Source organism: Podarcis raffonei, chromosome 6 (genome assembly GCF_027172205.1).
Source record: "Podarcis raffonei isolate rPodRaf1 chromosome 6, rPodRaf1.pri, whole genome shotgun sequence".
Lineage (NCBI taxonomy): Eukaryota > Metazoa > Chordata > Lepidosauria > Squamata > Lacertidae > Podarcis > Podarcis raffonei.
Genome location: NC_070607.1, coordinates 91,593,633 through 91,713,569, shown reverse-complemented (window position 1 = coordinate 91,713,569; position 119,937 = coordinate 91,593,633). Strand labels below are relative to the sequence as shown.

Genomic DNA, 119,937 nt, shown 5'->3' with positions numbered 1-119,937 from the left:
GGCTTAGTCATGCTGGCCACATGACCCGGAAGCTGTACGCCGGCTCCCTCGGCCAATAAAGCGAGATGAGCGCCGCAACCCCAGAGTCGGCCACGACTGGACCTAATGGTCAGGGGTCCCTTTACCTTTACCTTTTACCATGTCCAGTGCTCCCCCCCCCCCAGGAGAACTCAAGTGTACAAAGTGCCAGCCCCATTTCTCTCTCTTAAATGTTAATAGTGTGGCACTTACTGGAATAATTTCATGGTGAGTGCCAGTACCATTTTTTTCTATTAAAAAAAGTACTGGACCACGTCCAATCCTTGGGAAATCCAGCTGGTTTTTTAAAAAATGGATTGGGTAGCAGCAGGCGATGAGATACACTCTCTGCCAGAGACCCTCTGATTTGCTGCCAGTCAGGGTAAGCAACACTGCACTAGATGGATCAATAGCCTCACCTGGGGCAGATCTACACTCACGGTTTTTAACGCTAAGGAAGGATTTTGATAACGTATATGGACACATGGCATCCTATTTTTAAGGTTCATAATGTGTTACTAAAATGTGACACTAGAGGGCTCAGCAGAGCAACCAGTGTTTTGATGGGGGGGCAAGGTAAAAAAAGTGCTTTAATTAAGAAGTAAGCCCTGTGATGGGACGCTGGTGGCACTGTGGGTTAAACCACAGAGCCTAGGGCTTGCCGATCAGAAAGTCGGCTGTTCAAATCCCCGCGACAGGGTGAGCTCCCGTTGTTCGGTCCCTGCTCCTGTCAACCTAGCAGTTCAAAAGCACGTCAAAGTGCAAGTAGATAAATAGGCACCGCTCCGGTGGGAAGGTAAACAGCGTTTCCGTGCGCTGCTCTGGTTCTCCAGAAGCGGCTTAGTCATGCTGGCCACATGACCCGGAAGCTGTACGCCGGCTCCCTCGGCCAATAAAGCGAGATGAGCGCCGTAACCCCAGAGTCGGCCACGACTGGACCTAATGGTCAGGGGTCCCTTTACCTTTACCTAAGCCCTGTGATGTTTTAGCACAAGATATCTATTATCATTCTAATAACATCAGTGTAGATCCAGCCCCGGTATAAAGCAGTTTCATAGGAATATAGGGTTTTCCCCCCACACTGCAGGAGTGTTGTTTCACTTGCACAGCTGGGCTCCCTTCCTCTCCCCGCATGACCTCAGTATCTGCTCCATATCTTTGCAATGATGCTATCCACACATTCAAAGTGCAGAGGTGGGATAGGAATGTCTGACTCCAGGAGTTACAGGAAAGAACCAAAGCAACACAGCTTTCAGCCTCCCCTAGGTGGGTGGGTATTTTAGCCTCACCTGAGTGCTCCTGCCGTTAGAGCTTAGGCAGGTGGCAATTGTGGAGAGGGCCTTTTTGGTACTGGCTCCCTACCAATGGAACAACCTCCTTAGACTGTCAGTCCAGCATGGAAGTTTTTCCTGTTATTTAGGGAGCAGATGGAGAACTTTTTGTTTTCCTAGGCAGGTTGTGGTTCTACCTCTTTGTTATAGTCGCTCCGCTTTTGCCTTCTGTTCCCACTGAATGTTTTTATTGAATTGCTTGGTTGCAGACTCGTTTTTTCCACAATTAAAACACTGACTATTCTTTTTTAAAAATAACAATATGAAAAACAGCATGGAAATATTTTTAATCAAGTTAAAAAATGCCTGTGTGAACTTGATGCCAGTCAGGTTTAGCTTGGCCCTGAATAACTCTCTTATTGGCATAGGTCCAAATTAGCAATGCTGATTTGGCTGAACATGCCTCTCTCTCAGACTGAACACTTCATACACATAGCCTCAAGGGAGCACTGTTGGACAGCCTTTCTCATTTCTCTCTCTCTCCCTCATTGTTTTTCCCTCTCATGCTCTGCCTTGGTTAATTTACCAGCCAAGAATATTCATGCACAGTCTGGACAGCTAAATCAGTGGCCGTGATCAAAATTGCCCCCAGTCAATTGGCAAGCGCTGATGCCGCTTTTCCACAGGAGTTATGATTTACAAATTGTCTGGAAAACACACAGCTACTGCTTGGTTGGTATATTTGCCACAGTTTTTCAGCAGCTCAAGAGGAAGGAGGAAGCACGTTAAGGAACGGCTGTGGGTGTTCCACCGTGGGGTGCTCAGGCCCCCATAACTAAGGAAATTCATGATGGCTAGGGAATACTATGCACGACATGGGGGGCAACTGATGGGCTTGGACTTTCTCAGCTCTCCTGCAGTAAAATATGCCTGGATGGGAAAGGATGAAAGAGGCAGGCTCTGACTACAGAGGGCTGCTTTGTACAAACAGTGTCAAATAATATTTCAGGAGGGCAGATTAAGTCTGCTTGGCTTGCGGCTTCCAATCGCACAAGGAAATCACGTTGGCTATTTTTCATTGGCGTTTGCCACAATAAACAAGCTTCAAATGTGCAGGGCTGATGGACATTTAGAAGAAAAAAGATTTCAAAAATATAGTAAGATAATGAGAGCCCAGAAGCCCTGATTGGCTGTTCTATGGCACCTGTACACAGGTGTTTTAAAGAAGCATGCCCCATTCCCATTTTATATGCTGCAGGATATAAGATTGCTGCATAAACCATGGAGGTACTTTAATGCTAAGAGGTGCTAGCTTTCACTGAGTTTCAAGCGGGATTTGAACTCGGGTCTCTGTGAAGGCCGATGATTTGGCAGGAGGTATAGCAGGGAGAAAAACAGTCTATGAGCAGCATTTGTCCAAAGCATCTGTGTGGGTTGTTTCATGATAATTATTCTTCAGGATTAGGTAGATTTCAAATATTTTGCCCCACGTTGGGCAAAAAAAATCCCATATTGCAGGGGGTTGGGCTGGATGACCCTTGTGGTCTCTTCCAACTCTATGATTCTATGATCCCAATTCCCAGCAGTCCCTGCCAGCATGTGCAGGCATCAGGGATGGTGGGATACGCAGTCCAACGAAAGATGAAGGACCAGAGGTTTTGCCTTATAGGATCCTCGGCTGCATCTGTTTCCCATAAGTCTGAAGTTGGATTGCTGTTGTTTAGTCGTTTAGTCGTGTCCGACTCTTCGTGACCCCATGGACCAGAGCATGCCAGGCACTCCTGTCTTCCACTGCCTCCCGCAGTTTGGTCAAACTCATGCTGGTAGCTTTGAGAACATTGTCCAACCATCTTGTCCTCTGTCGTCCCCTTCTCCTTGTGCCCTCAATCTTTCCCAACATCAGGGTCTTCTCCAGGGAGTTTTCTCTTCTCATGAGGTGGCCAAAGTATTGCAGCCTCAGTCCTTCCAGTGAGCACTCAGGGCTGATTTCCTTCAGAATGGATAGGTTTGATCTTCTTGCAGTCCATGGGACTCTCAAGAGTCTCCTCCAGCAACATAATTCAAAAGCATCAATTCTTCGGCGATCAGCCTTCTTTATGGTCCAGCTCTCACTTCCATACATTACTACTGGGAAAACCATGGCTTTAACTATACAGACTTTTGTTGGAAAGGTGATGTCTCTGCTTTTTAAGATGCTGTCTAGGTTTGTCACTGCTTTTCTCCCAAGAAGCAGGCGTTTTTTTAATTTCGTGACTGCTGTCACCATCTGTAGTGATCATGGAGCCCAAGAAAGTAAATTTTCTCACTGCCTCCATTTCTTCCTCTTCTATTTGCCAGGAGGTGATGGGCCCAGTGGCCATGATCTTTGTTTTTTTGATATTGAGCTTCAGACCATATTTTGCACTCTTCTCTTTCACCCTCATTAAGAGATTCTTTAATTCCTCCTCACTTTCTGCCATCAAAGTTGTGTCATGTGCATATCTGAAGTTGTTGATATTTCTTCCGGCAATCCTAATTCCGGTTTGGGATTCATCCAGTACAGCCTTTCGCATGATGAATTCTGCATATAAGTTAAATAAGCAGAGAGACAATAATACAGCCTTGTCGTACTGCTTTCCCAATTTTAAACCAATCAGTTGTTCAGAAGTTGTGTACCTTGGAGGTGTACAATCTAGACAAGAAAATTGGCTTCCAGGTGGAAAAATCTAAATTAGAAACAGAAGTGCTAGAACCTAAAACTAAGATTTTGTCAAAAATGTATAACTTGCTATTGCAGTGGAATATGCAGGATGAAACGGTTAAATCTGTAATGATCAAATGGGCACAAGATATTGGTCATAACATTATGTTTGCTGACTGGGAACAGTTGTGGACCACCGGTATGAAATTTACGGCATGCAATGCCTTAAGAGAGAATATTATGAAAATGATATACAGGTGGTACATGACACCAGTCAAGCTTGCAAAAATCTATCATTTGCCCGATAATAAATGTTGGAAGTGTAAGGAAACTGAAGGTACATTCTTTCACCTTTGGTGGACGTGCCCAAGGATTAAGGCCTTCTGGGAGATGATTTATAATGAAATGAAAAAGGTATTTAAATATACCTTCCTTGAGAAACCAGAGGCCTTTCTTCTGGGCATAGTCGGCCAATTGGTGCCAAAGAAGGATAGAACTTTTTTTATGTATGCAACAACAGCAGCAAGAATACTTATAGCAAAGCACTGGAAGACGCAAGATCTACCCACTCTGGAAGAATGGCAGACGAAGCTGATTGACTGTATGGGATTGGCAGAAATGACTGGCAGAATCCGTGACCAGGGATAAGAGTCGGCAGAAGAAGATTGGAAGAAATTTAAGGACTATTTAAAGAAATATTGTAATATTACTGAATTTTGAAGGGAGTTGGATTGAAACCAATGGTTTTTAGCTGTTATGGTAAAAGAATATGGAAGAAATATGTTTTCTTTTTCTTTTGTTTTAATAAGGTTTAAGTTACAATCATTTAAGAAGCTGAATAGAAAATAAAGGGTTAATTAATTGTGAAGTTAGGAGATTAGGATTTGCTGGATAAATAATTTGATCTAGAAAACAAGAAGGGGAGGTTCGAGGAAGTCAAAGGACGATGGTTTGGAAACTAGGTTTTGGAAACTATGTGTTTTAATATTGTCTCTTTATTGTGTTTTTTTAATCTCTTTTTTTTTCTTTGTTGTTTGTATAAAATGGAAAACCTTAATAAATATTTATTAAAAAAAACCCAGAAGTTGTGTACCTTCAGCTAATTAATGTGATGTGTTTCTTGAGCCACTAGATCACCGCAGAGAAAGTGTTTCCCATCAAGGGGGAAAGCCCTTTGGTATTGCAGGGATCGCCATGTGCTTCTCCTTAATTTCCCTCGACAGCCCATGCCTGCTATGCCCCGTGGCTTCATTTTTCAGGAGTATTCACTTGTAAAAGTCTGAGGGTTCCATTACAAGGAAATGTCAGAAAACTGTGCCCTTTCCCTTATTATTTTCCTTAGCCTTCTTCGTCTGTTCCGATTCACAAAATCCCACATCCCATAGAGAGATTTCTTCTGTGCGCGTCCCACTCGCTGTTCTCGACTCTCACAGGGTTGGAAGGATGCGAGTCAACAAACATCATTTTGTTAGAAACCGGCCCTTCCCATCTTCCAAGACTGATACCTTATAAAAAGAAGAAGTTATTCGCACAGACAGGCCCAACACTTCTCTCTGGGGGCTGCTATAAAATGTTTGGGAAACTGAGACTTCCGGGTTAGCGCCAGCGCTGAATGGCGGATTTCTCCCGGAGCTCCGGGAGAGATCTGCTTCGCGGGTTCGGGTCTTGTTGCTCACGGCGGAGCAAAGACCCTTAAAAGTCACAGGCGCGTAGCCTGTGAACCGGAGACTCAGCGGGCACCTTCGCCCCGCCCCCGACGTTGTGAAATAGCCTTTTTAAAGGCTATAGATCAGCGGAGGGGTGCGTGGAGCGGTGCTGAGAGTCGCTTCTACCCAGCCTGCGAAGCGAAGCCGCGTCGCCATCAGCGGAGAGCGCTGACTTCTTCCGAAGATTTCGGACTAAAAGAGAGCAACTTTCCGTGAGTAGGACTGAGTTTGCATTACAAATTGGACGTCAAAATTAATGAATTTGGGCACCGAGACGGATAAGTACTAAAAAGGAAGTCTGCTTACCGTCCTGTAGCAAGATTAAAGCGAAAGACAGTGAAGCTGTAACTTTTGACAGGAGCTTTTATGAGCTAAGAAACCCAACACCAAGCAAAGAACTCCCCCCCAAAAGGCAGGGGAGGGGGGGGAAGAAGATTTTAAAGGGATTTCCTGCCTAATTTAAAGGAGATTGAACTGATTACCGCTGCTGATCTACCTGGGGGTCGGACTGCCGGAGGAAAGACACCGCTAAAGACGGTTGCTACAAATAAGGTTAGAAAGTAACTGATATATAGACTCTGGTTACTCTCAACTTGAAACATCGTATTTGGTTACATAGTATGTCATTTGCAGGACACTTTTAATTTGGATCTTTTACAAAGTAAGGGACTTGGAGGGCTTTTGTTTTTGGAAGTGTGGGAACAATTTAAAGTTCAGAAACTGATTTTGCGCCCTCTAGAGGATTTGGCTAGCTTCAGCAACTAAGTGGAATTTAAAACCTGAGAACTCTTTATTGTTGACAGTTTAAGAGTGTGGGAATGACCTTGAACGAAAAACTTTGTTATGGCAGATGGTAAACAGAAAGAAGATCCACAAGAAACAACTTTGAGATCTGGTAGACAATACAAAGTGGACTCTTCTATGCAAAGAAGGGCCTCTGTATCAGGGGCCCCGGGAACTGCAGCTGCAACAAAGGCAAGAGCGAAAACAATGTCTTCAGAAGATGCGTTTACAAAGGCCTTGGGAAAAATAAGTGATTCTTTAGAGGAATTAAAGAAGCAAGGTGCTGAAACAAATAAGAAAATTGAAGAAATCTCTGGGAAAATTGATCTGAATACAAAAAGTATAACTGACCTTGGAAATAAAGTGAACTCTAATGCAGAAGCTATTGGGAAACTATTGGAAGATTCATCTACAACGCGAAAGATAGCCGAAGAAGCGAAGGAAATTGCTACTGCTGTTGAAGGGAAACTTCCACCGGTGTACAGGAAATTGGATGAGTATGAACTGACACTTTCTATGCAGGATATGCAACGCAAAGAGAAAAACCTAAGGATTAGACTTGTGCCGGAAAAAGAAGGAGACAACTTGGTGGATTATTTGACAAAAGAGTTTTCTGACTTTTGGAAGCAAGACTTGAAAGAAGAAGAATTCAAAATAGAGAGTGCATTTAGGTTGGGAACAAGGCAGAAGAAGAATAGACCCAGAGATTGCTTGATAACTCTAAGATCCAAAGAAGAGAGGGATAAAATATTGAACCTGCATTATCAAACAACCCTTCGGATTGAGGATTTTTGTATTGAGATTTTTAAAGACATCCCTAAAAGTATCTTGGATGCAAGAGGTCCTTATAAGGATTTGGTGACACTACTCAAGAGGAACTACATACTATTCAGGTGGGAGTTTCCCCAAGGCTTGTCTTTTAAATACAAAGGAAAGAAAAGAAGAATAAAAACAGTGAGTGATAAAGACAAGTTCTTGGGAGAACACGAAGAAGACCTACAGAAAGAGACCCATCCAGGAGAAGGACATCCTTCAAGATTAGACAAAGACACAGAACCACCGACAAAGGACGAACAACAATTGGGAGCTGTAGGAGGAATTAAATAACCCCATCATGGCTTTGCAACTTCTAACTTGGAATTGTAATGGTCTAAACAACCCCCGAAAAAGAAAAAATATATTTCATGCTTTAAAGAAAGATCATTTGGACTTGATTTGTTTACAAGAGACCCATGTGACAAGAGCACATAGAAAATTGTTAATAAATAAGAGACTGGGACAAGAATTTATATCTTCAGATAAAGTAAAAAAGAGAGGAGTGGTGATCTACGTAAAGGAAAATCTGCAGCCGAAACAAATCTTTAAAGATGATCAAGGAAGATATTTGACAATTGAAATTCAATTTCAAGGAGAAAAATTTCTGATAGTGGGGGTATATGCACCAAATGAAGGGAAAACAGAATTCTTTAAGAAGTTGTATGAGACTTTAACGGACTATATGGACTATAAACTGATTATGATGGGAGACATGAATGGAGTAGTTTCAACAAATATGGACAAAGCACAAAGACAGGTAGTCACAAAAGATGGAAGACTACCAAAAACCTTTTTTGAAATGACTGACAATATGGACTTGATTGACATTTGGAGAACAAAACACCCATTAGAGAGAGAGGGAACCTTCTTTTCTGAAGCCAAAATGACATGGACTAGGATCGACCAAATTTGGGTGACTAGCGGTATGGCGCCGAACATAAAGAAAGTGGAAATCTGCCCAAAAACTCTCTCCGACCATAATGCAGTAAAGATGGTGATGAAGCAAACAACAACTGGCTCTTTCAGATGGAGAATGAATGACACCTTATTTAGAGACGAGGAGATCTGTAAAAAGGCCCAAAAAACTCTGAAAGATTATTTTGAAATTAATCTAAGGACTAAAGTAGAAAAAAGAATAGTATGGGACGCAAGTAAAGCCGTGATGAGAGGGTTTTTGATACAACAAAATACATTAAAGAGAAGAAAGCAAAATGAGAGGAAGGAGAAAATTTTAGATAAGATAAAAGAAGGGGAAAGGAAATTAAGATTGAAGCCAAAATCGCAAGAGATTCTAAGAGAAATTAAATTGTACCAAACACAATATATGGAACTGATGAATCAAGAAATAGAATGGAAAATTAAACAAATGAGACAAAAGACTTTTGAATCTGCAGATAAATGTGGCAAGTTATTGGCTTGGCAAATAAAGAAGAGACAAAAACTCAACACGGTAACAAACTTAGAAGTGGAGGGAAAGAACATATGTAACCCAGTGGAAATTAGGAACTGTTTTCAGAGCTACTTTAGACAACTGTATACACAAGGGCCGCAGAAAGAAACAGATATACAACAATTCCTCGAGAAAAATGGGCTGAAAAAGATTTTGCAGGAAAGTAAGACAATTTTGAACCAGGAGATATCAGCACAGGAAATAGAAGATGCTATTCAAAATATGACGTTGGGCAAATCACCTGGACCAGATGGACTGACTTCCAAATATTACAAAGTTTTGAAGGAAGGGCTTATACAACCTTTGAAGGAAGTCTGTAACGAGATTATGAAGGGGAAAAGGGCACCCGATACGTGGAGAGAGGCCTACATTACACTTATACCAAAGACAGAGACTGAAAAGACCCAACTTAAGAACTACCGACCCATCTCCTTACTAAATGTGGATTACAAAATCTTTGCTGATGTTTTAGCAAAGAGATTGAAAAGAGTTTTGATGGAGGAGATTCATGGGGACCAAGCGGGCTTTCTCCCGAAAAGGCATTTGTCGGACAATGTAAGGAATATAATTGACATTTTGGAGAAGTTGGAAGTGAATATAAACACTAAGGCTGTTTTGATATTTGTGGATGCCGAGAAAGCCTTTGACAACATTTCTTGGAGTTTTATGTTGAAGAACCTCCGGGGGATGGGAGTAGGTCAAGGGTTTGAAAATGGTATAGGTGCAATATATTCTGAACAGAAAGCAAAATTAATTGTAAATAATGTTGTAACAGAAGAGTTTAAGATTGAAAAAGGGACACGACAGGGGTGCCCTATCTCCCCATTACTTTTTATATCGGTCCTTGAGGTTTTGCTTAATATGATCAGGAGGGACCAGTTGGTTAAAGGGATTCAGGTCGGAGCCAAACAATACAAATTGAGAGCATTTGCAGATGACCTGGTACTTACATTACAGGAGCCAGAAGCTAGCACGAAAAGAGTTTTGGAAATAATCCAAGAGTTTGGTCAATTGGCAGGATTTAAATTGAATAAGTTAAAGACTAAGGTATTGGAGAAAAATCTAACACAGATTGAAAAAGAAAGGTTTCAGAATGAGACGGGGTTGACTGTGGCTAAAAAAGTGAAATATTTGGGTGTGAATATGACAGCTAAGAATGTGAATTTATTTAAAGACAATTATGAAAAAACTTGGACAGAAGTGAAAAAAGATCTAGAGATATGGTCAAACTTGAAGCTTTCCTTGTTAGGTCGAATTGCAGTTATAAAAATGAATGTATTGCCAAGAATGTTGTTTTTGTTTCAAGCATTACAAATAATGGATAAAATGGACTGTTTCAAGAAGTGGCAGAAAGATATATCTAAATTTGTCTGGCAGGGCAAGAAGCCCAGAATAAAATTTAAGATATTAACGGATTCAAAGGAAAGAGGGGGGTTTGCCCTGCCAGATTTTAAATTGTACTATGAAGCGGCAGCTTTCTGCTGGCTAAAAGAATGGCTGCTTCTTGAAAACACAGACATTTTGGACTTGGAAGGATTTAACAATATTTTTGGGTGGCATGCATATTTGTGGTATGACAAGGTTAAAGCGCATAAAAGTTTCAAAAATCATATTGTCAGAAAAGCACTGCTGAATGTCTGGGTTAGATATAAGGACTTGCTGGAAAATAAGACTCCAAGATGGTTATCACCAATGGAAGCTAAGGCAGTTAAAAAGTTAAATATGGAGTCGAAATGGCCAAGATATTGGGAAATCTTGGAAAAGGAAGGGGACAAACTGAGATTGCAGAGTTTTGAAAAATTAAAAGGGAAGGTGAGAGATTGGTTACATTATCACCAAATAAATGAAGTGTTTAAACTAGACAGAAAAATAGGCTTCCAGGTGGAAAAGTCAAAATTAGAGACTGAACTGTTAGAATCCAGTACTAAGAATTTGTCAAAAATGTATAATCTGCTGCTGAAATGGAACACACAAGATGAAATGGTTAAATCAACTATGATTACATGGGCCCAGGACATTGGTCATAACATCATGTTTGCTGACTGGGAAAAGTTGTGGACCACCGGGTTGAAGTTTACGGCGTGTAACGCCTTAAGAGAAAATATAATGAAAATGATTTATAGGTGGTACATAACCCCAGTCAAGCTTGCAAAGATCTACCATTTGCCTGATAATAAATGTTGGAAATGTAAGGAAAAGGAAGGCACATTTTTTCACCTCTGGTGGACATGCCCGAAGATTAAGGCATTCTGGGAAATGATTTATAATGAACTGAAAAAGGTATTTAAATATACTTTCCCCAAGAAACCAGAGGCCTTTCTCTTGGGTATTGTCGGCCAGGGGGTGCTAAAGACAGATACAACCTTCTTTATGTATGCTACAACAGCAGCTAGAATACTCATTGCAAAGTACTGGAAGACACAGGAACTACCCACACTGGAAGAATGGCAGATGAAGGTGATGGACTATATGAGTTTGGCAGAGATGACGAGCAGAATCCGAGACCAGGGAAGAGAAGCGGCGGAAGAAGAATGGAAAAAGTTCAAGGACTATTTAAAGAAATATCATAAAATTGGAGACAGTTAGAATGATGTTGGATTAAAATAAATGGTTACTATTAGTAATGGTTATGACAAAGAGAATAAGGTTGATTAGCATAAATTTATAATAAAACAAGGCAAGATTTCGCTGAATAACTGTAAGAAGCTGGAATACAGAAACGGGAAGTAAGAGGAGGTCGAGGAAGTAAGGTTTAGAAATTGGGTCATGAAATGGTACTTGTTTTATGTTTTATTATTGTTGAATGTCTGTTCATGTATGTTCTGTTTCTGTTATATAAAAAAATTGTTCAATAAAAATATTACAAAAAAAATAAATAAAATGTTTGGGAAACTGCCAAGCTATCAAACACTCAATTCGTGTTAGTGCTACGTGAAACTTGTTGTCTGTATTGAATTACTAGCTGGTCACACTCTGCAGTGTGTCTGCAGTAATGCTCTTGGCTTCTCCTACTGCGTGAGCCAAAATCTTCCAATGCTGGCTGTGACAGCTGGCTTTAACATTCCTTTCTTGCAGGGCGTTGGACTAAATGACCCTCAGGGGGTCCCCTCCACCTCTACATTTCTATGATTGTATGATCATATACAGTCGTAATGAAACCTCAAAGTGGGATAGCAATCGCTTGACACAATATTGATGGAATCTACACACGTATAAAAAAACGCTGCGGAAATGTTTTTTTAAAAAACGTTTTGAAAAATACATTGCACTTGGCATAGCTCACTATCGCCATCTAGTGTCACATGTGTACAGTGGTACCTCAGGTTAAGAACTTAATTCGTTATGGAGGTCTGTTCTTAACCTGAAACTGTTCTTAACCTGAGGTACCACTTTAGCTAATGGGGCCTCCTGCTGCTGCCCCGATTTCTGTTCTCATCCTGAAGCAAAGTTCTCAACCCAAGGTAATATTTCTGGGTTAGCAGAGTCTGTAACCTGAAGCGTATGTAACCCAAGGTACCACTGTATATTGCACGTTGATACACATTTAATATGTTTTATTGTACAACGTCCATTCTAAAGGTAAAAGGTAAGGTAAAGGACCCCTGGATGGTTAAGTCTAGTAAAAGGCGACTATGGGGTTGTGGCACACATCTTGCTTTAAGGCTGAGGAGCCAGCATTTGTTCACAGACAGCTTTCTGGGTCATGTGACCAGCAGGACTAAACCACTTATGGCTCAACAGAACACCGTGACAGAAACCAGAGCGCATGGAAACGCCATTTACCTTCCCCTCACAGTGGTACCTATTTATCTACTTGTACTGGCATGCTTTCGAACTGCTAGGTTGGCAGGAGCTGGGACAGAGCAACGGGAGATCACTCCATATTGGGGATTCGAACCGCCGACCTTCTGATCGGCAAGCCCAAGAGGCTCAGTGGTTTAGACCACAGCACCACCCGCTCCCTATTGAGTCCATTGTATACTATCCCTGCAAGCAAACCAGAACAAATCCTCTTTAAATGGCTTTTGTTGTTTTAATGACCTACCCACAAACTTTGTGCAAACAAGTCAGGATCAATGCTCACCCAGAAGCAACCGTAGCCCTGCCTGCAATGTGAGAGTGAGGATGATCGTGATTCCGCCTTGCAGGGTTGTTGTAAAGATTACCCAAACTACACTTATCCTAGAAGAACCAGTCAAACAGAACTGGGAAAGCAGGGAATGAAAAAAAGAGAAAAACTCTGTATGGGTGTGTTGGTCTTCCCGCTAGATGTCAAGCAGCTGAGCAGCAATTGGGTTTGTGGGGTTTTATCCATGACTGCGTCTGTCTCATGTGCAAGTCCCCACTTGCCATTGCCATTGTAATCAAGCCATAAATGTCACTCCTGTGCCAGGTGAGGAGACCTGCATTCTTATGGGCTTCAAATGGGGGGTGGATTTTTTATTCTCCCTGCCACTTTCTCTTCTCTTTTATTACTGTTTGCTGATTTTCAATATCCAGCCAGCTTGAATTAATCTTGTTGTGTTAGCCTTTTGGGGAGCCTTTGCTGAAAGGAGGTGTGGAAATCGAATAGCAAGACACGTGTGAATGGGCTCCTCAGCCCTGTTCCTGTGGCTGTAATTTAACTGTTTTTAATAATGCATTTCAAATTGTTGTATAGAGCAGGGAACAACTCCTGCCTCATGTTTTCATTTCTGCTTTGCATTTCTCCTTTGTGTGTTCTGTGTTCCGTTTGTCATTTTGATGGGCAAAGGCATCTGAATTATTTTATTTTTTTGCTCTTTTATACTCCTGCCATTTGATATACAGGTATCTCCTTTCTCCGTGTCTATCTCTTCCCTATCTATTCATTTCTCGTAGCCCACTGGGTGTATGATTCCAGCAAGTGTGTTCAATTTAGTTTGATGTTTTAATAATCAAATAAAAAGGTATCACCTCCCTTCTTGCTCTTTATTGCTTATCTCTCTCTCTCTCTAAAATGATATTTATTCAGGAAATGCAAAGGGGTTTACAGCAGAGATCCTGTGCTCAGATTCTCTGCCACACCATCAATTTTGCAAAAGGGGAGACTGCTTCTCAGTCATGATTCATGAACGTAAGTAAATTTGACATTTCTATCCCATGAGCTACGGTGTGATCCAAGTACTACTGTAGGTTTCAGCGGATCAGGCAATGGAAAGCCCTGGCATTTCAACCCAGGGATTCCTAGAATCATAGAACCACATAACTGTAGAGTTCGAAGGGACCATGAGGGTCATCTAGTCCAACCCCCTGCAATGCAAGAGACTCCATCTCAGAATATTGCAAAAGAACGATGTCAATCAACATTTGATGATCTCCTTCTACCGGTGGACAATAGAAAGTGTCCTTTCATACTGCATCACGGTGTGGTATGCTGGTTTGACATAATCTGTTAGGAAGTGCCTACAGAGGGTGGTGAATTCAGCACAAGATATTATGGGCTGTCCCGTGAATCCGCTGGATGACATTGCAGAAGAACTTGCCTCAGGAGAGTGAAGAAAATTCTCAGGGATGATTCACACCCTGGCCGGCACTTTCTTGATCTCCTGCCCTCAGGCAGAAGATATAGAAGCATGATTAGTCGCACCAACAGGGTAAAGAACAGCTTCTATCCGTGGGCTGTTAGGCTGCTGAATGAAAAGATAACAACAGGGCAACTGACTTTTGGGTTTGGTGGGTGTGCGTCAGTAAAGGAGGGGAAATAAGACTAAGAGAGCTGAGTGGGGGGTGTCGGGGAATCTCACTGTGTACAAGTTGTACAAGTGACAATTGTTGTTGTTGTTTAGTCGTTTAGTCATGTCCGACTCTTCGTGACCCCATGGACCAGAGCACGCCAGGCACTCCTGTCTTCCACTGCCTCCCGCAGTTTGGTCAAACTCATGCTGGTAGCTTCGAGAACACTGTCCAACCACCTCGCCCTCTGTCGTCCCCTTCTCCTTGTGCCCTCCATCTTTCCCAAATCAGGGTCTTTTCCAAGGAGTCTTCTCTTCTCATGAGGTGGCCAAAGTATTGGATCCTCAGCTTCAGGATCTGTCCTTCCAGTGAGCACTCAGGGCTGATTTCCTTCAGAATGGAAAGGTTTGATCTTCTTGCAGTCCATGGGACTCTCAAGAGTCTCCTCCAGCACCATAACTCAAAAGCATCAATTCTTCGGCGATCAGCCTTCTTTATGGTCCAGCTCTCACTTCCATACATCACTACTGGGAAAACCATAGCTTTAACTATACGGACCTCTGTTTGTACAATTAAAATTACAACCATTGCTATTGTTGACATGGTTTCAATTGAGTTTTTATGCATGCGCGCATGCGTGCGCACACACACTCTGCTTTTTTTCCTAAAAGAAATGTTTAGGGGTACTCTCATTTTCCTACTCGTATTTAAATACTGCCTCTCAATGAGGCCAAACTTAGATTCACAAAAAGTTTAGGGGTATGTGTACCCCTGCCTCACCCCAGAAAAAAGCACTCTGTGTGTGTGTGTGTGTACATATACACATATATTTCCATACACATATATAGTTCTAATTCTCTTTACTTGTTTCTTAACGGTTATTTCCCTCCCCGCCCCCTATGTTTTTAGCTGTTATTATTTTTACCTGTAAGCCGCCTAGAGTCCCTGTCAGGGGGGAAAGACGGGGTATAAACATATTATTATAATAACTGTAGTAGTAGTAGTAACAATTTAATTGCAATTAAAATGCAAACCAGCAGACAATGGGGGGCCACTCTCGTCTCTGCGAGGCAGCTTCGCAACCAGTCGCGGGGAAGGTGGCCACCTCCGCGTGGCATGGCCCTTTTAAGAACCCACTCCCCCCCCACCCGCGCTCCCAATCTCCCACCCACTCATCCATCCATCGAAGGTGGAGGTTCCCTGGCGGGGGCTCTTTCACAAAGCGCCAGGAGCACCTCCCTGGCTGCTCGGAGCAGCTGTTAGCTCAGCTCAAGCCCGGCTGCTTCCCAGGGTGGAGGGGGGGGGGAAAGGAGGAGGGGAAGAAAAGAAGAAGAAAGTCTGGAAGAAGGACTCAGAAGCTTTGCGGGCTTTGGAGTCTCTTCCTCTCGGAGCGCAGCGCCGCTGAACTTGGAGATGGTAGCCGGGAGGTCGTGGTGAGGCGCTCCCTTGGATAAGGCGCCGGCGGGGTCCCCCAAGGCTCGGGAAGGATGGCGTGCTGTACGGGGCGCTGCACCCTAATTTTCCTCTGCACTTTACAGCTGGTAAGTGGAAGCGGCTGGCGCGCTGGGGTAGAGGATGCTCCGGCGGGAACTCCTGCCTCCGGGGTGGTACCCAGGCCACTGGTAAAATCAAGGGTGTCGCTGGCGGAGTTTCGTCTCCCTTTTGGGGAGCGTCCCATGGAAACAGGCGAAGCGGGCTTCTTCGATGGACCACATAGCTCAGTGCTGTCTACACTGGCTGGCAGCAGCCAGGAAGGGGGCTGGGCACTGGCAGACCCACATTTTTGAAGCTCTGAAGCTTGAACTGTTAAGGTGGTCCCTTTCCCAACCAGGTGCGGGTCACCACTGTTATCATCTTCGGTGGGGTTGTCCCATGGCAGATCTCCACTTTTCTAAAACTACTAGATCTCAGGTTTGGATTAAAATGGCTGTAGTGGATTGTCTCGCATGTCCAAGTCACTGGTGTGAATAATAAATATATCTATATTAAGCAATGTGAATTAAAGTCGCTTCTGGGGCCCCTCTGGGATCAGTGCTCCTGAAATTTAAGGTTTATTAGTTTCCTAGTAGATCCATCTTCGGGATGGGGGTCCTCCCCCAGCCTTACCAGGAGTTGCTGGGGATCGAACCAACGATTTTCTGCACGCAACGCATCAGCTCTGCCAATGAGTTGCTTCCCTTTCCGCATGCCTTTTGAGTCAGTTTGTTGAATTTCTAACCTGCCCCACTTCTTGGGCTTAGGGTTGAGTGCAGCCTTCTTGCAATAATATTAAGAACAACAACAACAATAATAGGATAATTCCTGACTTCTCAGCTGCCCTCACTTTTTTCTCTAAGTTTGCCTTGTGCATCCAAAGCATGTCAAGTTATCAGCCTGGTGTGCAGCACCTTGCAAAGTGTTAACGGTTCAAATTCCATACAGTTTTAGTGACCTGTGTGCCCTGCAGCCATGGCTGTGATGGTGCAACTCTGACCCCTTCAAAAGGCCGCCTCCAATTAATCCGGAATAACAGCCACCTCTTTCTCGAAGTTGCTCCAAATTTGTTTCTGTGGATTAGGAAACTGGATTCTGACATAGGAAGCCGTATCATTACAATGGCTTCAAGTGGATTAGTTCCCCCTTAACACGCTTTTAAGGCAACTTTTAACATTCCCTCCCATCGTGGTCACTGAAGAGCAGTGAAATAAAAGCCCCTTTGTAGGGCTGGAGGAGATTCTAATTCCGGTTAGTGATGGTCCAATTTATCTCTAAGGTTCATGCTGTTCTGGATTAATTATGCCACAGGTCTTGTGTATATGGCAAGCAGCTAGGCAGGCAGACAGACAAGCAAGCAATATATAAATCCACCCTTGCAGATTCAGAGCACAGTGGTTAAAATGTTGTAAAAGGGCTAGCAAATCCCTGGTAAATGATTTCAGTACATACCACCGAAAGTCAGTCCTATAGCCTCTTGCATTTTTCCTCCATCTGCCTTTCTCAGAGGCGAAAACTGCACAGCATGAAGAGACATAAAAAATATTCAGGATAACAACAAACCAGAAAGATTGTTGCATGCCAGGTGAGGTCCACATCACCACCGCTGTTGACATGCGCTTAAGCTGGTTGTTGAGTGGCCCTGCAGAACTAGTGGCTTTCGGAGACAATTTGGCTTCCTAATTTTGTTGCCTTTTCATCCCACTTCTGTCCTGTTCCAAATTATGGATTGCTACATGGAAAACCCCAAACCTGGTTCATTTTGTGTGTGCACGATGGAGAAAACTTTCCATTGCTTTCAGCTCTGAAAGGAAAGGGAGGTCACACAGACAAAAGACACCCGGCTGCCAAATTCTTTCAAAAACCCTTATCCTTGAAAACTGGGTTTTCAACAGCTCCAGAAACGACTGCCTTTGCATCCACCTCGTTTTGGTAATAATGTGCTCGTGCTGTCCGCTCTTGTGACTTACAGATGTTTTTGCTTCCAAGTTTTAAAATGTAATTTATTTATTTTTTGGATGGAATCCCCCTGTTTCTCTGTCTGTTGGGGAATAGGAGCGGTCTTGGCTATTCCGCTTGATCTGAAACTGGAATTGGAACGGCCAGGCTTCTCTCTCCGCCACCCCCCCCCCCCGCTATCTGCTAACTGCTGAAGTTCCACACATAGTCTCTGGAATAGTCATGATGAGCAAAACTGCCAAAGGTCATAATTTATATTGAGTAGCATATAAGGCTCTATTGAGTGTGCTAATTCTTTTTCCCTGCTACAGCATGTGCTTGGCCAGTGAGCTGGGATGTCTGCCAGCCTCAAACAAACAGCTTAAAGCATTCTCAGCGTTACAGATTGCGAAGTACAGTTGGTGGGGGGTTTCGTCTCTCTCTCTCTCTCTCTCTCTCTCTCTCTCTCTCTCTCTCTCTCTCTTTGAGGGCAGGGGGACAAATTCTTGTCTGAACTGTGCATGGAGGGCAGCTCTCTGTTGAAATAAGGCTCCCACCCCACCCATTTAGGCATTCCACATACTTGCCCAGCACTGGACAGCGATAAACAAAGGTTTGGCTGTTTTATGATTGTCTCCGGATTGAGCTTGTAGCTGGAAGTTTCCCTACATGTCAATTTCTAATAGGAGACAGGGTCTTTCTCGCCTTAAAAGGGCAACGCGCTCCGTTTGTTTCATTGTGAAGTTGGCACTGCTCCTCAAATGCGCTTCGTTTTAAAAAGAGACTCTTTAGGTCTTGCTTGGGAAAAGAGGGACGTTAAACAATCAGGTTGTAAGCTAACGTTAGGAAACGTTTCAGCTGAAATAAGGTGCTTTCGGGGATTAGAAGCGCAGAGGAAGTTTTAATTGGGATTGAATTTATGCTGATGGGCTGGTGTCTTCCGTTGTTCATCGTCACCAGTGAGCTCAGACGGTTTGTTCTTTTGGAAAACTTTAAAAACTGATATAAAATTTGGGTGCTTGTTCAATGTAATCACTATGTTTCTGCAGAAAAGTACACACGTTTGCGTTTCATGCATTAAAATCAATAACTAGTGCTGACTGTAGTGAGTTGTTTATTTATTTATTTTTAAGTGCATGTTTATCTTGGTTCATCTTGCTGTTTAAATATCATCGTTGTCCTTTAATATGCACTTTTGCATCGTTGGGGCTCCTCTTTAATTCCTTCCCCGCCCCCCAGTAATTACTGCCGCTGGCCTTCACTTTTGACAAGCGTGGGAGTTCTCTGGTATCCAAGATACTGTAACAAAGAACCCCAGGCATGTTTTATTTATTTATTTATTTTGAAGAGAGAGAGGGAGAGACCCTCCCCCCCCCTTGAAGCTTGCTCATTTTCTCCAGCCAGTTTTGGATGCCATCGCCTTAGAGACTTCCCACGGCATTTGCCTCGGTGGAAACGGGGAGGTCAAAAAATGCAAAGTTGGGGGGGGGGGGTTTCTAAAGCACGCTATCTAGCATCCCTGCCCATGCCTCACCCCCCCACCCCCCCACGCTCTCCCCCTGTTTTCTCTCGGAAGAGTGAGATCACAAGTTATTGGCGAAACTCCCAGTGAGTTACTGGGTGAAACGATGAGATTTTGCCTGGTCTCTTTCCAATTGCTCTGGTTATACTGTGTGACATCATGCATCTGGCCAGCGATGGAACCTAATGGGCGCCATCCAGCACATGTTGATGGACCCCGTGAAGCATATAAAATAAGGAGATGTCCATGCCCATTCATAAAGTATAATGAGATGGACCCTTTTTGTTCATCGCTGTGGCTTTTTTTTTTTTGCTGGCTGCTTTGAATTTGTGGTGTCCCATTGCTCTTCCCGGAGAACAACGCTGTGAAATCACTTGAGCCAGCGGGGAGGTTGGGTGCTGGGCAGCGCTGTGTTAATGGTTAACTTCCTTGGCACCCCCTCCCCCAAAACACAGTTCTTTCCACCTCCACTCCTTGCTTTTTTCCTGGCAGGAGACTCTGCAAGTCTTTTCTCTCTCTGAATAGTTTCCCTTCTGCATTTAGGTCTCCTTTGAAGAAGCTTTCTATTAGTATTACAGGAGCGAGCACTCTTCAGCCCTCTGGTCCTTAATGGATTTTACTGCTTCGGCAATCAGCTTCACAGCCTCCTCATTGTTGTATTTCCCTTTTAAAAAACCCCACCCCTCCTAATTCCTGGTCTATACATGTACAAGAATGAATGGGTGCCATGCCTCTTCCGGTAGGGGTGCATCTGGCAAGGCAAGCTCCATGTGAGGTCCAGGAGAGTCCACCAAACTTTTCTAGGTTCAGGAGAAGGCATGCTGCTGGCGAGTGCATCTTTTAATCTGGCAAGAGAAGCTCACTTTGAGGTCAGCAGAAGCGCATCAAACTTCTCCAAGTTCAGGAGAAAGACAAATGGTCTCCCTGTTATCAAGCTGAACATTTGATACACTCAAAACGCAGCAAGATGTCTTTATAGAGCAACATTGGAAAGGACACCCCCTGCCCCAAGTTGGGGAAGGAGCAGGGTGGGTGGCAAGCACAGATTTCAGAAAGCAACCAAGGCTAATCCAAAATTGGTGGAGCTTTGTATATAACTTTTTCATGATATACATAGGAAGCTGCCTTCTACGAAACCAAACCATTGGTCCCTCTAGCTCAGCATTGTCTATACCAGGGGTGGGGGGCCTTTTCTGCAAGCTGCCAATCACTTGATGCCATAGTGACATCAGTTGACGCTGTGCTTTGAAGTCCCAACTGCTGGGACTTCAAAGTGCAGCATGGGGCTGTTTGAAAGCGCTTTTGCAAACAGCCCCACCTTGCTCATTGACCTTCTGAAAACCAGTATAAGCAGCAACACGGTGTTGCTTGCAAAAGGGCTTTCAAAAAGCCTTGCCTTGAGCTTTGGGTGTTTGTGTCTGTTCTGAACTTGGGAACAGGTGTGGGCAGCCAAGCTGAGCAGGGTTGCACTTTCTGCTCACCAGCTGGTGAGCAGAGTCTGCAAACCTGCCGACTCCAGGGCTTTGTTTCGCCAGAGCATTCCCCACATTCCATCCAGGCGAAAACACTCAAGGAGGTTGTGAAGCAAGGGATAATAATTTTGCCTGGAGGGAGGGAAGTGTGGGCTGGAAGGAATTCCAAGGGTAACATAGAGGGGCCTGGAGGGCTGCATCCAGCCCCTACACCTGAAGTTTCTCAACCCACCCGTACTGCCTCAGATTGCAGGACAAGGCTTGTACAGTGGTACCTCGGGTTAAGTATTTAATTCGTTCTGGAGGTCTGTTCTTAACCTGAAACTGTTCTTAACCTGAAGCACAACTTTAGCTAATGGGGCCTCCCACTGCCGCCGCACGATTTCTGTTCTCATCCCAAAGCAAAGTTCTTCACCTGAAGCACTATTTCTGGGTTAGCCAAGTGTGTAACCTGAAGCATATGTAACCTGAAGTGTATGTAACCCGAGGTACCACTGTATGAAATGGAGGAGAATTTGAATTCCCTCCACCTAGAAACCTAGATATGAGGGAGAAGGTGTCTAACCTAGTCCTTTCTTGTCACACCAGATTTTTATGAAAAAGGAATTCCGCCCACCCTTACAACACCCCAGTCTCACACTTGAGGTTTCAAAACAGATGAAGCCATTCTGGCTTTTCCATGCTAACTCTGCAGAATATTTCCTGCCTTATTTGCAGGTTTTCTACGTGCATGGAAATGTTGGCATGCAAAGTTCCATTCTAAGGTGGTATAGCCCTACTAGAAGGTTGTACCAGCTCAGAAACCACACACACACACACACACACACACACACACACACACACAGTTCAGAACCGTCACCTTTCCTCTGGGTTGCATCCTGCTGCTCAGCTCTCCGGCTCCATCCCACTTGATGTCTTCTCATTTGAGCCAAGCCATGGATACATTTGCTTCTTAATTGATGCCTGCTAATGGTTTCCTTTGTGCCAAAAAAAAAAAAAAAGTGGGAGGAGGGAGGAACAAACCCTCTGGATGGTACATAATCCAGACTTAAATGGACTGAGCCTACGGACCGCACTGACTGCCTGACCCCCTTTCTCACAGAAGGTCCCATCTGCCACCTTCACTCCAGGCTCCCCACCATCCATCTGCTTGGAAACCAGGTGCCTATGAGCACAACAGCATCACGTGGGATGTTTGGAGGAAAAAAACGGGGTGGAAAATCCCTTGCTACTAATTATCACCACACACAAGCATGGTTTTTAAACAAGCGGCAGATTTTGCAAATTTGGTTACAGTAAAAAAGAAAAAGAAAAGTACACCAGAAGTAGATTTTGTTACACACATGTAACTATAGTTGGAAAATGAACAGGTGTATTAACATTGGCAGCTAATTTTCGGTCTTTCTGTAATGGTCAGAGACAAATGTGGTGCTGTGTTAATTCCGTGGTGCAGACCATGTCTAACTCCAAATATGCATGTTGAGTCAGGGTGAGGGTATGTAAACCCCCTAAAGGTCTGAAGTGTGGGGTTGCCTCTTCCAACACCCCAGAGAATAGGAGGACATAGGAAGGTGCCGCATTCTGAGTCAGATCATTGCTCCATCTAGCTCAATATTGTCTACTTTGACTGGCAGTGGTACCCCAGGGGTTTAAAGCAGAAGTCTTTTCCCAGACCTAACTTGGAGGTGCTGGGATTGAACCTGGGATGTTCTGCATGCAAAACAAAGACTCTTCCACTGAGGATAACATGACTGCCCCCCCATGTCTCATTTTGAAGGGATGTCCTGTCCAAGACCAATTTAAAGATACGTGAGCATAAGATGGACAGCAAATTAAGTAGGCACACAGGTCACTTCCACCACGGTGAGATGGATTGTTGTTGTTGTTTAGTCGTGTCCAACTCTTTGTGACCCCATGGACCAGAACATGCCAGGCACTCCTGTCTTCCACTGCCTCCCGCAGCTAGGTCAAACTCATGCTGGTAGCTTCGAGAACACTGTCCAACCATCTCGTCCTCTGTCCTCCCCTTCTCCTTGTGCCCTCCATCTTTCCCAACATCAGAGTCTTTTCCAGGGAGTATTCTCTTCTCACGAGGTGGCCAAAGTATTGGAGCCTCAGCTCCAATGGATGGATAGCATTTCTATTTAAATTATAGTAATTATTTATGCCTTTGCACCTATACGTATAAACTAGCCCAGGCAACGTTTAGGGACACCTGCACCCTCTCTTTCAGCAGCGTGCAAAAAAAGAATTGAAAAGATAATTCTGCTTCTTTGCATGCATTAGGGTGCTAAAAGAGCAGTGCTCAAGGAACTTCTTGGTTCATATAGCTCAGGCTCTCATCTACCGTGATGCTCCAGCTAGCAGGACTAGACCAGCCCTGCAGATGGGAATCAAAAACACATACCCCTTGATGGTATGGAATGTAAAGGTAGAAGGATCCTGGCAGCTGTCCATGAATATTGGGTGCTGATGCCAGGCCTAGGTTTACATTCTGTGCAGCTAAAGAGGAAAATGTGCACTCTCCACAATGCATTGTGGGAAATGAACATGGCAGTCCCCATTTTAATTGCTGGTTGTAAAGGGAGGGGATGTGGTTGGCACTGTGGTCTAAACCGCTGGGCCCCTTGGACTTGCCGGTCAGAAGGCCAACAGTTCAACTCCCCATGATGGAGTGAGCTCCCGTTGCTCTGTCCCAGCTCCTGCCAATCTAGCAGTTCAAAAGCACACTAGTGCAAGTAGATAAATAGGTACCACTCTGGTGGTAAGGTAAATGGCGTTTCCATGCGCTCTGGTTTCCGTCACAGTGTCCCGTTGCACCAGAAGTGGTTTAGTCATGCTGGCCACATGACCCAGAAAGCTGTCTGTGGACAAACACTGGCTCCTTTGGCCAGAAAGTGAGATGAGCACTGCAACCCCATAGTCGCCTTTGACTGGACTTAACCATCCAGGGGTCCTTTACCTTTACCTTTTATAAAGGAAGAAGTATTTATTACACCCTATCCTTCATCTGAGTGACTTGAAGTGGCACACACACACACACACACGTTTGTGTACATGCATGCCCCTGTCTTTTATCAACACAACAACCCCATGGGTAAGGTTGGACCTGTCTCAGCTCAGCTACTTGGCTGGGGGCGGTTCTGAATGTGAGGCACCACCGTTCTAACTCTGTAGCCACAACATCATGATGACTTTTACCAGGTAGTGGTCTTTGAAATTCAAAGTACTTTATTGCCACTTGTACAACTTGTATACAGTGAGATTACACGAGCACCCCCCACTCAGCTCCCTTAGTCTTAATTCCCCTCCTTTACTGACGCACACCCACCAAACCCGAAAGTCAGTTGCCCTGTTGTTATCTTTTCATTCAGCAGCCAACAGCCCACAGATAGAAGCTGTTCTTTACCCTGTTGGTGTGACTAATCATGCTTCTATATCTTCTGCCTGAGGGCAGGAGATCAAGAAAGTGACAGCCAGGGTGTGAATCATCCTTGAGAATTTTCCTCACTCTCCTGAGGCAACGTTCTTCAGCGATGTCATCCAGCAGATTCACGGGACAGCCCATAATATCTTGTGTTGTATTCACCACCCTCTGTAGGCACTTCCTATCAGATGATGTCAAACCAGCGTACCACACCGTGATGCAGCATGAAAGGACACTTTCTAGTGTGGACCAGTAGAAGGAGATCATCAAATTTTTGTCTCTGGGCAAAAAAAAGCACACTCATTAAATAAAAACGAACAGCTTCACCAAGAGCTTGGTCAGAGATAAATAGCTTCTCAGGGAAATAGGAGAATCTCTTTAGGAGCCTTAAAGGATGGGTGGAGGAGCTTCAGTCCTGTAATGGCTTATTCACACATGAGGGTTACATGAGTGAGAGCTCACACAAACAAATTATTCATTGACGGGGGAATGTGAACCTGTGGATCTTTGTTGATCTCTTGGCTTTCAGTACCATTGACCATGGCATCCTTCTGGAGCAGCTGTCCATGTGGGGAACAAGAGATATTCCTTTGCAGTGGTTCAGGTCTTACTTGGGGACCTGACCCCAGAGGTTGGTACTGGGGAAGTCTTGTTTGGCCCTTCAGTGTGGGGTTCTGCAGGACTCACCCTTATTCCCCGTGTTATTCAACACCTGCATGAATTCATTTTGAGGAAGCACCCAGGGTTTCCGAGGGCATTTTCAGCAGTGCACTGATCGCCTGCAACCCTATTTCTCATGCTCATCGCAAGCAGTTGTAGCAGTGGATGTGCTGAACCAGTGTCTGGCTGTATAATGGCCCCAGATAAACAGAAGCTCAATCAAGATAAGACACAGACACTATTAGTAATAATTAGTAAATTCAATAGGACTTAATCCCAAACAAATGTGTATAGGATTGCAGCCTCATTTCATTGGTCCTGGGGTGTACTTTTTAATTGCAGTGTGAGGAGAATTATAAATGAGGAGTGTGTGTGTGTGTGTGTGTGTGTGTGTGTGGTGTTTGTGTGTGATGTGAAGCTTGCATAATGCCAACTCTCCCTGCCAATTCTCTCACCAGCAGAACAAGAAGCAGATTAAAGGGTCAGTTTGAGCGCCCCCCCTCTCTCCCTCCATCTCTCTCTCCCTCTCCCCTCCTACAGTCAGTTACGGGTTGATGATGGTGTCTGATTGCTCCTTTTCCCTCACACAGAGCTCCCTCCCCCTCTATGTTGTCCTCTGCCCCAGTTTTCCTGGTACTTGCTGTGGCTGGACTCTTGATGGGGATGGACTACCATGGCTTTGACCTATAAAGCCTTAAATGGCTCAGGACCGCAATACCTCAAGGACCGCCTCTTTCCATATGAACCTACCCAGACCTTGAGATCATCTTCTGAGGCCATTCTTCGTGTGACTCCTCCATGAGAGGTCCAGAGGGTGGCAACATGAGAACTGGCCTTTTCTGTAGTGGCTCCCCATCTGTGGAATGTTCTTCCCAGGGAAGTTTGCCTGGCACTTTCATTATACGCCTTTAAAAGGTAAAGGGACCCCTGACCATTAGGTCCAGTCGTGGCCGACTCTGGGTTTACAGCGCTCATCTCGCTTTATTGGCTGAGGGAGCCGGCGTACAGCTTCCGGGTCATGTGGCCAGCATGACTAAGCCGCTTCTGGCAAACCAGAGCAGTGCATGGAAACGCCGTTTACCTTCCCACCTGAGCGGTACCTATTTATCTACTTGCACTTTGAGGTGCTTTTAACTGCTAGGTTGGCAGGAGCAGGGATTGAGCAATGGGAGCTCACCCCGTCGTGGTGATTCGAACTGCTGACCTTCTGATCGGCAAGTCCTAGGCTCTGTGGTTTAGACCACAGTGCCACCCACGTCCCTTAGTCCTGCGATAAAAGGTAAAGGGACCCCTGACCATTAGGTCCAGTCGCGGATGACTCTAGGGTTGCGGCGCTCATCTCTCCTTATTGGCCCAGGGAGTCGGCGTACAGCTTCCGGGTCATGTGGCCAGCATGACTAAGCCGCTTCTGGTGAACCAGAGCAGTGCATGGAATGCCATTTACCTTCCCGCCGGAGCGGTACCTATTTATCTACTTGCACTTTTTTTGGCGTGCTTTTGAACTGCTAGGTTGGCAGGAGCAGGGTCTGAGCAACGGGAGCTCACCCTGTCGTGGGGATTCAAACCACCGACCTTCTGATTGGCAAGTCCTAGGCTCTGTGGTTTAACCTACAGTGCCACCCGCGTCCCTTATACACCTTTAGGTGCCAGGCAAAAACGTTCCTCTTTAAGTAGGTCTTTGGTTGATTGGATTGACATCCTATGCCCTTTTAAAATGTGTTGGGGGGAGGGATATTGGGTTGTTGCTGCTTTTATTTTGATTACGTATTTTGTGGTTTTATATTCTGATTTTATCCTGTAAACGCCCTGAGACCTGCAGGTATAGGGCGGTACATAAATTCAGTAAATAATAATACCATCAGCACATAACTCTGGTGCCCAAAAGCTGGCACTGGCTGCATACTCTCCAACATCTTGAGTCTCAAAACCCCGACGTGAGTCTTCCTGCATCTGCTTCTGTGAGAGTCATGTGACCCATGTGAAATCATTGAGCTTCAGTGACACTTTGTTCAGGGCTGTGCTCACACGACACCCCAAAACACACATTTTGGGGCACCACACTTTTTAGAAGGTGAGCTCTCAACACAAGAAAACAGGATGTTCGTTTTTTCCAGGACACTCCCAGGATATGTGGCTGCCCATATATTACTGGGCCAGGTTCAGTGGTTTTGTACTAATTTACAAGGCTAATAATAATAATAATAATAATTTTATTATTTATTGCCTGCCCATCTGGCTGGGTTTCCCCAGTCACTCTGGGCGGCTCCCAACAGAACATTAAAACAAAATAAAACTTCAAACATTAAAAACTTTCCTAAACAGGGCTGTCTTCAAATGCCTTCTGTAAGTCAGATAGTTGTTTAAATCCTTGACATCTGATGGGAGGGTGTTCCACAGGGTGGGCGCCACTACCGAGAAGGCCCTAGCAACTTGGGTTCAGGTAATGTTACGTGTTGGGTTTAAGCCCAACCACTGAGAACTTTGGGGGAGTCCAATGCACAGCTTTTAACTGCTAGAAGCCATGCATTCATTGCTGTTCACCTGTGGATCTCCTTTCTGATCAAGATTAAGTTAAGAACCTCTGTCATATAACAAATACTTTCTTATTCCAGGAAGCACTTTAAGTGTTTATTCCAGGAAGTGTTTCCCTTGGTTTCATGTTGACTTTTCACTCTTCCATCTTCTGTTTGCCTTCTTTCTACATGCCATGGTTATTGTTGTTGTTTAGTCGTTTAGTCGTGTCTGACTCTTCGTGACCCCCTGGACCAGAGCACGCCAGGCACTCCTGTCTTCCACTGCCTCCCGCAGTTTGGTCAAACTCATGCTGGTAGCTTTGAGAACACTGTCCAACCATCTCATCCTCTGTAGTCCCCTTCTCCTTGTGCCCTCAATCTTTCCCAACATCAGGGTCTTTTCCAGGGAGTCTTCTCTTCTCATGAGTTGGCCAAAGTACTGGAGCCTCAGCTTCAGGATCTGGCCTTCCAGTGAGCACTCAGGGCTGATTTCCTTCAGAATGGAGAGGTTGGATCTTCTTGCAGTCCATGGGACTCTCAAGAGTCTCCTCCAGCACCATAATTCAAAAGCATCAATTCTTCGGCGATCAGCCTTCTTTATGGTCCAGCTCTCACTTCCATACATCACTACTCATGCCATGCTTAAGAAACGCTAATGAGGAAGCAGCCTACAAATAAAGAAATGGGATGAAAACCATCCCCAAAGAGAAAACATAGGGGCGACAAGTTGCAAGGAAGAGGCACAAGGAAAACCAGCTCAGTCAGGACCTCTGGAGCACATGAGACAACTGATGTGAAGCAGCCTCTTGCTTACCAGAGACTCTTGGAGCAATAAAGCGGCAAATCTCCAAGGTGCCGTAAGACCACTTTTACGAATCTAAATAAATAATGATTATAATGATCAGCAGGTCCGGAGGCCTCAGCTGGTGCAGAGCAACATATGGTGACTCCCATTAACTTTTGGATCACGCACACGGTTTCCAAATGGCCTCTTTCGTAGCTGCTCTCCTGTGTTTGGTTACGCTCCTTTGTAATAATAACAGCGGTCTCCCTCGTGAGTTTGCTCCACTGTCTCGATATGTATTGAGTAGCTGCAGATTCACGGCCGGGTGTATTCCCTTAGCGGGGAGAGCCAAATGCAATGTGTGTCAGGAGGCCAAGCTTTGATACGTCTCTGTCCTTGACCTTTCCCCTTTCCCTGGGCATTGTCTGGGGGAGCACGGGGCATGAATTCAGGTAGAGGTCAAGATTCTCTGCTTCTACCAGCTGTCTTCCTTGCACCGCCGTCACACAGCAGCTGTCACTGACTGAATTGCCAGTTTAAGGTGCTCACTCTAGTGTTTAAAGCCCTAAATGGCATTGGCCCCAGGTATCTGAAATGCAAGGTCCGTATAAAGCCATGGTTTTCCCAGTAGTGATGTATGGAAGTGAGAGCTGGACCATAAAGAAGGCTGATCGCCGAAGAATTGATGCTTTTGAATTATGGTGCTGGAGGAGACATAATCAATTGCGTATCATTTACACACTTAATAGCAATTATATTTGCCGCACACAGCGCTGTTTCTGTTCTGCTGCAGTTCCACTTCCACCAGGAACTACGTTATTCCTCACACTGTCCACTGTGACAAAATTACACAACTTACCCAATTTGCATAATTAATTATGTAAATTTGGTAAGTTACATCACCACTGCATTGTTCCACTCCATTAATTTCAGTGAAAAGGAAATGTCATCCGTTACATATTTGCAGATGGAAAGCAACAACAGTGAATACTGACTGCATTCACTGGACGGATTTCCATTCTGGACGTGGCATGAGTTCGCAAACACCATCAATTTCTGTTCTTGTTTCTGTTCTATTTGGAGTTGTCTGGCATCCCATCTAGAGGTGGTGTGGATTGAACCCGTGTCTTTGAACCCTATGCCCAAGCACATGAATGCTGAGCTGTGCCTCCCAAACCACATAAGACACAGGGCACCAGTGCCTCATTACATTGTGTGTGCATTCTGGATCTGGGCCACTTTAGGAGTGTAAATGGGGCGGTTCAAGTCTCCCCTAAAACCGCACTTGGCTGTGAATTGTGCAGCTGATGGCAAGAGAGCGAAAGGCGTAGTAACAGAATATGGTTTTCAACAAACGTCTGGGACAAAAAGGGGATTGTACGTCTTTCCAGCAGATGAATAATGTCCCCTTTGTTCCGTTTCCTAGATGACAGTTGACTCTACAAGTAGCAGGATCCATTCTGTTGCCAAATATACATTTTGCAATCTGTGAACTGGGATGGAGAAAACTCTTGAATGAAACGCTTGAATAAAGGGGGGAAAAGAAGGTGACGGGCCAAAAAATCTCAGAGTTGGAGTTAATTCACGTGATTAGCACAGCAGCCATTGCCAACTCAGTGCCTTCCGAATATTTTAGACTTTCTTTATTGCAAAGATTGGTCTTTGGCAGAAGTGGGTTTGTGGTGCAAGACCTCCCAGCCAACTATTAATTGTGCAACCTGAATTTCCTGGTATGTGATCGAACTGGTATGTACTGAGCTGAATCCTAGAACAATAGGATCCAGAATAAAAGGTAAAAGGTAAAGGTACCCCTGCCCATACGGGCCAGCCATGTCCGACTCTAGGGTTGTGCGCCCATCTCACTTAAGAGGCCAGGGGCCAGCGCTGTCCGGAGACACTTCCGGGTCATGTGGCCAGTGTGACAAAGCTGCTCTGGTGAGCCGGCACCAGCGCAGCACACGAAAACACCGTTTACCTTCCTGCTATAAAGCGGTACCTATTTATCTACTTGCACTTAGGGGTGCTTTCGAACTGCTAGGTGGGCAGGAGCTGGGACCGAAAGACGGGAGCTCATCCCGCTGCGGGGATTCGAACCGCTGACCATGCGATTGGCAAGCCCTAGGCACTGAGGTTTTACCCACTGCGCCACCCGCGTCCCTGTAGGATCCAGAATGCAGTAGTCTAATTGGTCTGCAGGAGCCATCCAATCCAGCTGCAGGTGGATGTGAATCAGCGACCTGATTGGCCTGCAGGAGCAGCCAATCAGGGTCCTGGATGAAGTGAATCAGTGACCTGATTGGCCTGCAGAAGCAGCCAATCAGGCTTCTGGAGGAAGTGAATCCGCAACCTGATTGGCCTACAGGAGCAGCCCGGAATTAGCCAATCATGCAGGGCCCATTGTGTAAATAATGCATATATATAGCTAGATGTTTTGGGCAAAGCTTCATTCATTGCTACTATGAGCTGAATAAAGAACATGAAATTCACACTTGAATATATTTCAGAACCTTTCCCCAAAACAGCAACAGTCTGGAAGTACCTTCTGTCCAACTCATAGCCACTGTATTCCACCCAGCACTGGGGATCCTCAGGACTATGGTGACACACGAAACAGATCCTGCAAGCCTGAGGTATGCCCATCCCTGAAATTACACATAGAGTCGTTTACAGTTCTGCAATAATGGAAGGAGGAAGGCACTTTTAAGATCATAAGAAGAGGCTGCTGGATTAGGGCATTGGCCCATCTAGCCCAGCATCTTGCTCTCAAGGTGGCCAACCTTATGCCTGTGGGAAACCAGCAAGCAGGATTCGACCCTAAGACCACTCTCCTTTTCTGTGGTTTCTACCAAATGGTATTCAGAAGTGTTACTGCCTCTGGCATCAACAGGCCCCTCCTCCACCAATTTGTCTAATCCTCTCTTGGATCTAAGAGCATAACTTGAGCTATTTGCAGGGCTGTGTGTGAAATAAACCTAGAATCTTTTCAAACAAAAAAAGCTGGCCTTCATCAGCTGTAGCCCAAAGGACATCATAAGAGTTTGCTGGATCAAGCCAATGGCCCATGTAGTCATCCTGTTCTCACAGTGGCCAACCAGATGCTTGTGAGATGCCATTGATAGTAGGATCCTCCATGAATTTGCCCCATCCTCTTTCAAAGCCCCCCCCCCCTTATTATAATTTCAAATATTCCAAAGCAGAGACCTGGAGTGGAGAGCAGGTTCTAGGAGATAAAGCCGGGATTAAGAATAAAGCCCTTATTATGTTTTTGTCTCCTTTAAGATCCTTACGACAGGTTTGGCCTGCTGCCCTCTCGTAAAGAAGTCGATTCGCTTTTGAATAAAACATGAGTCAGCTGATTTGGGGGGGGGGGCTGCTAGCCTGGATGACAAACACAGGGAAGGGGGCTTGTGAGCGAGCGAGGGATGGATGGATGGACACGAGGGACTGTTGTGAACAGAAACTTAATTGGAGTGTTTGTTGGTTGGTGGCCAAGAAAGCATACATAATAATGGACTCGGGAGTCAAGTGTGCTGTTGAGAGATTCGGAGGAACCAAAACAAATTGCATAGGATGACAGGGGAGATAAACGATGCTCTTCACTGAATAAGCAGTGCTTAAACAAAGCCACGTAAATATCCGTAGTTACCAACACTCCTCCTCTTGGCTTCTCGGAGGAGCTGGCTACATGTTACACCCTGAAGTGTGCAATAGAATCCTAGCTTCTTCTTTTCTTTGTCTTTGAAGGCAAGACTCTTCAGCAAGGGGTTGTCATGGTCCGGTCTACGGGCGATCGAAGTCCCGGCTGAGGACATCGGGACTGGGGGCAAGATGGCAGGGTGGGAGCAGGAACGAGAGTCCAGAAGCCAGGGGTCCGAGGGTCAGGAAGCAGGGAGTCACGAAGTCAAGGGTCCGAGGGTTGAGAAGCAAGGAGTCACGAAGTCAAGGGTCCGAGGGCCGAGAAGCAAGGAGTCACGAAGTCAAGGGTCCGAGGGCCGAGAAGCAAGGAGTCATGAAGTCAAGGGTCCGAGGGCCGAGAAGCAAGGAGTCACGAAGTCAAGGGTCCGAGGGCCGAGAAGCAAGGAGTCACGAAGTCAGGGGTCCGAGAGCCGAGAAGCAAGGAGTCACGAAGTCAAGGGTCCGAGGGCCGAGAAGCAAGGAGTCACGAAGTCAAGGGTACGAGGGCCGAGAAGCAAGGAGTCACGAAGTCAAGGGTCCGAGGGCCGAGAAGCAAGGAGTCACGAAGTCAAGGGTCCGAGGGCCAAGAAGCAAGGAGTCACGAAGTCAAGGGTCCGAGGGCCGAGAAGCAAGGAGTCACGAAGTCAAGGGTCTGAGGGTCGAGAAGCAAGGAGTCACGAAGTCAAGGGCCCAAGGGCCGAGAAGCAAGGAGTCACAAAGTCAAGGGTCCGAGGGCCGAGAAGCAAGGAGTCACGAAGTCAAGGGTCCGAGGGCCGAGAAGCAAGGAGTCACGAAGTCAGGGGTCTGAGAGCCGAGAAGCAAGGAGTCACGAAGTCAAGGGTCCGAGGGCCGAGAAGCAAGGAGTCACGAAGTCAAGGGTCCGAGGGCCGAGAAGCAAGGAGTCACGAAGTCAAGGGTCCGAGGGCCGAGAAGCAAGGAGTCACGAAGTCAAGGGTCCGAGGGCCGAGAAGCAAGGAGTCACGAAGTCAAGGGTCCGAGGGCCGAGAAGCAAGGAGTCACGAAGTCAAGGGTCCGAGGGCCGAGAAGCAAGGAGTCACGAAGTCAAGGGTCCGAGGGCCGAGAAGCAAGGAGTCACGAAGTCAAGGGTCCGAGGGCCGAGAAGCAAGGAGTCACGAAGTCAAGGGTCCGAGGGCCGAGAAGCAAGGAGTCACGAAGTCAAGGGTCCGAGGGCCGAGAAGCAAGGAGTCACGAAGTCAAGGGTCCGAGGGCCGAGAAGCAAGGAGTCACGAAGTCAAGGGTCCGAGGGTCGAGAAGCAAGGAGTCACGAAGTCAAGGGTCCGAGGGTCGAGAAGCAAGGAGTCACGAAGTCAAGGGTCCGAGGGCCGAGAAGCAAGGAGTCACGAAGTCAAGGGTCCGAGGGCCGAGAAGCAAGGAGTCACAAAGTCAAGGGTCCGAGGGTCGAGAAGCAAGGAGTCACGAAGTCAAGGGTCCGAGGGTCGAGAAGCAAGGAGTCACGAAGTCAAGGGTCCGAGGGCCGAGAAGCAAGGAGTCACGAAGTCAAGGGTCCGAGGGCCGAGAAGCAAGGAGTCACAAAGTCAAGGGTCCGAGGGCCGAGAAGCAAGGAGTCACAAAGTCAAGGGTCCAAGGTTTGAGAAGCAAGGAGCCAAGGTCCGAGGATCAGGAAGCAAAGAGCCAAACACAGCAAGGCAAGAAACATGTTGCTGTGGCAAAGAGCTGAAGGGAAATGCTGACCTTATATCCCTTCCCAGCTCTTGCCACCAGGTGCAGTGAGTTACCAAGCCGCCTCACCTGTGCGGCCGCACCTTGCCTCTCCAGAACAAACTTAGGAAGGCCCCAGTCCTGCGAAGCCCTACTGGTCACAGGGCCTGGCTCCTGCATGCACTCCTGCCAGGGGTGAATGAAAGCGAAGAAGGAATGCAGAAAGCTATCTTTGTACCCAGTAAGAGTACTGGTCTATCTAGAGCAGTGGTTCTCAGACTTTTTTGGGGAGTGGCCACCACATCCTTGGGTTCCATAAACTCATCCTCTGTGCCCCCCTACTCTACCCTATATGATGCGTTTTTCAGAACAGTGGTTTGCCATGAAGGAAGATACCTGAAGGAGCGTCTCCACCCCCATCTTTCTGCCTGGACACTGAAGTCCAGCTCTGAGGGCCTTCTGGTGGTACCCTCACTGTGAAAGGTGAGGTTACAGTGAACCAAGCAGAGGGCCTTTTCGGTAGTGGCCCTCACCCTGCAAAACACCCTCCTGTCATATGTCAAGGAAATAAAACAACTATCTGACTTTTAGAAGACATCTGAAGGCAAGCCTGTTCAGGGAAGTTTGTAATGTTTGATGTTTTATCGTGTTTTGATCATTCTGTTGGATGACCCCCAGAGTGTCTGGGGAAACCCAGTCAGATGGGTGGGGTATAATAAATGATGATGATGATGACACCATAACATTTGAAGCACTAATAATGGATTGTGCTTTTACTCAAAATCGAATGAAAACTGTTTAGTTTGACTAGTTCAACAAAATGGTGAACTTGGTCCAGTGATACCAGCTTTTCAGCGCCTGACAGTCATTTACACCTCAAGCTCCCCAATGCATCTTAGTGCCACCCTAAGCAATCCTACCCCCCTAGTGGTTGGTATCACCCACTCTGGGAATCTTTTAATGTTTAACAGACCACTGTATTTTAATACTCTGTTTGAAGCCACCCAGAGTGGCTGGGGAAACCCAGCCAGATGGGCGGGGTATAAATAATAAATTCTATTCTATTCTATTCTATTCTATTCTATTCTATTATCACTGATCTAGATCAAGGATGGGGAACCATAGGGACCCCTCTATCTTGTCCTCTGGACTCTGTCTCAGGCCACACCTGCTCTCTCCAGGCCACACAAAACATACAGTACATGCATACATATACATTTATTTGTATACTGCCTCTCTATAGTTTCATACCCACCAAATGGCCTGGAAAAAATGGGACATCCCAATTTTTGTGTGCAAGATCACAGTGGCAATTTTGGGTGCCATGCTCTCGCCCTGGAAAAAGTGCTTTTGGGGGGCTGCAATCTCGCTGGCATACAGTCCCTGGAAGGTTGTTCAAGAGGGAATGTGTCCCTCAGGCTGTTAAATGTTCCCCATCTCTGGTCAAGGCAAGCAGTAGCCTTGCTGCAGTTGTCACTTGTTTTCTGTTGTCGCCTGTTGTTTCACCCCTCCCTCTGGTCAAAAGGATTGAGCAATGAAGAAGAAGAGAATTGCTGTCACTTGATGTCCCACCCATCTTCTGCTTGGTGAGCAAATAGCCAGGAGTGATGGTGTTTCACACCAGATACATCTTGCTCAGGGATCACAAAAACTGAAGTTGGCAGTGACCTTTTCCACCTATGTACACCTATCCAGTGACCTGGTCCTGCTCTTCTCCAGACCAATGAGGTTTTGAAGAACAGCACAGTCTGAGGGCTCCTCCAGAACGTTCTTTATATTCTTTCTTTTGTGTGTGTGTGTGTATTCTGCAACATGCCGTTGATGCAATTATAGTGCATTCGTGGGGGAATTATACTGGACCACCCATCCTTCCTTCCACTTTATTAGTTGTTCTGTGATGCTACAACAACATTATCAGGCTATTGCCACCTGCAGGGGCACTCTTGCACTAAGGTAAAGGTAAAGGGACCCCTGACCATTAGGTCCAGTCGCAGTCGACTCTGGGGTTGCGGCACTCATCTCGCTTTATTGGCCGAGGGAGCCGGCGTACAGCTTCCGGGTCATGTGGCCAGCATGATTAAGCTGCTTCTGGTGAACCAGAGCAGCGTACAGAAACACCGTTTACCTTCCCGCCGGAGCGGTACCTATTTATCTATTTGCCCTTTGACGTGCTTTCAAACTGCTAGGTTGGCAGGAGCAGGGACCGAGCAACGAGAGCTCACCCCGCCGTGGGGATTCGAACTGCCGACCTTCTGATCGGCAAGTTGTAAACTCTGTGGTTTAACCCACAGTGCCACCCGTGTCCTACAGAGCAACAAAAGCGGGACAAAAAATATATATAGCAGAATAATTGTGGTATAAAAAGTTACAGGAAGTTTTGGGATATGCACTGATTGGAAGCGAAGCACTGTGACCCCCCCCCCAATAAAACTTTTGCAGGGGCAAACAGTATTGAAAATGGGATTACATAACACCGACTGCCAGTGAAGCAATTCAGTCCAGCCTGCAGCTTTTGGAGGTGCAAAGGGTATTGATAGTGGGATCACGTATATCCACCCCAATACCATCATGAGCACAAATAACTGGGAATGAACAACGAACAGACTGTCTGGAGGTGCCCTGAGTGATGAGGCAGGCAAATAGTTTCTGGGAGCAAACAGCTACCTAGAAGAGAGAAAAGAGAAGTCAAGGATATCCCTGACTCTGAGTTATCAAGGCCCAAACCTGAGACATAGGAGCAGCCCCTGGAGACGGAAGTTAATTGGGAGAAAGGAGTGGAGGAGGGTGAATGCAGTGGTCCTCCACCCGTGGGTCCCCAGATGTTGTTGGACTACAACTCCCATCATCCCTGAGCTCTGGCCTTGCTAGCTAGGGGTGATGGGAGTTGTAGTCCAACAACATCTGGGGACCCACAGGTTGAGAAAGGTTGCGAGTGTCTGTGCTGCAATTTGCAGCCAGCTCCTCCTGGGATGAAATTTAAAACCGCATGCATGGTCTTCTTGGTACCCCCCACCCCTCATTATTAAATACACTCTCACTTACCTAGAGATTGAAGCCTGTCACCTGGATGAGGCCAGGCAAACATCTTCAGGTTAGCCCTGGAGATCTGGCAACTCCAGGCTGAAGCAGGATGCAGCAAAGCCAGAGAAGGGAATGTGGCTGTAATCGAGGAGGGAGGCGCATGACCAGAGCATGAACCCAGTGTTTTTGCCAAGGGGATGGAAAGGAAGAGGTCAGGAGCAAGTGAACTCTCTCTTCACGCTGGCTCATGACTTCCTAAACCAAAGGGAAATCAGCTTGTCACAGCTCAGCATCCCCATCTTGCATTCCCTTCCCCATCCCTTGAGAAAATAAACACTGCTTTGCTGTATGTGGGGTGTTACCTTCCCCACTTGCCAGCAAAAACAGAATCTGGGCCTGCCTGAAATGCATAACATACATTTATTCAAGGAAATAACAAAACTGTTGCTTCCTCTGCGCATACTCCTGCCTCTCCAAAAGAAAGCCAGCCAAGCCTTTGTTACAAAATCCTATATCAAAAAAGCTAAGATCTTGTTTTCCCAAATTTGATCCCAATATTTATTCTTCCTGGTCTGAGAATAATTAGAGGCAAGTGACCCCAAATATCCCAATTGTACATGGGGTGGAATTTTGATGTGTGTGTGTGTGTGTGTGTGTGTGTGTCCGTCCATCCATCCATCCATCCATCTGTCTGTCTGTCTGTCTGTCTGTCTGTAGCTTCATTTGGCATTTAGGTATAATAGGGAGTTCCAGCTGTTCAGGTTAACCCTAACCCACAGAGCTACAATTCTCAATGTGGTTTAACGATCAATTCCTCTTCCAGGATCTCTGGGAATTGTAGCACTGTGAGTGGAGTAGGGCGTCTCCTAACATCGCCTCTCACCCACAAAAAACTACACTCCCCAGAATTCTCCATGACTGTTTAAATGCTGTGGGGCTACTTTAAATGTACAGTGGTACCTTGGTTTATGAACTTAATCCGTTCCGGAAGTCTGTTCTTAAACCAAAATGGTTCTAAAACCAAGGCACGCTTTCCCTAATGAGGCCTCCTGTCGCCAGTGCCCTTCCACTGTTGTGATCACATTCTTAGACCGAGGTAAAGTTCTTAAACCAAGACACTATTTCCGGTCTTGCGGAGTTTGTAAACCAAATCGTTCTTAAACCGGACTGTTCTTAAACCGAGGTAAAACTGTATAGTCCAGTAAGTGCCCTCCTTTTTGGTGATGTGTTTCCTCTTTGGGGTTGAGGCATTAAGTGTCCACCCAACTCATTATCTAGCAATCTCAGCCCACCAGATGAATTGCATTGCCTCTGCGACTGTATTGCAACCCACTGGCCAGGAAACAGTCATCCTGGGTCTCTTCCATCTCTTCTGTGGCTTCTGTCAAGAATAGATACATGGAGCTTCTCAACAGAAATTCCAGCTGTGCTATAAAGGACATTTTTCTGTGAAAAATCCCTGAGATTTTTCTTGTCCTTGCCTCTGAAAAATGAAGACCACTTTGCAGAACTCCAAATATATATTGTGTAGTGGAACAATGCTAGGGCCAGGATTGTGTGGATGATGCAAAATGGTAGCCAGGCTACTAACACAGTTGTGGCAAAATAAAACAAGGACCTAAGGAAGGAAGAAGCTATGTTGTGCAGATGCCTGATTATCGTCTTCCAAAGCAACTGCTCTATTCAGAACTTTAAAATGGAAAGCGTAATGCTGGTGGCCAACAAAAGAGGTTTAAAGACTGTCTCAAGGCAAATCTTAAAAATGTAGTATAAACACCAACAACTGGGAAACACTGGCCTGTGAGCGCTCCAATTGCGGAACGCCCTTTACCAAAGGTGTCATGGACTTTGAAGACACTCAAACTCAGGATGCAAGGGAGAAACGTGCTAAGAGGAAGGCATGCATGGCAAACCCTCACCGTGATCAACTCCCATCCGGAAACCAATGTCCCCACTGTGGAAAGACGTGTGGATCCAGAATTGGCCTCCATAGTCACCTATGGACTCATTGTTAAAACCATGTTTATGGAGACAATCTTACTCGGCTACTAGGGATCACCGAAGAAGAAGAAGAAGAAGAAGAAGAAGAAGAAGAAGAAGAAGAAGGTGAACCACAGTTCATTTCATATTATTATTATTATTATTATTATTATTATTTCAAGGGCTGTGCATTTTCATTGTGCCCTGCACGCATCACTGTTTCCATTCAGCTGCAGTTTGTCTTCTCCCCAAAACTCTTTTATTCACCTCTCTGTCTTTAGTGGTGAAATTTTTGTTTTTTATTGCACAGCTTGCCTAAGTTACGAAAACTACATTGTCGTTTCGTTATTCTGTCCCATTCATTTTGGTGCAAATGGGAGGCAGAGTGTGATTGATTGCCTACTGCTTGTGGACTGAAAGCAGCAACCTGGGATCTACTGTGCACAGAGCAGATGTTCTGCTACTGAGCTCATAGCCTCCAGCATTTCTCCAATGAAAATAGGGACGTCCTATTTCATCACCATCACAATAATTTTATTATTTATACCCCGCACAGCTGACTAGGCTACCCCAGCCTCTCTGGCCGGCTTCTAACAAATATAAAAACCATAATAAAACATCAAACATTTTTTTAAAGACGTTCCCTATACAGGGCTGCCTTCAGATGTCTTCTAAAAGTTGTATAGTTACTTATCTCCATGGCTTGGGCATAGCATCGCTGAAGCCCTTCCACAGTTTACTGAATAAGGCAGGTAGCTGCAGACATGAGAATGCAAAAGGCACATTTAGGGCCAAACTATGCATTCCGATAAACATGCTCTTTAAAACATGCTTGAACTGGTCACTACAGGCAGCTCCTCTGGGGCAATTGGGAGCCTACCCCCCCTTTTAAAAACATGTTTTTCATATCTTGCTTTGCCCTTAGGCTGCAATCCTGTGCATTCTTGACCAGGAGTAAGTCCTGCTAAACATTGCAGGGCTTGCCTGTGTGAGTGTCTGGAGGTGGTTGGAGGATGGATGGTGGCTAACAGATTGAGGTTGAATCCTGACAAGACAGAAGTACTGTTTTGGGGGGACAGGAGGCGGGCGGGTGTGGAGGACTCCCTGGTCCTGAATGGGGTAACTGTGCCCCTGAAGGACCAGGTGCACAGCCTGGGAGTCGTTTTGGACTCACAGTTGTCCATGGAGGCACAGGTTAATTCTGTGTCCATGGCAGTTGTTTACCAGCTCCATCTGGTATGCAGGCTGAGATCCTATCTTCCCGCACACTGTCTCGCCAAGTAGTGCATGCTCTGGTTATCTCCTGCTTAGACTACTGCAATGCACTCTACGTGGGGCTACTTTTGAAGGTGACCTGGAAACTACATCTAATCCAGAATGCGGCAGCTAAACTTGTGACTGGGAGTGGCCACCGAGACCACATAACACCAGTCTTGAAAGACCTACATTGGCTCCCAGTACGTTTCCGAGCACAATTCAAAGTGTTGGTGCTGACCTTTAAAGCCCTAAATGGCCTCGGTCCGGTATATCTGAAGGAACATCTCCACCCTCATCGTTCTACCCAGACACTGAGGTCCAGCACCAAGGCCCTTCTGGCGGTTCCGTCGCTGCGAGAAGTGAGGTTACAGGGAACCAGGCAGAGGGCCTTCTCGGTAGTGGCACCCGCCCTGTGGAACGCCCTCCCACCAGATGTCAAAGAGAACAACAACTACCAGACTTTTAGAAGACATCTGAAGGCAGCCCTGTTTAGGGAAGCTTTTAATGTTTGATGTATTACTGTATTTTAATATTTGTATGAAGCTGCCCAGAGTGGCTGGGGAAGCCCAGCCAGATGGGCGGGGTATAAATAATAAATTATTATCATTATTATATTGCAGGGCTTGCTTCTGAGTAAACATGCATGGGATTGCCCTGTTAGTATCTCATGTGGAAACCTCCCTTAGCTCGTATCAAGGGCAGGGAAGAAATGTTTTATTATTATATCAAGGGTAGCAATCTCATATTGGGTGTGCCCCCCCCCCACAAATGCACACTTTACTCAGCTAGTCTCTAATGAATTCCCTTCTTTTGCCTGACATCGGTTTGATTTGTAATGCAAATTAGCAGGCCCGGCATAGAGACGAGAGCACTGCAGGGTTCTAATTACAATTTTCATTAAACTCCCGTCTGCTTCGAACATCCTAGCAGTTCTGGGGCTGCAGCAGGAGCACGAGGAAATTAAAGTAGCATCATTGCTTAGCTGCAGAGGACAGAAAGGGTCAGCCTTGCCTAGCTGGCTTGGGAGGAAGCAAACCTGAATCTGTCATTCTGCCGCCTCCCTCCCTTGTGGGCAGAGTCCGGGAGAGAAAAAATCAAATTTCATTGGCTGATACCTTCCCTCCAGCCCCCACATGCCCTGAATGCAGAAAGAGATTTATATCAGAAATTGGCCTGCTGGTGTGCTTTTTTAATTTTTATTTTTAAATCGAGCAATCCATTCTTGACCTAATTAGGAGGATTAGGCCTTCCAGTCTTGCCTAAAAGCTGCAAGGGCCAATCTTTGTTCCTGTAAAAGTAATTGACAGGGGTTGGCACCTGCCAGCAACGCACGGTGTGAAAAGAGGATCAGGCCCTTCCTTTTCTGGACTGAAGGTTTGGCAAAAGACGGGAAACTTGTTGGCATTTCCAGAGGGGACGCTCTGGGACAATTTGCCTGTTACTCCCAGCAGCGTGGAGAATGGTTTAAATTGATCCATGTGGCGGCTATCAGCTGTGATCAGCCGTGTGTGCCTTAGTGGCTTGCCACACTGTGTAGATAAGAGATTGCTGTCCTCCTTGCTGCAAACACACTCCTCCGTTGTCTCCCGAGACAGGAAGATGCCAACAACAACTGGAAATTATTATTATTATTATTATTATTATTATTATTATTATTATTATTATTTATACCCCGCCCATATGTCTGGGTTTCCCCAGCCACTTTGGGCAGCTTCCAACAAATATTAAAATACAGTGGTCTGTTAAACATGAAACGCTTCCCTAAACAGGGCTGCCTTCAGATGTCTTCTAAAAGTCTGCTAGTTGTTGTTCTCTTTGACATATGGTGGGAGGGCGTTCCCCAGGGAGGGCGCCACTACCGAGAAGGCCTTCTGCCTGGTTCCCTGTAACTTGGCTTCTCACAGCGAGGGAACTGCCAGAAGGTCCTCGGAGCTGACCTCAGTGTCCGGGCAGAACGATGGGGGTGGAGACGCTCCTTCAGGTATACTGGACCGAGGCCATTTAGGGCTTTAAAGGTCAGCACCAACACTTTGAATTGTGCTCGGAAACGTACTGGGAGCCAATGTACTGGGAGCCAATGTAGGTCTTTCAAGACAGGTGTTATGTGGTCTTGGCGGCCATTCCCAGTCTCCAGTCTAGCTGCAACATTTTGGATTAGTTGTAGTTTCCTGGTCACCTTCAAAGGTAGCCCCACATAGAGTGCATTGCAGTAGTCCAAGCGAGAGATAACTAGAGCATGCACCACTCTGGTGAGACAGTGTGCGGGCAGGTAGGGTCTCAGGGTTTCATACTTATGCTATCCCAGTGAGCCTTGGGTGCAGATTTCTATGGAGCTTCTTGTGATCTGACGTTTTTCATCTAAAGAAAGCAGGAGGCTGTTGTGCTCTAGGGGAACAATCTCCTTCTTCTAAGCTGCAGGAGGACACCCCACCTTTCCAGATCCACAAACTGGTGCCTGCAGCAAAATGGTGCTGTACGCAATGCTGCTCTTCAGGATCCCAGCCAGCCAGCTATGCTCTCTAACAAGATGGTCCTTGGCCTATTCTCTTATCCTCTAGGTTTCCTTTTTTGTTACTCAAAAGGCAGTCAGTATCCTGTAGCCAGTGAGCTACTACTCTTTTTTTTAGATTTTTTTTAGTTTTTTAACATTTTCAACAATTATTAAACATACTTTTGTATAAACAAAATTTTTTTTCCCTTCCAGTAGCACCTTAAAGACCAACTAAGTTAGTTCTTGGTATGAGCTTTCGTGTGCATGCACACTTCTTCAGATACACTGAAACAGAAGTTGCCAGATCCTTCTATATAGTGAGAAGGTGGGGAGGGGTATTACTCAGAAGGGTGGTGGGAATGGGTGATTGGCAGATAGCTGTGATGAGCCTGTTGACGACTCTTAACGACTGCAATAGGTCTTACAGGAAAAAGCAAGGGGTGAGAAGGTGAAAAATGGCTTTGTCATGTATAATGAGATAAGAATCCAATGTCTTTGTTCAGACCAGGTCTCTCCATGGTTTTAAGTTTGGTAATGAGTTGCAATTCAGCAGTTTCTGAAGCTGCTGCCCGCCTCCCCACATTTGCCGCCTGAGGCAGCTGCCTCATCTTGCGTAATGGTAGGGCCAGCCCTGCCAGACATCAGGTACAGCTGACACACTGACCTCGGATTGGCAAAGGCACTTTCATCAATATTATTAGGGCTCCATGCTTGAATTGAAGCACACGTACAGCCTTCCCTGACTTGTGGTAGAAAATGTGTTTGTTTTGTTTATTGCATTTATGTCCTTTCCCTCCACCCCCCCCCCTCAAGGAGCTTAAGGTGGCAGACATGGTATCCACCCTTCGCATTCAATCCCTATAACCACCCTGTGAGGTTGATTAGGCTGAGATGCAATGACTTGCCCAAGGTCCCCTAAGGAGGCTCATGGCTAAATGGGAATTCAAACTCTGGTCTCCAAGATCCTAGCCCAAGACTCTAACCCATGCATAGGCAAACTCGGCCCTCCAGATGGACTACAACTCCCATCATCCCTGACCACTGGTCCTGTTAGTTAGGGATGATGGGAATTGTAGTCTCAAAACATCTGGAGGGCCGAGTTTGCCTATGCCTGCTCTAACCACTGTAGCACCCTGGCCCCACATATGCGTTAGAGCAGGCATAGGCCCTCCAGATGTTTGGGACTACAATTCCCATCATCCCTGACCACTGGTCCTGTTAGCTAGGGATGATGGGAATTGTAGTCCCAGACATCTGGAGGGCCGGAGTTTGCCTATGCCTGCGTTAGAGCACCTCTATGAGCCTGAGAGCCCACGACTGGGCAGGTTACCTCCCAAATTCCCATTGCCACCTGAAACATGGCATATCATGTTTTATAACAGCATAAAAAAAAAATCCAAGCAGATAAACTGCAGTGAAATAGGATACAGGGTGTAACGGTGTTGGCCTTTTGATGAATTTTCACTCACTCCCACTGCAAATGATTCTATCCTAAACAAACCACATGTGCTGAATTTGGCTCCCACAAGTTGAATCTGTGCTGTCTCCTAATAAAATAAATATTTCAACACTTATCCCAAATTTGTAACACTACCCCCACCAGAAATAACGTCGAAATGCCTGGTAGATTGCCTTGGCTTACGTCCTGGAGTGCCTGATTAAGCAGCGTTATAAAGGGATTATTGTCTTGTCGTCTTGTGTTTAGCCAGGATATGCAAGCTGTGTGAAATTGCTGGCTGAAACAAGTTCAACATCCTATCGCTGTTCAGATGGGTGACTTCCCAGAATGACTCAAGGCTGAGATTTATTGCTCCTTCTTACCAGGTTTTGCAGGAGCTGGAACTATCTGTCTGACAAAAGGGGGGTGCCTGAGAGAGGTTCTCAAACCCCTTTCGTTGCCCAACTACAGCACAACAGCCCTGCAGCGCTACCAGTGGGTCTTACTCTCCGGTAGTCGCTGCTACCACCCTCCAAATTACTCCTGCAATATCAGATGGGAAGAAACCTGGGATGCACTAAAGCAATCACTTTTTAAAAGGTTTAGCTGGCACCTTTGTGGTTTACTTAGAGTGTAGCAGCAGCCCACACTCTCTCTGAGTCTCTCCCAGACCTCAGGAGAGCACTTACAGCTTCAATCCTGAACTCCCAGTAACCCTGAATGTTGAGCGAATAGGCATGTGGGGATTCTTAAACCCCAAAGTTTAAGCAAGCACATGCACTCCAGCGGTCAGGTTAAAGAACTTTATTAGGACTCAAAGGTAGAGGGGAAACAGGCAGAGGGGAAAAGCAGAATCAAAATAAACCAGAACCCCGTGGCTCTAAAACTGGACTAATCCTGGCCTGTTCATGTTTACCCCCAAAGAATCAGCAAGGCTTTGTTGTTGTTGGTTGGTCGTGTCTGACTCTTCATGACCCCATGGACCAGAGCATGCCAGGCACTCCTGTCTTCCACTGCCTCCCACAGTTTGGTCAAACTCATGCTGGTAGCTTCGAGAACACTGTCCAACCATCTCGTCCTCTGTCGTCCCCTTCTCCTTGTGCCCTCCATCTTTCCCAACATCAGGGAGTCTTCTCTTCTCCTGAGGTGGCCAAAGTACTGGAGCCTCAGCTTCAGGATCTGTTCTTCCATTGAGCACTCAGGGATAATTTCCTTAAGAATGGATGCGTTTGATCTTCTTGCAGTCCATGGGACTCTCAAGAGTCTCCTCCAGCACCATAATTCAAAAGCATCGATTCTTCGGCGATCAGCCTTCTTTATGGTCCAGCTCTCACTCCATACATCACTACTGGGAAAACCATAGCTTTAACTATATGGACCTGCTTTAATTCCACCTGGAAATTCAGATTCTGGGATGTGTCGGGTGGGATAACTCTCCCGCAGTGGTGAAACCATGCAAATCTTGGTCTGTCTTAGTTGGCGCCTTGCTTCGAACCACTTAATGGAACCGATTTAAATTAATGCAGCAATGCAACCCTGCCCTAAATCAGCAAAGAGCAACCCTCCATATTGGGAGTTGTTGATCCAGTGGGCAATCCATGCTTTGGGCACAACTCACTTTGCTATTGGTTGCAGAAATGGATCAACAGCCACAGGCAGCCCTTTTTAACCACTGGGCTGGTAGAAAGCTCATTTCTGTCACCGGGCATGAGAAGATGTCTGCCTGAAGGAACCATCCTGAAGGGACCATCAGCCTCTCTCTGCTTTTATTTCTGTTTTGCAATTTTGAATGTCAACAGCTTCAAGGTGCGAGAGCATCCATCTCCCAGGAAGAAGACAGACCGAACCTAATATGGAAGGGTGTTTATTTTATTAAATGGCAGTGCTGACCAAACATATTTTGGAGACGGAGTGGCAAACAGCCCCCTCTTGCTCAATTACTCTTTTGACCTCTCGGAGCTGGAGAGAGATGCTGGGGTGGAAGTTCAGAGCCCCCAAGGTATGTTTCCCTGACAACCGTTGCTGGAAAAGAAGGAGGGGAAGGGGAAAAGAGAGATTTCATAAACTCAAGCAAGTATTGGGCAAGGAAGCCGTGACCTTAGGCTCTGCTGGGTGCCTTTTGAGCTGGGGATGGTTATGGAATGATGGAGTTGGGAGGAAAGCACTAGACTTTGCCAAGTTTAAACTGGCAAGTGTGGGTCCCATGTACACAACAGCAAATGAGAAATAGTGACTGGCCCTAAGGCCATGCGACGAGCTCCGTGGCCAAGAGGGGACTTGAACCCTGGTCTCTCGGGGGCTATAGGGACACGGGTGGGTTAAACCACGGAGCCTAGGACTTGCCGATCAGAAGGTCGGAGGTTCGAATCCCCGCGACGGGATGAGCTCCCGTTGCTCGGTCCAAGCTCCTGCCAACCTCGCAGTTCGATAGCACGTCAAAGTGCAAGTAGATAAATAGGTACCGCTCTGGCGGGAAGGTAAACGGTGTTCCCGTGCACTGCTCTGGTTCGGCAGAAGCGGCTTAGTCATGCTGGCCACATGACCCGGAAGCTGTACGCTGGCTCCCTCAGCCAATAAAGCGAGATGAGCGCCGCAACCCCAGAGTCGGTCACGACTGGACCTAATGGTCAGGGATCCCTTTACCTTTACCTTTACCTCTCAGGGGCTAGCCCAACACTCTCACAACCAAACCACACTGGATTGCACTTTTAATTTCCCCTCCCTCCAATGCACATGCACACCCTCATTTTGACACTTTTAAATGGATTTCTGAATAGTGTTATCATTCCACAGGCAACAGCACATTTTCTGGCATTTTCCCTTCTCTTGCTGAGTTGGCACAGATAACCTAACGTCCCTGGCTGTAATTCATAGTTAGGCTGTACTGCTCTCTCCTTAAGCCTCCCTGCCTCATCCTGCCGCCCCCCCCCCCCGCCTCCCAGCATGCAATGCATAAAATGAGGTGTGGGAGAGTGACTAATTAGTGCTAAGTGATCCAGGGAGATGCCTTATGCTGGAGTAAGGAATTGCACGCATCTCAGTTGTGACGTTGTGTCGAGCTTTGTTTCGGAACGCTGGTGAAAGTAAACCCCTTTATTTATTTATCTTTTTTTAAAAAAAGAAAAATGCAACTTGGCTCCCACGTAATTTGTCAAGCCACTGTTAAATCTTGGCACCTGAACCCCGCAAGCTGCTAGGACTCTGAGTAGTTGCATTTAGGGACCACTTGTCTCAGCATCCTCTCTCTTTCAAGAGAGCCGATAAAAGTTATTGATAGATCATCACTGGCCAGGGGAGCAAAGGTCTTTAAATCAACCTCCCCCAACCTGGTGCTCTCCAAATGTTTTGGACGACAACTCCCATTAGTGTGTGGGTAGGCAAACTAAGGCCCGGGGGCCGGATCTGGCCCAATCGCCTTCTAAATCCAGCCCACGGATGGTCAGGGAATTAGCTTGTTTTTACATGAGTAGAATGTGTCCTTTTATTTAAAATGCATCTCTGGGTTATTTGTGGGGCCTGCCTGGTGTTTTTTACATGAGCAGAATGTGTGCCTTTATTTAAAATGCATTTCTGGGTTATTTTGGGGGCATAGGAATTCGTTCATTTTTTCCCTCCAAAATATAGTCCAGCCAAGGTCTGAGGGACAGTGGACTGGCCCACTGCTGAAAAAGTTTGCTGACCTCTGTATGGGCTGATAGGAAGCTACTGCCTGGCTTAGGGAAGGAGGCGCAGAGCTCACGCTGTCAGGACTTCGCTCCCCCCCAATCGCCCTCGCAAGCTGCCGTCTCTGGCCCTAACTTCCCCCCACAAAACATTTCACCGCACGCCACTGGCGACTGGTTTGCCCTCACTGGGCACCGAGTTGAACGGGTGCCATAACAATGAATTAGAAGACAAGGCAAGAGGCAGGGGGCACCAATTTTGGGCGTCCCACAGGATGCCTCTGAAATTTGAAATCCCAAATTCCGCCACTGACTGTAGCTTCCAACTGAGCGATTTCCCCCTTCATCTTGGCCCTCCCAGCTACAGTCCCTATTAGAGCTGGGACTTCTGCTTTGGCTCCCATGCCCCTGTGTGTTATTCTGACACAGTCCCTGGGTGCCCCTAGGACACTCCTTTTCTGCAGAAGGCGGTCAAGCGCAAGCTGTAAATTCAGGTTTGTGCCGTTAAAAGTGGATTAAAGCTCTGTTGCAACAAATCCACCTTTCAAAAAGCAACAACAGGCTTTTTGTTGTTAGGGGAATGATGGGGAAATGCACTGAGGATTAACGGGAAGGTGTAAGAAAATTAGAAAAGCCCTGATGGATGAGAAGAAAGGCAGATCTTGTTCAGCATTCTGTTTTCACATCGGCCAACCGGATGCCTGGGGCAAGCTTGAAAGCAGGACTTGAGTGCAATAGTAACTCTTCCCTCCTGTGGCTTCCAGTACTGTGGTACCTCGGAAGTCAAACGGAATCCATTCTGGATGTCTGTTCAACTTCCAAGAAGAAGAAGAAGAGTTTGGATTTGATATCCTGCTTCATCACTACCCGAAGGAGTCTCAAAGCGGCTAACATTCTCCTTTCCCTTCCTCCCCCTCAACAAACACTCTGTGAGCTGAGTGGGGCTGAGAGACTTCAGAGAAGTGTGACTAGTCCAAGGTCACCCAGCAGCTGCATGTGGAGGAGCGGAGATGCGAACCCGGTTCCCCAGATTACAAATCTACCGCTCTTAACCACTACACAAAACATTCAGAAACGAAGGTGCAGCTTCCGATTGGGTGCAGGAAGCTCCTGCAGCCAATCGGAAGCCGTGTTGGGCGTTCGGATTCCAAAGAACACTTGCAAACTGGAACACTCACTTCCGGGTTTGCAGCATTTGAGAGCCAAAACGTTCGACATGCAAGGTATTCGGGACTGTAACTGGCATTCAGAGCCTACAGTATCCCTTTCAAGACTGGAGACGTATAAAAAACCCCACAAAGGATGAATGCTCAATAATCAGGTCATCTGGATGAACCCTATGACTGAGATCAAGAAGGAAACAGATCCGTTCTTACAGCCCTCCTATCTCTTGAAAAACCAACAAGTTTGGGCCAGTTTTGCCGATGAGTTTGCTTAGCTGATCCAGTTGAGCTGTCTTGAGTACACAACTCATTTGAGTCATTCTGTTTGTTACTGCCTGTGGACCTTGGATAGTTTCTTTCTTTCTTTTTTTTAAAGCCAGATGGTTGCTCTTCCCTGCCACTCCCCCGCATCCCTGTTGCTAATTAATAGAGTTGGAGCATTAAGCACTTTAACAGATTTGTCCCCTTTGCACTAACATCCACCACAGGCCTCAAGGATCACTTGCAAAGGATTATCCAGGCTGGGTGTGTTGCCATGCATCGGTGACGTTGCTGTGCAAATATGGAATCTGGAAGGGAGTTTGGGAAACTGTGCCAGATTCTCCTATAGATATTTTTGCACTCACATTCCAGATGTCTCTGAAGATGCACATCTGTCTTGTTCCTCTCCACTTTCTGAAGTTTCCTTTCCTGACAGTGCAAGGAGAATTACGATCAGAATGGCCGCAGGGAGGGAAAGGTAAGGGAAGCCCAGACAGATGGGTGGGGTATAAATAATAAATTATTAGTAGTAGTAGTAGTAATAGATTGTGTTTGGGGGCCACACAGTCTTTTGCCTGAGAAGTAAATGCCCCATTCCAAACACATCGTACCGTTAACTTAGGAACAGTAATGGTCACTATATAGTCATGGCGGCAAAACTAAGTAGACCAGCCCCCTCCTCACTTGCCTAAAACACCTGAGTATTAAAAAAAATGACATTTCCCACCAGAAGCTAGCAAACACTGGCTGCCCAGGGCAGCATTTTTGCCTGGACAGACAGCTCTCTGACTGTGATGGCCTGGGACTCGGACTCGGAACCAGAGGAGACTCAGTCTGCACAGGATCCTTTGCCTCAGGCATCACCTGAACCAAGTCTGGGGCCTGATCCTGAAGAGTCCCAGTCTGCACAGGTTCCCCTGCAACAAACACCAGCTGGGCCAGGTCAGGGGCCTGAGCCTGTCCTGGCTCCAGATGCGGGGATTACCTCGTTGCCCTCAGTTGGGCCATCACTTACAGCTGCTCCACTACTGGTTGGGTCAGGGGAGACTGAGGTGGCTTCTGGGTCTAGTAACCCACCGACGTCTCCCGAGCTGCAGAGACTCAGGTCTGAGAGAAGGAGAGACCTGAGTACTTGCAGGAGGAGTGCTCACCTTCGGGTGAAACAGGGAGGTGAGTCGCTGGGGGATCAGGACCAGCCGCTACCCCGAGAAAGATAAAAGGATGTCAGACCCCACGCCTGGTTGCAGGAGCAACATTGCTGTATGCTAGATCCTGCCTGAGATCCTGTACCTGTCCTTGCCTGGTTTCCTGCTTCGTGTCCTGCCTTGGCCCTGTCGGACTGACTCCTAGCGGAACCTTCAGATTCTGGTCTGGTCCTGGACCGCGTTTCATGGGTTACCCCCGGGCCCAGCACAGTGACAAGAGTAGAGTTAATTTCTCCCTCCCCAAGGCAGGTTAAGTTTTTCTTCCCCAGCTATGACACCCCCTCTCTGAATACACCCTTCCTCTTCTGGTGATGCATTTAGACTAGGGTGGGGGGAACTCTGGGGAAGAGGAGTCAAATTATGCCCCACCTCTCCCCACCTGCGTTTTACGTGAAGGCTCACATTTAAATGCATGCTGTTATAATTTGATGTGCATACTGCTAGTAATGTATTAGTCCCTCTAACGAGTTGCTGACTCCCCACAATTTCTGCTTTTTTCATCGAATGCAAAAATCAGCCATGTAATCTCATACCTTCACTACTGAAAAAGTGGATATACTTGTAACAGTGGCCAGGTTGCTCACCGGAGCAAGACGGTTTGAGCATATTACACCAATCCTGGTCCAACCGCACTGGCTACCAATTAGTTACTGGGCCCAATTCAAAGTGCTGGTTTTGACCTATAAAGCCTTAAATGGCTCAGGACCGCAATAACTCAAGGACCGCCTCTTTCCATATGAACCTACCTGGACCCTGAGATCATCTTCTGAAGCCCTCCTTCGTGTGTCCCTTCCTCAAGAGGTCCAGAGGGTGGCAACATGAGAACGGGGCCTTCTCTGCAGTGGCTCCCTGTCTGTGGAATGCTCTCCCCAGTGAAGTTCGCCTGGCACCTTCATTACAAACCTTTAGGTGCTTGGCAACAACGTTCCTTTGGTTGATCCAATTTATATCCTATACCCTTTTAAAATGTGTTTTTTGTGGGGAGGGGCGCTACTGGGTTGTTGCTTTTATTTTTATTATGTATTTTGCGATTTTATATCTTGATTTTATTCTGTGAACCGCCCTGAGACCCCCCTGGTATAGGACGGTATATAAATTCAATGAATAAATGAAAATAATAAATAAATAACACACCGAACTTCACGCCAGGGATCTAGGGTTGCCAGGTCAGGCGCATCCCAGACTCTGAGATTTCAGGGCACAGACCCGAGACCCAGCCCCTGGTGATGTCAAGGGAGGAGAGCCCTGGTAATGTCATGGCCATGGGTCCTGGAGACTGAGGTTAAGTGGGCGAAAGGAACAGATTCCCCAGAGTGTCTGTTCTATAAGTTACAGCCAGTTCCTGCTGGGATGAAGCTTGCAAGTTCCTCTCAGTGTTATTGCTGCTGCTGCCTTTGTTGCTGTTGTTATTATGACAATAAAAGACCCTCTGATCCATCTGGAGAGTCAAGCCCAGCACCTGCCACCAGGAAGGGACCAGGCAAACCTGGAGACTTCAGGTCAGACCTGGAGGTCTGGCAACAGCTACATGATAATAATAATAATAATAATAATAATAATAATAATAATAATAATAATAATTTATTATTTATACCCCGCCCATCTGGCTGGGCCTCCCCAGCCACTCTGGGCGGCTTCCATAAAAACCAAAAATACAGTAAAATATCACACGTTAAAAACTTCCCTGAACAGGGCTGCCTTAAGATGTCTTCTGAATGTCAGGTAGTTGTTTATCGCTTTGACATCTGCTGGAAGGGCATTCCACAGGGCGGGCGCCACTACCGAGAAGGCCCTCTGCCTGGTTCCCTGTAGCTTTGCTTCTCGCAATGAGGGAACCGCCAGAAGGCCCTCGGCGCTGGACCTCAGCATCCGGGCAGAATGATGGGGGTGGAGACGCTCCTTCAGGTATACTGGACCGAGGCCGTTTAGGGCTTTAAAGGTCAGCACCAACACTTTGAATTGTGCTCGGAAACGTACTGGGAGCCAATGTAGGTCTTTCAAGACCAGTGTTATATGGTCTCGGCAGCCGCCCCCAGTCACCAGTCTAGCTGCCGCATTCTGGATTAGTTGTAGTTTCCGGGTCACCTTCAAAGGTAGCCCCACGTAGAGCGCATTGCAGTAGTCCAAGCGGGAGATAACCAGAGCATGCACCACTCTGGCGAGACAGTCCGCAGGCAGATAGGGTCTCAGCCTACGTACCAGATGGAGCTGGTAAACAGCTGCCCTGGACACAGATTTGACCTGTGCCTCCATGGACAGCTGTGAGTCCAAAATGACTCACTGGTCCTTCAGGGGCACAGTTACCCCATTCAGGACCAGGGAATCCTCCACACCTGCCCGCCTCCTGTTCCCCAAAAACAGTACTTCTGTCTTGTCAGGATTCAACCTCAATCTGTTAGCCGCCATCCATCCTCCAACCGCCTCCAGACACTCACACAGGACCTTCACCGCCTTCACTGGTTCTGATTTAAAAGAGAGGTAGAGCTGGGTATCATCCGCATACTGATGAACACCCAGCCCAAACCTCCTGATGATCTCTCCCAGTGGCTGCATGTAAATGTTGAAAAGCATGGGGGAGAGGACAGAACCCTGAATCAGTACTGAGCCTTCACTCCATCTGCATAATCACAATCATTGTGACAGACTCTGCTCCGCTCTGCCTGCTGCTTTCATTTAGCTTATCAGAGCCTGATCTGCATTCATTTAATCACAAAGAGCGTGTATATGGAGGTAGGATTTTTCCTCCTATTACAGATACACAGCTAGAAATAACAACAACAACTGCAATAATAATAATAATATTGTTTTTTCCCCAGCCACTCTGGGCAGCTTCCAGCAAAATATAAAACATAATAAAATGTCAGACATTAAAAACTTCTCTGAACAGGGCTGCCTTCAGATGTTTTCTAAAAGTTATGTAATTCTTTTATCTCCCTGACATCTGATGGGAGGGCGTTCCACAGGGAGAGCACCACTGCCAAGAAGCATGATTGAATTACAGTAGGTTACAGGAACAGGTCAAAACCTACATTGGCGTTCGCACAGTGGTGCAATGGCTAAAAGTGTTGTGATAGGACCTGAGAGTTGAGGGTTCAAATCCCCATTCAGATAAAGAAGTTCACTGGCTGAGCTTCGCCTCTGCATGCCGGAACAGATGGGCCAATAAGTCTGATCCATCAGGGCTTTTCAAATGCCTCTCCGAAATAAACCTGGGAAATAAATTATATTAGAGTGAGGTCCCAGTAACTAAGGACAGTCTAAGTATGTGCAATCTGATGAACTAATAACTTTGCATCTCCTAAATCAGGGGTCAGCAAACTTTTTCAGCAGGGGGCCAGTCCACTGTCCCTCAGACCTTGTGGGGGGCCAGACAATGTTTTGGAAAAAAAATATATGAACGAATTCCTATGCCCCACAAATAACCAAGAGATGCATTTTAAATAACAGCACACATTCTACTCATGTAAAAACACCAGGCAGCCCCCACAAATAACCCAGAGATGCATTTTAAATAAAAGGACACATTCTACTCATATAAAAACACGCTGATTCCCGGACCATCCACGGGCTGGATTGCGAAGGCAATTGGGCCGGATCTGGCCCCAGGCCTTAGTTTGCCTACCCATGTGCTAAACCTCTCAGACCTCTGTATGCCAATTTGTCCCAGCCAGCAGGTGCAGACTTTGGTCTTTCTAATTTCAGTGGAGCCCTGTGCAAATTTGGTACCTCATGCCTCTTGTATTCCATTCTGTGCATGTACTATGTCATAGTTGTGACGCTCCATCCCCCACCCCCCAGCTCAGCACCCAGTGCAGGGGAACTGGTCACGCTGCCCTAAACCCACTTCTGCAGCCAGCATGGGCACTTATTCCCTGGTCCTTGCCAAGATCAAATCCTGGCATCACAAGCTGCAATGCTGTCTTTGGGCAGGGGACAAAATGAGTAATTGCATATCAATGCAAGGCAAACCATCTAAGGAATGGCTACATGGCAGAAACAGAAGGGAACTGGCCAGCTAAGTCTGGCAGGTACTGGGCAGTAGCAGTAGTCAGGTAAACCTAAGAAGAGCGCTGCTGGGATCAGACCAAGGTAAAGGTAAAGGTAAAGGACCCCTGGACGGTTAAGTCCAGTCAAAGGCAACTATAGGGTTGCGGTGCTCAGCTCGCTTTCAGGCTGAGGGAGTTGGCGTTTGTCTGCAGACAGCTTTCCAGGTCATGTGGCCAGCAGGACAAAACCGATTCTGGCGCAACAGGACACCGTGATGGAAGCCAGAGCGCATGGAAATGCTGTTTACCTTCCCACCGCAGCAGTACCTATTTATCTACTTGTACTGGTCTGCTTTCGAACTGCTGGGTTGGCAGGAGCTGGGACAGAGCAACGAGAGCTCACCCCATTGCGGGGATTCGAATTGCCGACCTTCCAATCGGGAAGCCCAAGAGGCTCAGTGGTTTAGACCACAGCGCCACCTGCATCCCTATGATCACACCAACAGTCCACTTAGTTCAGCATCCTGCTTCCTGCAGTGGCCAATCAGGCATCTCCAAGGATATCATAGGCGGGGCTTTGGAGGCAGGAAGCTCCCAAATGAGCAGACCATCTCACGACTTGGGAGGTTTCCTAATAGCCAAGTGGCTTCCCCTGGCAACCTGCAGCAAAATCCTCATCCCTTCATGCATGCTTTAAAAGTATGGAGCTGTGGTGTTCAATTAGTTAAATTTAATCCATCAGTTAAGAAGTTGCCACCGATTAAACAGACAGCAGACTCTCTTTTTTTCCATGCAATTAAAAAATGCAATTAAAAAATGCAGATGGCAAGATGTCTAAAGAGGCATACCTCCCTTTCTCTCAGGTAGGAGGGCATGAATGCCTTCGATGATGGCTACGATGAAACATAAAGAAGTAAAGAAAGCCTCCGGCTTCAGAAGCATTGTTTTAGTGCATGCAACTTTATGCACATTTAATTGACAGATTAATTAAGTAAAACTCTGCCAAATAATTGATTAAGAAAAAATTCAATCAGGTTTCCGTCTTGTTTAATAGGAGTTGTTCTTTTAGAGGAGCATATGCTCTGATGTTTCTTGTGAGCTAGATAATGATTTGGTTGGGTTGCCCTCCCAACGCACAAGGACAATGACACTTACTGGAAAGTAAGGAAAATATCTTCATTCCGGCTGAGAGCAGTACAGGCACAGTGGCAAGCAGAAGGGACAGAAGTCAAGATTCCATGGCACATGAACAAGGCAAAATACTTAGAACCAAATGGAAGCTATGGAGGTGTGCGGTGGCAGCTTCCTCATTGATGGCCCAGTGCCGCCAGGCTGCCCAATCCACCAGGGGGCACACACTTGCCCCGTCCTGGCCATCAGCAACCTGTGCTACACCACTGGGGAGAACACAACCTTTATGACTACTAGTTTTTGATAGCCTTTTATTCCATGAATCTGTCAGATCCTCTTTTAAAGCCATCTACGTTGACGTGGGTGGTGCTGTGGTCTAAACCATAGAGCCTAGGACCTGCTGATCAGAAGGTCGGCGGTTCAAATCCCCGTGACAGGGTGAGCTCCCGTTGCTCGGTCCCTGCTCCTGCCCACCTAGCAGTTCGAAAGCACGTCAAAGTGCAAGTAGATAAATAGGTACAGCTCTGGCGGGAAGATAAACGGTGTTTCCGTGTGCTGCTCTGGTTCGCCAGAAGCGGCTTAGTCATGCTGGCCACATAACCTGGAAGCTGTCTGAAGACAAACGCCTGCTCCCTTGGCCAATAAAGCGAGATGAGCGCCGCAACCCCAGAGTCGTCCGCAACTGGACCTAACAGTCAGGGGTCCCTTTACCTTTAAGTTGATGGACACCAGTCCCTTTTGTAAGAATGTATAACTACATTCTGTGTGGAATCTAGATATACAGTGGTACCTCAGGTTACATATGCTTCAGGTTACAGACTCCGCTAACCCAGAAATAGTGCTTCAGGTTAAGAACTTTGCTTCAGGATGAGAACAGAAATTGTGCTCCTGCGGTGCGGTGGCAGCAGGAGGCCCCATTAGCTAAAGTGGTGCTGCAGGTTAAGAACAGTTTCAGGTTAAGAACGGACCTCCAGAACGAATTAAGTACTTAACCCGAGGTACCACTGTAGTTGCTGCTTTGGATCATGACACTCTTTGGTCCCAGTGATTGCAGGCAGGAAGCAAAGTCAAGCTCACTTCTCGCAAAATCCAGAAGGCATGGGGTTATCTCTCCGTAACATACACCACTGAAGGGTTTCCTTGCTAAATAGGTAAACTAATATATGGATGGGCTGGTGCTTTATCTATATTTCTGGGCTCAAAGTAACAAACAAAGCCAATTAAATGCCCGATTGGATAAACTGATTGCGGTCACGTGTCCTCCAGCCAGCCAGCCAGAATCCGGGACTCCTAAATGTCGCCGCCATTTGTGCTTTGATCCTTCTAATGAAAGATTAAGGGCTTAACACATTGCCGCTGGCTCTGATGATGCAGAGAAAATTGATTTTGAAATGAATAATAACCTTCCAGTGCCACTTTCCCAGGTATGGGACTTGTTCATTCAGTAGCTCGTGTGCTTCCTGCAAGATTGCTGATGGTACCTGTCTGGCTGTTTAATTAAATTGGCTCCCTTGGAGTTGAAGAATGCGGCTTTCAAAGCTGTCAAAAAAGAAGAGCGAGAATGATTGTTAGCTGTATCCCGCAAAGATGAGAGAAGAGGCAGTGGGCATGATCCCAAAAGTTCTCTTGCATGAGTCTATTAAACAGAAGGGGTGGGTGATACTCAGACAAGACACATGGAAATTAACGGACATGGGTAACTAAGGTAAGTAAAGGGACCCCTGACCATTAGGTCCAGTCGTGGCCGACTCTGGGGTTGCGGCGCTCATCTCGCTTTATTGGCCGAGGGAGCCGGTGTACAGCTTCCGGGTCATGTGGCCAGCATGACTAAGCCGCTTCTGGCGAACCAGAGCAGCACATGGAAACGCTGTTTACCTTCCCGCCGGAGTGGTACCTATTTATCTACTTGCACTTTGACATGCTTTCGAACTGCTAGGTTGGCAGGAGCAGGGACCGAGCAACAGGAGCTCACCCCGTCATGGGGATTCCAACCGCTGACCTTCTGATCGGCAAGTCCTAGGCTCTGTGGTTTAACCCACAGCGCCACCCACATCCCTTTAACTAAGGTACATTGGGTTGAATTCAACATGGCATTCTTCCATTTGTTCCATCTGTGCAAACATCTCTTTACTCTGAATACCACTGCTGTTCCTGGCTTATTAGGTCCTCTTGTCTAGGCATCACGTTGCCTCTTTGTGTGTGTGTAGTGTGTAGTCAATCCCATTTCTTTTGCAGCAACCTCCCCGCCCAAATCCACCCGGATGCAAATCACCCTCAAATATTTGCAGGTTCGAAATACGGCAGAATGCATTGCACAGGGAATTGGCACGTGTTCATACTGCCCTGCTGAATTTATTGTGAGCGTAACATTTTTTTTAGTTTCTTCGGTACACAGTCAGTCTTGGCGTATGGTGAACTTTCAGAGGATATAGGGGAAAGGAACTAGACAGAGTTCTCATCCAAAGTTCCTTCCTATGGAGCATTCTTCCTGAGCTGCTGGCAGAAAACTTAGAGCAATCATTCTGATTTGCTTGCATGCAGCCTATTCGACATTGCCCGATGTTGCTGCAATCTTGCACTTTCAAGTATATTTCCCCATCTCTTTCCTTACCAAAAAAAAAAAAGGTCTGCTTCTTTGTTGCACAAGAGTGCCCAAATCCACTTCAATCGTGCAACCTAAATTTGATGCGTACGGTTGTATCATTTGCACCAAACCATGGCAGTCCAGGGATTGCCACCAACAGAGGAACGATTCCATTTTTTGAAAAACAAGCATTTTCAAAGCAAGCCTTCAATTTGCAAATATTCATCACAGGATTGTAGAAATTGTAGATTTGGAAAAGACCCAAAGGGTCATCCAGTCCAAGCCCCTTGCAGTGCAGAAATCACAGCCTCCTTCTCTTTCTTTTCCAGCTTGCTGCCTTAGAGAGACAAGTGTTTGATTTCCTGGGATACCAATGGGCTCCAATTCTTGCCAATTTCCTCCACATAATCATTGTCATCCTTGGCCTGTTTGGTACAATCCAGTACAGGCCACGCTACATCGTGGTGGTAAGTAACAAAGTTCTGCTTCGGTGGGTTTTTTAAAGATTCCTAAAGATGAATTTAAGACTAGCTCTTAAAAACCAAGGGGTGGTATTTAATGGAATACTGGAGGTAGCACAAGGATTAGGTCTAGTGCAATGGGATTTCCCCACTCTCCTCTCCCGGTGTGTGCCTCATGCCACCTCCAAATCTTTGAAAATATATGGATCCCTGTGACCCATGTATATGGGGTAAATAATAAAAGAATCATCTGAATGCCTGGGTTCAAAAAGCAGGGCTAAACATACACTCCAGCAAGAGAGAGCTACAGCAGCAGAGTTTAAATTCACAGAGTCAAGCAACACAGTGAAGCATTAGGAATCTAGGCTTTTAAGCCTTTTGTATATCCTGTTTAGTTGCATATAGTACTTCCCCAATTTTCTATTCCTCTCGCAATGAGCAGACCACACTGTTAAGTAAGTTTAAAATGCTTTCCTTACTAAATGTAAAGGTCTGGTTCATGCATTATTCCATGTAGCAGCAAGGAAAGCACAGGTAGATTACCCTTGGGTGCAAAATACAGCCTATAGTTTCAAACGTGTGGTCTGAACTTGGAGCAAGTTTAGGCACACCCATCCTGGTAGGTTACCTAGTGCTGAGAAAGTGAGGGAAAGGAAATAGAAGCAGCTTCACTTCCTCCCTTACAGACCTAGCTACCTAAGTGACCTAGCTATGTCTAGGAAGAGCACTCTCTGATCTTAACACTTTCATGCACTAACTAGCAGCAGCTTAGCTGGGGTGGAGGAGCGGGGTGCACTGGGCACCACTTACCCAGGGGACAGCACTTACATCAGGGCCTGCAGCACACCTGAGCCACGTGTCTCTCCTGGGCGTGACCCAGTGGCTTGGGCACCTGCAGGCACTGCACTGCCCTGCAGCTGAGAAGGAGGTGGTAAGCAGACTCCATGCAGACTCCACCCAGAGTGCCTTGCCCCCCCAGGCATGGTGCACACACACAGGGTGTAGCTAGCCACCCCAGATGCCTGAGCTGTTAGCTACACCACTGCTAACTAGCACTCATGAATAGTTATGTTTGACTGCAATCTCCCACAAAATGTGCTCTGGAGGGTTGGGGAAAACCCCACAACAGATTTAGGAGAAGGAGACAGGGGGAGTGTTCTGTTGCACAAGGAGAAATCCTTGCACTGACGGAACCTTGTCCTCAGCGCTACCTTGAATACATCCCAGGGTTTGATTCCCATTTGCCGTTAAACTACTACTTGGTTAATTGGGTGATAAATTCATTTTATCATATGTCCTGAGGACCAAAGGGCAGCATTCCACAGTGCTGCCAGCAGCGGGGGGCTGGGGGAGAATGAAGGGAAAAAAGAAACTTATTTCTCCCCCATTCCCCACTCTCAATGCATGTACAGAGGGAGCGAGAATAGTTTGGGTGAGCTGCAATGGGTGGGTTGGCAAGGTTAAGGTTAGTGGTGAGTTCAGAGAGGGGGAAGCGGGGTGCTGAAGTGTAAAGGTATGGAGGATGGTCAAGGGTGAAGGGTGGGGTTGGAGGGGGAAGTGAGCAGGCATGTCACCCTGCAGCGTACACACACACACACACACACACACACGTGTACAGTGGGTTTCTGTGTCACACTGACCTTGATAGTAGTGCACATAGTTCTCTTCATGGGCCCATAACCGGTTTGGATCTTTCCTAGATACTGTGCGCATATGCGTCACAAGACTTTAGCCGCCGGCTGACAGCGGGGCAGCTCCGATCATCAACAAATCTGCCCTTTCACTTGCTGCTTCCAACAGAGTGTGCATAATTTATTTTAATCAGGCTGCTTCACTTTATTACACAGCCTTTTGGATATAAATTAAATTATTGCGCTGTTAATGGGATGAGCAGCCACCGTCCTAATTGCCAGTTTGAAGCGCGCTGCCCTGTGCAAATGTCTTTTATTAAGGCGACCAATCGTGCCTCACCAATGCTGGCTTTTGCATTCTGTGATGGAAGGCTGGCCCTTTGGTGCCATTGCTCAGCTCCAAATAGCTGCAGGGCTAAATGTTCCTGACTTGACGGGTCAGAGCCAGGCAGGAAGTTCTCCTTGCCCACCTAAATGAAAGGCATCTTTCCCCTGGTTCTCTGAGGTGCTCTGTTTCATTTTGATGGTGTTGGAAACCTCCTTTCTGGAATGGGTCAATGCTATTTACTGTCTTTGAGGCCTCAGGTGCTCCTCGTGTTTTCTGGAAATCTATATCAAGGTGGCTTTTCTGCCTGACAGATGATTTGTATATTTTTAAAACCCTCTCTCCATCACCTGTCTCCCACCCTAGCCTGGGTTTATCACTGCCAGTTATCGAAGACGGAGATTCCTCATTGACCGGCATCATTGCTCAAGTGATAAAGTCCACCGTCAATGATTTTGGCAAGCGAGGATTGCCAGTCAATCTATTGCCGCAAGGCTACAAACAAGTACAGAGTTTATCTCTGGACACAATGAACACATCGGTTGCATCACCCTCTGGTCTGTAGCTGAAGGACAGGCTGCGATGGATCACCATCAGTACGGGAGGAGGAAGAAGGAGGTCACTATAGTGACCTGATTTGGAATCCAGGGGATTCCACATGTACACCAGGGATGTCGGAAAATTCTGGCGGAAACAGAAACGGGGGCAGAAATTGCTAACGTTTCTTGACTTGTCCCAAGTCCAGAATGGAAATCAGTCCAGGAAATATGATCAGTATTCACTGCTGCTGTTATTTCCAGACCTCAAATGATATGTAATTGATTATATCTCCCCCCCCCCCGACACATATTTGCATTGTGCTTCTTTTGCTTTGAAATGGATGGGTTAGAATAACATAATGACATGGCCACTCTAATTAAGAGCTCCTCTCACACCCACTGCTGTGAATTGCCCTTTGCAGCAGCACCCGGGGGGGTCATTGTTGCTACCCAATGCTTAGTCTTTGTTCATAGTTGAAATCCATCAGGCCACCAGAAGCACAGAGGGCTCTGACTTTGTTGCTGTTCAGATCATATCGTTGAATGTTCTGCATCTGCGACGCCAGCTTTGGAGAGCTTGTGCTCGTTTTGCTTTTTTCCTCTTCTGCAACTTTGACTTCTTTCTCTTTCTCCACCCAGTATGCCATCTGGACAGCCATCTGGGTCACTTGGAACATCTTCATCATCTGCTTTTATTTAGAGGTTGGCGGACTTTCGAAGGTGAGCAAGGCGGGCGTCCGAACGCAGCCAGAAACTGTCCAAGGGAAGGAAGGGACGGAGAAGTGCCAAGAGGATTGAGAAGAGGGTGTGGGATGGAGACACACAAACACACGAACAGAGGGGAGGGGAGCATTCACATCAAAGTGTGGCCCGAGAGGGCCTTGTCGGACAAAACGCTGCCTGCACACTTTCAGATTAAGGGTAGAATGAAAAGGGGAGGGTCAGAGGGGATTAGATTACTCTTCCATAAACTGAATCCAATTCAGTGCTTTAATGCCTCTCCAAAAAAGGCTATCAATCATTGCAGGCTCCTAGCACGATTTGGGTGGAAAATTAATTTCCTCAACTCTTTCAGTGCAGATATAACGCTCCTGTTTGGGTTTCTGTTGCCCTTACATGTCTCTCTACCCCTTTCATTCCCTTTAAGCACTTGTAAAATCCCAGATTTGGAGGGGAACGTCCCGGTTGCACCTAGAATATGCGTTATTCCATCCTGCACACTCCAAGGGGATTTGTGGCAAATTTGGGCTGCAGGCCCTTGCGGGTTTTCGCTTGTGGCTCCTGCCTTTCTGTGCTGTTGCTTGACATGAGTGAAATGTGTTGTGTTTGGGGCAATGGCCCCAACAGTATGGAGCTGAGCCAAGGCTACTACAGTACCCTGGACAGCTCCAGAGTGCTGTGCTGGAGACTCAGATGTTGTTTCAGCAGCAGTCGTCTTCGGACTAAGCTTATCTAGGAGGAGCAGCTCTATCTGATGATGATAAGAATTTACCGTTTAAGGACCCACCAGTATTGGAAAACAGCTAGTAGCTAAATTCTAGAGGCATGGTGGGATAGCCCCAGCCACTCTGGGCAGCTTCCAAAACATATTAAAACATATTAAAACATCAAACATTAATATAACAATCTGATCCGATATGAGAAGTCACAATAACTTTGAAATAAACAACTTATATCAAATAAAGCAATATTCAATATTTCATTAGAATCTAATAGTAAACAGTAAAATTAAACATCAGCCAATAATTTTTTAAACAGTTTACACTTATCTATAATCAATAAAAAATAATGGCAAGTCACCCTGCATAAAATGTGGTATGTTCCTGCTGTACATTTAAGCAGTCTCCATGTAATTTGCACATCTAAAGGCACATGCCTTAGAAACTATTTTGGGGACAAGCAGAAAGAGAATATTTGGGAATGTCTTTGAGGAGATGCACTCAGATACTTGCAGGTCCGTCTCCACAATGTTGATTTTACCTGTGGAGGAGTGACAGGTGTGGAAAAGAAATCTGTATAATACTGATGCTGCTGTCATGGCTTCCCCCAAAGAACCCTGGGAATTGTAGTTCATTAAGGGCGCTCATCTCGCTTTACTGGCCAAGGGAGCCGGCATACAGCTTCCGGGTCATGTGGCCAGCATGACAAAGCCGCTTTTGGCAAACCAGAGCAGCGCACGGAAACACCGTTTACCTTCCTGCTGGAGCAGTACCTATTTATCTATTTGCACTTTGATGTGCTTTCGAACTGCTAGGTTGGCAGGAGCAGGGACCGAGCAACGGGCGCTCACCCCGTTGCGGGGATTCGAACTGCCGACCTGCTGATCGGCAAGTCCTAGGCTCTGTGGTTTAACCCACAGCGCCACCCGCATCCCTGCCGCAACCCTAGTTTGGTCTACATAGGCAGCTGGTGAACTCTCAACCCCTGGAGAGAGAGAGAGAGAGAGAGAGAGAGAGAGAGAGAGAGAGAGAGAGGCTTCCTTTTGCTCTGCTCTAAGTCTCTAAAAAGGAAGAATTATCCTATTTTTCTGCCTTTCCTTCTGATCTCCTGGGGATTAGATGTTTAAGGCAAATGCATTCCGAACCCTCCTTGCTCTCCTCCTCACACACACCCTGCTCCTTTACATTTAATTTCTGACAAAGTAGCTTGGCTGTCTCAGCGGCCGGTTAATTTGTAGTGACAGAATGCAAGGAGGTGCAGCGAGGTGGAAAGAATGGAGATAGTCAACTGGCAGCTGGTGGTAACGGCTGCCCGTTTGAGTCTGCAGACAGGTGATCAGCCAGGTGGAGAGAAAGGTGTGTGTTTTAGGAGGGGAGGAGCTGGAGTTCAAATTGCTCTAATTGGTTTCATAAATATCTACTGCAAAGCTGGCAGTGTGGGGGTAGGGGGAGAGTAAACCTCCATAATTACTTCTTTGGGAGAGCCTCCCCCATGTTTTTTGGGTGATTTGTTGTCCATAAAATCACAGTACTGCATACCCTCCAACATTAATAATAATAATATATTTATAACCCACCCATCTGGCTGGGTTTCCCCAACCACTCTGGGTGGCTCCCAACAGAATATTAAAAACACAATAAAACATGAAACATTAAAAACTCCCCTAAACAGGGCTGCCTTCAGATGTCTTCTAAAAGTCAGATAGTTGTTTATTTCCTTGACATCTGATAGGGTGTTCCACAGGGTAGGCGCCACTACTGAAAAGGCCCTCTGCCTGGTTCCCTGTAGCTTCACTTCTCCCAATGAGGGAACTGCCAGAAGGCCCTCGGAGCTGGACTTCATTGTCCAGGCTGAATGATGGAGGTGGAGACGCTCCTTCAGGTATACAGGGCCAAGGCCGTTTTCTCTGATGAAAATATGGACGTACTATTCTGTGATGATAATTTTACTATTTATACCCCACACGTCTTACTGGGTTGCCCCTGCCACCCTAGGTGGCTTCCAACATATACAAAAACATAATAAAGCATTAAACATTTTTTTTAAAAAAACCTTCCTTATACAGGATTGCCTTCAGACTGCTCAGGGGTCGGATAGCTCCATACCCTCCAACATTTCTCCAATGAAAATTGGGACATCCTAAGGAAAAGTGGGATATTCCAGGATCAAATCAGAAACCGGGATGACTTCTCTAAATCAGGGATGTTCCTGGAAAATAGGGACACTTGGAGGGTCTGGTACTGTAGGGTTGGAAGCATCTAGCCCAATCCCTGCATTGCAAGGAATCACATCTAAAGAATCCTTTGGAAAAAACCCAATAACCTCTTAATTCCTTGGTTCAGCAAGGATTAAAATCTAATGGAGGATCCCATTGTTGAATTAGCCAGGCAAGGGTAAGAAAGGATTCTCTTCCTCCTTGTTTTATCTTCACAACAGCCCTGAGAGGCAGGTTAGGCTGAAAAGCGGGAACTGGACCAAGGTCACCCAGTGAACTCCATGGCTGAGTGGGGATTCGAACCCTCATCTCCCAGGTCATAGTCCAACAGTCTTAACAATTACAGTGGAACCTCGGGTTACGGCAGGGATCTGCCGCAACCCGAAAACGACACAGCCCAAAGTGTTGCTTCTGCGCATGTGCACACATGATTTAGCGCTTCTGCGCATGCGTGAATGGTGCAAACCCGGAAGTAACCCATTCCAGTACAGTGGTACCTCGGGTTACATACACTTCAGGTTACAGACGCTTCAGGTTACAGACTCTGCTAACCCAGAAATAGTACCTTGGGTGAAGAACTTTGCTTCAGGATGAGAACAGAAATCGTGCTCCGGCGGCGCAGCAGCAGCGGGAGGCCCCATTAGCTAAAGTGGTGCTTTAGGTTAAGAACGGACCTCCGGAATGAATTAAGTACTTAACCCGAGGTACCACTGTACTTCTGGGTTTGTGCTGGTCTCAAGCCGAGGGTGACATAAGCCGGAGGCAACATAACCCAAGGCTCCACTGTACACCGCATGAGCTCTCTTCTCAAAACTTCTAGTTTATTCGGCATTTCTCCTGATTTGGCTGCAGCCTTCTAAAACCAGGCAAGGTTAAGCCGATTGGCTTTAGCTACTCTCCCTCCTACGCTCGCCTAGTGGAGTTATTTTGGTCCCAGAGTCCTCTCACCGCCTTTCCCCTTTGCTCGCATTTTCTACAGGGGGACAGGATGACATTTGGAAATGTTCTTTCTGCATCCTGTCATCCCTTCTGCAGATGTTATATCTCCAAAGGAGAAGGGAGCGGGGAGCAAAATCTTGTCTGCCAAAACTTTGCTAGGTGGACGGCAGAAGAATGGACAGGTTGGCTGGCATATTAATAGATCCTTTCTTTTCCCTGCCACCGACATCTCCCCAAAGGTCTTGATGACGTAGGTTTTGAGGGCACTGCAAGCATTTGAGCAGAGCTCTCTCAAAAAAGCAAGCGCATTTCCTCCAACAGCTGCAAACGAGATGGAGGCGAGCACAGCTGTGATTTCCGGACATGCTGTCGATACATAAGACAGTGTTTTGGTTTTCCTCACGGCATCATTAGCATACATTCTGATCTTTCTTTTCCATTGATCCCTGCCACGCAGAGCCTTCTATGTACATTTTGACGGCAGAAAGACAGCAAAGTAGTACGAATCTTTTTGATGGTTTGCCCAGCCCGGCAGGAAAGAGCAAATAACATAAAAGGCAAGCAGTGAGCTGGTCCTTTTTGCAGAATGGAGCCGAGCATTGTGCTGTTCCCTACTAGATCACTGCAGACTTATGGACAAGCCATGCAATCTAATTCAGGGTCCTTCTGTGATGCTAGAGTATGGTTTCCAGATTTTTTTCAATGAATCCAGGGACACTTTTTTTTTTTTTGAAGCTGAGTAGCAACAGGGAGTCAGTACAGTGGTACCTCGGGTTAAGTACTTAATTCATTCCGGAGGTCTGTTCTTAACCTGAAACTGTTCTTAACCTGAAGCACCACTTTAGCTAATGGGGCCTCCTGCTGCTGCCGCTCCGCCGGAGCACAATTTCTGTTCTCATCCTGAAGCAAAGTTCTTAACCCGAGGTAATATTTCTGAGTTAGAGGAGTCTGTAACCTGAAGTGTATGTAACCTGAAGCATATGTAACCTGAGGTACCACTGTAGTGGGAATGGTGAGGGAAAAGACTCTGGGCCCAAGCACACATGCATATTGTATAAAGATGCAAAGCCCTTCTTTCGCACCCTGTGAAACATAAATGCACAGAGTTTTTAAAGAACTGGGCAATGGCACACTGCTCACCTGTGTCTCCTGAGCCTCCCCTGATCAGTCAAAACAAAGGGGGCAGGAGATGTATACCACTGGACATCCCTCATATGGGGACTTCTGGTAAGGAAAAATGGTGGGCACCACCGCAGCGAGCAGCTCCTGAAGCCAGCCAGAGCCAACTGCACTACCAGGCTGGCTCTGGGCTGCTGAGACTGCCGCTGCCACATTTCCAGGGGACAGATTTGCAAATCCGGGAACTTCTGGTAACCCTATGCTAGAGCAGCACTCCCATTGAGCGCGACACTTCGTTTGCCCTTTATCTGCCAGGGAATGTGGCATTTTGGTGCCTTGCCACATAGGGCAACTGCACCCAGGTCCAAAAACCATCTGCCAAATCCCAGCAGCTCCTGACGGTGCCCTCCGTCTGTTGCCTTGATCCTTAGACCCTCCAGCTGGACCCATCTTGCACCTGGTGCCAGCATATCAGTGCCATCAAACGTAGAGGAGTCCCCAATGATAGTCATACAATTGGTCCATGTAGCCCTGCATTGTCAACAATGACTGGCAATGGCTCACCCAGGGTTTCGGGCAGGGGTCTTCCCTAGCCCAACCAGGAGATGGCAGGAATTCAACATGGGTCCATTTCACATTTGAAACGGCAGCTCTGCCACTGAGCTATGGCCCTAAAACATCAGAACTGGGGGGATGATGTTTGTGTGTTTGTGATGTGCAACTTAAAGCACCAAAGGGATGCTAATCCTTCGCCGCCACCCCCATCAATCTTATCTCCCTAGGCTGTAACTAAAATCACATCCTCACCAAACCTTTAAAGCACTCTTATGCCACTTCGACAGACACGGCTCCCCCTAAAGAATCATGTGACTTGTAGCTGGTTGAGGGTGCTGGGGACTATAGCTCTGTTACAAACTACAGTGTAGCTTCCATGGAAGTCACTGTTTTAGACAGGATATGAGGGTGTCACAGGCCCAAGTCACAGCCTTTGCAGTTGATTACAGACCCTCCAAGTGCCCCTGTTTTCCAGAGCCAGTCCCTGATCTGCAGGCGCTGTCCCAGTTTCTGATTTCATCCCAGAATGTCCCACTTTTCCTTAGGACATCCCTATTTTCATCAGAGAAATGTTGGAGGGTATGGAGGTATCTGACCCCTGAGCCATCTGAAGGCAGCCCTTTATAGGAAAGTTTTAAAATAATGTTTTATCATGTTTTTATATATGTTGGAAGCTGCCCAGAGTGGCTGGGGCAACCCAGCCAGATGGGCGGGGTATAAATAGTAAAATTATTATGATGGAGTAGGATCTCCCTATTTTCATTAGAGAAATGTTGGAGGTTATGTGCTTATATGAAGGCTTCATAAAGTACAGATTAGACATATCCTGTTCAAGTAATGGGTTCTTTTGGGGAAAAGCTGAACAGAGACCTCTAGTGTCCTTTTATTCCACGGCTCAATAGCAACATCATATCCACAACCACACTCACCCCCTGAACCTGTTTTTTGCCTTAAATCCGTCCCCAGAAACTAATTTGCCCGTGTCTATGTGTTTGCTGTGTGTCCAAGACATGCAACCGGTGAGAGCTTCAGGCCAGAATAAAAGCTATCCCCTTGCAAGCCCAGCGAGACACAGCCGCTCATGCCACCGGGAGATAAAAAATGACGGTCTCCACTTTTTTAGCTGATAATAAATTTCCTCGCCTTAAAACATGCAAAATTATTCAACCGTCGAGCTCTCCCAGGACTTGCCTGGCTGGACTCAATTCGTCTGGAGGGCTATCAACACGGCTTTCTCTGGTAATTAATGAAAGGGAAGGAAGGAAGTAGCGAGTACAGGAGCCCAGCTGTTCTTAGACCCACCCAAAAAAGAAACACAAGGCATGTGTGTTTGGAATGGGGATTAGGTGTGTGATGCATGGCTAATGGTGTGCATGGATGACAATAAAGAAAACTGCATATTATTTTCATAATCTTACAGATATGCATTCTTGGTCTGCTTTCCTCTCCTCCCCCTCCATCCTTGCCTCTGCATTCAAGACATGAGTCATGTGGTTCCCTCACAAACTCCTGTCTGAATGTCAAATGAAGTTGTCATTGGAGAGGGTGCTGCAAGACTCTGACTCAGGGGATGGGAGAGGCCCTCAGCCTTGCATACAGTAGGTCCCAGATCAATCCCAGGCATCTCCAGGTTGGGATGAGAAAAGACTGCTGCCTAAGACCCTAGAAAGCTGTTGCTGGTAGCCATTGAAATGTTCAGGTCCTCTAAATTTGGCCCTGGTGATGGAAAAGGGGAAACCTCCAAGTTGAGGGACAGTGGACCACTGAGTTACACTTATTGGCGAGCAACTGCAAGAGAGGACAATTGCCTTCAAGCCCTGGTTGATGACTTGTCTACAACATCTAGAAGTCAGACCCATTGATGCATCTAGCTCTCCACTGACAGGCAGGTGGGTTTCTGGGTTTTCCATCTTGGAAATGACTCTCCCATTCACTTCAGTGGAGGGAGCTGGTGCTTGTAGATGCCTCGTGTGCATGGAAGTTCAGATCTGCTCCCTCCGTTGAAATGAATGGGGGAAAGCTTGCATGCGCAAGAAATCCCCATGCTAATGAAACTTCAGGTGGGTTGAAGATGGCAGTGTCCAAATAGGAGAAAAGAAAGCTAAGGTGGGAAGGTTGCAAAGGGGAACTTGAGGATGGTCGCTCTAGTCTCCCAGATGATGCTCTCTTTACTGACAAAGGTCAATAAGCTATTTGCCTTGAGTGCTTTTGCCTATTACTCTCCATCAGTGCAGGTGTCCCCCAGAGAGTTGCAGCCAAAGATCCTGGTCAAAAGAGTATATTAGTCTTAGGGCACTGAGAAAACATCTGACCCAAAGCAGGGAAATGCTTACAATAGTTCATTAAAAGAATTTGGGGCCAGAATGGTTCTGAAGATTGCAGAATCATAGAGCAAATGCAAACAATTTTTTTGGAGGGGAGGAAACTCAGGTGTTGTTTATTTATTTAAAACATTTCTGCCCTTCCTACTCTTAATGGACCTCTCCTTTGGGCTGGGTTCAAGTCCTGAATGTTGGCTTCCCTGAAGCACCGAGGTGGCTGCTGTGGGAACAACATATATGAAGTTGCTTTAGGCATGTGCAAAATGCAGACATGTGAGCACCACTTAGGAGGGGTGGGGAACCCTAGACCCGGATGCCAAAGGCATCCCTCCAGTGGATTCTCCCCATGCCAAGCCCTCATTGGGTGTTCCTACCTGGCTGGACTGTGTGCTTGAACTCTGATAACACCTCTTGCTTGCCTTGGTGGAGGACAGAGATGCATTTATGTGTGTATGTCAGGGCTGGCTCAGCTACAGGTCAGCATGGAGACTCAGAGATGAGCAGTGAAGTTGGTTCTTTCTTCAAGGAAACAGTATACAAACAGAGAAACCTCTGGACAAGGCTGGTTCCCAGTGAAGTAGTTGCCAGAACTGACGACCTGTGCCTCCCACTTCCCTCTACATCTCCTCATTGGCCAGATGTTTTCCAAGCAGACTTCAGCTCCATTGAGGAGGGGTCTTCTGTGCTCTTTGTTCTGCTACATGCAAGGCCCTCCATGCCGTTGGAGATAAGCAAGGAGGGGAGCTGAATGCAGCAGGCAGGGCTGCAGCACTGGGGTGCAAAGATCTACCTGGCGCCCCCCGCCGGTTGCCCAGTCCCAGGTGCATAGGAGGATGGAGTAGGCTGCCTGTCTCAGCGACTCGCTGACTCGGTCACCCCCAAACTTGCAGTGCAGAGCCGCCCACAGCAGAAGAGCCCGCTGTGGTGCTTCGACCGACGGGCGGGCTCTTCCCTGGACTCAACTCTCAGGCCCCAGACTCTTGGCCTGGTGCCACTGAGAGCCTGGTGCCTGGGTGCCCCACACCCTAGCACCTATGGGTAAGACGGCCCTGACTAGCAGGCTCCTGTGAAGTTGCTGCAGCCTCTGACCCCTCCTCCTCCTCCTCTTCCTCAGCCACTTGTCCTGCATCTGCAGGGCTTTCTATCCCTGCTTCCTCTCTCTCACTCAAGCCTGTTGCTTGTTCAGCATCCAACCATTCTGCCTCCGCTTCATCCTCTGACCTGTCTTTGGTGTCTCACCACCACTTGCCCATATGCAAATGCATCCCTCAGGTTGTAAAAGGTCCCTTGACCTAGACAAAACAGTAGCCATCCCTTCCCCTTCTCTGTCCCCACTGCAAGGTGTAAGTGAAATTTATTGTTTTTGCTTGGAAACACTTTTTGGAGATGCCAGCCTTTAAATGGATTAAACTCATTGGATTATGGGGAGCACTGAGTCTTGGGCTCAGAGTGATTGATTCAGCTGCCTCTGCCAATTGCAGAGGGACATTCATGAGCGGCACGAAGAAGAGGCAAGACAATTAAATGATTGCAGCTTTATCTGCAATATAAAAGTAATCTGGCTGGGGTGCTTGCAGGGTGCATTATTTATCTGCCGCCCGGAGTGAAAAGGTGTTTGGTTCTTTAAGCTGTGTTGAGTTAAGAGGTGTTAACTGTACCTCATTACTCTGGTTAAGAAATCCTTTTGCAAGCTGAGAAATCCTGTAAGCTTTCTCTCCTACCAAGACTTCCATGCTGGGAAACTGGAGCAAGCACCTGAAACGAGCAGAAATTCAGTGTTTGTGATGCTGAAGGCAGGGAGGGCCTTCTCAAAGAGAGGGCCCAAACTTCCCCAACCTGGTGCCCTCCAGTTATTTTGGACTAATGCACCCATCAGCCTCAGCCAGCAGATGAGAGTTGTAGTGCAGAACATCCTACCCACCAACATTTCTCCAAGGGAAATAGGGGCATCCCAAGGAAAAGCTAATGGGACGCGGGTGGTGCTGTGGGTTAAACCACAGTGCCTAGGACTTGCTGATCAGAAGGTCAGCGGTTTGAATCCCCGCGATGGGGTGAGCTCCCGTTGCTCGGTCCCTGCTCCTGCCAACCTAGCAGTTCGAAAGCACATCAAGTGCAAGTAGATAAATAGGTACTGCTTTGGCGGGAAGGTAAACGACGTTTCCATGCGCTGCTCTGGTTCACCAGAAGTGGCTTAGTCATGCTGGCCACATGACCCGGAAGCGGTACGCCGGCTTCCTCGGCCAATAAAGCGAGATGAGCGCCGCAACCCCAGATTCGGTCACAACTGGACCTAATGGTCAGGGGTCCCTTTACCTTTACCTTTAAGGAAAAGCTGGACATTCCAGGATCAAATCAGAAACTGGGATGGCTTCTGTAAATCCAGGACCATCCCTGGAAAATAGGGACACTTGGAGGGTCTAGAACATCCGGGTGACACCAGTTTGTTCCTATTAGGAATTGGTGTTTCCTTCCTTTTCCTTGCAGACTCCTGAACTGTCCCCAGCATACAATCAGCTACAAAATCAAGGGAAGCAAACGTGGAACCGAGCAGGAAGGTGGGGAAAGGTGCAAGGGAACCACATGATAACTGAACCAGCAGAGGAGAGATGATTTGAAATTCTGCAGGGAGGTGTACATTAAGCAGCTATTGATCATGCCAGGGGTCAGTTTCTTGGAGTAATTTGACCCAAGAGGTTAATTGTGACGGAGGTCAATAGAAGACCTGAACGTGCAATGCATCAGAACACCAAAGGGAATTGGCAAGAGAATTTATGGAGGATGCTTAGTGCTCGTGGCACAGAGGAAATTAAACCAGCCCAGTAGGAAAATATTTCTTATAACTCCAGTTCTGGCTTGTCATCTCTCATGAATGCAGATCCTGTGTTTCTCTCTGTGAGTACGCAGTATGCTATCTCTGTAGTTAGGGATGGAGGAGAAATTTGGTTTTGTCTGCGTGAGAATCTGTTTAATTTGCACTTCCTGGAACCAGTATGCGAACCATAGCCTTTGAAATTCACACTGTCCTGAATTTTGTGATCCAGCCAAACAAGATATAAAAGGATGTCACATAGAGGAGGGAGAAAGGTTGTTTTCTGCTGCTCCAGAGAAGCGGACACGGAGCAATGGATCCAAACTGCAGGAAAGAAGATTCCACCTAAACATTAGGAAGAACTTCCTGACAGTAAGAGCTGTTCGACAGTGGAATTTGCTGCCAAGGAGTGTGGTGGAGTCTCCTTCTTTGGAGGTCTTTAAGCAGTGGCTTGACAACCATATGTCAGGAGTGCTCTGATGGTGTTTCCTGCTTGGCAGGGGGTTGGAATCGATGGCCCTTGTGGTCCCTTCCAACTCTATGATTCTATGATTCTAAGATGCTTAAAAGTGCATATGTGATGTACATAAAACATATATTAGGTAGAACTGCATGCCAAGCTGCATTATATAAATGGAAATCACCGTAAAAATGGGCATATTTGTCAAAACCGAATACAAAAAAGCGTGTTTTTAAGAGAAATCTGCAATAAAAGGATGGCGAATTTCCAGGAGGATTTAATTAAAAATTTAAAAATCGCAAACTGCACAGAGATATGAGGCAGGATTCACCTAACTCGCCCCATCAGCGAAATCTCCATGGAAGGACTTTTGCTTGTGCAATCTTGAGCCAGTCAGCCTAACCTAGGGTTGCTGTGATGATAAAACTGGGAAGGGAGAGAACATGTACATCACCTTGAGATCCTCGGTTTAAAAATTGGGACATATATGTAATAACAAATAAATAAAATGGTACTTATTTTTATTGCTATATTTTTGTAACCTGTCCAGTACCTTTTGGTGGGCTGCAAGTACAAATAATTAATAAATGAATAACATTTCTAAGGCATTTGCAGAGGGCCTTCTCGGTGGTGGCGCCCTCCCTGTGGAACGCCCTCCCATCAGATCTTAGGTCTGGGAACCTCTTTAATTAGATTAGTATTCTGGGTTGTTGTTTTTATTGTGGGCGTTTTCTCCCTCTGCAGGACAGTGAGCTCTTGACCTTCAACATCTCCCAGCACCAGTCCTGGTGGAGTGAAAACGGTCCTGGATGTGTAAGGAAGGAGACTCCCATGGTCGGCATCAAGGGCTTGGACAGCCATTCCTATGTCTCTGTGATCGGTTGCGCTTTGGAATATCGCTACATCGAGGTCATGCACAGTGCAATGCAGATTCTGGTGGCGGTGAGTGACACCCTCAAACCCGCAAATCTGAAACTGGGCCTGTTTCAGCAATTCAAAATGCCCACATTTGGGTATTGGATATCCCAGGTGCCAATTTCAATGCAATACAGTCAAACCTCTTCTTGCGAACACTACATGTTGCGTTTTTTCAGGTTAAGAACGTGGCAAACCCAGAAGTGTTTACTTCCGGGTTTCGCCGCACGCGCAGAAGCATTCTGCGCGGTTCGCACATGCGCAAAAACGCTCTATCGCCCTTCAGACATATTTTGAATTCATGTTTCCATGTGCCACATGTTCTTGTGTGTGTGAAAGAGCGAGTTGGAGGGGCGGAGAGAAAAAAGGGAAAGTGAATAAACCATGGCCCAGTGTAAGCCAAGGGTTCAGGTTCCTGGGGTGAAGATCATGGCTACTATGCTGCTGCTGTGTTTCTTAGGGCTATGCCACGGTTTGGGGTAGCATCACATATCAACCCCAGGCTCATAGTTTGTCTCATTGAATCGTAGAATCGTAAAGTTGGAAGGAATCCCAGGGGTCATCTAGTCCACCCCTGCAATGCAGGAATCTCAACTAAAGTCTCACTCCAGAGAAACAACCAATGGGTGACCCATGGTTTGTTCTGCATTTACTGCTCATGGTTTGCCTGGGGGAAACAAACCACAAGCCTGAGTTTGGACGTAAGGTAAAGGTAAAGGACCCCGGACTGTTAAGTCCAGTCAAAGTCGACTATGGGGTTGTGGCGCTCATCTCGCTTTCAGGCCGAGGGGGCCAGCGTTTGTCCACAGACAGTTTTCCGGGTCATGTGACCAGCATGACTAAACCTCTTCTGGCACAACGGAACATGGTGACAGAAACCAGAGCGCACGGAAATGCCGTTTACCTTCCCACCGCAGTGGTACCTATTTATCTGCTTGCACTGGTGTGCTTTTGAACTACTAGGTTGGCAGGAGCTGGGACAGAGCAATGGGAGCTCACTCCGTTGCGGGGATTTAAACCACCGACCTTCCGATTGGCAAGCCCAAGAGGCTCAGTGGTTTAGACCACAGCACCACCCGTGTCCCCTGCCACTGTGTAATGGTAAGCAAAACCGTGGCTTAGTCATGCCTCAGCTTCACAATCTGTCCTTCTAGTAAGCACTCAGGGCTGATTTCCTTAGGAATGGATAGGTTTGATCTTTCATTTGATCTGCTTAATTACTGCCACTGGCGGTGGGACCCGATTCCCCAAAGCCTGACACCTGAGGTGGTTGCTTCCCTCTGCCCAATGACCATCCCGGCCTTGGATGTAGCATGTGTGTGTGGACACAAACTTGATTTTTGACTCCTGTTGATGACAGGAGTCATCGTCAACTTGCTGATTTCAGTACTTGAACACTGTGGCTGAGATCTAAGGTGCTCTTTAGTGGGGACTTTTGACTCATACTGTTTGAACAGGATTGAGATCACACGGAAAATGCTTCTGAAATTCCCCTTGGTTTCATGGAGAGACTGTGGAGGAGAGACAACAGAAGCATGATGCCAAAGCCCCCTTGGGAACATACAAATAACTTCAAAGTTCTTTGGATCCTGCCCTCTCCGAAACAAACAAACAACAAACCCCTACACTCATTGCCCTAAATCCAACAGTAATTAAAAATGACATAAACTTGATGTGTGTGTGTGTGTGTGTGTGTGTGTGTGTGTGTGTGCAAGAATATGATGGATTTCCCCACTCGTCTCAAATTCTTTTCAACCTGTACAAAACAAGCCCCTCAGCCCCTCACACCAGGATGTGGGTCTGGTGCTAAGAGAGATTGTTCATTTAAAGTAAACCCAGGAAGAAGAAAAACAAAGAGAAGCAAGGCTCAGGCTGATATAGAAGGAGCATTTCCTCAGCAATAGGTACATCAAAAACTTTACCAGCCAGCGTGACTGCGATTTAAATATTTATGTGTGAGCGTTGGGAAGAAGAAGAAGTAGTTGCAGAAAGGTAGAGAATCCAATTAGGCAAAGGCTGTGTGCGTCTCCCCCCAAGGATATAATAATACACCCCGTCAGAAAACAAAGCCATTCTGACGCGCGCTCCCCCCCGCCCCGCTTCTGTTCCTGCAGACGCCAGCAGTTTGCACAAAAGTTGCCATCAAATGTCACAGCGCTTATGTTTATCCATACCCTCAATTATTTATTTTTTTCATTAACATGCCACAGTAATTGGTGCCGCCCGGTAATTGATTCTCGTTTGCTGCGGAGTAAACTGAAACAAAAAAGTCTATTGTCTTCATAAAATGCCACTAGAGCGCGTGTACATTTTCTAGCATCTCAGCAATGGAAGACACTGTCTTTTAAAATCTGCTTTGCTTTGTTTTGCATGAATATAACACTGTATCTCTCTATATATTTTTACCAAGGGAGCTGATCTTAGTCCTCCCTGTCGCATGACAAATGTCATGTGTGAATCAGAGAATCATAGCTATGGCAAGGCAGCAATTTCATAAACCAGGATGAATTCATGGTCAAATTTGTGGTTGTGAGAACAGAATGCTAGATGAGATGAGCCACTGGCCTGACCCAGCAGGTTCTTCTTACATTTTCATCCCCTGTATGAATATATTCCTAGGGATGGTCAACACTGGCTGCATTCAGATATCACAGATATTTACTTTACCTGATAATTTCTGCACTCTACGTGATCTTTCTTACAACGCAAATGTCGCTTCTGGAAATGTAGTGGCATTCATTTCCAAGTTGTTTCCAGAAAAGAAAAGAAAAGAAAAAACAGATTGTAACCCCATTAACTCAGAAAATCATGGGAGTTTGGTGTTGCAAATTCACGCAACAAAATGTGGAGAGGTGTTCTAAAAGGTAAAGGTAAAGGTACCCCTGAGTGTTAGGTCCAGTCGTGGATGACTCTGCGGTTGCGGCGCTCATCTCGCTTTACTGGCCGAGGGAGCCGGCGTATAGCTTCCGGGTCATGTGGCCAGCATGACTAAGCCGCTTCTGGCGAACCAGAGCAGCACACGGAAAAGCCGTTTACCTTCCCGCCGGAGTGGTACCTATTTATCTACTTGCACTTTGACGTGCTTTCAAACTACTAGCAGGGACCGAGCAATGGGAGCTCACCCCGCTGCAGGGATTCGAACCGCCGACCTTCTGATCAGCAAGTCCTAGGCTCTGTGGTTTAACCCACAGCGCCACCTGTGTCCCTATTATTATTATTATTGACGACAAAAATATGAGGCCTTGCGAGACGTCCCTGAGAGACGGAAACTTGGTTGCTCACTAGGGAGGAGGTCAACTTTAGAGCATACACCCACCAAGGGGAACATCATGCAGACTTGGGGGTGCATTGCGGACACTCGGGGGGTTCACCAAAGCACAAATAAGGTTCATCTTTGGGGCAGATGATGCCATCTGTGGGTGCAATTGGGCTTGCATTTCCTTACCCTTGCTGGCTGAGTGGGGAAAGAGGCCCTTTCCTTTGTGAAAGATGTGGAGGAAAGAAAGCCCTTAGGGAAAACTGGGACTAATCAGATGCTGCTTGAAACTGGCCATCCAGGGCCTTGCAGCCGTTGTCTCTGAGGGTTAAAGGCAGCCTTGCCTGTCTTCTTAATCTCATTTAAACGCAAATAGGAGCAGAACAGGCTTTACCCTTCCACTCCCCCTCCCTGACCCACTGTGCTACAGACAAGTCGAATGGCTATTTTTCGATGTCGTTCTTGACCCTGCCCCCCTGGAAAGTAAGAGAGAGGGGGAGATAGGAGGGGTTCGTCCTGTTGCACTCCTCATTTGCTGGGTTTTTGCCAGGGTGGAGAGCCCTGTGCTAATTGAAAGATCTCTCTCTCTCTCTCTCTCTCTCTCTCTCTCTCTCTCTCTCTGTGTGTGTGTGTGTGTGTGTGTGTGTGTTTCTCAAGCCCTTTACAGTCCTACACATGAAAGTAGCTTTCATATGCTACATCAAGGTGTGGACAGCATCTGTGCAGGTTTGCTGCACATCTCTCTCCCCCCCCCCCCGGTTTTCTGCTTTGTCTTTTCCAAAATATCCATTCCAGTTCAATAGTTTTTGAGAGACAGGAGGCAGGCAGGTGTGGAGGACTCCCTGGTCCTGAATGGGGTAACTGTGCCCATGAAGGACCAGGTGCGCAGCCTGGGGTCATTTTGGACTCACAGCTGTCCATGGAAGCACAGGTTAATTCTGTATCCAGCTCCATCTGGTACACAGGCTGAGACCCTACCTGCCCACAGACTGTCTTGCCAGAGTGGTGCATGCTCTAGTTATCTCCTGCTTGGACTACTGCTATGCGCTCTACGTGGGGCTACCTTTGAAAGTGACTCAGAAACTGCAATTAATCCAGAATGCGGCAGCTAGACTGGTGACTGGGAGCGGCCACCGAGACCACATTACACCGGTCTTGAAAGATCTACATTGGCTCCCAGTACGTTTCCGAGCACAATTCAAAGTCTTGGTGCTGACCTTTAAATCCCTAAATGGCCTCAGTCCATTATACCTGAAGGAGCGTCTCCACCCCCATCGTTCAGCCCAGACACTGAGGTCCAGCGCCAAGGGCCTTCTGGTGGTTCCCTTGCTGTGAGAAGCAAAGTTACAGGGAACCAGGCAGAGGGCCTTCTCAGTAGTGGCACCCACCTGTGGAATGCCCTCCCACCAGATGTCAAAGAGAACAACAACTACCAGACTTTTGGAAGACATCTGAAGGCAGCCCTGCTTAGGGAAGCTTTTAATGTTTGATGGTCTATTGTATTTTAATATTTTGTTGGAAACCACCCAGCTTCCCCACCCCAGAGTGGCTGGGAAACCCAGCCAGATGGGTGGAGTATAATTTTATTATTATTATTATTATTATTATTATTATTATTATTATTATTATTATTGCTACAGGCATGCCAATTGGGAGGGGGAAGCAGGGACTAGGCCCCCCAAATTTTTGAATGAAGGGGACAGGCCCCCTCAAAGTTCTGCGGCGGCCATGTGCCTCAGCAGCTGCACAGCACAGAGTTGAGACTCGGGATGAGGTCAAAGTGCTTGTATGGCAATACAGGAGGGAGGGAAGATAGATTGTTTTCTTCCAAGATCCCACATGCCAAAATGGAGTTAGGAAATGTCTCCCCATTTTCATCGGAGAAGAACCTGCTTTGCCTGTTGGCTGTTTCCATTTCCAAACGACAGCCTGAAACGCTCCCAGGAAGATGGCAAATGTTGACTTTGATGGCAGATGCTACAGCGAAAGCTAGAATGAGAGCCACCAGCATATGCTACATTTCCACCAGTAATAATTGCCCCCCAGCAAATGAAGGGAGTGTGTGTGTGGGAAAACAAAGGTTGCAGGCTGCCATCTGCACATTGCCGTGATTTTGTCTTCACCAGCTGCTAGTGGGAGCTTGCCTGCAATTCCGAAATGCGGGCAAGAGCTTGGGTGTTGCTGGGGCCTGTCCCCCCCCCCTTCCAGTATGGCCAAAGAGAATAATTTCACTCCATTGGATTCCATATGACACATAAAATTAAATATATGGTTGTATGGTGAAAATTGCTATTGTGATTATTAATAAATGTTTTAAGGGGTTGCTTTTAAGGGCAGCTGGCAGGATTAAAACATACAACAAAACCCTTTTAAACCAAAGTCAGTGGTAAACAATAAAGAGGCAGTCGGCCCCACAGTAAAAATGGAAAGTGTATTGCTGGTGGTCAACAAAAGAGGTTTAAAGACTCTCTCAAGGCAAATCTTTAAAAATGTAGTATAAACACCGACAACTGGGAAGCACTGGCCTGTCAGTGCTCCAGTTGGAGAACAGCCTTTGCCAAAGGCCTCGTGGGTTTTGAAGACACTCAAACTCAGGACGCAAGGGAGAAACGTGCTAAGAGGAAGGCACGCTTGGCAAACCCTCACCGTGATCAACTCCTGCCTGGAAACCAATGTCCCCACTGTGGAAAGACGTGTGGATCCAGAATTGGCCTCCACAGTCACTTACGGACCATGTTTATGGAAGACAATCTCACTCGGCTATGAGTGATCACCAAAGAAGAAGAAAGAATACAATTCAGTAATAAAATGTTGCCAATGGCACATCTGCACCATAAGTTTAAAGCGCTGTTATACTGGTTCGCCAGTGGTGACTCTCCGCTCCCCACAAAGAATCCTGGGAACTGTAGTTTGCTAAGGGCATTGAGAGTTGTTAGGAGACCCCTATTCATCCTCACAGAGCTACAGTTCCCAGAGTGGTTTATCTATCAACCCTTTCCCCCATGGATCTCTTGTAGCTTTTAGGAGGGGAACTAGGGTCTCAGCACCCTTAGAATCATAGAATCAGAGTTGGAAGAGACCACAAGGGCCATCGAGTCCAACCCCCTGCCAAGCAGGAAACACCATCAGAGCACTCCTGACATATGGTTGTCAAGCCTCTGCTTAAAGACCTCCAAAGAAGGAGACTCCACCACACTCCTTGGCAGCAAATTCCACTGTCAAACAGCTCTTACTGTCAGGAAGTTCTTCCTAATGTTTAGGTGGAATCTTCTTTCTTGTAGTTTGGATCCATTGCTCCGTGTCCGCTTCTCTGGAGCAGCAGAAAACAACCTTTCTCCCTCCTCTATGTGACATCCTTTTATATATTTGAACATGGCTATCATATCACCCCTTAGCCTTCTCTTCTCCAGGCTAAACATGCCCAGCTCCCTTAGCCGTTCCTCATAAGGCATCGTTTCCAGGCCTTTGACCATTTTGGTTGCCCTCCTCTGGACACGTTCCAGTTTGTCAGTGTCCTTCTTGAACTGTGGTGCCCAGAACTGGACACAGTACTCCAGGTGAGGTCTGACCAGAGCAGAATACAGTGGCACTATTACTTCCCTTGATCTAGATGCTATACTCCTATTGATGCAGCCCAGAATTGCATTGGCTTTTTTAGCTGCCGCGTCACACTGTTGGCTCATGTCTAGTTTGTGGTCAACCAAGACTCCTAGATCCTTTTCACATGTAGTGCTCTCAAGCCAGGTGTCACCCATCTTGTATTTGTGCCTCTCATTTTTTTTGCCCAAGTGCAATACTTTACATTTCTCCCTGTTAAAATTCATCTTGTTTGTTTTGGCCCAGTTCTCTAATCTGTCAAGGTCGTTTTGAAGTGTGATCCTGTCCTCTGGGGTGTTAGCCACCCTTACCTAATCTGGGACACAGGTGGCGCTGTGGTCTAAACCATAGAGCCTCTTGGGCTTCCCGATCGGAAGGTCTGCGGTTCAAATCATTCAAAACATACCCAGCTCCTTCAACCGTGCCTTGTAAAGCTTAGTTTCCAGACCCTTGATCATCTTGGTCACTCTCCTCTGCACACATTTCAGCTTGTCAACATCCTTCTTAAATTGGGGTGCCCAGAACTGGACACAGTATTCCAAGTGTGGTCTGACAAAGGCAGCATAGAGTGGTACTATTACTTCCCTAGGAGGGACACGGGTGGCTCTGTGGTCTAAACCACTGAGCCTCTTGGGCTTGCCGATCAGAAGGTCGGCGGTTTGAATCCCCACAATGGGGTGAGCTCCCGTTGCTCGGTCCCAGCTCCTGCCAACCTAGCAGTTCGAAAGCACATCCAAAGTGCAAGTAGATAAATAGGTACTGTTTTGGTGGGAAGGTAAATGGCGTTTCCGTGCACTGCTCTGGTTTCGCCAGAAGTGGTTTAGTGATGCTGGCCACATGACCCGGAAGCTGTACGCTGTCAGGGGTCCCTTTACCTTTACCTAAACTAAATTTGGGGGCGCTGGGAGGATCTTTGCACCCCGGCGACGCATATGCTAAAGACAGCCCTGTTTGTCCTGCACCAGAACCATAGGCGACCCCCCAAACCAGCTAGGGAGACAGCTTGCCATAGCTTTTAGCTATGTGAATGTTGGAGGGTGAATGTGGCTGTTGTCAAACCAGCACCTGTTCAGGGCTGCCCCGAGTTGCCAGGCGACTTCCTGTAACAACTTCATGGTGCGTTCTGGCACCTATTTTTCTTGGGGGGAGGGGCGCTGCCCAGAACTGCAGTGCTGAAGGGCTAAGGATGCTTGATCTCTATTGCCAATCCAGCTCTCTCTTTCTTTCCCTTTAGGCTCCATCTGAAAGCAGAATAATGATGAGGTCTCTGCATAACCGTTTCGTTATCTGTGCAGCTCTTTTAATCTTCTCTCTGAAGTCTGCCCCTCCTACCTCTTTACCATTTCCCCCTCCTTCCAGCTCTCTTCGATTTCTGATTAAAATATTTAAAACTGGGCAAATGGAAAGGAACTTTAATGTAGGTCAGAACTTGACCCTCAAATATTTGAAGAGCATTACTTTTTAAATCCTGGGGGGGGGGGCGTGGATGTCTGGAGGACGGGAGAGACATGAGGGAGGGTCTATTATTCATAGCGCCGTTTTTCTTTCAAAGCAACTTTAATTTGAAAAGAAGTCTCCATATTTCACTTTATTTTATTTAAAGAAGAATAAGGGCCTGATTTCATGAGGTGCGGTATGAACTGTGCCGGTTAGAGTCATGTATAATTCAGGCTCTGAAATTACAAGTTGGAATCTCTTGTCTTTCAAATGGTAGATTTACATTTCCAGACAGTTACACAGATGAAGTTGAGGGAGCACCGTCAGGCCGCGGAGACTGGCATGGCTCCATTAAAGGCTTCTGGGAAATCGGGTCTTATATTTTTGCGCATTCTGGATATGTCTCCCAGAGGGACGAAAGAGCGGGGGCTGCTTAGCGCTTGACGGATTCCTGCCTCCAACAAGAGGAAAAGAGATGGAGGGAAAGAGGCGAATGCGAAATCAAACGCCAAGTGGGATCAAAACCTGAGAGCAAGCTCAATTGCCAGGGTACCATAGGAACAGAGGAAGCTGTCTTATACTGAGTCAGACCATTGGTCTGTCAACCTCAGTATTGTCTACACTGGCAGGCAGCAGCCCCACAGGGTTTGAGACAAAAGACCCCATACCCTCCAACATTTCTCTGATGAAAATAGGGACGTCCTATTCAACAACAACAACAACAAGGAATGTCCCAGTCCCTCTAAGTGTCCCTATTTTCCAGGGACAATCTCAGATTTGCAGAAGCCGTCCTGGTTTCTAATTTGATCCTGGAATGTCCTGTTTTTCCTTAGTATGTCCCTATTTTCACCAGAGAAATGTTGGAGGGTATGGAGTTTTGCCACCCCCGAGCCAAGTAGATAAGTAATTATACAACCTACAGAAGACATCTGAAGGCAGCCTTTTATGGGGAAGGTTTTTTTTTTAATGTTTAATGTTCTATTATGTTTTTATATATGTTGGGAGCCACCTAGAGTGGCTGGAGGAACCCAGTCAGAACAACAACAACAACAACAACAACTGAATAGGACATCCCTATTTTCATCAGGGGACGCGGGTGGCGCTGTGGGTTAAACCACAGAGCCTCGGACTTGCCGATCAGAAGGTCGGTGGTTCGAATCCCCGCAATGGGGCGAGCTCCCGTTGCTCGGTCCCAGCTCCTGCCAACCTAGCACTTCAAAAGCACGCCAGTGCAAGTAAATAAATAGGTACCGCTTTGGCGGGAAGGTAAACGGCGTTTCTGTGCACTGCTCTGGTTCGCCAGAAGCGGCTTAATCATGCTGGCCACATGACCCGGAAGCTGTATGCTGGCTCCCTTGGCCAATAAAGCGAGATGAGTGCCACAACCCCAGAGTTGGCCATGACTGGACCTAATGGTCAGGAGTCCCTTTACCTTTATTTTCACCAGAGAAATGTTGGAGGGTATGAGAGCTGTGTCATCAGCATAATGAAGCTGGCAGATGTGCCTCTGCGGGGAGGGAATTCCACAACTGAGCGGCTTCTATAGACAACGGCCTTTTCCCAGGAGTTTCCTCTCAGCACCCAGAGTTCATTGAGGAAGCCATGATTGTTTAAAGTGGTATGATTGTGCTGTAAATGTGCAATGTAGATGGTGCTTCTTGGGATCACAGCCTCTCTGTACCCGGATGCAAGGAAAGCTGGCCCATTGCCTCTGGGCAGGAATCTCCTGCTTAAGCAGAATTCTGTTTCCAGCCTGCCCAGCTGATGACCCAAGAAACTGAACACAGTCGACCTGCACATCTGTGGTGGTCTCCCAGATGTTTGACAAAGGAGCACTGGAAGCTATTTCATACGGAACCCGTTCATTGGTCCCTGTAGCTCATTATTGTCTACAATAACTTGGCTCTCCAGGGCTAGAGAAAGGCATCTACTTTGAGATGCCAGGAACTGAACATAGCTGTCAAGCGTCCCTTATTTGGCGGGACAGTCCCTTATCCCAGTGCCATGTCCCACTGCTGTCCCTTATTGATGTCCCTTAAATAAGCTACTGAAGGTAGCTCCCAGTACGTTTCCAAGCACAATTCAAAGTGTTGGTGCTGACCTTTAAAGCCCTAAACGGCCTCGGTCCAGTATACCTGAAGGAGCGTCTCCACCCCCATCATTCTGCCCGGACGCTGAGGTCCAGCGCTGAGGGCCTTCTGGCGGTTCCCTCATTGCGAGAAGCAAAGCTACAGGGAACCAGGCAGAGGGCCTTCTCGGTAGTGGCGCCCGCCCTGTGGAACGCCCTTCCAGCAGATGTCAAAGCGATAAACAACTACCTGACATTCAGAAGACATCTTAAGGCAGCCCTGTTCAGGGAAGTTTTTAACGTGTGATATTTTACTGTGTTTTTGGTTTTTATGGAAGCTGCCCAGAGTGGCTGGGGAGGCCCAGCCAGATGGGCGGGGTATAAATAATAAATTATTATTATTATTATTATTATTATTATTATTATTATTATTATTATTAGGTAATGGGGCCCTTTCTATGCCCAGCTGTCCTTTGTCAACAACAAATTGTTGCTTTTTTTGGGGTTGAATATATGCTATATGGTAATTTATGGACCTAATAGATATCTAAAGCCATTTGCACGCAACAAAATATGTATTTTATCAAAGTAATTGTTGATCCCTTATTTTGGCTGCTGATCCCTTATTTTCGAGGCTGCTGGTCCCTTATTTTCAAATCTGTAAGGTGACAGCTATGGAACTGAACCTGGGACCTTCTGCATGCAAAGGAACTTCCTTACTGCTGAGCTACAGCCCATCCCCCAGCGCTTGCCATGTTAATGCAGTTGACAGGGAGATGACAGTAGGAAAAGCAGGTTCAGTGACCCTTCAACAATGGGCTGCCCTACATGCCTGGTGGGCTGCCGTTGGCTCTGTGGGTCAAAAGTTGTAACGCTTATAGGTATTTGTTGGGCTTTAATAGAATTCTAATGGGACCCATCTATCATGGAAAAATGCATTCTCGGTCTATTACAAGCTAGGCTTGTTCAGCACCTTTTGGATCACCATGGACTCTTCGTCTCTCATGGGTTCTTCCCGCCCCCCCTCCTTGCTCCCCTCCTTTCCATTGTCCTAATTCTCCTCTTGATAATTTCCTGCCTACGTTGACCTTGAAGCATCTTCTGCTGTGGGCAAACGCCTTGATGGATGGTGCTGTGATACATAGATCAAAAACTCTTTGCCTTCCCTGCTGAGACAACGGGAAAGAAGTAATTTCCCTCCACCCGCTGCCACCCGATCCATTCTTGCTATTGCCAGAGGATGCTCGTCTTTAGAAGACTTTGGGGACATTTTAAGGCATTTGACTCTCTTTTCCACAGAACAGATTAACACGCACGCACACAAACACACAAAGAAAGAGGTCAGCATGATGTGTTTTTTTGCAGGTGGGGTGATTGTGTAGGAAATTCATTAGCTCAGTGGTAGCAAGCTGACTTCAATCCCCAGCATGTGAAGGACATCTGTGAAGGATAAGACTATCAATGGTACTGGTTTTGATGATGTCATGTTAACAGGGATCATAACTAGGAGTGTGCTATTTCACTCATGTCCTTCTTGTGGGTTTCCCACACGTCATAGTTTGAATAAAGCTATAACAGAGCCAGCATGGTGTAGTGGTTAAGAGAGGTGGACTCATAATCTGGTGAATTGGGTTCACTTTCCCGCTCCTCCACATGCAGCTGCTGGGTGACCTTGGGCCAGTCACACTTCTCTGAAGTCTCTCAGCCTCACTCACCTCACAGAGTGTTTGTTGTGGGGGAGAAAGGGAAAGGAGATTGTTAGCCGCTTTGACACTCCTTAAGGGGAGTGAAAGGCAGGATATCAAGTCCAAACTCCTCCCCCTCTTCTTCTTCTTCTTCATCATCATCTTATAATTAGTCAAATTGAGATCACACGTATAACTTTGTGTAATGGGAATTTCCACATTGTAATAGTGTAGCAAGTGACCCACTGTAGAGTTTGAACAGACTCCAAGTGTCATCTAGTCCAACCCCCTCCATTGCAGGAATCTCAGCTAAATCATCCATGACAGATGGCCATCCAACCTCTGCTTAAAAACCTCCAAGAAAGGAGAGCCCACAGTCTCCCAAGAGAGACTACTCTACTGTCAAACAGCTCTTACTGTCAGAAAGTTCTTCTTGATGTTTAATCACAATCTCCTTCCCTGTAACTTGAAGCCATTGCTTTGAATCCTACCCTCTGGAGAAAGAGAAAACAAACTTGTTCCATCCTCCATGGGACAGCCCTTTAGATAGTTGAAGACAGCTATCATATCACCTCTCTGTCTCTTCTTTTCCAGGCTAAACATACCCAGCTCCTTCAACTGTTTCTTGTAAGGCTTAGTTTCCAGACCCTCGATCATCTTGGTCGCCCTCCTCTGCACATATTCCAGTTTGTCGACATCCTTCTTAAATTGGAGTGCCCAGAACTGGACACAGTATTCCAAGTGTGGTCTGACAAAGGCAGAATAGAGTAGTACTATTAATTCCCTTGATCTGGACACTATACTATAATAGCGTTATTTTTTGTTTGTTTGTTTGCTGCTGCTGCTTCACCATACTGTTGACTCATGTTCAGCTTGTGATTCACTAAAACCCCCAAAATCCTTTTCACATGTACTACTGACAAGCCGTGTTTTTCCCGTGTTATATTTGTGAAGCTGATTATTCCTGCCTAAGTGCAAAGCCTGACATTTATCCCTACTGAAATTTGTTTTGTTAGTTTAGACCCATTTCTTCAATCTGTTAAGGTCATCTTGAATCCCGTTTTTGTCTTCTTCTTTCTGTCCAGAAACTGAGAGCCCATAACACCCATAACAAACAGTAATATTATAAGGGGAACAGAGTACACATGAAAACATGAGTATATCCGCAGTGTCTTCAGACTCATTTGGCAAAGTCATAGGTGCATGACAAAAGAGAGCCAGTGTGGTGTAGTGGTTAAGAGCGGTGGACTCGTAATCTGGTGAACCGGGTTCGCTTCCCCGTTCCTCCACATGCAGCTGCTGGGTGACCTTGAGCTAGTCACACTTCTCTGAAGTCTCTCAGCCTCACTCACCTCACAGAGTGTTTGTTGTGGGGGAGGAAGGGAAAGGAGATTGTTAGGCGCTTTGAGACTCTTTAAGCGGAGTGAAAGGCGGGATATCAAATCCAAACTCTTCTTCTTCTTCTTCAACTGTGGCCAGAGAACATAATAGCTGCTTGAAGGAGAAGCAAGGAGGCTGTAGCTAAATGGAAGAACATTTGCATGCAGAAGGTTTCAAGTTCAATGCCTGGCATCTTGAGTTGGGCCGGGAGAGATTCCCTGAGAGATTCAGAGAGCTTCTGGTCAGACTAGTCAATGCTGAGCTAGATGAACCAGCCATCTGATTCATTATAAGGCAGCTTCCTATGTTCCTCTATGCTCCTATCAATTCCTGTGGAGCAAGAATCAGCAATGAATTCACTTAAACGTTTACATACCTCAATGTTATGCTTCCTTCTTTGCATTGCGCTTTACTGCTGTGACCTTTCAGAGTTTGATTTTTCTCCTGCTATTGGCTTTATACTATTCATATTTCATGCAGAAGGCAAAACGTAGCAGAGCTTCCAGGCGTTTTCTATATCCCCGAGGTGCTGGCTTTCATTACAGCTTAGCATGGAAAGGCAGATCAGGCTCACATGATGTGCTCTTCCCCGAAACCCTCTGCTTGCTCTAGAAACCTCTCTGATTCTGATGAGCTGGGAGGCTGATGTAACCTCTTTGGGTAAAGTAGGAGAAGTGAAACAATTGAATAAACAGTAATTCATTATTGATGAAACCCCATGTTGGAAAGTCTCAGGCAGTGGGGGATGAGGTCAAAGCAGAACAAAGGATTTAATCACTAAGTGGGATGTGTTGGAAACAAAGTCAAAGGAATGGGAGTGAGGAATGAGACGCACAAGGCCAACAAGAGGCCTTGGAAAACTGCAATCTAAGGATGTGTCCTTGGGGACATGTTGAAAGGGTTCAGAAGGGTATTTCATATGCTTCTGGACCTATGCTTTGTTGTTGTTGTTGTTGTTGTTGTTGTTGTTTAGTCGTTTAGTTGTGTCCAACTCTTCATGACCCCATGGACCAGAGCATGCCAGGCACTCCTGTCTTCCACTGCCTCCCGCAGTTTGGTCAAACTCATGTTGGTCTCTTTGAGAACACTGTCCAACCATCTCGTCCTCTGCCATCCCCTTCTCCTTGTGCCCTCCATCTTTACCAACATCAGGGTCTTCTCCAGAGAGTCTTCTCTTCTCATGAGGTGGCCAAAGTATTGGAGCCTCAGCTTCAGGATTTGTCCTTCCAGTGAGCACTCAGGGCTGATCTCCTTCAGAATGGAGAGGTTTGATCTTCTTGCAGCCCATGGGACTCTCAAGAGTCTCCTCCAGCACCATAATTCAGAAGCATCAATTCTTCAGCGATCAGCCTTCTTTATGGTCCAGATCTCACTTCCATACATCACTACTGGGAAAACCATAGCTTTAACTATACGGATCTTTGTCGGCAAGGTGATGTCTCTGCTTTTTAAGATGCTGTCTAGGTTTATCATTGCTTTTCTCCCAAGAAGCAGGCGTCTTTTAATTTCGTGACTGCTGTCACCATCTGCAGTGATCATGGAGCCGAAGAAAGTAAATTCTTTCACTGCCTCCATTTCTTCCCCTTCTATTTCGCACGAGGTGATGGGACCAGTGGCCATTTTTTTATGTTGAGCTTCAGACCATATTTTGCGCTCTCCTCTTTCACCCTCTGCCTATGCTACAACCCTAGAAAGCTATAGAGCAGCCTTTCTCAACCTGTCGGCCCCCAGATGTTGTTGAACTACAACTCCCATCACCCCAGCTAGCAAGGCCAGAGCTCAGGGATGATGAGAGTTGTAGTCCAACAACATCTGGGGACCCACAGGCTGAGAACCGCTGCTGTAGAGAAATGCAAAGGATCCCTGAGCACAAGGGGAATCCGGGAGGCAAGCAGGTACAACCAGCAGTCTAGTATCCCATTTCATTGCCCTTCCATTCTGAGAGTGTAAGAAATGACTTCTTATATTCTCAGAGATGGATATAAGTGACGTGCTAATTAAAAATTTCCTAAAATGCTACTCAAGGCCAGTGAGATCTCAGTGATGCCCAGAAAATCCTGGTTTCTGTCTTATGCCATTCAGAGACTTTGGCGTCCATTTCCTATGGACTCGATTATTAGATTCCTAGGCAGAGATTTAAGGTAGCTGGGTTAAATTTCCGTTACCCTAGTCTTGAGCCCATGGGATACAGTCAGCTATAAATAATCTGATCGAATTAATAAATGGAAGGATCCAGTTGCTTATTACCTTTTCAAGGACATAGGAAGTTATAAATGTCAGCAGCCAGGGTTCATATTTCTGGGGCAATGATGAATTTTTAATCCTTTGTCCAATGCTTAATGTATTTTGGTACTTAACTTTCCTACGTGTCATACAATGGGCAAACAATTACATTGAAGGATATTTGGTTTAAGCTTGCTGATAAAAGGAAGGTAAACGGAGTTTCCGCTTTGGGTCTTTGAAGCTGGGCAGGCTTCCGGCTTCTGATTTTTGGCGAGTTTCCTCAGAGTTCAGGACACATTCAGCTAGAGAAAGTGGGGATCTGAGCATTGTGCCACATCTGACAGCACATACATAGAAAGGCATGGGGGAAATTGTAAGAGATATCTTTCCCCTGAAAACCCACCAAACCTGGATCTGGGTATCTTCCAAGAAAGTGCAAGATATTCTGCTTCTCATTGGCTTTTGGTGGCCCCAGATATAGCGTGATGATGTGAGATGAAGGTGATTTAATCAATGGACTTGGAACTTGATGATTTTAGGTTATTGTTACCTGGGCGTTTGGGATGCCATAAATCAAAGAAGTAAATAATGAAACACCACATGCACAACAAAAAAACATGCTGGATGTTGCTCATAAAAGCAACTGCTCTATTCCGAACTTAAAAATGGAAAGCGTAATGCTGGTGGTCAACAAAAGAGGTTTAAAGACTGTCTCAAGGCAAATCTTAAAAAATGTAGTATAAACACTGACAACTGGGAAACACTGGCCTGCGAGTGCCCCAGTTGGAGAACAGCCTTTACCAAAGGTGTCATGGACTTTGAAGGCGCTCAAACTCAGGACGCAAGGGAGAAACGTGCTAAGAGGAAGGCATGCTTGGCAAACCCTCACCGTGATCAATTCCCACCCAGAAACCATTGTCCCCACCGTGGAAGGAAGAGTGGATCCAGAATTGGCCTCCACAGTCACTTACGGCCTCATTGTTAAAACTGTGTTTATGGAAGATAATCTTACTCGGCTACGAGGTATGGAAGAAGAAGAAGAAGAAGAAGAAGAAGAAGAAGAAGAAGAAGAAGAAGAAGAAGAAGAAGAAGACCGTGTGCAGGTCATTGTTTCAGCACCATGGCCAGCTCCAGACCTGCGTATCTCTAAAAGCTTTCACCTCCACTATCTCAAAGGGCATGCAATCCTTGGGGTAAGAAATCATTAGGAACAGTCTGGGGTTGTATTTTCCCTTGGCTTTTCAGCATATTCTTTGCCCCAGGCTCCTGTGCCTTAGCCCACTACAGTGGTACCTCGGGTTACAGACGCTTCAGGTTACAGATGCTTCAGGTTACAGAGTCCGCTAACCCAGAAATAGTACCCCGGGTTTAGAACTTTGCTTCAGGATGAGAACAGAAATTGTGCAGCAGCGGCACAGTGGCAGCGGGAGGCCCCATTAGCTAAAGTGGTACCTCGTGTTAAGAACAGTTTCAGGTTAAGAACGGACCTCCAGAATGAATTAAGTTCTTAACCCAAGGTACCACTGTAGTGTCCTAGATGGTGTGCTGTTGTTTTTTCATCCAATCTTTTTTATTAAGTTTTACATTACCAATTAAAATTCAAACATTAAACATCAAGATCAACGTTTAGGATTCCATGAATCCTTCGACTCCCTCTGCCCTTCCATGGTTACCCTTATTAATCTTTTTTCAACTGCTTCTCTTATTTTCTCTTATTAAAAAAAGTCCACTTTTACCATAGTCTTTAACACATTACAAGCATTACGCAAATCCTGCCAAAGTTTTTACTTGTTTACAATGTTTTCTTAAATACATTGTAGATCTTTCCCATTCCATCTTAAAGTTCTTCTCTTCCTGGCTTCTGATTTTCCCTGTCAATTTCACCATTTTGGCATAGTCCATTTGTCTCTGGTCAGGACTTTATTTTCTTTCCATCTCTGGGCCAGTAGTATCCGCACTGCTGTCATTGCATACATAAATAATCGTTTCTGCTCCTTCTACATGGTGGGTTTTGCCATGGTGACCCCTCAAGATGAATGGACACATCCTGCTTTTCTTTCCTCCTCGCGAGTCATGTTGCTTTTTGTGTGTGTGAAAAACCTCTTACTAAAATTGCACAATGATGTGTTTGCATGGAAATCAGAAACGCACAGTTGCCGTAGATTTCCGAAAGGTTGCGTTGACCATCTGGAAAGTGCTGGGTCCTCTTCTTGTTCCAGCCACTGAAGGGTTTGAAGACCATCTGGAAACTGCTGCATCCTCTTCTTGTACAGGGGATTAAAGACTTTGCTTCAGCTGCATATTTATTTAGGCAGAATCCTTCATATAGGAAAGAATAGGTAGTCAAGCAGGGAAAGGCTGCCTCTGAGCAGCTTAGCAGACACCTGAGCAATGAATGTCTGACACTGCAGTCATGCCAGTCGCAGCAGCTTTTATAGGACCGGGTGGAACCCCAACTGGCCCTTGATGTCACCTGACCTCTGTCAACTTGATAGCTGCAATGCCATCCATTGGCTGTGTGTGTGTGAGAGAGAGAGAGAGGGGGGGGGAGATGCAGCATTTCTTTCTCCTGGGTGCAGCTACAGCCTTGGAGTGAGTTAGGTGCTCAGGCTCTGCCACTGGAACCCCCTGTACAAATACCGTATTGGCCCGAATATAAGCCGCACCCGAATATAAGCCGCACCTTTAAAATTCGGGGGGGAGGGGAGAGTCTGCGACCAGAAGGAGGAGGACTACCAAGAGGAATGGAAAAAATTTAAAGACTATTTAGCTAAATATGTTAAGATAACTTAAATAGAATTACTTGTGAGCACCAGATTGGCCTAGGATTTAAATAAGTGATGTTGTAGAATACTATGGTTAAAAAAAAATGAAAAGAAAGAAAGATGTTAATTGACTAAGTAAATTTTATGTGAAAATAGTTTTGGAAAACTGCTATAATGATTTATATGGAAATTCAGCTGGGGGATTCGAGGAAGTCACACAGTAATGTTAACAAAAGTGGAATTATTACAGTTAGGATTAATGTTTGTTTGTTTGCTTGCTTGTTTGTTTTTGGGATGTTTTCTTTTTATTTCTCTGTTATAAATTTGGAAAATTAATTGAAAAAAATAAAATAAATTCTGGGGGGGGGGGGAATACCTGAATATAAGACGCTCCCTTAAAATTGGTGGCAAGCATGTGGTCCGAGCAAAAAATTGTGTCCCTACAGGACCCACACAGTGCACTGGGAAATGATGGGGGGCTACCAAAGAGGCCCTGACACTCCCCCGAAGCACCAGTCCTACACGGTGCAGCTGGGGGGAGGTTTGCATAGGGTGGTGGCATAGGTGATGGCCTGCCCGGGCAACCGCACCCCCCACTTGCTAGGGCTTCAGCAGGAGTTAAAGGCTTGGGCACAGCGGGCAGCACTCTGTTGCCCCGCACTCCTGGGCTGCTCTCAGGGAGGGAGCTGCGCTGCTTCCCCCCTTCATTCTGATGGCTATGGGGAGGCTTGGGATCAGTGGGCACCATTGTGTCGTACCCTCAACAGCCCTCGTGGTGGCATCCTGGGCTGTTTCAGCAGTGATATCGTGAGGTCGTGAATATAAGCTGCACTTTAACTTTTCATGGTCAGAATTTGGAAAAAAGGTGTGGCTTATATTCGGGCCAATACGGTATGCCCCCACGCCAGTGCTGTTTTCTTGGTTTTATGGTCTGTTTTAAATTTGTATAGGACACATCTGCGCCAATGGCTTGGTCTCCCTACAGGCTTTTTGGAAGCAGGTGAAAGTATCTCCATGACTTTCTTGAAATGCTTACATAGGAGACGTAAGGTAGAGGCTTTTCAATGCCTTTCCATGAGTCTGCGCAATGTTGCTGGTGCAAGGAGGATCTCAAACTAGGATCCCTGGCTCCTCTGGATCTGCCGGGCACCTCATTTTTAAGGTTATTGTAGGCCTTAATTATTTGTTTTCCACTGTGAACCAATCCACTTTAACGAGGAATTAGGACCAAACAATTACTCACACCGCAGGAAGGCAGAATGATGTATGAGGGGACTCTGGAAAGCGGAGTCATTCATTTTTAATACAAGAGAAACATACATCACACCGCTGAACAAAAGGCAGGATAATGAGGTTTCTGTGGGAGGGATTATGGAATGCATTTGGGCTTGGCAGGTCTCTTCTGAAAGCCCCGCTCTGGAGAGGTTGAGTAATGTTTTACATTGTTTTGCAAAAAAAAGCTGCCTCACCAACTCTGAATCTCCTGAGCATCTTATTAAGAGTTGCAAGGATGACGGAATGCTCACTTTATTCTCCTTGGTCTGATGGACACCAGGAAGTTCAAGCCAACAATACATAAGGGTGAAGGCGTCCATTCTTTGGAAAGGTTGGAATTTGCTTTTGTGCCTGACAGAAGGAGCAAAATGGATTCTATTGAACGATGGCAGGTGATTGTAGGGTTCGGGAAGAGACAATAGCATTAGGCAGGAATTCAACATCCTGGGAATGTCAACATCTTATTCTTTTACACAGCAAGTTTCTGCAAAATATAAGCTTGAAAAGCTTGGGCAGCGTCTGCAAACATTCAGAAGGTGGCTCACTGAGAAGGCTAGCTAAAACCAGGATAAATTATGGAGGAACCACGACTCGGTGATAAAGTCTGAGTTTTGCATTGCAGAAGGTCCAAGGCTCAACTCCTGAAATCTCCAACTCAAAGGATTTGGGAAATGTAGGAAAAAGCAGAGACATCACCTTGCCAAGAAAGGTCCGTATAGTAAAAGCTATGGTTTTCCCAGTAGTGATGTATGGAAGTCAGAGCTGGACCATAAGAAGGCTGATTGCCGAAGAATTGATGCTTTTGAATTATGGTGCTGGAGGAGACTCTTGAGTGTCCCTTGGCCTGCAAGAAGATCAAACCTCTCCATTCTGAAGGAAATCAGCCCTGAGCGCTCACTGGAAGGACAGATCCTGAAGCTGAGGCTCTAATACTTTGGCCACCTCATGAGAAGAGAAGACTGCCTGGAAAAGACCCTGATGTTGGGAAAGATGGAGGGCACAAAGAGAAGGAGACGACAGAGGACGAGATGGTTGGACAGTGTTCTCGAAGCTACCAGCATGAGTTTGACCAAACTGCGGGAGGCACTGAAAGACAGAAGTGCCTGGCGTGCTGTGGTCCATGGGGTCACGAACAGTCGGACACGACTAAATGACTAAACAACAACAACAGCACAGGAAACTGTCATATATCATGTCAGACCATTGGTCCATCTGGCTCTGTATTGTCTACACAGACAGGCAGTAGCTCTCCAGGGTTTCAGTCAATGGATATTCCCAGCCTTAGTGAAGATGCCTGGGACTGAAGTTGAGACCCTCTGCATGCAAGACAAATGCTCTGCTGCTGAGCTTTCCCATGGACCTACAGTTCTTCTCCCAAAGTACCAACTGATGAGAAAGTTGGCCTGGTAGGCTGCTGCAAGAGTTAACAGTTCCGAAGTAGATGAACAAACCATCTGTCCTGATATAAGAGCACTTCTTAGGTGTCTATGTAAAATCTATAGTGTGGCATCTAATATTAGGTAAAGGTAAAGGGACCCCTGACCATTAGGTCCAGTCATGACCGACTCTGGGGTTGCGGCGCTCATCTTGCTTTGTTGGCCAAGGGAGCCGGCATACAGCTTCCTGGTCATGTGTCCAGCATGACTAAGTCGCTTCTGGTGAACCAGAGCAGCACACAGAAACGCCGTTTACCTTCCCGCTGGAGCGGTACCCATTTATCTGTTTGCACTTTGACGTGCTTTCGAACTGCTAGGTTGGCAGGAACAGGGACCGAGCAATGGGAGATCACCCCGTCACAGGGATTCGAACCACCGACCTTCTGATCAGCAAGTCCTAGGCTCTGTGGTTTAACCCACAGCGCCACCTGGGTCCCGCATCCAATATTAGTCTTACTCAAATTGACCCATTCAGATTTATGAGCTTGACTAACTTTGGTCTGGTAGTTTTGATGTATATACTCTGAGTATAACTTAGTTTGATACAACCCACACAATGCATTGTAAATTATGCAAAGTAAGAGCAAATGTGCAATTTCCCCCATTTATATGAGCCGTAGAATTCAGAACATTGATTGCATTGATCCTTCCTTCCTCTTTGCACATTAACTTCAAAAAAGGGGGGGGGACCCAGGTAACTACCAGCTGGTGAGCGTGACATTGATACCAGGAAAGGTCTTAAAACAGATAACTCAACAGTTGGTCTGTGAGCTCTTAGATCCAGCATGAGTTTCTCAAAAACAAGTAATGCCAGATGAATCTCATGTCTTTCTTTCTTTTGATGGAATTACAAGCTTGGTGGATGAAGGGAATACATTTGTTGTTCTTTAGTTGTTTAGTTGTGTCTGACTCTTTGTGACCGCATGGCCCAGAGCACGCCAGGCACTCCTGTCTTCCACTGCCTCCCACAGTTTGGTCAAACTCACGCTGGTAGCTTCGAGAATACTGTCCAACCATCTCGTCCTCTGTCATCCCCTTCTCCTTGTGCCCTCCATCTTTCCCAACATCAGGGTCTTTTCCAGAGAGTCTTCTCTTCTCATGAGGTGGCCAAAGTATTGGAGCCTCAGCTTCAGGACCTGTCCTTCCAGTGAGCGCTTAGGGCTGATTTCCTTCAGAATGGATAGGTTTGATCTTCTTGCAGTCCATGAGACTCTCAAGAGTCTCCTCCAGCACCATAATTCAAAAGCATCAATTCTTCGGCGATCAGCCTTCTTTACGGTCCAGCTCTGACTTTCATACATCACTACTGGGAAAGCCATAGTTTTAACTATACGGACCTTTGTTGGCAAGGTGATGTCTCTGGTTTTTAAGACATCATAGTGTATCTTGATTTCATACATAAATAGTGTATCTTGATTTCAGTAAGGCAAAGTCTTAGTGAAAAAGTCCCCCATGATCTTCTTGCAAGGAAGCTGGTAAAATGGGGGTTGAACAAGGTAACTGTTAGGTGGATTTGTAGCTAGTTGACTGACTGAAGCCAAAGAGTACTCATGAATGGTTCTTCAACATCCTGGAAAAGAAATGACAAGTGGGGTGCCACAGGGTTCTGTCCTGGGGCTGTTGTTGTTCAACATCTTTATAAATGACTTGGAGGAAGGAATTGAGGGGGTGCTCATCAAATTTGCAGATGGCACCAAACGGGGAGGGTTAGCTAATGCAGAATCAGAATTCAAAACGGCTTCAAGAAAGGAGATCCCAATGAAACATCAGGAAATCCGCTCCACTTCCCCGTGGGGAGGAGTTGCAGTGGACCATGTGGCCACCCAGTCTCCTCCGGGGGTGGGGGACTTAGTCCCCTGTTGCCCGGTGGATCCCGGCCACGTCAGCGACCGACCAGCCAATCTGCTGGCCGGGGGCATGGCCGGGACCATTTAAGCAGAGGCGCAAGCCGGAGCGCTTCCTCTTTGGCTGGCTTCCTCAATCACCCACCCTCCCTCCCTATTTGCAGGTTTTAGTCATTGGCCTTGCTATGGACCTTGGTTGGTTGCTGTTGAGGGGCCTGGTAGGAATTTTTCCACTTGGCAAATTGGTACAGGCCATTTGGTTTTTGCCTGCCATGATTGTTACATTCTACCTCCACTGTCGAAGGCAGCATGTTTCTGAGTAGCAGTTGCTGGAAACTGCAGGAGGGGAGAGAGTGTGTTTGCACTCAGATCCTGCTTGTGAGCTTTGCACAAGCATCTGGTTGGCCACTGTGAGAACAGGATGCTGGGTGGGCTATTGGCCTGATCCAGCCATACTCTCTATAAAAATAGTTCCACTCCTTCTATATAGTTTTGACTGTTGTTTGTTCTATGCGTACAGTGCGTATATTCCTTTATATAAGCACTAGCCTTAGAGCAAATATTATGATTATGATTCCTTTTATCTTTTCTTCTTCCAGCTGGTGGGCTTCGTCTATGCCTGTTACGTTGTCAGTGTTTTTACAGAAGAAGAAGACAGCTGTAAGTATTCGCCGCAGGACAGATCCCTGGCTGTGGGTCTTAATCTGATGCCCTTCCTCTTACAATGGAATTTATTTTATTTATTTATTGCATGTATATCTCACCAGGGAGCTTGAGGTGGCCTACAAAGTTCTCTGCCTCGCCATTTTATCCTCACAAGTAGATTAGGCTGTGAATGAATGCCTGGCCCAAGGTCATGTGACGAACTTCTTGGCTGAGTAGGGATTTGAATCCTCGTCTCCCATGTCTTAAGTCTCTAGCTACCGTCTATCCTCCCTGAATGATGCCCTATGTACACTTTCGAGTTAAGGTCGCTCATGTTTGCTGTGATATATAGATATAGATATAGATATAGATATAGATATAGATATAGATATAGATATAGATATAGATAAAGATATAGATATAGATATAGTTTAAGCGCAATGCTTTAAAAAGCAATGGAAAATATTAAACGGTGACCTTTCACTCCAGCTTCAAGAGGCAGTATTTTGCCGGTTAAACTGTAAGTTATCTCCCGCTTCTTTCTATAATTGCAAACAAGGCAACTGATTCTACAGAGGCTTTGGTTATATGCAAATGTGTCTACTTGATCAAAAAGGCAGGTGATTAGTCAATGAAGAATTCTTTTTTTAATGGTTGTGCATAATTTTATACAATTTAACTGTAACCATTTCAATGCATTAAAATGAAAAGTTTCTTTCAAACCTTTGGACTTCCATCCCTCCCTCCATAGGTTCAATTTTCTAAGAAAATATATATATATTTTCTGCATCTTTTACCCTTATCTGTCTGTTATATATTCAGTTTCCAAACTTCATTTCACACTACAAGTGTCATTGTATCCCTGCCAATGATTTTAACTGTTTACAGTGGTCTTTTAAGTATGTTTAAAAAATTGTTCCAGTCTTTTAGAAATGATTGATCTTCCTGGTTTCTGATCTTTCCCGTCAGTCTCCCCATCTCTGCATATTCCATTAACTTGGTCTACCATTCTTCTCTGGTCGGCACTTCTCCCTCCTTCCATCTCTGGGCCATAGCTGTCAACTTTCAGATTTGAAAATAAGGGATCAGCAGCCTCGAATATAAGGGATCAGCAGCCTCACCTGTCCCGGGGACAGTCTACAGGATATCTAACAATCCAGGAAATGGCGCTGGAATAAGGGAATTTCCCACAAAAAAAGGGAAGGTTGACAGCTATGCTCTGGGCTAGTGTCAGGCTGCTAAGCGACGCTTACCTTCCCACTCTCTGTCGATAACAGCACAAAGTGAAAGCAGTCTTTTGGCAGCAACAGAGAGGTTTATTGAACACAGCACAAACATTCAGTGTCCGTTCACATCGTGTAGGTGCTCCCAGCTGAGTTCCTCCCATTTGGCTTGAGAGAGGTACATGTGAAAAGGATCTAGGAGTCTTGGTTGACCACAAACTTGACATGAGCCAACAGTGTGACGCGGCAGCTAAAAAAGCCAATGCAATTCTGGGCTGCATCAATAGGAGTATAGCATCTAGATCAAGGGAAGTAATAGTGCCACTGTATTCTGCTCTGGTCAGACCTCACCTGGAGTACTGTGTCCAGTTCTGGGCACCACAGTTCAAGAAGGACACTGACAAACTGGAACGTGTCCAAAGGAGGGCAACCAAAATTGTCAAAGGCCTGGAAACGATGCCTTATGAGAAACAGCTAAGGGAGCTGGGCATGTTTAGCCTGGAGAAGAGGAGGTTAAGGGGTGATATGATAGCCATGTTCAAATATATAAAAGCATGTCATATAGAGGAGGGAGAAAGGTTGTTTTCTGCTGCTCCAGAGAAGCGGACACAGAGCAATGGATCCAAACTACAAGAAAGAAGATTCCACCTAAACATTAGGAAGAACTTCCTGACTGTAAGAGCTGTTCGACAGTGGAATTTGCTGCCAAGGAGTGTGGTGGAGTCTCCTTCTTTGGAGGTCTTTAAGCAGAGGCTTGACAACCATATGTCAGGAGTGCTCTGATGGTGTTTCCTGCTTGGCAGGGGGTTGGACTCAATGGCCCTTGTGGTCTATTCCAACTCTATGATTCTATGATTCACTTCCCTCTAGTTATTTCCTGTGGGAATGTTTAGGGATGCAGGAGAGGATATATTGTCTAAGATATCCTATCCCAACTTTTCTTTATAAGTACAACAAAATCAGCAGAGTTAACATTCCCCTTTCTTTAAACACATGCACAGCAGATAGCTTGCTCAGACTCATCAGAGTCTCTATAAATATTTCCTTGTATTTCCCGCATTAATCCCTCCTAAAATAAGACGCTACGCAGTCTTCTGTAAAGTATAAAGCGTTTATTCACAAGTAATCATCTGTTCACACAAAGGTTCCCAGAAGGCAGACTTAAAAGGTTAGAACATAGTTTAAATGTGGTGAATATCTCCTTATGGGAGAAAGACCCCCTTTTCTTCTCTTGGCCTGGAGCCAAGTGTGCATCTTAGTAGTGCTGTTGTTAAGATGGCATCGATAGAGACTAGAGGGACAAGATGGTCACCAGCCTGTGGTTCTTTCTACTTCAGGAGAGAGGCCATGACCATCTCAAATTACACATAGGAAGTTTCATCTCAGTCCTGGGAAGCAGGAAGTTCTGGCTGGAGGACTGAGACAACCTTCATGTCTACTCTAGCAATGTTGTGTTTGACTGCACCTGATTCTTACACCTCACTTTTCTGTCTTCCCGTCTCCTCACCACGTGATCCCTCCACCACTGAGCCTTCTGAGAGGCTACCGTATCCAGACTCCTGGCTCTAGGACTCATGCACTGCACACTTTCTAGTGGGGGAGATCCAACCAGCTATCTCTCTTCCCGTTGCTCTCCCTTCGATTGCTCTTCGCCCAGCTGTCAGTTTCCAAACTGTGTCCTTCCTTGAACCATTGCTCTAGGTCGATACTATGCTCCTGCTCCAGAAGAGCTTCAGGATCAGGCCCTTGTTCAGAGGGAGGGCGGCTCCCACCATTTTTCCTCAGAGCAATAACCTTCAATCTGGTTCCTGACATCTAGAAGCATTCTCGCTGCCGTCGTTCCGTACATGAACAGTCTCTTGTCTTCTTTTGGTATCTCTTCACCTATTACAGTGGTACTCCGGGTTAAGTACTTATTTCGTTCCGGAGGTCCGTTCTTAACCTGAAACTGTTCTTAATCTGAAGCACCACTTTAGCTATTGGGGCCTCCTGCTGCCGCCGCGCTGCCGGAACCCGATTTCTGTTCTTATCCTGAAGCAAAGTTCTTAACTTGAAGCACTATTTCTGGGTTAGCGGAGCGTGTAACCCGAAGCGTATGTAACCTGAAGCGTATGTAACCTGAGGTACCACTGTATACCTAACAAAAAGGCTTCTGGTTTTTCAATAAAGTTTTTCTTAAACATTTTCTTTAACTCATTATATATCATTTCCCAGAAGACTTTTACCACTCCACAAGGCCACCAGTCAATGACGAATTCTTCAGCCAGATGGCAACCCTAACAAGCTGATTTCTCAGAGTGTGGCAACATTTGGCTACTTATTCTGGCTCTGCAAATCTACCCCAAGTTTTGCTCTGTTGGGGGCTTCCAATGAGCTCATGCGGTGACATCTATTACATTTACTGTGGGACTCAGTGTATTCTTTATTAAAAAAAAAATTTATATTGCTGTTCATAAAAAACATGAAAGAGGTTAACAACAATTGTACATAAAACCATGCAATAAAAGCCACGTGAAAAGCTGAAACCAGAAATCAGCTAACTATTAAGATCTGTTCTTAATTGCTTGCATAACGCTGACAGAACTGAAAAGTTTGAGGCAGGTATTTAAAAATTGGAACAGAGGGTGCCTGTTGAAAACCAGCTAGCAGAATATTCCACAATACAGGGATGATGGTAGTAAGCCTTGATTTCTTGTTATTGTCAAATGAGCCTCACCGACTCGCGGAATGACCAGTGATGCTCTTGCACATGATCTCAGGGATCGAGTTGGGATAAAAGGGTTCAGAGGGATCTGCAAAGGCCTGATTTCCACACCATATGGAAGGAACCTCCTGAGGAGATGAGTGCAGTGATCAATTGTGTATAAAAGAGATGAGATTATAAGAAAGCAGGCAATTAAGAATACATCCTTCCACCATGGTTAATCAATATCTGCTTTCAACTTTTTGTGGTTTTTCTTGTACGGATTTATGTTTCATAGCTGTAAACCGCTTTGATATATTTTTATGACAGTCTATAAATATTCATATAAATTAACAGAGCGCAGTTCTGGCACACCTCTCAGGTGGGCGCCATCACAGGCTGGCACCCACACACCCCTCTTGCTTTTACGTACTTGCCTTTATGTACATTTTGAGAAGCCCAAAATGAACATTTCAAGTCAAAATGGAAGCTGGCATCGTGTGCAAGTCTACACCTTTTTTTTTAAGATCTGTGACTCCACCTAGCTCCTTGCCACTCTTCCCAGTGATTGGTCAAGCTACAGGCCAGTTCATATTTTCTTTTCATCCATCCGTTTCCTGTGTAGCAGCAACAGGCTTTAAGCTTTCCAGTCAGGCCTCTCCCATTGCACATATTTCAAAAAGTAGATGCCATCTTTCAAAAAGTAGATGCCATCTTTCAAAAAGTAGAAACCAGGACACCCCAAAAGTTGGTGAGTGTTATGTACTGATAATAATAAATTTTTATTTATACCCCGCCCTCCCCAGCCAAGACGCCCTCAGGGCGGCTAACAACCAATAATAAAAACAAGTTTATGATGGAGGACCGCTGTAGTCACCCCCAACGACACCTTCTCAAGATGGAGGGTGAGGGAACAGCTGCAGTCGCCTGTGGTTCCTGCGCAATGTTTGCCATCTTGCCAAAGGTTGCAGGCAGCTTTACCTGCAGCAATTGCATGTTGATTGCCCTCTTAAAAGACAAAGTCCATGGGAAAGGTTATGGACCACCGGTATGAAATTTACGGCATGTAGTGCCTTAAAGGAAAATATTATGAAAATGATGTACAGGTGGTACATGACCCCAGTCAAACTTGCAAAGATATACCATTTGTCTGATAATAAATGTTGGAAATGTAAGGAGGCTGAAGGAACTTTTTACCACCTCTGGTGGACATGCCCGAGGGTGAAGGCCTTCTGGGAAATGATTTATAACGAGTTGAAAAAGGTATTTAAGTATACCTTTCAGAAGAAACCAGAGGCCTTCCTCTTGGGCATTGTGGGCCAGAGGATACCTAAGAAAGACAGAACCTTCTTTCTATATGCAACGACTGCAGCAAGAATTCTCATAGCTAAATACTGGAAGGCACAGGAGCTACCCACACTGGAAGAATGGCACACACAACTGATGGACTATATGCAACTAGCCGAAATGACTGGCAGAATCCGAGACCTGGGAGAAGAGGCTGCGGAAGAGGATTGGAAAAAATTTAAGGACTATTTACAAAAACATTATAAGATATATGAATGTTAAAAATTTGCTAAGGTTTGAGGTAAATATGCTTCAGTATTGAAATTCGGAGTTGATAGAAACAAAGTTAATGATTGAGAAAAGTTTTAATTTCAGAGTGAATAATTAGATGAAAATACAAAAACACAGGAAACAAGGTATTAATTTGCTGTTTATATTTATTATAAAGAATGCAGGGATGGAGGAGATGGGGAAGTCCAGTGGATGATGAAAAAAAAAAAAAAAGACTTCGAAAAATGAATTTTTTCTTGTTTAATTTCTTTTTCTTTCTGTAAAACCGCTTTTGTTGTGTTATTGATGATGGATTTAGATTCTGGAAAAAAGCAATAAAAAAAAAATTTATAATTAAAAGACAAAGTCCAGCAACTGGAGGAACGTGTAGCTACGCTCCAAAGAATTAGAGAGCTGGAGCTCTTCTTGGAAGCAACAGAGCACACCGTCTCCACCAAGGAGGAGACAGGGGACTCCCCTGAGAAGGAGGCTAGTTCACCAACACAGGAGCCAGATATATGGAGAAACGTGACTCAAAGAAGTAGGAGGCCCAGGGTTCGCTCTGATTGTTTAGAAATACGCAATCGCTTTGAGGTCCTTTCCCCTAGCATGGAAGACGAAGAGCAGACTCCATTTGAGGATCTCTCCCTCATTACAGTCGATCAGGTATATGAAGACGAGCAGCAAAGGCAGTCTTCAGGGAATGTGCAGGCGACCTTGGAACGGACAGCTCACGGAAGAACCCCGACCAGACCTAAGAGGAGGCGTGTAGTGGTGATAGGGGATTCCCTACTGAGGGGAACAGAAGCAGTGATCTGTGGGCCTGACAAGATGTCTCGGGAAGTGTGCTGTCTCCCCGGGGCTAAGATCCAAGATGTAACTGAACGACTGCAAGGAATCATAAAACCCACTGACAAATACCCCTTCCTCTTGGTTCATGTGGGAACCAATGACACTGCAAGCAATAGCCTCCAGAAGATCAAAAGAGATTACGAGGCTCTGGGCAGGAAATTGAAGCAATTAAATGCACAAATTGTCATCTCATCTGTCCTCCCAGTTGAACGACGTGGCCCAGGGAGAGAGGGAAAAATAGTGGAAGTGAACAACTGGCTTCGCAAATGGTGTAAACAGGAACGGTTTGGATTCTTAGATCACGGAATGCAGTTTCTTGAAGATGGACTTCTGGCAAGCGATGGGCTGCACCTCACAACGGTTGGTAGAAATGTTTTTGCAAAAAATCTCAGAAACCTCATCAGGAGGGCTTTAAACTGACTAATGTGGGGGAGGGAGACAGTGCTCCTGAAGGTAGGCGTCTATCAATTGATGAAGATGATCATCCAAATGTCATAGACCGAATGGAGCAAACAGCACGCAGACCTAGTGGTGGGAGGAAAAAATCCTTAAATAAGAGACACGGGGGAATGATTAATGGACTTCAATGTCTGTACACTAATGCGCAAAGTATGGGAAATAAACAAGATGAGCTTGAGCTCTTGGTACAGCAAACTAAATATGACATAATAGGCATCACTGAAACCTGGTGGGATAAGTCCCACGATTGGAATGTAATAATGGAGGGATATAATCTATTTCAGAGAAACAGACCAGACAAGAAAGGAGGAGGAGTGGCGTTATATGTCAGGGATGTGTATACCTGTGAAGAGATCCAAGATTTAGAACCTCAAAGCCAAAGTGAGAGCATTTGGGTCAAAATTAAGGGAGAGAAGAATAACAGTGACCTCATTGTGGGAGTTTACTATAGATCCCCAAGCCAAACGGAGGACATAGATGATGCCTTCCTGGAACAGATGGCCAAGCATGCAAAAGGAAGGGAGATAGTAGTAATGGGGGACTTCAATTACCCGGATATTTGTTGGATGTCAAACTCAGCCAAGAGCATAAGGTCAAACAGATTCCTCACTGGCCTTGCAGACAACTTCATTGTCCAGAAAGTGGGAGAAGCTACAAGAGGAACAGCCATTTTAGATCTGGTCCTAACCAATGTTGATGACCTGGTTAGTGGGGTAGAAGTGGAAGGATCATTAGGCGCGAGTGATCATGCTCTTCTGAAGTTTACTATACAGCGGAAAGGAGCAGCCAAGCATACTAGGACTCAATTTCTCGACTTTAAGAAAGCCAACTTCATAAAACTTAGGGAAGTGCTGGGTGAGATCCCATGGACAGTAATACTAAAAGGAAAGGGAGTTCATGATGGCTGGGAGTTTGTTAAGAGGGAGATAGTAAAAGCACAACTTCAGGCAATACCAATGAGACGGAAACATGGAAGGTGCCTAAAGAAGCCAGGGTGGCTATCTAAAGAACTTTTAACTGAGTTAAGATTAAAAAAGGATGTGTACAAAAAATGGAAAAGGGGGGAAACCACCAAAGAGGAATTCAAACAAATAGCCAGCACGTGTAGACACAAAGTCAGAAAAGCTAAAGCACAGAATGAACTCAGGCTTGCTAGAGAGGTTAAAAGCAACAAAAAAGGCTTTTATGGGTATGTTCGTAGCAAAAGGAAGAACAAAGAAACAGTGGGGTCACTCAGAGGAGAAGATGGTGAAATGCAAACAGGGGACACAGAAAGGGCTGAACTCCTCAATGCCTTCTTTGCCTCAGTCTTCTCCGATAAAGAAAACAATGCCCGACCTGAAGAATTTGGAGCAAATGATTCAGCAGAGGAAACACAGCCCAGAATAACTAAGGAGATAGTACAAGAATACTTGGCTAGTCTAGATGTATTCAAGTCTCCAGGGCCAGATGAACTGCATCCAAGAGTATTAAAAGAACTGGCAGATGTGATTTCAGAACCACTGGCAGTCATCTTTGAGAATTCCTGGAGAACAGGCGAAGTCCCGGCAGACTGGAGGAGGGCAAATGTTGTCCCTATTTTCAAAAAGGGGAAAAGAGAGGACCCAAATAATTACCGCCCAGTCAGTCTGACATCAATACCAGGGAAGATTCTGGAGCAGATCATTAAGCAAACAGTCTGTGAGCACCTGGAAAGGAATGCTGTGATCACCAATATTCAGCATGGATTTCTGAAAAATAAGTCATGTCAGACTAACCTGATCTCGTTTTTTGACAGAATTACAAGCCTGGTAGATGAAGGGAACGCAGTGGATGTAGCCTACCTTGATTTCAGCAAGGCATTTGACAAGGTGCCCCATGATATTCTTGTAAAGAAGCTGGTAAAATGCGGTCTTGACTATGCTACCACTCAGTGGATTTGTAACTGGCTGACTGACCGAACCCAAAGGGTGCTCATCAATGGTTCCTCTTCATCCTGGAGAAGAGTGACTAGTGGGGTGCCACAGGGTTCTGTCTTGGGCCCGGTCTTATTCAACATCTTTATCAACGACTTGGATGATGGACTCAAGGGCATCCTGATCAAATTTGCAGATGACACCAAACTGGGAGGGGTGGCTAACACCCCAGAGGACAGGAACACACTTCAAAACGACCTTGACAGATTAGAGAACTGGGCCAAAACAAACAAGATGAATTTTAACAGGGAGAAATGTAAAGTATTGCACTTGGGCAAAAAAAATGAGAGGCACAAATACAAGATGGGTGACACCTGGCTTGAGAGCACTACATGAGAAAAGGATCTAGGAGTCTTGGTTGACCACAAACTTGACATGAGCCAACAGTGTGACGCGGCAGCTAAAAAAGCCAATGCAATTCTGGGCTGCATCAATAGGAGTATAGCATCTAGATCAAGGGAAGTAATAGTGCCACTGTATTCTGCTCTGGTCAGACCTCACCTGGAGTACTGTGTCCAGTTCTGGGCACCACAGTTCAAGAAGGACATTGACAAACTGGAACGTGTCCAGAGGAGGGCAACCAAAATGGTCAAAGGCCTGGAAACGATGCCTTATGAGGAACGGCTAAGGGAGCTGGGCATGTTTAGCCTGGAGAAGAGGAGGTTAAGGGGTGATATGATAGCCATGTTCAAATATATAAAAGGATGTCACATAGAGGAGGGAGAAAGGTTGTTTTCTGCTGCTCCAGAGAAGCGGACACGGAGCAATGGATCCAAACTACAAGAAAGAAGATTCCACCTAAACATTAGGAAGAACTTCCTGACAGTAAGAGCTGTTTGACAGTGGAATTTGCTGCCAAGGAGTGTGGTGGAGTCTCCTTCTTTGGAGGTCTTTAAGCAGAGGCTTGACAACCATATGTCAGGAGTGCTCTGATGGTGTTTCCTGCTTGGCAGGGGGTTGGACTCGATGGCCCTTGTGGTCTCTTCCAACTCTATGATTCTATGATTCTATGATTCTAAGTTGATTAAAATACAATTTAAAAGATTACGATACAACATTAAAACATTAGGGTGCAATCTCTTCATAGGAGGAGAAAGGAAAAAGAAAGAGGGGGAGTGAATCAAACTGATTCTAAGCCAAAGGCCAGGTGGAACAACTCTGTCTTACAGGCCCTGCGGAAAGAGATCAGATCCTGCAGGGCCCTGGTCTCATGAGACAGAGCGTTCCACCAGGCCGGAGCCAGTGTTGAAAAGGCCCTTGCTCTGGCTGAGGCTAATCTAACTTCCTTAGAGCCCGGGACCTCTAGGGTGTTGCTATATATGGACCTGAAGGTCCTCTGTGGGGCATACCGGGAGAGGCGATCCCGTAGGTACGAGGGTCCTAGGCTGTGAAGGGCTTTAAACCAGCACCTTAAATCTGACCCTGTACTCCACCGGGAGCCAATGCAGCTTGAAAAGCACTGGGTGAATATGCTCCCATGGCAGAGACCCTGTGAGGAGCCTCGCTGCAGCATTTTGCACCCGCTGGAGTTTCTGGGACAGCTTCAAGGGCAGCCCCGCGTAGAGCGAATTACAGTAGTCAAGCCAGGAGGTGACCATCGCACGGATCACTGTGGCCAGGTCGAGGTAGAGGATCCTCTGTTCGTGGCTGCAGCCGCGAGCAGAGGATCCCAGCAACGTCCGTATGGCGCTGGAGCGCCGGCAAACCACTATGCACAGCACATGTGCGGTGTCGCTACGTACGGTGCATGAGTCGTACATAGCGACACCCGCCCTGGGTGTCACGACGCCTTCGTCCGCCCCTGCTTATACGTAAATCCGGCACTGCCAACGGCTCATCTAGTTCAGCTTCCTGTCCTCCTGGTGAACACCTATGAGAAACTCACAAACAGGACCTGAGCTAAACTTTAAGGTAGCCTGGTCTTTATTTATTGCTCTCATTCCTGGAGGACTGCGCTTTAGGGTTGCACTGTTTAAAGTGCTTAGCTTGGGCTGCACTGGGCCCTAAGTGTTTATTGGCTGGTTCGACAAGTATTGCGGCCAGGTCACTAATCTCCTGTTAAACAACACATTAAGTTCAATTGCTGTAAGTGGCTGTATTTATTTCGAGTGGAGTAGTGCAAGTGCTTTTCCAAATTCTGGGCTGGGCGGAAAGAGCACTTACTCCAGCAATCTCTCTTGAAACTGTCTAAAAGATGTGTTCTTCACGGTGGTTTTATTGATCGGCGTTGCGTCAGAAGCTGGCCTTTAAATTTACAACGCTCTAAAATGCCTGTAATGAACAGCTTGAACCACTTTCATTGCCACCCCCTCTAGTTAGGCTAATATATCTGTACTTGGTCGAGAACTGAGCTTAAGAAGATGCTAAGATACTTTGCACGTTACTGAAGATGTTGACTAGAAGGTAGGAGAGATGTTGCGTTTTTTTCTTCGGGTGGGGTGAGTCTATCCAATGGTAGCCAACTTGATACTCTCCAGATGTTGGTGGACTAGCTCCCATCAACCCCAGCCAGTATGACCAATGATGATGAAAGTTGTAGTCCAATAACATCTGGAGGGTATCAACTTCTGAAGGGATTGCCTGGTCCTCCAAATATTTTTAGATTGCAACTCCCATCATCCCTGGCCATTGACCTTCTTGGCTGGGGATGTTGTTGGAGTCCAGTAGAAGAAGAAGAAGAGTTTGGATTTGATATCCTGTTTTATCACTACCCAAAGAAGTCTCAAAACGGCTTACATTCTCCTTTCCCTTCCTCCCCTACAACAAACACTCTGTGAGGTGAGTGGGGCTGAGGGGCTTCAAAGAAGTGTGACTAGCCCAAGGTCACCCAGCAGCTGCATGTGGAGGAGCGGAGATGCGAACCCAGTTCACCAGATTACGAGTCTACAGCTCTTAACCACTACACCACACTGGCTCTCAGTAACATCTAGTTCCCCACTCTGATTATAGACTTAAAATCTATCATTGTTGTTTGAGCATAATAAATAATAATAATAATAATAATTTTTTATTTATACCCCGCCCTTCCCTGTTCAGAAAACTGGGCTCAGGGCAGCTAGCAACAAATTTAAAACACAACAAAAAAAGCATGTGCTTAAGATATGAAATCTCCCCAAGGGGGGAACCGTTGAATTGAATTTGTGAAGCAATCTTAGTGGCCAAATCCTATCTATTGCCCCACTGGGAGATTAATTTTAAACAGTTACATAATCTGGCCACGTTGAGCCGGTTCACTGGTAACCTCAAGACTTGACTGCTGCAATGCACTCTGTGTGGGGCTGCCCTTGTAGGTGGTTTGGAAGCTGTGGTTACTGCAAAATGCTGCCGTGGAGTTGCTGCCTTGAGCTAAATGTTGTCAACATTGTACACCTTTGTTGAAGCAGCTGCACTGGCTGCTTATATGCCACCAGCCAGGGTTCAAGGTCTTCTTACTTGCTTACAAAGTCCTAAACAACTCTCCCCTTCAACCTCTTTGCCAAGCTATTGCCTTCTATGGTAGAGAACCTTTTGGAGGCAAAAGAGATCCTAACATTTGCCTTCTGGCCCCAAGTAATGGGGCTGTCAGTGTAGGGGGCTCTTTTAACATGAAATTCATTTAAGCTCCAACCACCTGTAATTTCAGGTACATGTTTAAGACCTTGGTGTTTACCCACACCTGTTCTGAACGAAAACCCAGATTAATATTTAAATAAAGACACGATTAAGCCATTAATCATTAATTAATTCTTGCCCGCCGATCATCTTCCGATGTCATACTGTTATTCTAACCGTATTATTTTGGGTGTATATTTTACACTTACTTTTGGTTCTCTGGACGCTGCTCTGATACTTTATAACTTAAGCAATATATACCGTATTTTTCTCTCTATAAGACACACCAGACCATAAGACGCACCTAGTTTTTGGAGGAGGAAAATAAGAAAAAAAATATTCTGAATCTCAGAAGCCAGAACAGCAAGAGGGATCGCTGCGCAGCGAAAGCAGAGATCCCTCTTGCTGTTCTGGCTTCTGGGATAGCTGCGCAGCCTGCATTTGCTCCATAAGACGCACACACATTTCCCCTTACTTTTTAGGAGGGAAAAAGTGAGTCTTGTAGAGCAAAAAAATACGGTATATAAAGAGAGAGATGGAGAAGAGAGAAGTGGGAAATAACTTGTAATTTGATCAACCAAAACCCCCACTTACTGCTAGAGAGAAAAGCTGGATTGTTAATTTTGGCTGTGGTCTGGTTAAAGGATTTTGTGGTTTTAGAATATATATATATAGTTTGTTTTAAAATAACTATGGCTATATATTTGCAATAAAAGGAGTAACTTTGATGGGGAGCGGGGAGGAGGTCGATCAGGCTAGGTGAGGGAGGGTGAATCTCAAGAGAAAAGCCAATAAAATAAAAAGAGATGTCACCGAGCTGGAGGGGGGAAAGTGATTTATTGAGAAATTCTCAGCAGCTAATTTCAGCGCCCCCCCCCCCACATCCCCAGCAAATCCTTTCCCCCTCCCCTCTTCCGGCATTCCAATTCCGAAATGCCAGCCTCAATAATTAACACTGACAAACCATCAATATTTCACACTCTCAGCAGTGGAGCCTTCCAGTGACCTGAGCCAATTTGAGCTGCCTTTTAATTTTCTCCCCCATTTGTGGGTTTCTTTGAAAACACTCCTTTGCTCTGGAGCAGGAAGTCGTTATAAGCGCAGAGGTGCCTTGCCAGGCACTAACACAATTTGCACGCCATTGTGGAGTGGGGGTGGGAGGCGGAAACAAGAACGCAACCCGCTATTCACACTTTACTCAGTTTGGGAGTGATAGTTCAACAACTGAGACCTGCATTGTAATGTTGCAGCATAGAGTTGGCCTGTTCAGGGTTTCAATTGGCCACCCGCCCCCTTTCCCAGCATACTTGTTGTTGCCATCCGTCTGTCTCAATAGACAATGGAGTGCGCTTCTGGGGGTGAAGTCAAACTGCTGTTTTAGCAGCACCAAAGTGACCTCTCCGGGGCGCAAACCTGGGCAGTGTCTATTGAGGTCCTGGGCTCCCCAGGGAAGACTCCTTTCTTGGCCTCACTGGTGTGGTCCAAAGGAGAGTAGAGCAATATGATTGGCACCAGCTAAGCAGCAGGAGTTGCCAGAAGGAGGCACCATCCAACCATCTTAGGGACTCCATTCTGGGTTAACCTTTTCTTCTCCCAAAGATATCCCACGCAGTAGCAGAGGTTTAGGCTCAGAGTTTTTCTTCCCAGGTTCCTTCCCAGGTTGATGGGCCCCATCTGCCCCTCACTTCCCCCTACATCACATACAGAAACCACCTTCTTGACGATTGGACCCACTATTTCTCCTGCCCGCTCAATCCACCAGAGCCTGTCTTCTCATGCAGGGGAAGTCCCTAAGTCACTGAGAGTTTGAGACCCATCGGCCACCCTCACTTAGCCAGCCAGTCAAAGCCATTTCCTGGGGTGTGATGGCTTTCGCATGTTGGCAGCTTCCATGAGTCATAGGTGACAGCTAAGTGCAGGATGTGGACCAAAGGTGGACAAACTGTTCCTGAAGCACCATGACATGTTCCCCCACCAGAGGTACTACCCCTCCTCTAATACCCCACACACCCCACACAAATAATAATACCTGAAGGAGCATCTCCACCCTCATCGTTCTGCCCGGACACTGAGGTCCAACGCCGGGGGCCTTCTGGCGGTTCCCTCGCTGCAAGAAGCCAAGTTACAGGGAACCAGGCAGAGGGCCTTCTCGGTAGTGGCACCCGCCCTGTGGAACGCCCTCCCATCAGACGTCAAAGAGAAAAACAGCTACCAGACTTTTAGGAGACATCTGAAGGCAGCCCTGTTTGACAGATTATTGTATTTTAATATTTTGTTGGAAGCGGCCCAGAGTGGCTGGGGAAACCTAGCCAGATGGGCGGGGTATAAATAATAAATTATTATTAATTATTATTATTATTACTAAGCTGTGCCAATGATCAAGCTTACACCTTCCCACACAAAAACTTGTGCATGTGCAGAGATAGCTTGTAACCTGTGTTCAGCATAACGCATCAACAACCCTAATTGTAATGCCATTCACAAAAAAGCAGTTTTGTTTTTTTAAAAAAGAGCTACAGACACAGTTTCTGGGAATAGGTTGGTATAATAGGCCAGCTGCTTATTTTTATGGATGCTTCTCTGCACCCAAATGCTGCAGGCCGGCTACTGAAGTGTGTATGTTTAGGAAGATGGGTGGGTATCGCTCCTGGAGAGGACTCACAGTCTGACCAGCTCAGACTGTGGACAGGGAAGTTGGGATAAATAATAATAATTTATTTATATCCCACCCATCTGGCTGGTTTTCCCCAGCAACTCTGGGCCGCTTCCAGCAAAATATTAAAATACAATAATTCATCAAACATTACAAGCTTCCCTAAACAGAGCTGCCTTCAGATGTCTTCTAAAAGTCAGATAGTTGTTTATCTATTTGACATCTGATGGGAGGGCATTCCACAAGGCGGGCGCCACTACTGAGAAGACCCTCTGCCTGGTTCCCTGTAACTTCTCTTCTCACAGTGAGGGAACCGCCAGAAGGCCCTCGGAGCTGGACCTCAGTGTCCGGACTGAACGATGGGGGTGGAGACACTCCTTCAGGTATACTGGGCTGAGGCCGTTTAGGGCTTTCAAGGTCAGCACCAACACTTTGAATTGTGCCTGAAAACGTATTGGGAGCCAACGTAGGTCTTTCAGACCCGGTGTTATGTGGTCTCGGCAGCCACTCCCAGTCACCAGCCTAGCTGCCGCATTCTGGATTAGTTGTAGTTTCCGGGTCACCTTCCAAGGTTGCCCCACGTAGAGCACATTGCAGTAGTCCAAGCAGGAGATAACCAGAGCATGTACCACTCTGGCAAGACAGTCCACAGGCAGGGAGGGTCTCAGCCTGCGTACCAGATGGAGCTGGGGATGTGCTTGTGGTGGGCCAGAGGAACAAGGACTTCAAGAGCTGCTCTCAGACTCCAAGGCCTCTCAGACCTTCCTGCAGCTGGGCTGGAACCCCAAACCTTGAGCCATTTCATCACTGTGATAACTGTGGAAAGGAAGCAATTCCTTTCTGGATGGTTTTACTGGTGCCTGACCAAAAGAAGTATGCTGTAGTCCTGGACGGTTGTTCCAGCCTGGAAGTCCACATTGCCAGCATTTCCATTTTAAGTATTTATTTATTTTATTGCATTTATATCCCAAGGAACTCAAGTTGGTGAACGTGGTTCTGCCCCATCTCATTTAATCTCCCACAACAACCCTGCAAAGTAGGTTTAGACTGAGAGGCAGTGATGGGCCCAAGGTCATCCACTGAGCTTCATGGCTGACTGGAGGATTCAGACCCTAGTCTCCCACGTCACAGCCCAAGACTCTAACCACTACACCACTCTGACTTTCTTGATAGGAGTTTGCAAGTAACCCAGGGAACAAACTAGCTAAAGCTAAGGATGGTTAAAAGTAAAGGTAAAGGGACGCCTGACCATTAGGTCCAGTCGTGGCCGACTCTGGAGTTGCGGCGCTCATCTCGCTTTATTGGCCGAGGGAGCTGGCGTACAGCTTCCGGGTCATGTGTCCAGCATGACTAAGCCGCTTCTGGCAGTGAACGTAAACGCCGTTTACCTTCCTGCTGGAGTGGTACCTATTTATCTACTTGCACTTCATGCTTCCAAACTGCTAGGTTGGCAGGAGCAGGGACCGAACAACAGGAGCTCACCCCGTCGCGGGGATTCAAACTGCCGACCTTCTGATCAGCAAGTCCTAGGCTCTGTGGTTTAACCCACAGCACCACCCGTGTCCCTTAAGGATAGTTACGTCCATTTAATTTCAGTGGAGGCGAGTGAAGCCTGTCCTTTAGTCTCCCATTGAAATCACCAAGGTGTGCATACACTTAAATTTGGCAGGATTCTGTCCTCAGGCTTTGCTAGTGAGCACCTTTGCATTTGGTCTTTTCCACACACACTCCTCACCCTTTGGTTTACTGTTTGCCATCTTCACCCTCCTTCTGTTTTGTTTCAACCACACCATTGTTTTATGCATGAGTTTTGGATTTTCTTTCTTTCAGTTGATTTCATTGGTGGATTTGACCCATTCCCTCTCTACCATGTCAATGAAAAGCCCTCCAACCTTTTGTTCAAGCAGACATACCTGTAAGTATGGGCCCCTCCAGACGTCTTTCCAATTGTGCATTCGGGATGATTTGTGCTCAGGATGGTAACCGGGGCAGATATATGTAGACTCTCTGCTTTGTGTCTGGAAAGGTTTCAGGGTGGACATGCTGCTCTGTTTCAAATTGGCGCATGGTCCATGGGTTCCCTGCTGGAATCCTGCAACAAATATTCCCAGGTCTGTTTTCGTCCTGCTTCTGTTATGCAGTAATGCAAGACTGGCCCTCCAAACATCAGTAACGCTGCAACATTGGGGAAACATTGGAGAACAACTTAAAAAGTGGAATGATGTTTGTACACTCCAGTATAAATCCACCACGAATACCCCATTATGATTGGAGACTGATCGTAGCAGGGAGGCCAAGGTAAAAAGGTAAAAGGTAAAGGATCCCTGGGAGGTTAAGTCCAGTCAAAGGCGACTATGGGGTTGCGGCGCTCATCTCACTTTCAGGCCGAGGGAGCTGGCGTTGGTCCACAGACAGTTTTCCGGGTCATGTGGCAGCATGACTAAACCACTACTGGCGCACGGAGGACTCTGACGAGTGCCAGAGCGCACAGAAACACCGTTTACCGTCCCGCTGTAGCAATACCTATTTATCTACTTGCACTGGTGTGCTTTTGAACTGCTAGGTTGGCAGGAACTGGGACAGAGCAACAGGAGCTCACTCCATCGTGGGGATTCGAACCACCGACCTTCTGATCAGCAAGCCCAAGAGGCTCAGTGGTTCAGACCACAGCGCCACCCGCGTCCCTACAGGGAGGCCAACAGTAGGTGAAGCCAGAGCTAATCCTGATTTTATGTCCCTCCTCTTCCCTGTTGAGTTCTACAAGGGCAGTGCTAAGATTTAAGGGCTCATCCGGACTGCCTCTTGTTGCAAAAACTCCCAAGGCATGGATAGTCTAAGGCTCTCTCCCTCAAATCCTGGGAGAACCATACAACCATCATGACCACAAGAACCTAAGCAGAGCCCAATGGCGCTTCTAGGCCAGCACCCTGAAGTGGCCATCCCCTTTCAAGGATGTCAAAGTTGGTGGCCGTCACTACGTCTTGTGGCAGAGAATTCCGTAAGTGAATTGTGCTTAGTGTGAAGAAGTTCTTGCTTTTGTTGCTCCGAAATCTCATTTTGTGACTGGCGCCAACAGTTTGCAAAAATGGCCTGAGGTCATCTCTTAAAACGCCAGCACCTTTGGGTTTTGTTTTCGGTCTGGAACTGCATTTTCCCCCATTCTGTCACCGTGTTTAGATTGATGAGGCAAGAGATTAAATATTGATTTCCAGCACTGTAGGTTTTGCAAGGAGGGAATATGCAATGCCTTTGGAGGATCTGAGGCAGCGCCTTGATTTACTAATCCAGCAGAAGGAAGCTTAAAGCTGAAGTAGAACAAAATGTACTTGGGGGGGTGTTCTCTTTTGTGTGTGTGTGTGTGTGTGGTTGGGTTGGAGGTGCAGTGTAGATTCAAAGGACAATCCTATGAAGGTCTACATGGAGTAAGAGTGTCTGGGGTCCATGTGTCAGTGGCAAGCTGGAGCAGAGACACACAGGGAGGGAGGCTGGGGAAGAGCGCTGTGGCCTGGGGAGATTCCTGAGAGGTAGAACAACAGGCATTTTTCTAGTAGTATTAGTAATAAGTAGCATTTTCTGAAGATGCACCTCTTTACCCTAGCCTGAGATATGTGCTTCAGGACCCCACCTTATTCTGATTTTAATTCGGAATTTTAAAATGCTGTAACCTTTCCTGGGACATACCAGTGAAAACCAGATGATACATTTTAAAACGATAATACCACCTGCCTAATTAGTGGTACATGCAGGCATGCAGATGAAGAAATATTATACCTCCTGTGTGTGTTGTGAGAGTCCCACAATCGCACAGAAACGTGTTCAGAATTCAGCACCTCAATAACCTCAACCTGCACTTATTTCTCGGTTGTTTGCTTTGCTGCTTAAAAAGTTACCAGTCCTCAGGACTGCAATTGTAATGTAGAGGGGCCATGCTGGGTGCACTCTCTGAAAATGGTATGGAGGCTGAGCGGGATTTCCAAGGGACGAGAGGAAGGGGTTTCATTGGCCTGCATAGCTCCTTGACTGCCATCTTTGCCCCTCCCCATGCTCAGTGATGGCCACACACACGTGCTGAATTTACATATTGCATATTTCATATATACATGTTTTTGTTTAAAATATATTTTACATAAAAATTTTCTTTTTTTAAAAAAACAAAGGCAGAATTCAGGGTGTTTGAGGGGTGCGGCAGAGAGAGAAAGGCTCTTTCTATAATATACCATGCCCTGTTAATGCCTTACTTTACTCAATTTAGATACTCTTAGTGGGAGGAGGGTATTCGAGGAAAGGCACCCTGACAACTGCCTTTGAGTATGTGCCATATTCTGAGCTCTCATCCGATGTCTTTCCTTCCTTCCTTCCTTCCTTCCTTCCTTCCTTCCTTCCTTCCTTCCTTCTTTCTGCAGGCCTGCGTAAGTGACAAGGATCCAGACTCTGGACAGACTGAAACCATCCATCCAGATTCCCAAAATGCCAGATGTCCCAGATGCAAAAAGATGGGAAACTACATTCCACTTGAAAGAACACAAAAACACCGACACACATGCAGATACGCACATACACAACAAGATGACTGAACTCTGACAAGTGGGCATTCAGGCCCAAATATCGTTTTGCTGGCCAGCCACTCATACCAATGTCTCTTCAATGTGCTAGCTCATTAGTGGACTTGCAGGTTTTGCTGTGAATGAATGAATGAATTGGGGAGGAAATACTGTTTCCCTTCCCCACACCACTCCATTGAGAATCAGAAGAAGGTATTTGGAGAATCTCCACTTGACTCTGTAGCACTCACTTTTCGTTAGGAGCGCCCTTGAGTGCGGTTCACTTCCAAAGTATCATTGCTTCCACTTCCTTGTGACAAATGGACTGATCCAGTGGAGATTCAGATAGGTAGGGTGGAAGATAGGGAGGCCAACAGTAGGTGGTGCTAGAGAGCATAGCTGAGCCAATGACAGGCAGGGCCAACTAATTCTGCATTTGTCCCCACCCTCTTTCTCTACAGTTCTTCCCACTCCCCCAAACTCCAAACCCACTTCAAACTGTTTCACCTTACCGTTTCCCATAATGGACAATGTGTTGGTTGAAATTCCTTGGTGGTGGTTGTTTTTTTAGATGTCATAGGAAACTATTTAGAACCCAGTTCTATATTATTCTGTCTCTCTGTACCCTCATCCATTAAGGTCTGCAGAGATGTGGAGAACGATGATGTCCGTCAGCCCAAGCAGGCATGACCAATAGCTAGGGATGATAGGAGCTGTAGTTAAGCTATATCTGGAGGACCAAAGGTTCCATCCATATGGTCTATTGCTTGGGTGGCTACCTGGCAAGCCCCTTTGCTGGATCCATTCTCCAAAGCTATTTTTAGCTGGCTTTCGGTGGGCCTACCTCGTTCTAACTGCAATGCTGTACAAAGCTACCCCACGGTTTCAAAAAGGTTGTGAGACATCGAGTTTCTGCACTTGTAACAAGACATCCCACGCTTAGTAGATCTCCACAAACATATAGATCGTCCGTGGATATCATGGGCCATGGCAGATTTCTCGAGCCTTTCGTGCTAGAAGGATCCCGAGATTGATCTTTGTCCGAATGTTTTCTTCATCCTTGTGGACTTATAAAGGGATTAGATAAATTCATGGGTGGCTATGTCCTTGATAGCAGCTGTCAGTCATGTCAAAATTCCTCCAGGCTCAGAGACAGCTTGCTGGTGAGTTCCAGTTGCTGGGGGGCAGCAGAGAAGACTATTTCCTTCACGTCGTGCTTGGGGGCTTTCCAAAGGCCTCTGATCAACCAGTGTGAGCAAACAGGATGCTCAACTAGAAGGACTTTTGGACTGACCTAAGTAGAGCTCATCTTATCCCATTGTCCACAGAAAAAGTCACGTGCCACATATATTGCGGCTGAGAGTTTTCTCCTGTTCTTTCGCTTCTGTATAACAGCCCCCTCCCAAAACCAATGGCTCCATCTCCCACCCTTTCCCACTGTCCCCGCACTACTTCTTCTCTACAATTCACACCTGCTCCATGCCATGTCTACCTGCTGCCTTCCATCCTCATCCCAGAACACAATCCCGCGCTGAAGCTGCCGTCAGGTCTCCTTCAGTCGTCAATACTTTTTAGTTTCCCTCTCCCTCCCCCCCAATTATTACTTTTTGGATCCCATGGATGCCGAAGCAGAGCAGAACATTTTCTGGTTAACACACACATGCACATTCTCCTACACCCGCTCTCTCTCGATTTGCAATCATGCCCACCGACAATGCCCTTTGTGCTAAACGGGGACGGGGAGTCGACTTTATTACACAACTTGACCACTTGCAAAGGTCTGAGCTCTGGACTGTTGTCTGCAAAACCAAGTGGCCTTTTGAGAATACTGATGCATAGCAAGGCGGCAAGTGTTTCAAGCAAAAGGACGCCTCTCTGCAGAATTGCTCCGTCTGCTGTGACGCTAAGACCCTGCATCTGTCATAGGCAACCCACATGTGCCTTTAAAAATAAAAAGTTCATCTGCAACAGTCATATCGCAAGGACTTTCCAGATGCTAAAAAGGAGAAAGGAAGACGCTTATTCTTAACTTTCTTCTCTGGGGTTGAGAAGCCAGGCGACCGATGCTCAAATATGACATTGTGTGAATCGGATTGTGGGCTACCTAAGAGCCAAGTCAAGTTTCAGGACTCCCTTCTTCCCAGCCTTGCAAGATAGCTATGCCCTGCCTCTGCCACAGCTGGAGGCAGGGATGCTTCTGAAAACCAGTTGCTGGAAACCACAAGAGGGTACAGTTACTCATGTCCTCATGTCCTGCTCCCTGGTTTCCCACAGGCATTATGGTTGGACACTGTGAGAACTGGATGCTGGACTAGACGGGCCATTGGCCTGATCCAGCAGGCTCTTCTTATGTTCTTAAGAGTGAAGATCCACACGTGTGTCCACAGCCCACATTCACGGGCAGACAGCTTCTGCCCTCTCCATTAAGCCATATAACCTATAGGGTTATGCTAGTGACCATCAGCCATGACTTGCATGCCCACACCTCTGAAGAGGACCACAACAGCCCAATGAGAAAGCACGAAGGAAATACACAAGCAAATCGTCGTAGTGGCACAGGACGCAAGGGTGCCAAGGATCGGGACCACCATTCAGCCCATTGCGTTGGTTTGGTTGAGCAGACATTTCCATGTGATCTGGCCTGGTGTTCTGTGAAGGGCTCCATGGTGGAGTCCTCTAGAAGACAGTAGGAGGTTTTGGTTCGTTTGTTTTTAATTAGCATGATTCTCTCTGTTCTTTGTTACTGTTCTAATAAATTAATGCTTTAAATACACAAACCTTATTTGACTTGTCCATCACTCAAGTGTGTTTTGATCAGACATCACAGATATTGTCTTCTCCTGTTCCCCTCAGGGACGGTGACAATCCTGTTCTCCATAGCACGGCTGAGAGGGAATAATTGCTAGAGAGGGGAGGAGGCAGATATTTTGCCATTTGCAATTTTTTCTCTGATTGGAAATAAGGCTAGATTAGGATTCTGGAATCACCTTTCCACACAGCCAAATCATTTCTGCAAACATCCTCAGTTGAGTTCAGTTCAAAATCAGTTTGGTATCTACTAGCTTTCTTGGATAATTCTCAGAGTGGGGACTCACCTTTCCCCCAAGCGCTCTGTTGGCTGATGAGTGATGATGGCACATGTGCATCTCATTACATTGTCCCTTGGAAATTGTAGTTTTCAATGCACCCTTCAAAAAATAACAACATACCAGGGAACAAAAATTATGTTATCAGTGCTTCTACCCTCCCACCAAAGATCTCAGGGGGTCCCTTCCCTTTGGAAAACATCAGGTGAGCTCTTCCCTTGGATGAGTTTAAAACTTTTCTAATCCTCGGAGCCCT

At 46.3% G+C, this 119,937-nt stretch overlaps 1 protein-coding gene across 2 annotated transcripts; it reads left to right on the top strand.

Moving 5' to 3' along the window:
- Positions 1–15,632: 15,632 nt before the first annotated feature.
- On the top strand, positions 15,633–119,372 carry NKAIN4 (sodium/potassium transporting ATPase interacting 4). Of its 2 annotated transcripts, XM_053394489.1 has the most exons (7): positions 15,636–15,959; positions 58,071–58,208; positions 61,337–61,417; positions 73,300–73,497; positions 97,036–97,096; positions 113,885–113,969; positions 116,458–119,372. In XM_053394489.1, exons 1-7 carry the CDS (start codon positions 15,906–15,908, stop codon positions 116,465–116,467), a joined length of 627 nt encoding a protein of 208 aa, XP_053250464.1. In that variant the 5' UTR covers positions 15,636–15,905; the 3' UTR covers positions 116,468–119,372. The 2 variants fall into 2 exon arrangements, with proteins under 2 accessions (XP_053250466.1, XP_053250464.1); XM_053394491.1 differs by lacking the exon at positions 113,885–113,969 and having other exon boundaries at positions 15,633–15,959.
- Positions 119,373–119,937: the final 565 nt, after the last annotated feature.

What these genes read in the sequence shown, in the direction of transcription:
- NKAIN4 (XM_053394489.1), top strand. Translation starts at nt 15,906, where the DNA reads ATGGCGTGCTGTACGGGGCGCTGCACCCTAATTTTCCTCTGCACTTTA. An exon ending in GGCCACGCTACATCGTGGTG is followed by an intron (nt 58,209 to 61,336) that starts GTAAGTAACAAA and finishes TTCTCCACCCAG; the next exon opens with TATGCCATCTGGACAGCCAT. An exon ending in TACAGAAGAAGAAGACAGCT is followed by an intron (nt 97,097 to 113,884) that starts GTAAGTATTCGC and finishes TCTTTCTTTCAG; the next exon opens with TTGATTTCATTGGTGGATTT.